The sequence below is a fragment of the Vigna angularis genome, chromosome 4, assembly GCF_016808095.1.
Source record: "Vigna angularis cultivar LongXiaoDou No.4 chromosome 4, ASM1680809v1, whole genome shotgun sequence".
NCBI classification, from domain to species: domain Eukaryota; kingdom Viridiplantae; phylum Streptophyta; class Magnoliopsida; order Fabales; family Fabaceae; genus Vigna; species Vigna angularis.
In genome coordinates, this window is record NC_068973.1 from 34729311 (window position 1) to 34873489 (window position 144179).

A 144179-nucleotide genomic window follows, 5' to 3' on the forward strand; every position below is an offset into this window, starting at 1 on the left:
TTAGTACAAGTGATAATAACTATGAAGTTATGGATAATAAATAATTACCTTTTATTTTTTTTATTTTAAATTAAATTTTAAAATTATATTAGATTTACACTATGTTTTTTAATAGAGATTTTTTTTTTAATTTAATACTTGGTACACCTTGTTAAACTTTACGTAAGTTAACAAACTTTTATATATATATATATATATATATATATATATATATATATATATATATATATATATATATATATATATATATATTCAGATATTATAATTGGAATTGAACAGAGCTTTTCAATAGTAGTGTCTGCATGGTTTTGGTTTCACGAATCAATTTCAAGATTTTCCTTTAATTTTTACTCCAATGCAAAAGTTTAAAAAAATCTACACTTCATATACATAAAAAGAAAAATGGTAATAAGTATTTTGAATTTTGTATCATATAAAATAATCTAATATGAAGACCTCTTATTATTCAAGTCTTGTGGAAATGATTCTGGAATTCAGCAACATTTATAAAGCACTAAAAACTAATTAAGATATTTTAATTTTTTTAAAACTTAATCATGCTTTCAAGTGACAGGAATTTTTACGTTCTGTACTGCTCATTTGAACGTTTTTTTATTTACCCCAATACCTTCTAAAAGTATGTCCTATGTAACAGGTACATGATTTATTCTGCACTTTAGTACAGAAGTGCTAATATGGCTTCATAAAAAGTTAAATAAAAATCTGGATCGTTAAAATAAAACAACATTTTCATTTTTGTAAATAATATATTTGCAATTTAATAAAAATATTGTAAAAAAAATACTAAAAATTATTTAAAATATTAATATAATAAGACTGCATAAAATGAAATGAAATAAAATCTTTAAAAAGTTAAAACAGACACTCCTCTTAAAAGCTAATCCATTTATAATGGAAAATATTTGAGAGTATATTTAATTTAATATATTTCATAAACCATTTTTTTCAAAATTCAAAAGTGAAGCCCACACGTTCTTCATGCTGAAAAAAACATTCCTCCACCTTGGTGATGTGGTCTGAGGTTGATCTTCAGAAAGGGTACAACTATATTAGCTGAAATTTTCTGATGCAAAGTCTATACTTGTTTGTTTGAACTGGTAGATGAGATAATGTCACAGGTTATGCATGGAATTTAGTCTACTAAAGTATGCAGATTCAACAACTTCCACAGTAAATGTGTGATTGTGTTGACATGGCTACCAGGGGTTTCATTTGGAGGAGGCAACAACAAAAAAGAGTGCATCTAGTGCAACAAAAAGGTTATTTTCCAGGACGTAGGATTACAGGTCAAACGCGTAGGGCAATGGTTATTGGGAACCTGTGGTTACAACGTCATGCTAAAGAATAGTAAATACGTGGATTTGGAAAGGGCAAATATCGGGAATGTATTCCACTATGTTCCTACGAATTCATCACAAGCTTAAAATTAATTGAGAACGCGAATTCGTTTAATACAACTATAACTAGATCTTCTAGTCCAGTATTTTTCTCTAAAAAAAGGCACATAATCTGTTGCCAATTGCCGGACAATGAACACTGAGACTATAACAAATTAAACAATGTACATATATTATTATATTCATGTAAAAGAAAATGAAAAAATTAAGAAAAAGAGAAAAGATTTATAGCAAACAAGTGAAAAATGCAAACCCGATTACAGTTTTACACGCCACCAGTTCGGTCAGCAGTTGGTTTTGGTTTCACTTTTGCCAAGTTAACAAGGTCCCCAAATAAATTATCCTCTGGTTTGGAAGGCTTCATAGGTGGCACATAGGATGCAGAAGAAACCTGGTAAGAATTTCTCAGAGCACCATCATCTCTCATCGATAAACCATACATTTGCTGCTCAACATACTGAACCGCTGGTTGCTGACCATAGCCATATCCTACGAATTGGTTGCCATACATTTGTTGAGGATACATGGAATGCATTGGATGTGAAGCCATACCCATATAGGGACTGGCAACACCCTGAATATGCTGCGGGTACAAGCCTGATTGATTACTTTGAACATTGTTGTTGATTGTTGAGATATGACTAGCATTTGGTTGCATATACATTCCAACAGCCTGGTCATGCCCCGCCGCTTGAGGTCCCTGAGGATGTGCAGCACTTTGTATATGCGTCATTACCACTTGAGTGACTTGCAATGGTTGTGGGTATTGACTGCCCGATACTGGACTATCATTGTCTGTAGGTTGTGCTTCCCATGGAGGCGGCGGAAATGATCCACCACTTGTTGTACCTGTAAACCGGAAAAAGGATGAATGATGCAAAATATCTCAAATATGAGAACCACAAATCGTATACATTGACATTCACCCCAATCCAATCCAATCGGTCAACAACCCAGAAAAATACAGCAAGCCAATTGAGAAAGAAAATATTGAAGGGATATGAATTTGCCATTAACCAACTTAAAAGCAGCAATCAGGGGTCAGAAATCAAAATTCATCACAGCAACTGCTAAAAAGAAGAGTAAGCATTTGTGAAAGGATTTGAGCCAAACAGGAATTAAAATAGAGAAGCATTAAGTGCACCGTAAACTGGTGAAGGAGGCTGTTGCTGCTGCGCAACCTGGCCATTCCAAGAAGGACCTGTGCTCTGCATATACGGTGATTGATCATACCGAGGTGATCCAACATTTGGCCCACCTCCATTGGGGTAAAACAGCCCTTGAGATATGAAAGTCTGCTGCTGTTGACATTGAGGAGAAAATGGACTGGTTTGACCGGCAACATTAATTGGCTGGATATTAACAGAAGTAGGTGGATTGCTTCCATTAGAAAACATATCAAAAAGAACAAGGGCATTCTGTTGAGACATAGGGCTGGCTGGCTGCTGTTCGCCTAAAGGAACGAGAGCAAGTGAAGTCTCTGCTTTTGGTGAGTTATAGTCGTCACCACTGAGCAGGTCCACTTTAGGATCAACCTTCGGAGGGGGAGCTGATTCATTTGATATTGGGGGCGCTGGAAGCAGTAACTGGTTCAAAGATTGAGACCCAGTTTCAGCATTAGCAGACGACCTGCAAAACTAAATTAAAATGAAAAGCCGTAGAACCAGAAGTTGCCATACGGATTAAGTCAACCTGTAATTTCATACACTAATCTACTTCTGAACGTTTATACATGAAGCAATAATATTACAACTCTGCAGCCAAATCTAGGCTTTTTAACAAGTTAAAAAAAAAATGAGATTCAGCAACAATTACGAACATATGAAACAAAACAGAAAGATGGAGACTTCTGACAACAGATAGCAGATAACTCCCCCAGCTACCAAGATCAAATATGAAGAATGACAAAAACTAAAGTATCCAAAATAAAATAATAGCACAAAAAGGTTCCAAAGCCTTAAGCTGCAAAGACCTTATTCCACGGACAAAAATACAAACAAATATCTAGCAATCCATGGTACTTAGTTTGGAATTTATTTTAAATATAAAACTTACTGGGTAAAAAACAAATAACAAATGGAAATGAATTACGGATTCCAATAGGGTATAAAAATTATTTGATTCTCATCGGGTGAGACTGATAGAATTATATGTAATGAATGCAGAGCAATAATAAAGTGCAACAAGAAACACTGGAAGACCTTCCATCCGTCTGTTTACTGGTATCTCCAAAATCAACCAAAGGACCATCAAAATCTACAAGTGTTCCAGTAGGTGCAATCTTCAGATTCTCAGTATGATTTTGAGCAGGAGTTCCTGAAGAAGTTCCTGAAGCAGAAGTTCCCGAAGCAATGGATTCATGCTTGGCCAAGACACGCTGAAGATCATCATTCAGAGATAAGCCTTGGCATAGCAATGATTCGTCCCTGTAAAAGTAGATAAAAACGAACCATTATTAACAGGTTTTTTCCTTTAGATTTAAAGAAAACTAAAAGTGGAGTTAACATGTAAAAAATATATAATATGGCAGCAATTGCTTTGCAACATCTTGAAAACGGGAAGAGGCCTTACGAAGTTGAATTAACAAGGTGTACCACTCTCTGCTTGTATGTTCGACATTGCTCCACTAAATCAACAATAACTTCCTGCTGAAGACCCTGAAAATAGAATACAAAAAATGTCACATTCAATAGAATCAGTAGTTTTGTTGATAATAGTCAACAACAACAACATCCCTCTACTTGAGGTCGACTGCATAGATCATGCAATGCTTCAACGTGGTAAAGGCCCTGAGCTTCAAAAATATTATTTACTCAAGTACATCAAAAGTTGAGAGTTTGGATTAAAGAACTTACTTCTTTGTTACCAGGGTCCAATGCATTGAGCATTTCTGCAAGAACATCCATAATACCACGTGCATTTTGAATTTCTGACAAACTGGCAATAGAAAGTTCAATCAAAACAAATCAAGGCTTCATTATTGACGGCACTTTGTACCATGTAGCATAATTTTGTCATCAAAATAATTAAAGAAATGATAATAACAATCTATTATTGGATACAGTGCCCCATGAAGAATATGTTTGGTGAGATTCACATGAAATTCACACGATAATAAAGAATTAGGTATGCTACCAAGTGCCCAAGCACACTAGTTAAAGAGAATTTAGTACACCCTATAAAATGCTTTAAAAAGAAAGAATCAAATGATTTTCTTTGTCTTTTATGTCTATAGAAAATTTGAGAAATTTATCTGATAATATCTTTATCTTTTATCAGTTTAGTGAATCGTAGATGATGATTAAGAATTTATATTTATTTTCTATTTTATGATTAGTTTCCTGACTTGATTAGAATTTGGATAATTATAGGTTTATTATATCGCATAAATAGGAATATTATCTCTACAATGACATCTCGTATATCTATTTGTATTTTCTGTATCAAATCTATATAGACTAGCCTTTTTATTATACTCTTGGGTAAAGCTAGAAACAAAAAGGGAACTTGAAAATTCAATTACCTATCACTTTTGATACTTCATCTAGAAATAATAAAGAAAAAAAAACATGGATAAAAATGAATAGCGAATTATTAAAGATTGAATCCTCCTTTAAGAAAAATCTTGCATATTTTCTTTCATTTGTCACCGACTCCCACAAACCACCTCATTTTGCTAGGATTGGTTAAAAGAAAAACGATGCAACAAGCATCTTAATTGATAACAGTTTTCACAATGCTATTCCAATTATAAATAAAAAGAAAGTGTATGCCTTCAAAATGTGACAACTTAGCTACAAAGAAAAATATAAACCGGTAATAGATAGTGATGATAATGAACTACATAATACATTCCATCAAAGAAAAGTCTGAAGATAGCATGAGAATAAGAAGCCCATAGATGAATGTCAAGCAATATGAAGTTATCAACATATAAGCCAACTTCCACAAACATGATGACAAGACAAGAGATAGAAATGCACCTTAGGGCTGGAAACTCAGAATCTGCAGAGGACTCAGCTGTGTCTTGTTGAGTAAAAGTATCTCGTATATTTTGAGGGTATGATGACAATGGTTGTGTTTGTACCGGTGTGAATACAGGTGCAGATCGCTCAGACCTCTGAGGGAATATTGCCCCAGCACGCTGAAACAAACAAATCCTTTATAGAACAAAAGGAATAGATAAACAAATATTAAACTTAAAAAGATTTATGAAAATATCCTGATTGTAACAATGAATACTCAAAATAAAAACCCGTATAACCAATCAGATAATGAGAATTATGTCCAAAAGAAAAGTAGCAAGGGCCTCCTTTAAGAACTGTATCCAATCATCCTGTTTGTAATCGAAAGCAGAGTTGAAATATTTTGTAAGAAAATTTCAATGCAAATAAGTTGATGAACATACCAAAAGCTCCTGGTATGCTGCATAATACTGTGGATATCTTGATCTTGGCCCTCCAAAAGCCTCTTGCCAACTATCTATAAGAGCCAATATCTTCTCTCGGACCTGATAATTGATCTACAGTTTTCATAATAAATATGATAAACATGTTTTTCATGATGAAGTTTTGTATAAAACAGGAAGGCTCTGGAAACTTCTAAGAAATATCAGTACCTTCTTCTTTGCTATTTTAACCATCTCATGAAGAACATCTCTCTCGGCAACATGCATGTGTATAATGTCTCCACAATTCTTAATTATTGTCTCCAAAAGCTAAAATATAGCAGTCGAATTGATAAACAAATGAGTTTTTCCAATATTAAAGACGAACACGTATTTTCATTATAAGCAGGCTATACAGTATCTTCCTTATCTATGCAAACCTAATTTATACAGCTCTAAGGTATTCTCGGAGGGAAAGGAACTCAAACATACAGACAATCTGAACAAAGAACAGAACTTCCTTATGTAAGATTATATTTCCATATACATCATAATGTTGACCTCTACTCAAAACCAATTCAGAGAAGATGATGATTCATTTCATTTCATTGCTGAACCTCAATTTTCTTCACACTAACTTTGGAGTGTACTTGGTGGAACAAAATTTTTAGATTATGAATCAAGTATTTTATCGACCCAATTTTAACATCATTATCAGCTCAGCTTATGAAGGATGATGATAAGTTTAAAATAATGATAAAATGGGAATTAAAAAGTTATAATTCTTTCCACTCCATTTTCCAAAAATGGTATGAAATCTTGGTTCTGTTTCATTACAAAATTTTCAAAATAAAGGAATGAAATATTATTTCATTCTATTCCAGTCCATCTCATTCCGTTATATTTCATTCTATTCCAATCCATCTCATTCCGTTATATTTCATTCTGTACCACTAACCCAAACCTAACATTAGTAAAATACCATCTCAACGCAGACATATCTAAAATAAATTTTACAATTTCTTTCCAAGATGAAAACAACATACAATATAAAACAATGTTGTTTGAACATTCTAGAGGAAGAGTCCTTTTCAAAAGTTCAGCAAGCATACCATAATAATTGAATAAACATAAAAAAGAGACTTATGCTAAAAATTCCATTACATAGTCTCCAAATAATAGTCAATAGACAAAAGCTTCCAGCCAGTTATTTATCTATCAACAGTCAAAAATTAATCCAAGGAATCATACAAGTTGAAAGTTTTCTTCTCTTCCAACAATTTTTTTATTTTGATTGAAGAATATATGTTGGGGAATGTGTGATGACATTGTTAGGCCCATAGAAGAAAATGTCTTAGATGTGGCTAAGATTCGTAAGACATGGCAGGTTTATGTTAGAAAAAAGAAGAATTAGTTACATCCGGTTGTTAGTAGTCACGTGTGTGAGTATAAGGCCGTGTTGTATACATACATACCTAAGCCAGTTGTTTGTAAGAGTCAACTTTGGATTTTTAATTGTACCTGCAAGAAAGCCACTTCCTCTGTTCGGAATGTTGACTATGGGAAACTCTGAAAGTTCCATCTCTCGGTTTCAAGAAACTTCTTGTTCTTTCCCAAATCTCTCTCTAACATCTTTCTTTTTCTCTTCCTAATACTTTCAGTCCCTAAAGACATCTATTATTACTTGAATCTATAATCAGACAAGGCTTTTACTATAGGCTCTTAGCTTATTGTTGGTTTAAGGAAATGTCTATTTCAGACTATTAGAGAGAAACATTAAATCATACTATACTGTTGAGTAATCTAAAAAAGTGAATAAATAAAACAAACATTGACCCTAAAGCAGATTGAATAATGTATAAAAAACATGAGCTTACAGTTAATGCACTTATTTGAACTCTAGGAATTGTTGGTTTAAGGAAATGTCTATTTCGGACTATTAGAGAGAAACATTAAATCATACTATAATGTTGAGTAATCTAAAAAAGTGAATAAATAAAAGAAACATTGACCCTAAAGCAGATTGAATAATGTATAAAATACATGAGCTTACAGTTAATGCACTTATTTGAACTCTAGGAACTTTACTTCCAAGCCGCTTCTTTATACCTTTAATAACATCCTTTGTTTGCCTGATAAATCGTATAACCAAACTGAGTTAGCATACTCTCAAAGCCCAAACGAAGAAACAAAATCAAAGTTTTGAATAAAATATTGCAGTTAAACATTTATATCTGTTCCAGCTCATCCCAGGTAAGCATCAATGGGTCCCATGAATATTTGCCCTACGGTCGAACTACTACATACCAACACCCGTTAAAAAAAGAAAATTCCAGTTCCAAACTGTGGAAACTCAGAAATGCATAGAAACATAAATAACTAATAAAAAGAGATCTGTCACCCCTTCTTCCCATTGCAAAAAAGACAAAAGCAATTCACAGTCAACTTGGAAACAATAAATAGGATTTTTCAGATATAATTCCAAATTACGAAACGTAATCTGATGAGCACAAACACAAAACTATTAACTCCTAGAAGGCTTAAAATGTCCCATACAAAGGAACTGACTACTTATAGCAACCAGAAGCAAATTCCACATAACACAGCATCAGCCGAACAAGTGGATCGCAGAATCCATAATAGCTATCTACTATCCCTATACCTAACTGATTAATGAACAACGGAACTCAATCCTCAATCAACAAAGTGAAATTTCCTATTTCAAATTCCTGTGTTTGATTACTGTTACATGTAATAAAACAATGCGAAGTTGAAATCTCGACCATCATTGTGGTTTAATAAATGATAAAACAGAGGAAACATATGACAGAAGGAAGGGGAAAAGCCAACTGCTAATCTTCATTCATCAACAAATTCATAATTCAACCTACAACTTATTTTATCACGTCAGAATTCATTCATAACAGAAAACCAAAAAAACTAGAAATCTGCTCGCGCCTTTTTTGTTCATAATAATTCCGCAGTAAATCTCAAAAGCAAAATAGAACAGTTCTATCAAAACAAAAACGAAGAGAAAGAAGAAGAACGCGCAAAAAAAAAAAGCGCGCAAAAAAAAACGCGCGCACTCTCTCCATAACGTCAAAAATGAAGAAAAAGCGAAAATCCGAAGGTATACATACCCAGGGTCGCGATTGAGTATGTCACAGATCTCCATGTTCAAAGCCCAATCAGGGCCCACAAGCATGCTGCTTGTGGCACGCTCAACTAAGGCATTTACCATCGTTTCTAGCCGGCCACGACAGGATCAATGTTTTCCGGTGGGATGAGAGAGCGATTCCCGTGATAACACAGAGATATAAGTAACGGCCACCCTCCCTCGGTCTCCAAAATCAATAACAAAGTTTGCTACTACGTCGCTGAATGAAGAATTCCGTTGAGGTAAAGTAGGGGTAGAATTGGAAGTGAAAAAATCACATACCAATTATAAGAGTCCACGTGGCAGTGTGAAGGCGAGCTGGCTATGCCACACCTGGGATACAGTTCAGAAACAGGATTTGCATCTGCTTAGTCAATAAGTTTTAATATAAATGCGGACGTTGTTTTCGCAAAACCGTAAGAGGAGAATAATTATAATTAATTAGAAAAAAAATTAAAAATATCAACCGAGTCTTTCGTTTTTTAGGTATTAACTTTTTTTTCATTAGAAAAAGTTTCATTAATCTCAAATAGATAACCCTTTTTTTATTTCGATATATGAAATAACTAAAATAGTACTTATACATAATAATTTCCTTTATTCTTTCTCCAAAATTTAGTCAGACCTTCATACACATATTTTATATGATTAATATACAATAATATAATATAATAATTAATACAAAATCAAGTGAAAATAGTTTATAATAATTATTGCATTTCTATTTGTTGCTAGTAATTTTTTATATGTTCTGTTTACAATGGTATGGTTTGTAGTAATTTTTTATTATTTCTTATGTCAATTTAATATACTTGTATACAATCTCAAATAATTATAATAAAAAATAAAAAAAAGGTTAAATACGAATTATAAAAATGACTTACCATTAATCTAAAATCAAATTTTTAATAAATTATACTAGATTAATTTCAACAGAATAAGTTAATTTTAAATTATATATACGAAATTCATTTTATTTTGGTTTGGTTGAGTCATAATTTAACAAAGCTCTCTCTCAGATCTTTCATATGAAAATAAATCTTCATAAGTTAAGGTGTTTAAGTGAGTTTAGTTATAGTGATATAACAAATATTATTATTACAACAGGAATTATAAACTAAATCACTCAATTCCGATAATTTTTTAATACACAACAATCTGTTGATATAACCAATGGATGGTGATACCAGAATTATCCCAAATGAAATATATTATAATAGAAATAAATAATAGTTTATGAGGTTATTATCCTGTTTTATGGATTTTATTTATTGTATGTTTACATTTTATATTGTATGATGTGTATAGGAATTTTCTCTTTACAAAATATGATGGTCATAAATAATATGAATATGCCTCATTTATTGTATGTTTGTATTTTATACTGATGTAAGAATCTCATTCATAAATAATATGAATATGCCTCATTCATATCTAGATATTTGCTATACTAACATTTTATTCTTAGTATTGTGGTCATCAAATGAGTTATAATCACACCTCATCATAATAAATATACTTTATAATTCATGCTTTAAATTAAAAATTCATATCTCTTACAAGGTGAACATCCAAGGGCTGAAATGAAAAGTATATGTTAATTTAAAATCATTTCTCACAATAATGTAATTTTTTTCAATAATGTAACATTCATGCTACATCCCTTGATATTGTTGATATTAGTCAATAAACGTCTAAACATAAAACATTATTACTGTGCCTATAATAATAAAAATGTTAGTTATCTTGAAGAAACTGTATCTAAAATCAATAGAATTAAAAACTCAATGACTGGGCACCTTTCATGGTTAATTAAAAATAAGAAGAGACAAACTACAAAATTTTGCTAGAAGAAACAAACTACAAAATTTTGCTTAGAATAAACAAATAATAGATCACATTTTTCAAGGCAAAACAGCTTAAACAATAGTCATCCCAAACGGATATTCTCTATGGCATAAAAAACCATTGCATAGGATGAATTGTATTTATCTTATATATAAATTTATATTCTTGTATATAATAAACTCTACATATATTGTCATAATATATTTTAAAAAATATTGAAGATGAACCTTTTGGGGCATGTAATTGAGAATATTTTATATTTTTATTCATTAACAACTTACTTTTGTGCATAATTGTATTTCTCTTTTTAATAGTGTTCTATGAGATTATTTGGATGATGAATTTGAAAAGTTTTTTAAAAAATAAAATGTATAATATTTAGATTAATTATAATTATTTTTTTTAATTTGAAATAGTTTATTTAAATTAAATAATTTAAATATTTTAAATTTAAATTTTATTATTAGATAAAAAATAATAATTTTTTTTCAAAACAAAAATATGTTTAAAAAATATTTGGATTTACTTAGGTTCTATCATTTGATACGAGTTGATCTAACTTGACATGATTAGTTTTCAACCTTCAATCTAATCGATTAATCTCAATTTTTAGGATAATTTGTCTAGACTTTTAATCTAAATTTATTTTTTACCTTTAATCCAGTGAATTAATCTCCTTTTTTAATTTTGGGTTGACATGTCTTGACTTTCGGCTTTGATCTTTAATTTACTCTGATTTGTCTTTACCTATTAAACAACTCAATTCGATTTTCAATCTCAAATTAATAGATTTGATTTTTTGTCAAAACCAAATCAGCTCAGTCATAAATCAAGTTGACTCAACTCAAACTGATTCGAATAAACATTTGTTCCAAACATACTCGACTCGACTTTTTATCAAAAACTCATTTAACATACTTTATCCAAATAAATTATTTTAATATAAAAGTTTTACCTTTTTTCAAATAAATAAATTATCTTATGGTATTTTATTTTTAATCACACATGTAACTTTTTGTACCAATTTCAAAACTTATACTTATAATCTTTATTATGAGATTCTGTTAAAAAGTTGATTTTGACGTATTTGTAAACGAAATACGAGTATAAATTTTAGAAATATATTAGTAATGCTTCTTATAAAACATTGGATGGTTCTATAGAGCATTGGACACTTTATTTTTTTAATATTTAATTGGTCTAATTAATATTTTGATTTTTATATTTGTAAAATTTATCTAATATTCTTTTTATTCTTAATTTAAATTGTCTTTCATTTAAAAGATGTGATGTCTTTTCGTAAAACGATGTTTTAGATTGCATTCAAAAAAAAAAATCATACATATTTTTATTTTTCAAAACTTTTATAATTTTTTTTTCACTAGACAATACTTGAACTCCATTGTCAAGAGTAAAACTGTCAAGTAAGCCACTTTAATAAGATTTTGGCCCTATCCCATGTGAGAGTGTTCTCTACATTTGAACTTGAGATTTTAGAGATTGAAGTAGATTTGTGCTTGTAAGAGAATGATCGAAGAAAAAAGTTTGTGAGAGATGTGAAGGAAATGATGCCAGAAGAAGGAGTTGTGAGAGTGCGAGAAAACTGTTGTTTGGGGTCAAGGGGCTGACCCGGCCCTAACCCAATATCAATCTCTTTCATAGGGCTTTTGGGGCCAGGGGCTTTGAAAAAGCTTCCTGAAACGTGGGCCAAGAAAATGGGGCTTATTTTAAAGAAGGGTCAGGGTTGGCCTTGGGGTTTCAAATTAAAATGACAGCTCTAGTCAAGAGTACAAAGTGTTTTCAAATTTAGTCAATCTCAGTGTAAAAAAAATTAGGTTTATACCCTTAAATATGTATTTACTTTCCACACTTAAATGCATAGATTTTTATTTTCAATTTATCCTATTTTTCTGCACACAATATCTTCTTATACATCACGTATAATTGTTAGAATGAATTAAAACTCATCAGTTAATCTGATTCACTACAAGTTTGAATCGGGTAAGATTTAATTTTTTTTTGCAAAACTCAACATAGGCTAAAATCGAACTCAATATAACTAAGAAACTGACTCACTTGAATTGAATCCATGATAAGTCGGATTAGCTTACCAACTCACCCATAAATTTTAAATTATATTAAAAAAACAAAAATCCTAAACTTAAATGCTCTATTTGAAGCGATGCAACTAACCTATTTGATGCAGTGCAAATTAACTGATTTGATGCAGGGCAAACTTTGCTCCTTCACAAGTAAGCAAACTGAGCTCCGTCGCAAGCAGATTGTGCTCCTTCGCACGCAAATTGTGCTCTAAAAGCATATTGTGCTCCTTTGCAAGCAGTTTATACTCTTTTTGATTGCTGCTTCTAAGATGATGGTGTTGCTCGGATTGTGCTCCTTCGCAGATTCGTAAGTAATCCAATTTGTGTTAACTCACCAACCTGTGATGAATCAGACTAAGTTCAAATTTGTTAGACTCGAAAATAAGTGAATCAGGTTGGATGACCCGATTTCAAACAATATTAAAAAAAAGTACATAAGTTTTTATCATATTAATAATGAGGTAGGTTGGGGAGTTCAAGTTTTATGGGGTGCAGAAAGAAAGAAAAGGGAGATGCAAACATAACCACCTGAAGACTAAGCTATGTTTACATTTAAACCTTCATATTATTTTAATATTGGTTTAATGTTTAAATATCATGTTTTGTCCATCTAAACGTCATATTTGGCTTTTAGTCTCTGTATTTTCCTACAAACACATATACTTTCTTCACTGGAAACTTTTATACTCATTACTCTTACAAATCCTACTTAAAACAATGATATTATTGTGTTTCAATGTCTATATTCCGTGATATAATTTTTGTTCATAAATAAAAATATATATGCATTACTTGTTTATTGTATATTTTTATTATATAAAAAATAATTAAATATATTGTTTATCATGCATTGTAATTAATTATATGTAAAATATGAATCATTATTTTTTTAATTTATGTGATAACCACTTTTTCATTTTTTTTCTGCTTTTTTCTCTAATATGTGTTTTCTTATTTTTTTATATTCGTTTCCTACCTATAAAATCAATATAGAAACTTAAATATAATTAGAAATTAAATAAGAAAATAATTTATGCACATTAAACCAAAAATCTCCATAATATATAACTATAAGTATACTGTTACAAATCATTTTTTTTTAATTTTAACTTTTGTAAACATATAAATTTTTTAAAATGTCAAATCACGTCTCATTATATTTTGAATAATAGCATATAATGGTGATACTTATATTCCTACACTATTATCATTGTTAATACAACCATAAAAATCAATTTGTGGGTAGATTAAAACAATCCTGTTGATATGTTGAGTTGAAAAACATATAAATCACACTAACTTTTTAGCGAGCCCATTTAACTACCAATCTTAATGAGTTTAGTATATTTTTACTAATATATATATATATATATATATATATATATATATATATATATATATAATTTTTTGAAAGAGTGACTAACTTAACTTTGTAGATCAAAGATAATTTATCATGAAATTGATATGTTATCAATTAATTCTTAGATAATAATATTTTAACAACATTTTTTTATAATATTTTAATATTATTTATGTGTTATTATATAAAAAATATGTTAGAATTGTTGACAACCTTAGTAATACGCTTTTTATACAAAATGTTTGGAATAACTAATTAAGAGAGGCTTTTTTATGATATGTAAAAAGGTATGTTATTGATTAATAGGAGTGATTTAACATGATTTTTGGAATATCGTTATAAATTCAAACTTAATAATTGGGACAAGATGACAGTGTAACTAAAAGAACAATAAATTAAAGTATAATAAAAAACCAAGAAATTAAATGACGTGACAAAGTATAACAGGAAAAATAATAATGATTCGTCAAAAAAAAAAAAAGAAAAAAAAAGTTTAGCCTTGCCTTCAGCGCAGCGAATTCTGAAAGCAACTTCGCCATCGTCACCTAAAAAATAAAAAGTATTTCAAGAAATTAAAGAATTTCCATGAGCACCGAATCGAAAAATCTTTATCATCTTTTTCACGTCTAGTTTCAACTTCTAATCTGTTAATTCACGATTCAAAACGTAAGCTCGCAGTTACTACAAGTGTCTATCAGTGTCACTATTTTGAGCTTCTCTTTACCATCTTCCAAATCCCATTTCTTTGAAGCCATATATTATTTACTAAAGCATAATTGATTGATTAATCGGAGCAGCGTGTTAGGGTTTCGAGAAGTCGATCTCGGAACACCGTCCAAACCCTAATTCTGCATATCCATGTCATTTTGATTTTTGCTACTTCCGACAATGGCGATCATCGGCGACGCACTTCGCCAGGCGTTCATGCCGAAGCGCGAGTACGAGAGCCTTAGGGAAGAAGAGAAAGCGTGGGGCAAGCTTCAGAGACCTGTGACTGTGGCTTCCGTAGTTGCCATCGGGCTTGCTATATTCGTGTCCACGGTTATCAGTTTGAAAATCGTGTTTCCGAGTAGCGATGGGAAGAGAGCGTTATGCGTCGATCGAAGGCTTCAATCTATACAGATAGGGATGAAAGGTGAATCCGATTCGGATCGATTTCCCGGCGGTTTCTATCTCACGGACCAAGAGATTGCTGATTATTACTGGATGGTTGTGTTCATTCCTTCAACGATCGTTTTCGCGCTCTCGGTCGTGTATCTCGTTGCCGGTAAGAAATTGGATTTCTATGTTGCCTTTGACGAGGGTTTTTTTGTCTGATTGTTGTCAAGTGATTGATGCACGATTTTTGAAGATTGTTATTGGTGTTTGTTTTGTTTCTTATATGATACTAAGTTTGATGTTAAAAACATTTATGGCTATAATATAATGATTGAGAGAACATTTTTAGCGTTAAAGTGTTTCAAGAACGGGACAGCTGGAAATCTTTTTTAGAGAATCGCTGTGGGAGTTCAACTGTAGATTTTGCCTTTTATGCGGGAAGTGCAATTCACGATTGCCGTAAAACATGAAATCTCTAGGGTTGATCAAGAAATGAACTTCTTCTAACATCTCATGGCTAGGAGGAAATAGCCTTGAAATTTAACTATAATCATAAGAAATGGAACCAAGATGGTTGGTGTCCGTTGGAAAATAATCTTGATTGCAGTCACTTTAACCCTTGCACTAATTGCAGCCTCTTTTGGGTTTTCTTTAATTTCAACTTTGATTACTAGATATGACTTGAATACATCTTAAAAAGATCAAGGAAACCTTACTGAACTAGCTGATTTTATGGAATTGAGTTAGCTTTTAAACATAAATTCTTAGAGTGTCAATAAAAGATTAAGGGATAGAGAGACAGAAGTCTTAGGTCACGTGGGTTGTGGTTCCTCTTGATTTGAGAAGTAAATACTTCAGTGCTGTTGGATTGTTCTCCCTATTGTGATATGGAAGGAAATGATTTTGTTGTTACAATTGACTTATTTGATTTATTCTCGCTAAAATTTGAGGAGTATCTATGGGCATTGATGTAACACGTGGGTTATTTTCAGTAAGTTTAATATGATCAATAGGACCATTGTACTTTTTTCGTTGATAATTGGAATGTATGCATTTCTGCATTCTAGAGGGGAGTACTGGTGAAGTAGATCACTTGTTTTAAAATTTCTTCTGGCATCTTCTTAGAGTAATTCTACATTATAAAATCTTCGACCCACAACGCAATTTTACAGTTTGACTCATGTAAGTCAATGCTTTCTGTTATAAACTTAAGAAAACTTTACAAAATTGGGAATCCAGTAGTTGTGCAAACGTTATCAATTACTCTGGTACAGTATTTCTATTTTCCATTCAACCCTGAACCGTTTCACTGAAATTTTAGATAATGCCACAGATCTCACCATGTGGTTCTTTTTACAGATTTGCTAAATGATGTGGATGAATGTCAGTCACAGATAGTGACGTTTTGAAATATGTTTCATTTCTTTAGCCTAGGTTTTTTGCAGGGCTTATGATCTCTTTTGCCTCTCTTTTGGAATTCATGATGTTCAATTTATATAGGTCAATGATTTGTGGTGTTAAAAGAGTGCTCTCTAATCCCTACACTGTATATCCCCCCTCTTAATGCAAAACATGTTTTAACTGAATTGTACAGATTTTTATTTATAATTCATCTATTCTTTGATTGTGGTATAATATTTTGTCCAAATAGATAAGGATTAGGGATATGAGTTACTTTTAAAAATTTAGTACACATTTGATAAAATTTGAAGGATTTTGAAAGATAAGAGAGTAGATCTTGAAGAGAGATAATTTTGAGTATTTTTTTGTGAAACCTGATGTTTTGGTTGGTGAGTTTTGAGCAAAAGACAATTTAGCCAATTCATTTTATTAACATTTTGAGTCGAACAGGATCATTTGAGGGTTTTGGTTATAAAAGAAGTTGAATAGAGAAACAAATTTGCTTACTTTTAAAAAAGGGTCAATTATTTAGTATGTCCTGAGCTATATTTGCGAATTTCAAACAGACCCCTGAACTATTTCTTAATTGGGTCCCTAATCTAAAAGTGGGTCACTGGTTGTTTTTTGGCCGGATAAAACTTACACAAAAATGACAGTGCTGGTTTTAGAAACCCTAAGAATTCAATTAAAAAAAAGTTACATGGGAGGACCTAATAAAAAATAGTTTAGGAAGCTATTTGAAAATTCACGACAGAGATATTTAATTGGCTCCAACAAAATTAGGAGGACCAACATCAGACATAGTTCAAACTGAAGGGATAAAAAGTGAAATCAAGTGTTATGTGTTGGATAAATACCCATTTCATTGTTCTTGATGCATTATTTTGTTTCACATAAATTACTGTCTTGTTAGTTCTGAAAGCTTTGTGTTATGCCTTGTTTTAATTATGACAATTGTTTTTGCAGGCATGGCTGTTGCATATTCTGCTCCAACTAGGCATGGATGCTTGAAGGTGGTTGAAAATAATTTTTGTGCTTCAAGAAGGGGTATGATGTCTTCTGTATCAATGGTCTTTCCTTTGCGACGCTCTCAAATTTTGGTGGATCTTATTCTAATGCTTGAGCATTTTATCGGCCCAAAATTGACTTTGTTTTCTTTGGATAACCAACAGGTGGGGTACGATGTCTGTCCATCTTAAACCTTATATTTGCTATCATCTTCGGTCTTCTTGCCTTGTTTCTTGGTTCAAGCCTCTTGACAATGATGAGCAACTGTTCTAAACCTCTGTTTTGGTGCTACGAAATTTCATCATGGGGACTGGTTGTACTATATGGGGGCACTGCCTTCTTCTTGAGGAGAAAGGCGGCCACAATTCTCGACGAGGGAAATTTAAGTGGTCGAAATCTGGGGCTGGAAATGTTGGAAACGAACCCCCTGGAAGTTACCCCAGAGGTGGAAAGACGTGTAAATGAAGGGTTTAAAGCATGGATGGGTCCATCCCTTCTTTCTTCTGACGAAGAAGACGAAGCTGACAGCTATGACGAGGCACCTCGTGCCAGTGCCATACGTTCTAACTCAAACAGGCAAAGAGTCTGAACTCGATATATTCAGGGTCAAGAGCTTCATATAATCTTTTCCAGCCTTCATGCCTTAAAGAATGCTGTATGGTGTGGAAAGCAGTTTTGGACAAAAAATGTTTACATGTATCATATGACAAAAAAAAATGTTGATTAAAGGAGTGTGAATTTGATGTTCGACTTTGAACTACCATTTCGTCTGGTCGAGTTGGTAGTCTGTAGTTTAGTCTGTGAATAATTACTAAATCGGGAATGACCAAGCTTTGACTTTACTTAGGTGGACTACAAAATGTTTGCTGAACAGCTCGCTGATCTTTTCTATGGAGGCTTATTTTTTAGTTTCATTACAATTTTGTTTGTGAATTTTGTCTCAATTGCTTTTCGAGAAAGGAATCCGTGTAAAACCAATCAGAAGCATGAACATTATAAAAAAAATCTGTTCACATTGTCCGCAGTTGGATTTGCAGTTGTGTTGGACAAATCTTTTAGTTAAAGGGGATATTTTGTGGTTAGTCTTTCCTGGTAGATATATGATAGGGGAACTTTCCTCATTGAGTTGGGGAAATATTGAATCTTAGTACAAGCAGCAGGAGTTGCAGAGTGTCCTCCAGATGCATCCTCAACAAACTTGCTAGGGAAAATAACTAGATACTTTCAACCCTTTTTTTTTCAGATCCAAGACCAACTTTCCCTGCTAGTATTCCGGCTGGCGTGCTCAGCTGTTAACCAATTGTTGGCTGACTTCTCATGAAAGGTGACAATTTTTAAAATAAGAGATCATAGTGATATATCAGCATTTCTCATATTTACTTTACTATATATAAATTAATTAACAAAAATGTAAAACTTGCTCTATCCGACTTTATATTAACAGTTATGTTTTTTTTATAACGGTAACTGAAAATAAATTTATTTAACAATTGAATTTTGAAATTAAAGCAATAAACTATAACATCTACACTTCTATACTATTATATAAAGAGACTCTTGATGTACACATTTGGTTTCCAATTTTATCCTTTAGGTATTTTTTTAAGTCAAAATATTTATTTTACTAATTTTACCTTTTAAGTGATTTTTTTTCATTAACAATTTTTTTTCTAAAACTTAATTATTTTTTAAACTAAAATAACTATTACAATAAAAAATTTATCTACAAAAAATAAACATTACCTACAATAAAATTGTAAAAGTTATTTAAATTTCTTTTATCATTACAATAATAATTATTTTTTATAAAAAAAAAGTTAATATCCATATGCGTATATGTTATACATAAAAGGGATTGTGAGATTTTATTAAATTAATATAGAAAAGTTAACATCATATAACAGCTAATATGTTATGGTTTTTCATCTTAATTTTCTCCTTTCAAAAGCAACACACTAATTTTATGTTGAGAAGTGATACACATACTATAATCCGTGCAACAGAATTTTGGGGTTTATTTTCTCTATCATTATGGCATATAATAAACTATAATGTAAGAATACACATACTGTATGATACATATTTTCACTCTTAATTTTCCTTACCTTAGTTCTCATATAAATGTAAGAATTAATATATACTTTTTTTTATTAATATATACTTTTTAACACATATTTTTTATCCAACTAATGAAATGGAATGACTCGATCGATGGTGGGTATTATTATTGAGATAAGGTAAGCCCAATATCTTTTGGCGGGCCTTAATAACACTAATATATGTCGAGAAACTCATTCATTTTTAATATTACTTTTTTTTCGTAAAAAAAGAGTCCTTAACATAATATTCAGCTTCCCCTTCACTGCCAGTGCCCAAACCCTAACCTAGCTCTGTCGCGGTAGCTGTCTTCCTTCCCAAACCCTGTTCCAAGCATGGCGAACCAGGACTACGAAGAGCGCCAACAAACGCAGGAGCTCGGGTACGACCCGAACTTCGTCCCGGACTCTGTGAAATCGTTCGTGGTTCACATGTACCGTCACATCCGCGAGAAGAACGTGTACGAGATCCACCAGATGTATGAGAGTTCGTTCCAGACCCTGTCGGAGCGGCTCTTCAAGGACACGCCGTGGCCCTCCGTGGACGCCGTGGCGCATTACGTGGATAACGACCACGTTTTTTGCCTACTCTACCGCGAGATGTGGTTCCGCCATCTCTACGCGCGCCTCACGCCCACGCTCCGCCAGCGCATCGACTCCTGGGACAACTACTGCAGCCTTTTCCAGGTGGTCCTCCATGGCGTCGTAAACATGCAACTCCCCAACCAGTGGCTGTGGGACATGGTCGACGAGTTCGTCTACCAGTTCCAGAGCTTCTGCCAATACCGTGCCAAGATGAAGAACAAGACCGAACAGGAGATCGCGCTCTTGCGCCAGTTCGACCAGGCCTGGAATGTGTATGGGGTTTTGAACTTCCTTCAGGCGCTGGTGGAGAAGAGTACCATTATTCAGATTCTGGAGCAGGAGAAGGAGGGGCTCGAACAGTTTACTGCCACGGATGGGTATGATTACAATGGGGGGAGTAATGTGTTGAAGGTGCTGGGGTATTTTAGTATGGTGGGGTTGCTTAGGGTTCATTGCTTGCTGGGGGATTATCATACTGGGATCAAGTGTTTGCTTCCTATTGATATTAGTCAGCAAGGGGTTTATACCAGTGTTATTGGGAGTCACATCACCACCATTTATCACTATGGTTTTGCCAATCTCATGCTCCGCAGGTAATACTTTTGCTTTGTGACTCTATTGATATCACTATGTTCTTTAACCACACGGAGTTCATGAACTGAGAGTTTGACTATGTTCTTTAGATTTATTTTGGTGCTTGAACAATGCTTGCTGATTTTGCCATATGTGATCAAACACAGTGAATGTCTCTTGTCTTTACTTGTGAAAGACAGTGAATGGACTTTACCATCTATAGATTCTAATCCATTTGAGGCACTTTGCCCTGTATGCATTACCTATTGTTTGAATTACCTTCTTTTGCTATTGTAGGTTGATAGTGTTGGTGTGTGTTTGACTTCATTAATCTCTCTGTTATTTTGAATTATTTTATTCATTTTTTTAATTTTCTAATTATTTGTGGATCATGCAATTTAAATTCATTAAATTAAAACTTTCTTTTACTATCACTTAATGGAAGTGGATTGGTTTTTTATTCATATAAAAATTGTCTAGGATCTTTTTGCGAACCCAATGTGAATCATTCAATTCACGATTTTTACAACATGTGTGGTTTGGAGTTTGTCTTTTTGTCTTGGTTTTTAGTTCTGAAGTACAATTGAGTGTCTGAAAGTTTATTAAAAAATGGAAAATACTCATCCATTCTGGAGTGCCTTGAACATGCAAGATTTTATCTGATCATAGTAACTAATATTCCAATACACCGCCAATAACTTATTTTGATGAAGTTTGTCACAAGTTGAAAATAGTACACATGCTATTCGCTTAGAATAATGATTGATTTAAAAAAACATTTTTGAAGATTTCACGTGTCTGTTGAGGTATTCTATCCCACAAAATTGTGTTTGATGTTATCATTGTCCCTTATTTATTTCATTACAGGACCTAACCAATTACCTTTTTTACAGATATGTGGAAGCAATTCGAGAATTTAACAAAATTCTCTTGTACATCTTCAAGACAAAACAGTATCACCAGAAATCACCCCAGTATGAGCAGATACTGAAGAAAAATGAACAAATGTATGCCTTGCTGGCAATTTGTCTTTCACTCTGTCCCCAAACTAGGCTTGTTGATGAAACTGTGAACTCTCAGTTACGGGAGAAGTATGGTGAGAAGATGTCTAGAATGCAGCGATATGACGATGAGGCATTTGCTATCTATGATGAGCTCTTCTCATATGCATGCCCTAAGTTCATTACCCCTTCAGCTCCTAGTTTTGAGGAGCCTCTTATAAATTATAATCAGGATGCCTATAGACTTCAATTAAAACTGTTCCTTTATGAAGCAAAGCAGCAACAGTTGTTATCAGGTGTTCGGACCTTCTTGAAAGTGTATTCAACAATCTCCCTTGCAAAACTTGCGAGTTATATGGAAGTGGATGAACCCACCTTAAGGTTTATACAAAATATTATTTTTGCATCCTCCCCCTTGAATATCAAGATTTTTTTATTTATAACATATATGCTTTGTGCAAAAGCTTATTCGTGTATTTCCATTCTAATGGATGGCAGGACTATCTTGATGACATACAAGCACAAGACACATGCTGTTGATAGTGATGGGAAAATTACATCCAATGCCGATGTAGATTTCTATATTGATGAGGTAAGCTTGCTTGCAATTTTTTTTGAATGATCCTTTTCTCACTGAAGTTAATTGCTGTTTGGGAAAGTAAATAAATTTTCCAGGAGATATTGTCACGCTTGTCCTTTTTAGTCGAACTTGTTTCTTTGATAATAATATCATTTACTTGTTCTCAAAGTCTTTGTTAAATTAAGGTTCAAGTCTGAGCTTTGACTACCATATGCATTACGGAGTCACTGGCATGGTACTGATACACCATTGATGGTCTTTTTTGGTTTGAATCTGATAGATATTATTCTGTGTTTTAATTAACTTTTATGTTTTTACTTCTATGTATATTAAGAATAAGACTAGTGCAAAGGGACTATAGTGGTGAACTTGCTCCCTGACTTTGTGCCAATGCTATAATAAACATTGGACAGTTCATATGATTTTCCGACTCAAGCTAAATTAGGCTTTTGGAGTTTAACTCTGGCAGTTCTCCTGTTTCTATCTTAAATAGTGCTTGCAAATGTTGAACATCGTTTCAATTTGCTGCAGGACACAATTCATGTTGTGGAGTCCAAGCCTGGGAAACGTTATGGTGATTACTTTTTGCGTCAGATTGTCAAGGTATGCTTACATTGCATTGTGGTTCATAATTTTCCTGTTTGCTACACTTCCCTTGTATATATTAACATGAACAATTTGTTCTGTTTTATTTGCAGCTTGAAGGGGTGATCAATGAGATGGACGGTATAAAGCTGGATTGAGTTGCTGTCTTTAAGATTCTTGAAGAATTTCGTAGTATCCGTGGTCGAGGTTTTCCCTGAGGAGTCTGTGTGTTGTTTTGAGGCGGAGGGTGTAGTTAGCTTTCTACATGTAATTCTAAAATTTTCTTTCATCAACTTTATTTTATTTAACTAAGTAACTTAACCATTTATTGTTTCAAAGGAGGGCTTAAAGAAGTTAATAGTTCTTCAGATGGCTACTCGTTTTAAGTCATGATTATTAGTTCAATTTTTCCGCCCCCAGCGATAAAGTTATACTGTATAGATTATGAAATACTTGAGCAGCGAAATAAGTTTGACCGACGAGCGAAATCATAAATCTCTTTGTCATTCTCATTCTGTGGTCTTTTGCAAATCTTTATTCTTGAGGTTTATCGCTACACCAGAAAGGAGGTGCGTTTCAGTTGTAATTCATGTATTTGGATACGTAAGAGGCCGAGCATGGAGGGATGCCCGCAGCATAAATACAATGACGCGACTCAATAGAATGAGTATGTCTGAGACAAGTGATACATTTGATGAGTGTGGTTACGTGTAGTATATTAAACTATTTATTATGGAACATAATATTTCAACCAAATTTAGAAATGTTTAAGAGTGAGATTCTAACAGTCCTGGTTTAGCATGGTATAAAATCCTCCTTCATCTTTCAGTAGGCTAATTCACCATAACCTAGCTGGCTAGAAATGTGCTCTACTGTTTTAAATCTCATTGTAGAAACTTTTTTCAATTTTCATCACCTAAATTCCATTTTTTATGAATATGTGAGTTCAGTAGAATTATCACTTCACTTTCTTAACTTAATACTGAAAAATACGACCAATTTGATATAGCGCAATTTATCAATTTGATACGCTATATTCAGATTTAAATTTTTACCAAGACGAATTCATTCACAAAATTAAAAAGTAAAATTTACTTTTTATTTTGATAAAAAAAAATCATTGAATTAGTATTTGTTTAAGAAGTAACACTTATCAATATATTCCACATTTGTGTTGCATAATAAAAACTGAATGCCACACTAAAAGTAACACTTATCAATATATTATTAGATTGTGAGTAAAGTTTTACAATAAATATGTAAATACAAATAATTATGTAATTTAATATGTCTTTATATAATAGTTTTCTTCTTGCCAAAATTGAAAGACCTTAATGCCAAAAACATTATTCGAAAAGGATCTTGATTATTCTAATTTTCTAGGTTAATATTGCTTCACTCACAAGATTTTGTTGTTGTTCTAGCCAAAAGAAATAATAATTCCAATAAACTAAAGTATTCTACTTTTTTTCTTATTTTTCATATTTTTTTATACTCTTTGAGTCACTCATTGAAAATCAATATTCACATATTTGCTAACTAGACCATATCACATATCTCAAATGTTGATTATATTTATGGATCATGTCAACTTGTGAAACGACACACATTTAATCTTATGATCCTGAGCTTTAAATTGATGAAATTTACATTAGACAACCAAATATATATTTTAATCGAAAAATAATAATTAGAAAGAATAAAGTTATACAATAAATATATAAAGAAGATTTAAAATTTTGGTATCACTTTTCACAATAATATATATTTCAAAAGGATAAAAAGAAAAAAAATATATACTTCAATTATTAAAACAAAATATCATCATTTAAAATAAAAATAATTTTATCAACGTATATTTAAAAAAAAATAATTATATGTAGACCAAAAGTAAAACATTGAACCTGTTGAAGGAATAAATATATTTAAAACTTGTTTTTTATTTGAATTTTATTCAATTTCAAATGTATTGTTTGGTTATATTTATTAGAAAAAAAATAATTTTTAGTTTGAAAAGAACAACTTTATTTCTACCTCATAAACACTACCTCAACATTGATAGAGAAAAAAGAGTTAGATAGATCAGAAAAGAAAAAACGTATACATATTTTTAATATTTTTTACAAAGCAATCACAAAGTATTTTATATTTTTTAAAATTAAATAATTTCTCTCAAAGAAGAAAGGAAAAAAAAAAACTATAGCAGAAGCTAACTTTACTGTTCCCCTAAAAAAAAGTGAATTCATGAAAGACAATTAAAGAAAACAAAACAATAGTGAGTTCCAAACACTCCTAACAACAATCTCATGTCTTTAATGGAGAAAAGTCGCCACAAGTGAAAAAAAGTGGTAGAAACTCCAACAAGTCCAACCTATGCAGCTCCAGAGTTCGGAAGAAGATGGGCTAGAGAGCATGAAGGAAAAATGGTAAAAGAATTGGTGGAGGGAGAAGAGAAGAAGGAAAGGTAGTAGCAGAATGAGCGGCAGTGACGGGGGAATTAACATACCAAGAATATCACCTACAACAAAGGTTTTGCCATCCCTTTGTTCACTTAAATGGATTTGGTGAAAAGTGATTGAATGGATTTGAGAGGATTTGAAAGTAAATTTTTTTTTGTTTGTTTGAGTGAATTTGGAGGTAAGTGAAAGTAGATTTAAAAGTAAATTTTTTTAATCTGTCACATCAATCAAATCCTACACTAATTCTCACAAACTTTACTTCTAAATATATTATCACTTATCTTCAAATCCACATAAATAAACAACAAAAAATTTACCTTTAAATCATCTCAAATTCATTTAATCACTCTTCCCAATCCATTCAAGTGAATAAAACCTTAAATAGATCGTCCAGCCAATAGAATCACCCATCATGTGTATGGTTTGTGCAACACAACCATGAAGTAGGGTTGCTACTGCAAATAGCATGAGAAACAAGCTTCTCGTCATGAATTTGTCTTCTTTAAGATAAATAGTCTAATTTTCTTTTTAGGATTAGATATCTATATATGTTGCTCTTTTGTCTTTCTTTTTCTTGATTTGCTTCTAGTGATTGAATTTGCAATATCAAATGCCTATACTAAATATTGGTATTTATAATGTATAAGAAATTATTTAAGATATAAGTAAATTATTTAAGACAGTATATAATTTGTTAAAAAACGCTTTTAGATAATAGTTTACTAATAAGATCATACAAGATTGTAAATAATCAATTAAATTTTTTATTTAAGATATGTTTAGATCATTTAAGATTATATATAATTTTTAAAAAACACCATCTCATATAATAGTTTAAGATCATGTGTGAGGCCTTTACTAGTGTGCTAGTTGATAGTAGGTCTAAGCCTATTATTAGCATGTTAGAAGGCATTAGGGTTTACATAATGAAGAGATGGGCTGCCAACAGGACAAAGATGACATCATATCAAGGTTCAATCTGCCCCAAGGTTTTTAACAGATTTCAGAAGGAGTCCTGGTTAACTAGATATTGGTTACCAAGGTAACTTTTATCATGTCTGTTTCCATTCATGTTAAGTTTGTTTCCATTCATTTTAGGCATTTATATTGATCCAGCTAATTGTGTTGTGAATTATGTATTAAATACAGGTGGTCAAGAGAAAAATTATTTGAAGTGAAACATGTTTCACAATTTGGGCAGCAATTTGTTGTGAATGTTGACAACATGGACTGCACATGTAGAAAATGGGCAATTACTGGCATTCCTTGTAGTCATGCCATAACTGCAATGAAATTTTTGAATATAAATGCAGAAGAATACATTGGGCACTGGTTTAAGAAGTCTACCTATGAAGAGACTTACAACACAATTATTAACCCTATCAATGGTCAACATGTCTGGGATGTTACATCCTATTAAGATATATTACCACCAAAGAAGAGGACAATGCCAGGAAGGCCCAAGAAGAAACGAAGATTGGAGGATTGAGAGTTGAAGAAGAATGACAGTGAATTAAGAAAGGGTGGGCACAGGAAAAAATGTGCCATCTGCAAAGAACTTGGACACAACAAAAAAGGTTGTCCACAAAGACCTCCAACAATAGAGGTTCCTACTGCCAATCTGCTGAACAAACAGAAGTCACCCAACCTCCACCAACAGATGTTCCAATAACTCAAGAGTCTACTATGCTTGGTACTGACCAATGTCCTGAACAACCACAACCCAACCAACCTTCAGCAACACAAGTTCTTATTACTCACGAAACAACTATGCCTGTATCTGATGAATGATGTGATGAATGATCTAATGTACTGAACTTATTTATATTTTGTAGTAAATGTTTGCTCTATCATTTTGAACACACTCTGTTATGATGTAATCTTCATGTATTTTGGATATGAAAGTTGATGTATTTTGGATATGTAAGACAATGTTCTTATCATTTTGAACACGTTCTGTTATGATGTAAGACAATGTTTGTGGTTATGACAAAGTGATTATTGCCCAATTTCGTTATCAGTCATGATCTTTATTGGTCATTGCTTTATGATGTTTGTGATTATTCCACTTAATCAGTCATGATTTTGCTTTATGATTATCCCACTTATATTACCAATATAATTAAAAGAAATTAAATCACACACATTATTACTGTAATCACTCACCTTCATTAACAAAAGACACATTACATAAAAGCCAAGTTTCAACAATGAAATCAAATGAGACAATATCAACCAAGTTTCAGCAACATTGCTAATACAATTACATTCAAAACAAATATGACAAAGATCATCCCCATTAAGAATTTCAACCACTTTTCCAACTTAACTAAACTTTTCTCTATAAAACCCATTCTGATCTTTTCACCATATCTTTTTTCCATCTGCAGCACATTGTCTTCCATGCTCATCACACCCACTTCTTCATTTCTTACACTACCAGTCCTTTCTGATACATTCAGCCCGTTTCCTTCATTTCCTTCTTCAATGCACCACTCAAAGAAGTTGCAGCCAACCAATTCTTCACTCATACCCTGTTCAACAAGAACACACACTCCTTCGTGAAAACCCAAATAAATAGACAGAGATTTATGCTTATGTAAAACTGACCTTGAAGTTAGGGTAACCCCAGAATTTATTCCCTTTGTTTTTAGGGGTTCTCGCAATACGGAACACTGCATTCTGACCGCAGAAGCATGTTGGTTTTGCCCCCAACCTCCTAACACTTCGACTACTGTGTTGCATGGCCGAACCCAAACATTTGCAAGAGGAAGATGAATGAGACATCCTTACCAGCACCTCAACACCACAGTGCTTGCCGAAGACGAAAGACAGTAGGTGTGCTTGGCGAGGACGAAAGACGAAAGACGAACCTCTTCTTCCCCAAGACGAAAATATACTTTGGATGAGAGGGGGTGTCCTTAAATGTTAGGGCTTGGTAGTCCACCTGGATAAAATTCAAGAGCCATTCAATTTTAGTGCACAATGACATGTCGATAAAAGAAAAAATACACCTCAGATCAATTTAACGTCGTATGAGACCAGTTAACGGTTAGGGTAAAATGTGTTCATTTTTACATAAAATATTACCCAATTAAAACAGATGAAAAAATGAGGACCGAACTGAGATTTTCGTACAAAAATGAGGACCAAGGGTTTAAACCTATAATAAATTAACCATCTAAATTTCTAAAATTCAGATTTACAATCTTAGTGGCCAATATATTTCGTACCTGCAACACAAGAGTACTCTTCCCAACACTGGGATCACCACCAACTAAAGTCGAGGAGTGATAATGGTTGATTTTACGTGTTTTTGTGTATATATTTTGGTGAATAAATCAACTCCTTCATAACTTTTACCTTGTTTTATCCTCAAATTTAGTGTGTTTTCTAGTTTTCATGTGTTTTAGTTAGTTTATGCTTGTTTTTACCTCTAATCTCTTTATTTGAATGTGTGAAATAAATGAATAGGAAACAATTCTAATGGAGTAAAACAAGCAATAACTCAAGGAAACATGTTTTGGGACAATAAAAGATCAATTTGAACAAATACCCATGTTGGACACCTTTGGAATTGCACAAGAACTTGAATTTTAGAATGTTGTCAAAACTGGATGTAGCTGAGCGGTAGTTGAGCGACAATTGAGCTATCTGTCTCTAGAATGTTGTAGCTGAGGTGCAACTGGCGTGCAGTTGAGTGTCAGCTCTCTGGAATGCTGTCGCGGGGCGGGGCTGCAGCTGAGCGCCAGCCCTTTGGAATGCCACGACTTAGCTACAACTGAGGTGCAGCTGAACGGTGACGACGTTGACTTGTCAAAATGGGTTATTTAAGCATGATTCTCGCAATTTTTTGGCTTCTTCTCCTCCTACACTTCATTCTTCACCTATACATATTGGGAGAGGCCCTTGGAGGCTGTTTGGGGTGTTGGGAAGCTCTTTCACTCCTCCTTGGGTCTTCAAGCTTCATCAATGGTGATTTTGCCCCTTTTGGGTTGAGGAAGAAGATGGGTCACGAATTGGAGATGGAATTGCGAAGGGGAGACACACATGGAGCATGGAGCAGCTACCAAGAACCTGGGGAAAGACTGTGCATCTTCTCTTTGGTTCCAATTTCTTCCCTATCTCTTCAATTTTGTAGAACCCTAAGTTCTCCACCATGGATGACTTTTCCTATTTGTTGAGATTAGTTGTAAAACATGAAATTCTTATGTATTTTGTGATGTTAATGATATATGCTTTTCAAATTCATGTTATTGTTCAATTTCTATGCTTAATGCTTGCTTTGGATTGATCACCCATGCATGAATTGTGGTTTGAGAAATATTAATTGAACCTAGAACTGAAATTGAACACCTATTGGATGGAATTGAGATGTTTGTGAATGCATGAGAATGAAATGGATGATTTCTAGTCTTAACAAATTGTAAATACTTTATGTTAAATTCCTTGCACACCAACTGTTTGATAAAACTACCAAAAAGAGTTTCTTGTGTTTTTTGTGCACTTTGATGTCTAATTGAGTTATGGAATGAAGAGTTGTCATGTGTTGCACAAGTTCCTTGGGAGAGAACGATATTTATCACTTGCTACACTGTGACCAATGCACTTGCTGTTGGTGTTGCAGCCAACAAGGAGCCTTCAAAAATCACATTGTTTCAGATCGTGGGGGTAGAGGTTATAAATCTTCTAAGTTGTGTATCCAAATTCTTCTTTGTCTCCTTTCGTCTTTCATTCTGTTTGGTCTAGCTAAGAGGTTATCGGCAAAAGGTACTTCAATGTCAAAGTTAGTGTTCACCTATCACAATAAGTAATGTACAATAAATGTAAAACTCCCTACCTCCTTATTTCAAACTTGTATTTATAGTTTTCGAAGTGGGCTTTTGAATTAATAATGACCTAATCACAACCCAAATACTGGTAATTGTGTTTTGTTTTAAGCTAATTCATATTGGTGTTAACCTCACGGGTATTGACCGTTCGGTTGGTCAAGTGAATGTCATTCCATCTAACACATTGATATACGACCATACGACCATATAATACACACATTTATAGACAATGTTAGTAATTCAATGCAATTTTTAACGAGGCTTTAAGTGTAGTTGGATTAAGAGAAACATGATAACTTATTATATAGCTACAAGCATTAAAATGAGAATTCAAATATTAGGATCATGGGAAGACCAAGAGAAAAACTCTAGATCAAGAATCCATAAATAACATAACAATATCCACCATCCATTCACCTAGAAAAGTCACTAGAAGTTGCACCTTCTTAAACAAGTCTACACCCTTAAAAAAAGGAGAATTCAAGAAAAAAAGCGATAATAATATCAAATTCTAAACACTCATAACTACAATATCATGTCTCTAATAGAAGCAATTTGCGACAAGTGAAAGAAAAGTGGCAAAAACTCCAATAAATCTTATAAAAGCAACTTCAAAGTTGTATGGAAGATGGGCAAGAGAGCTAAAGGGAAAAGGGATAAAAGGATTAATGGTGGGAGAAGACGGGGAAGGAAAGGTGGCATTAGAAGGAGAGGTAGTGACGGGGAAGATGAAATGGTGTCATTGCTTGTGACTTTAATAAAACTAAAACAAAAAGTAAAAATTAACAAATTAATTGACTTATAATATATTACTATTATATTTATATTGTCATTATACATGTTTATGAATATATATTATAAGCATATTGTCATTATGCTTTAAAATTCAAAACTTTGATGGGATTTTTGTGCTTAAATGGTTGATTTAAAGTGAATTTGAAACAATTGAATTTATCGGGTTTATGAATTAAAGACGCTTAAAATATGATTTTTAGTTGCATAAATTATGTTGGATATTCTAATGTTTATTTTTGCAACTAAAGTTAGAATTTTATTCATTTAAAGTGCAATTAGAAGAAATTTCATGGGCTTTTCTATAATTTTAGAAAATTAAGAAGGACATAAATGTAATTTCAGAGACAATTCAGTTGATATTTAAAGATAATTAATTTAATTTGAAAATATCAATAGGAAATATCTATCAAATATTCTTAAAAACTGATTAAATCTGTTGAATATTTGAAATATATAAGATATAAGATAAAAGATTTTATCAAAAAAATATTCAGAGTCCAACCCAATCAAGCCTATATAAAGTAGAGTTGTCAAAATGGGTCACAACCCGCGGGCCAACCCGGCCCACCGTGGGTTCTAGCTGGGTTGGGTTTGAAAAAATTGTATTTTTTTAAGCGGGTCAGATTTCAACCCAACTCATTTAAACTCCGCTCATGCGGGTTGAACCCATAGTGGGCCGGGTTGTCCCACCAACCCACCTACCTAATTTTATTTTATTAAAATTTAATTTTAATTTTATAAAAAAATATTTATTTATTTTTTGCTTGAAAAAATTATTTAAGTTCCTTATTTTCAAAATTAATTAAACACCAATGTTGAGAGTCAAATTTGGGAGTGAAATTTGTTTAGATTTGAATTATGGAAAGTTTGTAATTTTCTTTTATTTAAAAAAATTGTAATTAAGTGAGTCAACCTGTTTACCCACCAACCTGTGATGGGTCGAACTGGGTTCGAATTTTTCTGGCTCGCTAATAAATGAGTCAGGTTGGGTTGGCTCACTAAGTGATCAACCTGTGGTGGGCCGGGCCGGTTGACCCGTTTTGACAGTTCTAAAATAAAGAGACCTAGGAGAAGTAGAAATCATCACTCATTCATTCTCTCAACCATATTTTTGGGCGCTAAAAATTTTGCAAACCTTTCATAACCCTCTTCACCAGTATGTACTTCATTACTGTCTTCGGAACTAACCAAATCTTTTGATTGCCACTCATTATCCGACAACCCTCTGTCATTCCCCAGACAAACATCATCATCCAAATCACTGTCATTCTCTACTTTCACATTTGATGTCAAAGTAGTAGATGGACCACTAAATTTGTGTGAAACAATTTTCACCTCAACTTTCACATTACCATATTATTCTTCATCTCCTAATTCCTCATCTATATCATAATCAATATTGATATCAACTAGCTTGTCAAAGGACTCATCATCCATATCAATGTTACCATCAGGTCCAAACTCACTCCAACTATCAACATGACCATTCTCCTCTAACTTAGTGTTAGCCTCAAATTGAACCACTTCCTCATGTATCTTAGCCTCACATTCACCTTGACATTCACACTCACCCACCTCATTTAACACTATTGCACTTTCACACTGACCCCATCCTCATGTATTTCAGCCTTACCTTCACCTTCATAATTACCCCCTCATCTAACACGATTTCACTTTAACATTGACCCCTATCCTCCTTTATTTCAGTCTCACATTCACCTTCACACTTACCTCCCTCATCTAACACAACTTCACCATTACATTGACCCTCATCCTCATGTATCTCAACCTAACCTTCACCTTCACAATCACCCCCTCATTTAACACAATTTCACCTTTACCTTTACCGTCACAATCACCCTTACAACCATCCTTACCCTTCTCATGGACACTAACTTCAACTACATCATCAGGAAAATATTCCAACATTCGTATAACCTATGGTTCAGACACTGTGTGTACCACAAATAGATGAACCTGGCCATTTACCCTCGTTATGTTAACCATATGCATCACACCATTATCATCAGCCAAAAGCTCTAACCTGTCTTCCAACATTGAAGCTCCTTCTACAGAGTACCATAACTCTTTCAATCCAACATACCTTATCCCTTTTAATACACTGAAAACCAAAAAGTAGCTACATATATATGCATCAAACGATAAGATAGAAGTTTTCGCTTCATACATCAACTTCCCATCACTCCATGGTGGAAAACCACCTTAAAATCCTCATCCATCATGCACACAAGTATATAAATAGATACACCTATAAAATATTAATATTTCGACAAAATAAAGGACACATTAAACTTATACTTCACTGAAACGGACACTCCTACACGACTTTAAAGATGGGGGACCACAACACGAACACATTTCAACATAGTGGGACAACACACCCATATTTAAAATGTTATTTTCCAACATTTAAACACATCATACCTCAACCCCAATAATATGGTTTCCCAAAACACAAACGCTACAACACATCATGACAAAAATCACTGAATAATCAATTGTAAACTGTAATAGAAGAACATTTACTGACATTTAATTCTCTTATGTTTCAACAAATCTGCGATTTTAACAAACCAGCTCCCAACAATGATGAAAAATTTCCTTGAATGACTCCTAATTTTGTTAATTTCTCTTTCAATCCCTAAAGTTGGTGAATGAACCCATGAATCCCTAATTTGGTCACAAAATTTGTCTTATCAAATATTCCTCTTTTCTATTTTAAAAAAAAAATTTCACATCACATAATTGTTTTTAAGCTACATAATTTGAAAAGTGCACATCAACGTACATAATCACTATTTATTTAATGCTGACTGAAGTAGTTAACAATTAGGGCTTGGCACTCATTTTTTCAAATTATTGACTAATTTGAAAACAATAAAATAAGAAGACCTATTTAAGATTTTTTTACAAAAATAAAGATGAATATAACGATTTAACATTATATTTTAATAAACATATTGTCTTTCTAAACCTAATAAAAACACAAATCACAAATCAACATCATTTCGTAGGTAAATACAAGTTTAAAACTAGTTTTTGTTTAGAGATAATGGGTTCAATTTATTGACGAGATATATTTTCATTTTTAATAAAATATAAGAATAATTTTTTTAACGAAAACGTTTAATTAAAACAAAATGATTGTGGTGGTTAAGTGAGTAGGGTTAATAAATTGATTTGGTTTAGAGTCATGTACAATTATTAAAACAAAATATCAAGATTTCAAATAAAGATAATTTTATCAACATCAATTTTAAAAAAATATTATATGAAGACCAAAATAAAATATATTTAAAATTTTTTCTTTTGTTTGAATTTTATTTTATTTTCAAATGTTTTGTCTAGTTATATTTATTAAATAAATAATAATGTATAATTCTTAGTTTGAAAACAACGACATTATTTTTAATTCATAAACACTCCCTTAATATTGATAGAAAAGAAAAGATTAATAGATAAAAAAGATAGATTTGGTTAGATTTAATTGATAGATTTAAAAAACTAATTTATTCCTTAGAATTATGGTCAAACACAACAATAAGTATTAAAATAAAATTATTTAATATTGTAGGCAGAAAGCAAAAACTTAATATATTACTAGGATTAAAATACAAGAGAGATTTTACAAATAGTATCTAAAAAAAAGTTCAGATAAAAAAACCAACTTACTACTGTGACTAAAAAAAGAGTTAAAAGTTAATTATTTGTTCGAATGACTATATTTAAAACTATATTTAATGGTAGGTTAAATTAAGTGGAGCCAAATGTTTGACTTGATGAAATGCTTATCAGGTAACTCAGTCCAAAGAGGAGATTAAAAGGATCAATCAAGACCAACACTTATGTACAAGTCACTGATGTTGACCTAATTTAAGTATGACAACATATTTTTAATTATACTTTTAACAATCAACGTTGAATTGTCAATTTTCTATATTTCAATTATTTTTTTGTAGAACTTAAATTCATACGTGTATGCATTTCACAACAATACATTCACATTGACATGATGTGGAAAGGTAATCTTAAAATATGTTTCCTTATTTTTGTTTAGTTTTTTTAATATTCTTTCCTCTTTTAAGAAATATGTCAGGTCTCTTAAAATCCTCTGTTAGTGGAAGACATGTGTAGGTACAAGGGATTCTGGAATTCAGAATGTGGAAGACAGGCATGCACCGCTGAGTGGTCGATCTGTTTAGTGACGGTAGTATTTAAAGCAAAATTTCAAATTTCGTGCCACTTTTTCTGCATGCACCCTTCATCTTCAACCTTCTGAGTTTTCATTTTCTCCTCCTTCTCTCTACATTTTTCTTCTTCTCTCTACAAAATCTTATCCTTTTCTTCTTCCGATCATCATTCAGGCAGCGCCTGAGTTCTCCTGGTGGCAAGGGCTTCACTTTTCACCGATCAAGTAAATAGTTTGAACTGGTAAGTTCATTCTCTCTTTTAGAACGGCTATTTCTGGCACATGCAAGCCAAGTTTCTGGTCGCATGAGTTTATCATTTTCCTCTACGAAATTCTGATAGCAATTATGGTCTTTTACTTGGTTCAGTTTCGTAATCGGTGAACTCTAAGTGTATAAGATTGGTAGTGGTGAGGCATATCCTGCAACTGTGAGCGTTTGACAAAGTTTAAGAGGTAAGGGAAGCTTATTTAATTTAATTATGATTCTTTGTTTTGAATGTTGGCTTGGGTGTTTGGTGTTGTGTATATATATTTGGTTGAGATGAATTATAAATGTGGTTGTATGCTTGGTTGTATGGTGAATGATTGATAAGGGGTGTGAACTGGGTTGATATAGGGTTTGATCTTCAATCTGCAGCATTCTGCATAATTTCTGTGATTGAAGCCGAGAGTCATTATTGACCGTTCGGTTTTTCATCTGGGTATTCGGTCTGAACTGGATTCTTCTTCTGTAGAGAATTTTAGTTAATGACCGATAGGTTTTCTCCTAGTATACTGTTGAATAAGCGTTCGGTCTAAGTATAGCTTCCTCTTTTTAATTAGCTTAGTTAAGGTATTCTATAATACTTAAAGTCGTAGAAATTATATTTATTCTTTATTGAAAATAAGTGTTAAGTAATTGTATTATATATATATATATATATATATATATATTCATTCATTTTGGTATAAGCTCAGTAGTGCTCGGTCTTAAACCAGACGCTCGGTCTCAGTAGTGCTCGGTTTTAAACCAAGCGCTCGGTCTCATCATAATACTCAATTATACCATTTCTAGAATAAAAGTGTTCGGCCCTAGTTTGTAGTGTTCGGTTTAAACTATTAGGTCTCGGATAAAAGCTTTCATCATTTTCGGTTAGGTTTAATTATATGTATTATATAGTATTCCATACATTCTTTGAGTTATGTCTAGTAAAGACCTTTCGGTCATACTTGTTGAGTAGCTAGTAAACGTTCCGTATTATCATAAGTGTTAGGCTTCTGATGAGTCTTATCCTATATGGACCGTTCGGTCCTGTTCTGTGAATAAGTGAAAGACCGCTCGGTCTTACACTAAGTGTTCCGTTAGATTATTCTAAAAAGTATTCTCTCGTTCGGTCTCTCTTCTAAGATGGAAGTTATTTCTTCCATTGCTGTTCTAAGATGGGATCTTGGTTTTCAGTGTTTAGTCTGATTGTATTGATGATGAAATATGATGATATTTAAAATGTGATATGAATGGAATAGTATGGATATGAAAGAGTATTCCAGGGAGGAATATCTCAGGATTTGTTATGGAATGGTAAAGTATGAATGTGGTCATGCTAAGGTGGCGTTTATCCTGATATTCTATGATTACTCATTCTCAAGTAGAGAGGAGTAAATCATGTGTGAGAATGGCAGGAGGTCCTAGTCCATAAGGTCAAGATGGGCGAAGTATAATGGACTAACCTCGGGTGGCAGCTGTTGAGGGCATCTCAGCTACTACATCACCCAGGTGCAAAAACGTCGTAGCTACACAGAATTCATACAGTCCGGACAGTCAGAGTAAAGTGGTCGGTCATTGCATGCATTGATGTATGGTTATGGTTGGAAATGCATGATTGGTTGTTGCATGCTTGACTATTGAATTATATCAGAATTATGTGAGATATATGTTTTACTGAATTAATTAAATTACATAAGCTTACCCTATTTTTCTGTCTTGTCTTGTTGTCCGTCCGGTTTTTCTTTCTGTCGCAATGATCATCCTGTGGATGTGAGCAGAAGGGGACGAGTGTTTGCTGGAAGAAGCTTTGGAAGAAGTGGAAATGAAAGCTGAAACATAGGACCGTTCGGTCGTTAGAATTGGTTCTATTTTGTATCACCGATCGGTGTCTTAGAACCGTTCGGTGTAAACTTTTGTTTTGTAAGGTTTAAATTCTTAAGTATTGTTGTAACGCCGTTTGACTATAAACGTACCTCTACTCTTTCAGAACTGAACTGTAATATTATTAATTGTGAATATTTTATGGTATGGTTTTATACTGTATTTTACATTAAATATTTTTTAGTTTCTTACTGTATTTTTCTTCTGTAATGCGGCAGTATATTTTTGAATTAATATAACTCATTTCAAAACAGTATAATTGATCTTTTAATTTAATTTTCATTCTAATATTTTATGCTCTAGTTATAGATAATAATATCTAAATGAATGTGCATAATTTTAATTTATCCATCTAAAGTACTAACTAAGTCAAGATCCAACTAGAGTTATAAGTCTAAAAGGCAGATTAAATAAATATATAAATAAATGGGTCGTGAGTCTGTAAAGTGTCACCAACATTGTCATTCTTTTTTCAATGACGAAGGTACAGAAAATCATACTAAAGAGTTATTCCTATCTTACCATAAATTCAAGACACCTTGTCGCATTGTACGGTGATATTTTTCAATAATTAGTTTATTATAATGCTTATTTTAGAAGGTGGTATGTAATGTCACGCTATTATTGCATCGGGAAAATTGAATAATAGAAGGCGATAGAGTGACCCCCCGTGACCCACCGACAAAACGACACATATGGCAACGTTTTAATCATCGGTCAGTTGCATAATAGTAATAGCGTAGACAAAACAAATTCATTCTTCCATCGTCAGATCAGAGTGAGAGAAAAATGTGAATGAAATGAAATGAAATAAACTCTGCTTCCATTTCCAACTTTGTAATTTGTGGAGGGAATACTTTTCTTTTATTCATTACGCGCACGCACGCACTTTATTACAGGGACCAACAAAACCCGAGAAAATAGGGAGTTTACATTCAGCATGCGCCCACCGGTTATTCTCAAAACTACCTCTCTCTCTGATTCTTATACCTCTCCCTGTGATCGCAGACTCAACACTCTCGCCAGACATTTCATTACCGTTCTTCAACCAATGGCTTCTAACGATGGCATCTCCGCTTCGCCAACCGCTGCTTCTGATTCCGTCTTCAACCACCTCGTTCGTGCGCCTGAAGATCCTATCCTCGGGGTAATATTTTCTTCTCGCGTCGCTATATATTCAAAATCATCGCAATTACGATTATGTAACGTATTAGCTGAGATCGCGTATTAGATGAGATCGCGTTCTTTACTTTCTTCGTTTCGTTCTTCTCATTCGTGAGATCGCGCTCTTGACATGTATACAACACAGCATCGTTTGAGTGATTAATTCGAACTTGTTTTTATTTAATGAATCTAGGTTTAGATTATTGCGGAACTTTACCGTTTCGTTGCGTGATCTTGAGCTGTGTAGTTGTGTTTGATTGCGTGTGAATTTCGAGGCCGCACGGCACGTTTCGCCGATGCCGTGTTGCGTTGCCTTTGAAGATAGTGCACGTGATTTGATACTGAGGCGTCTAATCACATGAATTTTTTTCTAGTTTTGTTATTATTTGGTTAGTTTGGCTTACTCTGATTGCGTGTTTGAAAATAGGTGACGGTTGCGTATAACAAAGATCCGAGTCCAGTTAAGCTCAACTTGGGCGTTGGTGCTTACCGAACTGAGGTGAGGATGATATTTTGTTACACTTGTGTTTGTTTCTTACTGGTACTGTTAGAAGTTTGTCTTAGAAGTCCCACGTCTAAAGTGGGCAAAGACTTCCCTCCCTCATTTGCATATAAATAGAGGTGTAAGGGAAGGTGTAAGATGCACCAAAATTACTTGTATCCTCCTTGCTCTAAAGAGAGGGTGTTGTAATCTCTTCTATCTAGTAAATATTTTTCTTGACCTTGCCCTTGGTCTTGTGTTAGTTATAAATTTTCTCATCTTTAATTTTAGTTGTGTGTGCTTGTGTTGTATGACTGATACCCAACAGTGGTATCAGAGCTTTCGGTTTGTATTCCGCTGCTATTGTCATTAGAATAGTATTGGTAAAATTCTGAGTATGCTCTGTGGTTGCGGTTTAATCCGATCTTCCGCATCAGAAAAGAGTTATTACTGGAAACGTTTGGTAGTGTGAAAGTGCGGTCTGAGAAAGTTCTGGCTAGGAAAGACTTGGTACTTAAGAGTGTCCATTTGTGACCCACCTCTCTTTCCTGGGAACTTCTTGGTGCTTTACTTCACAGTCTACCTGTACTGTACCAGTAGACAATACTATTCATAGTGAGAAGTGCATAAGCCGGTTCAAGAGTGAAACCATGACAGCAAAATTTGAGATAGAAAAGTTCAACGGAAATAATTTTTCCTTGTGGAAACTGAAGATAAGGGCAATTTTGAGAAAAGACAACTGTCTGGATGCAATTGAAGACAGACGTGCAGAAATTTCTGATGAAAAATGGAAAGAGATGGATGACAACGCGGTTGCCAATTTGCACCTAGCAATGGCAGATTCAGTTCTGTCTAGTATAGCAGAGAAGAAGACTGCAAAGGAGATTTGGGATACTCTCATTAAACTGTACGAGGTCAAGTCACTTCACACTAGAATTTTCTTAAAAAGAAAACTCTATACTCTTCGAATGAGTGAGTTCACGCCAGTGACGGAACACATCAACAATCTGAATACATTATTTGCTCAGCTCACCGCGTCAGATTTCAACATAGTAGAAAATGAACGTGCAGAGCTACTACTTCAGAGTTTACCAGATTCATATGATCAACTCATCATCAACATTACAAATAACAACATTGTTGGTCGTTTATCCTTTGAAGATGTTGCTGGAGCTATTCTTGAAGAAGAATCCAGGCGAAAGAATAAGGAAGACAGGACAGAAAGTTCGAAGCAAGTAGAAGCTTTAACGATGATGAGAGGAAGATCAACGGAACGTGGCTCCAGTGGGAGTCAAAATCATGGTAGATCAAAGTCTCGAGGAAGAAAGAATTTTAAATGCTACAATTGTGGCATGAGGGGGCATTTGAAAAAAGATTGTTGGCACAAGAAGAGTGGAGGAAAGAACTTCGAAGCATCAAGCTCTCAAGGCTGTGTTGCAAAAACTTCTGAAGATGGAGAAATCCTGTATAGTGAAGCAGAAGGTAGTTCTAAAGGCAGAAGACAACTTTCTGATGCCTGGATAGTAGACTCAGGCGCGACATGGCATATGACTTCACACCGAGATTGGTTTCACACTTATGAACCTGTCTCAGGAGGATCTGTGTTCATGGGGAATGATCATGCCTTAGAAATTGGAGGGATTGGTACCGTCAAAATCAAAATGTATGATGGTACAATACGCACTCTTCAAGGAGTTCGACATGTGAAGGGATTGAAGAAGAACCTCTTGTCTGTTGGACAATTGGATGACCTTGGGTGCAAAATTCACATTGAAGGCGGAATCCTAAAAATGGTGAAAGGTAACCTCATTGTGATGAAAGCAGAGAAGATCGCAGTAAATCTATACATGTTGTTGGGAGATACGTTGCAAGAAGCAGATGCATCAGTTGCAACAACAAAAGAAGAAGAAGCAACGATGATGTGGCATTACAGACTTGGTCACATGTCAGAACGAGGCTTGAAAATTCTTGCTGATCATAATCTCCTGCCGGGGCTCAAAACAGTTAACTTACCGTTTTGTGAGCACTGTGTGACTAGTAAGCAACATAGATTGAAGTTTGCTAAAATGACTGCTAGAAGCAAGCACATACTTGACTTAATCCATTCTGATGTCTGGGAATCACCAGAAATATCCATGGGAGGAGCAAAGTATTTTGTATCATTCATTGATGATTATTCCCGAAGATTATGGGTGTACCCAATCAAGAAGAAGTCAGATGTGTTTCCAGTATTCAAGGAATTCAAAGCACAGGTAGAACTTGAAACTGGAAAAATGATCAAATGCTTGAGGACAGATAATGGAGGAGAATATACTGATGGTGATTTTCTGGCATTCTGCAAGCAAGAAGGTATTAAGAGGCAATTTACAGTTGCTCATACACCTCAACAGAATGGTGTAGCAGAGCGGATGAATAGAACTCTTCTAGAAAGGACAAGGGCCATGTTGAAAACTGCAGGATTAGCCAAGTCCTTCTGGGCAGAAGCAGTCAAAACTGCTTGCTATTTGATAAATCGCTCGCCATCAACAGCAATTGGTGTAAAGACACCAATAGAAATGTGGAAAGGAAAACCAGCTGATTACTCTTCTCTGCATGTATTTGGTTGTCCTGTGTACGTGATGTACAACTCCCAAGAAAGAACAAAGTTGGACCCAAAATCCAGGAAATGTATATTCTTGGGTTATGCTGACAATGTTAAGGGGTATCGCTTGTGGGATCCCACTGCCCACAAGATTATTGTTAGCAGGGATGTAGTTTTTGCAGAAAAATTGCAAAGTGAGCAGAAAAATGTCAGCACACCAATAGACATTACTTCAATACAGATAGAGGAAAAGTCAAAAGATAATGATTCCTCTGAAACAGAACCAGAGCACGATGAACAAGAACCAAATGAGGTCAATGATGAAGATGCTCGACGAACAACACGTTTGATGAAGAAACCATCTTGGCACTCAGACTATGTTATGGCAAACCATGATGCGTACTGTCTCTTAACTGAAGAAGGAGAACCTTCAACCTTTCAAGAAGCGTTGAGGAGTTCAGATGTTTCTCAATGGATGACAGCAATGCATGAAGAAATAGAAGCCTTACATAGGAACGAGACATGGGAACTTGTTGAACTTCCAAAAGGTCGAAAAGCAATTGGAAACAAATGGGTATACAAAATCAAACGAGATGGCAATGAACAAGTGGAGCGATATCGTGCAAGACTGGTGGTCAAAGGATATGCTCAGAAAGAAGGTCTTGATTTTAACGAGATATTCTCACCAGTTGTTAGACTTACCACTATCAGAATAGTGCTGGCAATGTGTGCTGTAGATGATTTACATCTGGAACAGTTAGATGTAAAGACTGCTTTTCTTCATGGAGAACTTGAAGAAGAAATATATATGCTCCAACCAGAAGGTTTTGAAGAACAAGGCAAAGAAAACTTGGTTTGTAGGTTGACCAAATCTCTGTACGGTTTAAAGCAGGCGCCAAGGTGTTGGTATAAGAGATTTGATTCTTTCATTATTAGCCTCAGATACAACAGATTAAGTTCAGACCATTGTACGTACTACAAGAGGTTTGAGGATAATGATTTCATCATTTTGCTGTTGTACGTGGATGATATGTTGGTGGTAGGCTCCAACAAAGTTCGAGTCCAAGAATTGAAGGCACAATTGGCTAGGGAATTTGATATGAAGGACTTGGGACCTGCAAACAAGATTTTAGGGATGCAAATTCACCGAGACAGAAAAAACAGGAAGATTTGGCTTTCACAAAAGAATTATTTTCGAAAGGTCTTGCGGCGCTTCAACATGCAAGATTGCAAGCCAACTTCTACCCCACTTCCTGTTAATTATAAATTATCCTCAAGTATGTGTCCTAGCAATGAAGCAGAGAGGATGGAAATGTCTCGAGTTCCGTATGCATCAGCAGTGGGAAGCCTAATGTATGCCATGATTTGTACAAGACCAGACATTGCACATGCAGTGGGAGCAGTTAGTAGATTTATGGCAAATCCTGGTGAAGAGCATTGGAATGCTGTTAAGAGGGTCCTTAGATACATCAAAGGAACCTCAGATGTTGCGTTATGTTTTGGAGGATCAAAATTTATTGTCAGAGGTTATGTCGACTCAGATTATGCAGGTGATCTTGATAAAAGAAAATCTACTACAGGCTATGTGTTTAAACTTGCAGGAGGGGTGGTAAGCTGGTTATCTAAACTACAAACTGTTGTAGCTCTATCCACCACAGAAGCTGAATACATGGCAGCTACTCAAGCATGCAAAGAAGCAATCTGGATTCAAAGGTTATTGGAAGAACTCGGGCACAAGCAAAACAAAATTACTGTATATTGTGACAGTCAGAGTGCTTTGCACATTGCAAGAAATCCAGCCTTTCATTCCAGGACAAAGCATATAGGGGTTCAATATCATTTTGTCCGAGAAGTAGTAGAGAAAGGAGATGTAGATTTGGAAAAGATTTGTACCAAAGATAACCTAGCAGATGTTATGACAAAGCCGGTCAATACTGACAAGTTTGTATGGAGTAGATCCTCTTATGGTCTATCAGCAACGTAGCATGAAACTGACAAGGAAGACAAAGTATTGTGAAGACATGATTGATTCAATCAAATCTTCAAGTGGGAGAATTGTTAGAAGTTTGTCTTAGAAGTCCCACATCTAAAGTGGGCAAAGACTTCCCTCCCTCATTTGCATATAAATAGAGGTGTAAGGGAAGGTGTAAGATGCACCAAAATTACTTGTATCCTCCTTGCTCTAAAGAGAGGGTGTTGTAATCTCTTCTATCTAGTAAATATTTTTCTTGACCTTGCCCTTGGTCTTGTGTTAGTTATAAATTTTCTCATCTTTAATTTTAGTTGTGTGTGCTTGTGTTGTATGACTGATACCCAACAGGTACTACATTATTTAGAATGAGATAAACTAGATTACGTTAATTCGTAAATACAATTATATAGTCATTGTGCATATTATTTGGCTGGCTACTGGAAAGTTGTGAGTTCTTGCTAATACTTTAAATTGTTCCAGGAAGGAAAACCTCTTGTTTTGAATGTAGTGAGGAAGGTTGAGCAGCTACTCATAAATGACTTGTTAGTACCTGACTATACTGTCTCCCTTCTCGTTTCCGATGATATTATGCGGAACTTTTTAGAATGTTCTGTTCTGCATTATTTTCAGGTCACGCAATAAGGAATATCTTCCAATTGTTGGGCTTGCTGATTTTAATAAATTGAGTGCTAAGCTTATTTTTGGGGCTGACAGGTTAATAATAGAAAAAAAAAATCAGTGATTTCTTCTTTGTAGAGATTTTTCCTGATCAGTCAGTACCTAATTGTTTATGCTTACCTTTTTTTGTTATAGCCCTGCTATTCAAGAGAACAGGGTTACCACTGTACAATGCTTATCTGGGACCGGTTCATTAAGAGTTGGGGGTGAATTTTTGGCTAAACACTACCACCAAGTAAAGTGTTTTGCTCTTGACTTTTCTCTCTTTTTTAACTGAAGTTTATTTAACGTCACTTTAACATTTTTACTGCACCTGTCTGTTCAGCGGACTATATACTTGCCAGCACCAACCTGGGGCAATCACCACAAGGTTTTCAACTTAGCGGGGTTATCTGTCAATACATATCGCTACTATGCTCCAGCAACACGGGGGCTTGACTTTGAAGGTTGGAAATTAGTGTATCAAGCTGTGAAGTGTTTTTTACGTATTGTGTCATGATCAATTTCATATTCATCAAGTTTATTTAATATTATTTTACCCTCCGGTCCTTATAGGACTTCTAGAAGATCTTGGTTCTGCTCCATCTGGATCTATTGTTTTGCTACATGCATGCGCACATAACCCAACTGGTGTTGATCCAACCCTCGAGCAATGGGAGCAGATTAGGCAGCTAATAAGATTAAAAGCTTTGTTACCTTTCTTTGACAGTGCTTATCAGGCAAGCCTCTTTTGTGTGCTACTAATGTCTTGCTTCTGGCTTCTTACATTTAGAATTTTGCGTTTACATTAAAATTTCAAATATGTCCAGTAGAAACAAATGGGATCCTGATGTTTTGCGTGGGTTGAAAAAGAATCAAACTCTTAGTGCTAGCTTCCTTTTTCTTGACAATGTCATTGATGAATCATACAGGCACAGGAATTTATATTTACGATGTTTCAGATGCCTTGTTCAAAAAATATTTTTAAACTATCATTTTTTTCTCTAAAGGGTTTTGCTAGCGGCAGTCTAGATGCAGATGCCCAACCTGTTCGTTTGTTTGTTGCTGATGGGGGTGAATTGCTGGTAGCACAAAGTTATGCAAAGAATCTGGGTCTTTATGGAGAACGTGTTGGAGCCTTAAGCATTGTAAGAACTTCGAAGCATTAAATGGAGACTATAAGATTTTTGTCATTGGTGACAAGTGAATGTTCTTTGTCTCCTTGAATCTTATTAGTTTCTTGATTACTTTGTGAATCTTTGTATCCTTAGTACTGATTTTTTAATCTACAGTTATACTTTTATTTTATTTTTTATGACTGGCAGCTTCTAGTGTTTTGACAAGTTTCCCCTTTTTAAAATAATCAAAACCATTTAGGTATGCAAGTCAGCTGATGTTGCAAGCAGGGTTGAGAGCCAGCTGAAACTCGTGATTAGGCCCATGTACTCGAATCCTCCCATTCACGGTGCATCCATTGTAGCTGCCATTCTCAAGGACGGGTAATGAGCCAAGTTCTTCTGCTTTCCTAAGAGAACCTAGGCAGAAAAAAAAATTAATGTTGACTATCTTATTCTATCCTGCATTTTTTTTTGCCAATAAGTCCAATGATAGTCTTGAAATGGAACAGTCAAATGGTAATGAATTTTGTAGTTGTGTAACCACTTTGGTATTTACGTAGTTCATTCTTCAAGTATGTGTTTTACAAGTAGAATTTGGTAAACATTGTCTTTATCTAAGATGATGATTTTATTGATTGTGATGGGGTCATCACATATTTTGCTTGTCTATATATTTAATAATTCCAAGGAGGAGATCCTACTGCACATTCTTTTGCTAGGTAATTTTTTCCCGTGCTAAAAGTTCCCACTGGTTTTTTATTCTCTTTCAGAGATTTGTTCAATGAGTGGACTATCGAGTTGAAAGGAATGGCTGATCGAATTATCAGTATGCGCCAACAACTTTTTGATGCTTTACGTTCCAGAGGTAAGCCTATACAGAGTTCCTTCTACAATTCCTTTATTTTTTTGTCTTTATGGAATGTACCTGGAGCACTCTTAACTCTTCACATTCCCGAGGTCAGCTCTATTGAGTTCCTTTTGCAATTCCTTTAGTTTTGTCATTTTGGGTTGATCTGTATCATTATTGTTGCTCCAGTATGCCAGAGGCTATTCCTTGTTTGCTCATTCTTTATTCTCTTCCCCTACTCTGTATTGTCTTTTGTATCTGTGAAACATATGTCGCAGTTATACTTATTTTTCCTTTAACCGGGCAGGAACACCTGGTGATTGGAGTCACATTATCAAACAAATTGGCATGTTTACTTTCACAGGATTGAATGCTGAACAAGTTTCCTTCATGACTAATGAGTATCATATATACATGACATCTGATGGGTAAGATACTATATTTATTATGACTCTGGTGAATGAGTTCAAATGAATATGATAAGCATTCTCTTTTGATGTGTTTTATGGTCCAGTGAATTGTAAATATGGAAGCACGCACCTCTGTATTTTTTTTTGTGGGTGTGTAAAATACACATGAAGTTGAATATGCCCCCATGTTGGGGGGTTGCATTTTGAAACCCTTTTTGACACAAGATAATATAAAGAAGGGAAAAAATGTTACACACGAATAACTACATTGCTGTATACCTGAATCTGAATGCTTCAGAAGCTAGTATACGTCTATAGACTATTATATATGGCAGGGTCATCACTTTTAAAACTTTTGAATTTTAACTTTCAAATAACTGGTAAGCAAAAAACGAAGAGAAAATTCAAACATATCCCCAGTATTCTAAGTAATACTATTCCGATTGCTTTTTTCAGAATCAAGTCGTGCATATGTTCTTTTGTCTTTTCCGTGGTATTTTTAGTACAGTCGTATGCTCATCCAGAATTTATTTTTTATTATCAAGTACAGTTTTTAAATTCCGTGATCCTTGTAATGCAAGAGACGCTAGTTCCATAGATATTCAGTTGTATTGTTTGCTAAACTTTTGGTTCATTATTCATTTGCTACGAGAGCAAAACATTCGAAGATTTGTTGCAAGATTAGTTCCTTTCGATGTGAATGACTTTTCCTTTCTTGCATCCACATTATAATATATTGAGTGCAGTTTGTAATAAGCTAATAATTTGGCTATTGGGGTTAATCTTGCCTACAATATAAGCTAATACTTCAGAAACCCTTATATACAATTATGCATTTATGGCGGAATTCCATATGACTTAACATACGCTGTTTATTTTGCAGGAGGATTAGTATGGCCGGTCTAAGTTCCAAAACGGTCCCACATCTGGCTGATGCGATCCATGCAGCTGTAACCGGCGGCGTCTAAAACATGTTGCTAACTGCAGTTTTCAACTTTCTCCGTAGTCCCACAGGAAGACTTCCATCTTTTTGTTTAATAATTGTCAACATCAACTATGATACCTTCTTTCATGAGACTTATAGGCAATATTTATGCATTTGAGATGCTAGCATATGGAACTAAGTTTCGATTAGTGAAAATAATAATAAACTAAGTTTTGATTAGTGAAAATAATAATAAACGTAATGTTGCATGAGTAAATATCTCATAGGGTTAGGTTAAGAATCAATTTTCATTGGTATTTATTGTGGAAAAGTGGTAGTTCTATCATTCTAGGTTTTGATGTAAAAAAGAGAGGAAATTTTTATAATTAGAACTATTAATAATGGCAAACTTTTATAAGAAGTTCATGAATCCGATTTATACTAATATTATGATATTATTTTATCATTACAATTGATCATGGACTCTATCCCAAGTCTAATATTCTTCCATTTGATTACATTAGTTGGACTTACCAACACAGTTCAGCACACTCCTTCAAGATGAACAATTACTTTGGTAATCTCCATAATAAGCTAATAAGCTAATACCTTTTGTTTTTTCGTTGGAGAAGAATAAGTTGAATGTCTCACTGGAAAGTTTATTCTTTTTCAAGAATTCATAATAATTGGTTTTTAATTAAGATACCAACATTGATCAACCAGCATAGAACTCTTGATTCTTATGACATTTTTGTATGTCCCTCAATATAATGTAAAATCAATATCAATTTTCTTATGATCAATAATGTACTATAGTATTATGGAACCCAAAATTATTACACAAGGATTAGATCCTCATACAATCTAATTGACTAATTAATTTATGATTATTCCTCAATATACAATTAAAGTTTTCATCAAAAATACCTTGCTTCATGGTCAAATTTTTTCTACTTCCAAATTCAGATTGACATGCCACTAATTTCAATTCAATTATCCATAGGAACTTTCTTATGTTTTAGCAGGTGTCATTACTCCTTACTTTAGGACACTAAGTATACTATTGTGCATTTGTTGATTCTAGTGTTGAAAACCTTTGGATTTGCTGGCTTCTTGAATAATTTATAGTGACATCCAAAACATTTTCATGTCATAACAAATATGCTTCACGCATAAATCATATACTCTTGACCAGCCAACAAACCTCTTTAACAAGGCAAATACACAACTATAGGATCAATAAAAAAATATTCTTTGTTAGCTCTTTTCTAAAGGAAGAATGAGCTTTCCTTGCTCCTTCTCCGCCGTAGCTGTTTGAAAATGTAGGGTGCAGCGGAAATTTGGCAAAGAGGATATAAACTAAGAAGAATGTTATGAAATGTGACAATTCTGTAGCTACTTTTGCAGTAGAGAAGTCTAAATCCATGAATGTGTATTTGACTACTATATAGATGTGACAAACTAAGAATCATGATCCGTCACAAATTGAAATAGAATTTTTTTTTTCTTACAATTACGCATTCAAGTCTTGTCACTATAAACAGGATAAAAAAAATTAATATTTCAAAAATAGTAAACTATATGTAAATTATACTTGAAGATGAAGGTACAATAACAGGAGGCTTTGGCATTTGAGTTCACGACCAACTTATCTACAGCCCTTCAACAAATACGAAGTTGGGCTTGAGAAGCTCATAGCTGAGGATTTGCTGCTATCACCTTTGACCGGAGTTCCACATTCACTAAAGTCAAGCACACGTCGTTCCATCTGCAAACAAATAAATTCCTTTTAAGCTATAAATTGACTAAACTACTGGATTTGTTGCACAAGAAAGGGATCCTGAAATCTTCTTAAGCAAAGAATTGAAGTGTGAAAAATAAAATTAACAGCAAAGATTTTTTCACTTTAGCGACTGGAAAAGTATCCACCCTCCTCCAAAAGCTTGGAGAGACTTGGGCTGTAGCTTTAATTAAATCATCTTCGACGCAATTTCGTGAAAACGGTCCAGGAAAACGCATCCCTCATAATAAATTTCTGATAGTTTTAACTAAGATTGTTATGTTTCCCTTTATTAGGAGATCTATAATCTAACTATATGTTGTCTCTGGTTCTCTTGCATATGGCGTAACATATATCAAAATATGTTTCAGCTTTCAAGAATAAATTAAAGGGTTATGTCTCACGGGAAAGGATAGGAATAAATTAAGCTTTACCAAGGCACTTGAAGCTGACTGAGAACAGTCCCCACGCTGATTATTAGGATCGATATCTTCCTGGTCTTCATCCCCATCGTTTCTGGACTTACCTTTAGGTAACGCCTTAGGAGTTTCATTTCCTAAGATCTCATGAGCACTGGCATACTGAGCAGCAGTCTGTTCATTGATCTGTTTCATCAACCCGATTGCATCGTAGCTTCTGTCACCAGGGCTCATAAAGTACCCAAAATCCTATTAAAATGCTCTTTTTTGTTATTGTGGTCAAAATTAAAATCTACTTCAAGATAAATAATATCCAACAGAACCAGCAGTACCTCAATTGTAATTTCAGTATCAATCCTGGGGCTGGACAACAAAGTGTTGATGAACCAAGGAGATTTCCATGCTGAAGGCGACTCAATGCTTTTCCTAAATGGTGTTCCACCAAATCTGAAATCATAGAAGCAGTCAGACAGAAACGCTGAAAATTGGCATTGAATAATTTTAAAATGAAAGCATAATATCAATGGTACCAATTAGAGTTCAAAACGTTGCAAATAACAACTAAATAAATGAATTTTTCAAGTGCTGTGCAATGAGATAACTACTTAGAAAATCAACAGTATCATCATATAAGGTTAAACGGATTAAATTGATATGGTACTTAAGCCTAGAGGTTCTACCACTACTGCACTAATATTTTGGGTTGGACACTCCTTTTGTACTCAATCCTAACAAGTCGTGTTTTCAATGAGGGTTGAGTTACCAAAAAAGTTACTTACAGTCTGGATTAAAATGCAAACTTGAATATCATAATCAAAATAAGTGAAGTCGTCTAAAGAAGAAAAGGACAACCACCGGGTCTATAAGGAATCCAATGTTGAATACAATAAACTTAGATGTGGTACTCATGTTTAGAGATTCTTCTGCCTAATGGACTGGTCTTTTGGGTTAAATTCTCCTCTTGTACTTAAATCCTAACACAAAACCTCACACTCCTTATCAAAGTTTGATCGAAAACTCACACACACACACACTAATAAAATAAATAATGAACAGTTGGCAGTAACACAAAATTATAATACAATTAGTTTGAAGAAAATTACATGCTACATGTTTCCAGACCACCATCATTTCCAGTGTGATCACCCGAATTCTCCCCCGGGCCTGATGAACTGACAGAATGTATACAAGTAACGGCAACTGAAAGTCTTTCATGCTCCTTTAACCAAACAGATGGTGAATTAATCCTTGAGCATGGATTTTTTTTAGTTCTCGCACTTAAACTAAGAACTCTTTCTGATTTCAAATTTACTTGATCTGGTGAATACATTAATAGGTCATTCACATCATGCTCAACCAAAACTCCAGACGGTTGTTGGACCTGACAAACAAAATAATGGCATAAGCTTTTGCAAGTTTTTTATAACAGCTTATTAGAACAGAGCAATACTTACAATCTCCTCGGCAGCGCTACCATCATTATCGATCGCAGAATCAACAGAAACAGGTTCCTGCTTAATTTTTTCCTGAGAACTACCATCACCTGAATCTTTTTCAGATTTTTTGTCGTCCAAAATAGCATGCTTATTTTTCTCCCCTACTGATTCCACTTTAACAGCTTGTCCACAATTCTCTTTATCATCTTCAACAGAGGTACCAGAGTCCCTTTTCGGCATTGAAGATGGAGGAATCAAATCTGCTCCCTGAGCCTCATTGTCATCAAACATGACATCCAATCGGGAAAAGTTTTTTATCAAGGTTGATGTCATTTCAATCTCAAGTTTCTTGTCAATTCTTTTATCCGACAATGGAGATAAGAGATCTCGGTTTCGTTTCTTTAATATAGATGGTGTACTTGTAAACGTTTTAGCAGCACTTTTTAACAAAGCATCTGGGCTATCATCCCGAGAAGGAGAGTCCCATAATCTAAAAGGAGTTAGACAGTTCATAGAAGACATCATAAATTGGCGGATACCAAGGGGACTGAATTCTTGCTGCATATCGCCCCCTGACTGTATAAGATCACAGCTTAAGAAAGGAATGTCCAAGCTTGGGAAGCGGGGAGGTTCATAACATAGAGCACCTGTGTCCTGTTCTGTATGCACATATGAAGTTGACTTTGCATCTGATCCACAGCCAAAACTATTTACAGGGACCAATTTTGAATCATCTTTGACAACGTCCGATGGCTCTTGCATTTCAGTGTTGTCTATCCTACGGATACAAGGAGGACTGGACAATTCACTGGCATAAATTATGTTATCCTGCGTTCTGGAGACAAACTGCTGATCCTCAGAGCCAACCAACTGATTGGCTTCGGCCGTATACATCAACCTATCTCCAGTAGAAGAAACAACTGAGGGGACAGATGGTAATGATGACTGATAAAGAAATGAGGGGCCTTCTAATAAATCAACCATATTTACACATTTATTATAATCTTCAGAAGAAAAACATCCATCGCTTATTGCTTCTGAAAATAGGATTCTGCAACATTCATCGTCTGACATCAACATGTGTTCGGGTTTAACAGAGTCTATAGATGTCGGTTGCATGGTTGTTGCGACACCTAACCCCACCGAAGTCTGAAACGGAACATTCATCATGCAATCATTTTGGAACTGTGATGATTCCTGCCCAAAGTCCAGTGAGGAAATATTGGTCAAGTCAATTAAATCAAGTTGGCCTTCCCCGTTATTGGAATTTCCAGGGTTGTGTGAATATTTCTGTTCAACGCAAATCTCTTGGTCAGCCATGTCTGGAAGGGATACAGTTACTTCATCCAGAGACACGTAATATGGCTCTGAACAGGATGCTTGACTAGGCTCTTCATTTGGCCTGTATTCCTCTCCAGTACGTAAAGCAACACTGTTCATATCTCTGGCTGATGAAAAGTAACCGGCATTAGCCGACTCCTGGCTACACTGTGAAACTTCCTCTCCTTCAGTACCCCTTGGACCATTATCTTCTCCACTCTGCTGCAACCTCGAAGAGACGGAAGCAATAGGTTGATTCGGATTTCCAGCAAGTGGTACATTTTGTAACTGAGTAAGCAAGCCTGATGCCAAGTAAGAATCCAATTTCTTTTTTACGGAACTGTTCCAATGGTTTTTTATAGCATTGTCTGTCCTGTTTCCACAAAGCATAATCACATTACAAATATTTAGAGCTAAACAGAAGAATGAACTTCAACCGCACATGGAAAACCAAGAACGTTCCGGTCAGAAGAAACCCAACGAAATCAGTCCCATAACTTACATACGAAACCACAACTCCAAAAATGGAGTGAAGGCCGCTAAAATGTATGCCTAAATAAATAGTCCAAACTTGAAGAACATATCTCTTTATTTTTTTCAAAATTATTATTCTGCTGAAAATGTGACTTATTTTTCTCATCCACTTGTTCCACTACAACTTTATACGTGTTTATTCCTGCATCCCATTAATAAAATTCACCCCATTAAATCGAATTTTGTTTTCTGGAATACAATAGATTAATTCCGGAAATTTTTTTCCGGAAGACACTTATCCCACTCCTATTCTGGATCAAAGTTTCCGGAAAGTCTATGATGGGATGCAGAGAAAAATTTGATGGGGTGCATGAAGAAACACCCCTTTATGCTATAAGGCCCAATAAGGAAAGTTTGTGTACAAGGCCCATTTTTCCTGAAGAAAGAAACGAGGAATTCTCGCAAGGCAAACCCCCCACCCCAAAAATATAAAAATCTAATCCTCTTTCAAAGAAAAGGAAAAAACTCGATATACCTTCCAGGTAATATCTTCGCTAATTCTGCCCATTTGTTCCCATAAATCTGATGCGCACGTATGAGAGCCAACTCCTCTTCCTGAGTCCATGCTTCCTTATTTATGGTAGGATTAAGATGATTATGCCACCTGTACATTATGCAAATCATATAAATAAAAATGAACTACATCCTTGAAATTCTCTGAAGATAGTTTGAATAAAAACAGAAGGATTTATGTTCCTCTATCAATTTTTTAAATTTTCATCTTTTTTACTGACTTATCCTGAATAACCATCTGATACATGTTATGACATGACTCAAATGTACTTTTCATCCCCTTGATTGTAATACCAGAAAAACCAATAATACAAATAAGTAACACCATCGTTTATTATGTAACACGAACACATTATCATGTGGCACAGAGACAAATATAGGTCAACTGAAAGTAGAGGGTTGAGTAATCCTTAAACATCATTCAAGAGACTATCTAAAAACTTATATGAAGTTGGATTCATCTTATCAAAACAAATCGTTATGTTGAGTTAATAAATTAATTTAAAAAAATATAATAATGTAATATATAATTTTTAATATAAAAAATATAATTATTCAAGAATGGACCAATAAGCCTATGGATTGGGATAACTTAAACACATTTAATCTGGAATAGTCCAGTCCAATTTAGATCATAACATTTTTTTTTTCAGATCTATTAAGCCAACCTATTTTGACATGACTAAAATATCTTAACTGAAATTGTTGAAATTTCAAGTTATAATCACAAAAATACTATATTTGAAATATTAAATTTTCAATCAGGATATTTTATTACTGTATCCTTAAAGAAATAGAAATCATATAGGCATACCTTTCTCGACATTGCTTACCAATGCGTCCAGGTAACTTCTGTGCGATAGTAGACCACTTCTTGGGCCCATATCGATTCACCAAATCAATAATGATTTCATCCTCCTGTTTGCGTTTAGTTTAGATAAGCAACTTCCGATTAGACATATAAACAGAAAATTGGTACAATCTAATATCATGTCAGAATATATAGCAGCATGTACAGATAAAATCAACTGGGGCAATGGGATGGAAAATACAGATTACCTCCTTAGACCATGGACCTTTGACAAGTTCAGGATTTAAGACTTTCTGCCACCTATGCAAGCATTGCACATCAGTTCTATCCTTGAAACACTCCGCTGCAAATAAATATGGCAATCAGAACAAGGTCAACAAAATATTACATATAATTAAGTTGCATAAATTAAAGTGTGTAAAACCATCAGGTGTAAAAATTATGAAAATAAATTATGTACGACAAAAATATTAGAAATATAAAACGAGTCGAGGGGGACCAACATATAGATCCCACGAAACGTATTCCTTCGCCCCCTTGATATCCTTTTGGATTATTCATATTACTTATTTAGAATTGGAAGTATGCACCACATAAGTGGATCCTGCTTCTAAAATATTACCTATTTTTTTCCAGTTCTTTCCTTTAAAACGCTGGACAGCCTTCCGCAAAGTCTCGTCCTGTAAAAACAAAAACACATGAATATCCCCTAATAATATAATACAGGACACAGTTATCAATCAAACTTTATATATAAGAAATTAAGGAAAAGCTGTCAGAAGTCCTAAAATTTTAAATGCTCATGTGTATAAAAAAAAAGCCGGGGTATTATTACATTTTCTGCGAATAAAATTATAAGAAAATAACTATGATTGCAAGTAAACAAACATTTTGTATGCAAAATTTATTTGAAAGGCGTTAACCTGCTTCACTTCACCAGTTACATGATTTTATAGTGCCAAAAAAATACGTTAGTGGACAATAAAAAGATAAGTTGAGTACATGAAATTTTGTGTCACAAACTAAACGTTACCGAAATTCCAAAAGAGTATGTCTCAAGTGTCTAAGAAACCCACCTCTTCAGGTGTCCATTGTCCTTTTGTAGAGCGCCTGGTTGGGCCAGTAGTCCTCCTACAAATGTATTTTATTGTGAGAAAAAACTCACTTCATCTCTTCATAGAAACAATTGCCTAGCCCTAATAATCTTTTCTTTTGTTATAAGTGAAATTTTATTGGAGAGAAACGATAGGACAAACAGCAAGAACTACATTGGACATACAAAAGTTAGGAAAGTGAAGATACTAATCCTCGGTCCTGTTAAAAAATAATTCTAAAAAATCAAGCAAGTGTGCGAGGCCTAAACATGTCAATTGTTAAGTGCTAAAGGTGAGAAATATTTACAAGAAATGCCTTGCGGCTAGCTAAAGAGTAACAGGCTAAACACATTCATATATCAAGCTAATGCTAAGGGTCTGTCTTAGATGAAAAGAACAGATGCTCTTGTTAGTCTAAGAGTGTAGTGAAATAAAGTTGATTTTGAGAATTACCCGTGCAGAGCTCTAATTTTCTGAACGCCATCTGTCACCCCATCTACAGCAGGGATTGTCCTCTCACCTTCCATAGTTTGTTGCTAAGATAACTAAAATAGCTTACCCCGATTCCCACTGCACTGCAATTATCTCTCCAATTGCTTCTCCAAATCATTATAGTCTCTCCCTCTATTAATAAATCACATGAACACAGTTCTGCAAACAAACAAAAGCATGAGAAGTTAAAAGCGGAAACGAAAAATAAAAATAAAAGCTATAAACCAAACAATTTAGGGAAACAATGTTCAAATCTTCAAAAAAAAAAATTCCTCTGTATATCACCGTGTCCGTAGATTTACCACTGGGATCACAAGCGTCAACATCTACCCTATCAATTTCTCAGTTCTGTACTAAACAAAGGTCCAGGAAAACTATTGACACGTAATTAAATAAACAGAGAGCAATTCAAATTCAAAATAAAGTTTTTCAAAAACTAAAATTCCAAAAATAGACTTATAAAACTCATCCTTAAAAATTTGAGTTATAAAAACATTTCAAGGTCAGATCATTTTTCCTCAACCAAAAAGGATATTCAAAATCAACATCCACCTCACCGTCTGATGGTTCAATTATATAATTCAGTACCAACATCGCAGTGGAAGAAGACTAATCTACACCTCCAAAATCACGCATAGGATTTCAAAATTAAAACACTCACACTCAGAGCAATTCAAATTAAAGTTGCTAAAAACCTCATATTCCAAAACAGAACCCTGAAATTCATTGCCAAACAAGATCAAAGTTAAGAAATCACGATTCGATGTTGGGAAATGGAACACGCTAACAAAATGGAATGTGACCGTTGAATGTTTTACTCACCACGATGAGGTTCAGAATCCAACAAGGATAGAGAACGGAGGAAGTGGTCGAAACTGTGCGCATTTGCAGATCCAAGCGCGAGCGAAAGCGAAGTAAGATCTGCAAATGCACGTCAACCACCAAAATTGAAGAATGGAAGATGGAAAAGAGAAAAGAGAGAGTTAAACGGTCTTTCTTCTCTCTATTCAAACATAAAGGGGCGGACTCTTCAGTTTCAAACCCTATGCTTAAATCTCGAACATCGTTCAAATCTGGACGGTGCAGATGTTGACACTTAGATAAAGGTTTCCATAGCTGCACAGTAACACACATTTTTAAAAAAATAAGACACGGATAAATTTATTTTTAAAAAATATACTATTCTGTCACCACTCTTTTTTTTTCTTCAAAATTTCACTGCCACTCATTATTTTAGTATTATTTATTTAGAGTGGTCCTGTTTTTATTTAACCATAAAGTAGCTATTAGTGTTATGACTTTTTTAATTTACATTTAATAATTATAAAAAATCTAAGCGTTTAATAATTAGTCAAACTCACCTTTCATGAAAGTTAATGTACTTATGGCACTAGTCATGTATTAGTTGAAATAATTCATTCATTTAATTTACAAGCTAATATAGACAGTAGTAGAATAAAATTTAAATTTTAATATAAATCTTAAAATTATAAAGAACAATTAATATTTTCAGTTACTTTTAAACATACTTTAACATGGTCTGACTTTTACTATGTGAAAATATAATTAATATTTAAAAGTAATAATATTAATTTCTTTTTATTTCTTTTATTTGTAACTTATAATTAAGGATTAAATAGAACATAAACATTAATTAATGTTTTATTTTATCATTAAATTTTATTAAATTCACATTTAAATTAATTAATGTTTTATTTAGTCTGTGATGTTTTCAAGGAAAAAACTTTTAATTCTAATAAATGTATCTAATTTTTATGTCATGGTAATATGTTTTTTAATTTTTATTTATTTAATTGAGTCTCAATTTTGTTTAAAAATCAATAATATTATATTTTTTTTAAATTGGTTTATTTGATGGTTTTACATTATCTTTATTTTTATTTTTTTCTTAGTTTATTTGTTATTTTTTTTTTCTTCCTTTACATCACCGTTAAGATATTATATTGTTCCAATGGCTTTTTTTTTAAGTAACTTTTTTCTTTTTCTTTATTATACGTTGTTTATATTATTTAATACGTTTTAATTTAAACGATGGTTTCAAACAATATTTAATATATAAAAAAAATTACATTGTTAAATTAAAATAATAATATCCATTTGTATTTTAAGTTTAAATATCATAATACAACAATGTCTTGGAAGGAAACTAATTTTAACTTTTCGTTTAAGTTTAACAAAAATATATTTAACTCTTATAATAAATTTAATTTAATACTACACTATGTAAATTAATATTAAATTTATACAAGTTTAAATTATATAAACAACAATGTTAAATTTATACAAGTTTAAATGATGTTACAAACACTTTAATAAATTTAATTCAATCTTACTTTATAAAAATAACAATGTTAAATTTATACAGGTTTAAATATATCTCCCAAACAACTTTTTACAAATAAAGATATCAATAATTTAAATTTTATGTAGTTTGATTTTTAAAAACCTATATTTTATTATTATTATTATTATTTAAGATTGTGTAAATTTTGTCCTTTTCACTTGTGAACATGTTTCATATATGCATGTGAAAGCATTGGTAATAAGTACTAAGAATAGGAAAAACTTGTTGAACTCAATAACTTATTAATTTCATTAGGAAGAGAGGGAGGGGAGAGATACATATTTATGACTTTATTGTTATAAATATTAATTAAATATTTTATTTTCAAAAAATAAAAATAATAACAAATAAAACATAATATATTATGAAGTATTATTCAATGCTTAAATCATACATATTTTATTTTCTCTAATATCAAATATTAAGAAAAATAATAATTATATAAATATTAAAATAACAATTTGTTAAAATGAACTAATTACATTTGTCAGACTTCATTAAAAACGCACCCAAAACCCTCTGAACGGACGCTAGGTGTCAAGCGAAAAGGATCCGAAAATCAGATAGTGGAAGGTAGGTGTCGGCAGATAGTGGGAGGCAAAACTTGATTTTCAGAAAATTCACGTCACACTCTCTGCATGCACCCTTCTTCCCCAAATTCTGAAAATCTCATTTCTCCTCATTCTCTCTAAAAACTCTCCCTTCTCTCTACGAAATCTCACCCTTTCTCTTTTTCGATCACCACTCAGGCACCGCTGAAGCACTCCCGGCGTCAAGAGCTTCCGTTTAAACCGATTGGTTTATGATTCTGAATCGATGAGTCTCTTTTTCTCTAGTACGTTCGGTTATGTCTTGCATGCAACTCTTTGGTTCTGGTCATCTGAGTGAGTGGTAGTAGTCTGAGTGTTTCTAGCTTTCTCTATAGTTCAGTATTCATGTCAACGTGATCGTCGAACGTTAGCTTTATGGTAGAGGGAAGTTTTATTTTGATTCGTTGGAACGTTCGTCTACACTAGAGGTAAGGGAAGCTTATCTAATTTAATTTGTATGTTGTTGTGCTGCATGAACGTTCGTTGATTTGATGATTGGAAATGAAATATGATTGTGCTATGTTCTTATGTATGAAATATGAAATTTCTATGATATGGATGTATGAACTTATGTAGATATATGTTGAGAAATGAGTTGAAGATAAATAATTCTAGTATGAAATTTCCCCTATGAAAGTGTACGTTCGTCACTGAACGGTCCTTGACCGTTCGATTTTTCTAGTAAACTTGGTTGGAATTGGATTCTTTCATTTGGAAAGAATCCTAGTTGAGGACGAGCGTCTTCATTTTGAAATACTATGCTTGAGCGTTTGGCCAAGCATAGTGGTTTCCTAGTATTCGGTTATAAGTTTAAGTATATATATATATATATATATATATATATATATATATATATATATATATATATATATATATATATATATATATATATATATATATATGTATATGTTCGTTGGTTCTTAAACACCTCTTTAAATGGTATCTTATTATATTTATAAATCCTTTTACTTTAAGTTTAGTAGTGCTCGGTGTTACACCAAGCGCTCATTCTCTTTTCGTTTATAATCTCTCTTGATGCAAATAGTGTTCGTCCAACTTCAATAGTTTTCTCTCTACAGTGCTCGGTCATTGACTGACATTCGGTTTTCTTGATGCTAAACTCAAATAAGCTAAGTATTTGTAAACGTTCGGTTCCTTCATGTGAATTCTTCTAAGTATTATTCTTTTAATGTCTTGAAGTGTTTGTATCCATTGGTTCCGGTCTAGATTCTTAGTACTGGGCATGGTCTTTTCAGTGTTCGGTTGGAGCTCTCATGACTCAGTTCATCTAACTGGCTCACGTTGTAAGTAACGTTCGTTCTAGTCGTCCTTGTGATATATGAGTGTACTCGGTTTCTTTCTCAACCCGATAGTAACCCTCTCGGTCTTAGTCTTTTCTGGAACAGGAGACCCTCGGTCTCACTCCAAGTGTTCGGTCTCGTTAAAGGTTAAAGTTTAACGTTCGGTTTTGCTACCCTTAATGATCCTTGTACAAATGGTTTAATTGAGATGAGTAATCATGAAAGATAAAGAGAATATGATATGGATGAAATGTGTTGGATTATGGACGAGCGTTCCGGGGAGGAATGACTCATGAATGAATATTGAAATTGGTAAAGTATGAATGTGGGCATGCTAAGCTGGCGGTTCATCCTAATGTTCCGTGAGTACTCGTCCTCACGTAGAGGAGGGTAGGTCATGTGTGGGAACGACAGGAGATCCTAGTCCTTATGGTTAATTTGGACAGATAGGACTAACCTCGGGTGGCAGCTGTTGAGGGTATCCTAGTTACTACATCACCCTGGTGCACGAACGTCGTAGCTACACAGATTTCATACAGTCCGGACAGTCAGTATAGTCTTAGGCTTTTGCATGAACGAATGATGATTTATCTTGTTTGGTTGATTGTGTGAAATATATGTTTATACATGAATTAAATTACATAAGCTTACCCTGTGTTTCCTGTCTTGTCTTGTCGAGGTAGAAGTTAAGACCGAACAGTAGAACGTTCGGTCAGTAGTTTAGTTTGATAGTAAGGTGATCGTTCGATCACCTTCTCCTTTTGTTTTGTATGACCATTCAGTTTTGGCTTTTGTAAACCGTTCGGTCAGACTTGCTTATCTTGTACAGTTTAAATTTGTGGTTCTTTCTGTAAGACCGTTCGACCATAATTGTACTTTTTCTTTTAGTGTAAAACTGATCTGTATTATTATTCAATGTAATTATTCTATTATATAGTTTTAGACTGTATTTTTAGGATGTTACAACATTTAAGAATAAAAAGATACCTAAAAGTAATTTATGAAATTAATATAAAAAAGTTAATCAAAGTTTTTTAAATCACCTAAAATATTAATGATTTTTTATAAATATATAGAGGTTATTTATGAAATATAATCTCTTACTTTCATTTTTCAATTTTAAAACATACCCATTTTATTCAAAATTTTCACTATTTTGTAGAAAGAACCTCGCATCATATATTCATTTCTGGTTATTTCTCCTATAGTTTTTCTTTCACTCCCTCAACTTTTTCACTGGATTCAAGAAAAAAAAAAGGTTAATGCAAATGATAACCAACCTTGTGTTATTGGTCCATCAGACTGCAACATGGGAATAACAAATATGGCACATGTGATTAGTTTATTCCATTGCTATACCAGCAAGTTTCAAATAAAATCAAGAATATTTTCAAATACACCATATAATTCGATTCATTGACTGTGTTTCTAGGTATTTAAATAGTTACTACAATTAATATAATAAAAATGTAATATCCGTATACAAGTGTGCTATTTTCTTTTAGTTTAAATTTGATTGAAAATATGATATGATATAGTATAATATTAATAATAAATATACAATACTAGAAAATAACAATTAGAAATAAAAAATATAACCATTAACCTATAAATGAAATATTATAAGAGTTAAAAATTACAGTTTTAAATCCTTTCAAAAATAATTTTATCAATTAAATTAAAACAGTTAAAAATATTGTATAAATATGTCTAGTTTTATCAAGTTATTTGTGTTAATTTACAGATAATTACAGTTTTAAATCCATTCGAAAATAATTTTATCAATTAAATTAAAACAGTTAAAAATATTGTCTAAATATGTCTAGTTTTATCAAGTTATATTTGTGTGTTATTTTACAGATAATTATACGAAATACTTATAATCTAACAGCCTAGTTTAACATTTTCAACTATCAGTTAATGTTCGTAAAATCTATTTTTATATAATCTTTTGTTTTGAAATATATATTAACATGAAATTATCAAAATTGCATAATCAATATAATTAATTTAGATAAATTTTTCAAAAATATAATTAGATTGATTAAATTTAACTATATCTCATAAATCGCTATTCTAAATTCTAGAAGTAACCGTAGCAAAATTACACCTCATTTTATATTATTTTTTCTTAATTTAATAGTTCTAGTATATAACCGTTATATGAAAGATAAAATTCAAGAGTTATAGAGGGAAATTACATTTTTTGTAATTAATTTAGAGTGTAAACATACTTTAACTTTTTCAAGTATAAATAATTTGAAATCAGTCCCTCCAAGTTTTATAGTTTCTAATTCTTAAATAATTTTTTTTTGTGTAGTCTGCATTGGAATATTAAATGTTTTTAATGAATAGTAAGTGTTTTAGAAATTCATGAAAATCTTTAAAAAATTAATGAAATAAAGTGATTTAAAAGTAAATCATAATATTATGATTTTGGCAGTTTTTAGTTTTAGAATTTTTTTGAAAAGAAATAACTTTTTGCTTTAAAACATAAAGAAATTATGTTTCCCAGATATATAAATTGTCTTAATCTTAATATTATGAATCTTTAATGGATAAAATTTTAAATATATATCTAAAAGTTTGGATTAGTTCAAATAGTTTAGTTATTGCACTTAATTATAATATTCTGCAATGCATGAAGTTTATCATGGTTTGGTTGCAAAGATTTGGAAAAGAATACAAATCAAAATCATTCGAAAATAAAACAAGGATAAAATAAAAAAATATATAAAACTTAGAGATATATAACAACTTCAACCTAAAATTCCTCAAAAGACATACATGGAGTTTCGGAAGAACAAAATATTTTGAATCACATCCATTCGGCAAATCTATATCCCAATGGAAAAATGATAATCCAACATATAAAATGTGATGATTTCTAATATACACTCCTTGGGCAAATAAGATTTCAATTTTCCAATTTTAATTAAATTTCTCGCAACACAATCAACTGTCGTTCGTTATGAAATATTTCTAACATACAATTACAAAAATATTATATAAAAACCATCTTTATTGAAACCAAACATGTTTTCTGAATACACACACATACGAAAGGATTTAACTTTTCTTACGATTCCTGACAATTTGTAAGAATTCTCTTCCTAAACATTTCTCCAAAGTGTATTTGGAAAAATTAAGAGAATTCCCCAACCGCCAAGAACTTTCGTATGTTTCACCAGATCAACGGACTAAAATAAGCTTCATCATCAACTGATTACTCTGGAAAAAGCGCAAGTGTGAGAAGCAATATATTTATTTACTCTAAAAATTGTTTTATCCTATCATCGAACACATTATTCTATTCTATGTCATTATGTAAAATATGAACCTCGCAAAAGAAAAATAAAAATATATATATATAAAAGGAACGTGATAATATAGAAATATGGCAAGTAATGATAATGTTACCATGTAATAACGAAGAACCATAAAAACAAAACTTAGTATATGAGCGGAGAATTCAAGAAGCAGTAAGCTGGTTCGGAACCTTGCTGGTTGATATGGAAATTATGCAGCACCAATTTTCTGAGCCTTATTTGCACGACCAAATCTAGAACCGTTATCTCTAGAGCGTGCATGTTTGCTCCCTCTACCATGCCATCCTCCCCTGCAATGAGAATATAACTAATTTGTGTTCCACCCTTACAAGAGCAACCAATAGAAAAACGGGAAAAAAAGTCCAAAAAAAAAACAACGGTAAGTAAATTTCAGAGCATAGTTGATTCCAACCACGTACCTTCCCTGCTTATTCTTAAATTCTCGGTGTTTGCCTTGATTACCACGAAGACGGCTCCAGTATTCTTTTTCGGCCTCACCTGAAATCATTATAAAAAAAAAAAAAGACTATCAGCTTATCCAAACCATTCTCACTTTGGTACTAATCTCACCAACTTCTGTACTGATGATGAAAAATAATATTTTAGGCCGTAAACGAAATACAAACAAAAACTAGATAACTGCATTAGTAACAAAAGAAAATGAAGTAGAACTAACCAGTCACTGGATCTAAAATAGCAATGAAATTCTTTACCACCAAACCGCCCTTTTCTGAAATAACTGCAGCAGCACGAGCTTTCTGAGAAGCTTCCGTTTCTTCAAATCGAATATATCCTGACACTTCTCCAATCTTGAAATCGATGTACTAAACAGAAAACCAAGCACATTTGATCAATTCAGAAAGCTTGTTTATGGCCAATTTTTCAGTAGCAGGACTCTAGCCAGCCATCAGGTTGAGCAAAAAAAACTACAAACAAAGAAGTATCCTCCTTCCAGAAACAGGAAAGTAAACTCCAAAGGGGGTGGGTGCCGAGTTATATCAGACAGCTGCAAAATCTTAAACAAACAAGGCAAAAAGCTCTATTAGCTGAAGGATGGGGGAAACCCTACTACCTTAACTGTACCAAAGTTTTCGAAGACACTCCTTAAATCCTCACGTGAGACTACATCCATGTTGTCCTTGTAATCAGCAGCAGAAAATTTTTCACCGGCTTGTGGCTTCTTTTCTGCTCTTTCTGTTTCATTTGTTTCTGTTGTTTCATTCTTTTCTTTGCTTTCAGTTTCCTTTTCTTCTTTCATCTCATTGTTGTCTTGACTTCCAGTTTCCTTGGATTCACTCATCTCATTGTTGATTTGACTTCCAGTTCCATTTGCTTCTTTCATCAGATTGTTGTCTTGACTTCCAGTTTCCTTTGCCTCTTTTGTCTCATTGTTTTCTTCATCCACCTTTCGGTCATTTTCTCCAGCAGCAATTTCAGACTTTTCACCTGTTTTGGGGACAGCACTATTATGTTGATCAGAAACGCTTTGGTCTGACGGAATTTCTTCTGAAATACTCTTTAGTTTGAAGGCAATAATTAAGCCTTTAGGGTAGCTGTTATGAAAATGAATAAAAACTGTAAGTCAGTGTGTATACTTTCCTTTGGGGCAATAAAAAGATTGACAGCTTTTACCTTTCTTCTTCATTTGAGTTATTCTGGTGATTTGAACCCAAAGGTGGACGAGATTTTTCAAAATCTTCTAATTCTTTTTCCCTCTCTGCATCAAAGTCCTTCCTGAATTGAGTAAATATAAACATTAGATATATCCATATATTATCTGACACAGTATTAATCCATTTCGTTTAACTATTTCAAATACCAAAATTCTCAAATTCAGTAATACGACTATAAGTTATAAGCAACAATTCAGTGAATTTGAATTATTGATAAAATGACACCAGGACAATGTGGTACAAAAGAAACATCAGACACATGTTTTAGAATTTAATTAATCTCAGGTAAAGGTACTCTCGAAGGTTCTTACTTGAGTTTTACTTCTAACTCAGCCCCAGCATACACAAATTTCTCTTTCATAACTTTTTCTACTTCTTCATCTGATGAGAATTCAACAAGGGCAGTGCCACAGAAGAACCTTTTGTCTCGCACATGATGGGGAAGCCGAACACTATTAACCTGAAACCACAAAAATAAATCCATAAACTATAAAAAGGAGATCATACAAAGTACTTCGTACTTAAAAACTACCAGCTAAGAAACAGTGTTTCTATACTCATTAAAAGTAACACATAAATCTAAAGCACTCAACATTAAACAAAAAAACACAATGTCATGGTTCATCTCTTAGTGGAGAATAATGTCATATGACAAGCATTTTGGCAATGATCTCAATTCCCTTTCAAGAGCACCAAAACTTCTTTTATGCAGATTTGACTCCTGTTGACTTGCACCACACATTGACAAGGCACGAAGAGTAAAACATGGTCCATTTTAGGGAAATGTTTGCATGTCAATCATGATACCGATCACAGACTCCCTGGTGTTATTATTACCTTAGCATATTGACCAAAGAATTTCTCCACATCTTCAAGTTTCAGATCATATTCAAATGGTGATACAGCAAGTGTTCTTATCTCCACCTGCTCAACAACTTCTGGTTTCGGAAGTTCTGTTGTTCTGCCAACTCTTTTCCCTAAAACATAAGAAAAACGAAAAAGAGAGAGAGAGGATATAACTGGTCATTCTTCATCCAACGTAGGAACATTTTCATCCACATGAAAAATACAATGCTCCACTGAAATCATTCAATTGTTCAGCTCACGAAACAGGAAGTTCTAAAGTAAGTTTATTTATATGAATGTGCTTTGTAAATTATTCATCCCAATGACCAAAATAAAAACTTAGTAGAAAAAAAAACACAATAGCACATTATTTTGCAGATGTTGATGAACACTTCAAGTAATCAAAACCACAGAAACCCACAAAAAAGGAGGGAAAAGAAACTAACCATCTTCAGAGATCTTGAGTGAAGCCGAATTTCTCAAAGTTTGCGCAACAGCATTCACGATATCTTGGGGCACTCCATCGGGATTCACATCACCCAAACTAAGGTGCTTACGCATCCGATTAAAAGAGCAAATCAGAGCCAAACTAATCACTGTGCGATCACGGTCAAGGCTATTGATTAAGACAGTCACACAAAAAAAGAAAATAGCTGATACGAAAATGAAGAAAAAGGATACAGCCATCTTCGCTTTCAGTGATACTCTTCCTCATAAAACCATCGGTGAGAAGGTTGCTGTCGCTGAAATAAAACTCCACCTGATGAAAAAAAAAAGGAAAAAGGTAACTAAAAATTGAATGAACAATGATAGTAGCAAAATTAATGTTGAAATACAAAGCGAGATTGAATACGAGTCGTACTTGTCGTATCACTTTCTTAGTTGTTTCTTCGTCTAGCGATTGCGTTGCCATGATGAGTGCAGAGAGTCACAGAGTGGGAGAGAGGGTTTAGGGTTTTGTTGGTAACTGCCAAGTACCTTCAACTTTGGGCTTGAGTTATGTTATGGTCTAGTTTTGGTAGTTTTAAACAACCACTTTCTGAATTCTGAAATTAAAACGAAATATTAAGCGGGATTATTAAACCATTAGCATCTCCTTTTGTTTTATTTTTATTTGAAATTTTGTAAGCTGAACCATAATGTTTTCGTGATAAATTTTGAAAGAAAATCAAAATTCAGGATTTTGTAAAAATAATTTAATTAACTAAATTAGATGATTCTAAATTTTACTCAAAAAAATAATAATATAAAATTTGTTATATTTTTTTAATTTCTAGAAAAAAAAAAATTCTCACAGTTTATTAACTTGAATCTCAGTTTATTTTTCTTCCAAATTTGAAATATTTTCTATAATAATTGCAAAAAAATAATCGGACATATATAAGTGCCATTTTCTAAGTGGAGTTAGTGAGAATTTGTTTTATTAAACCTAAAAAAAAGTAGTTATAAGGATAATTATTTTATTAATCGTATAGAAATCTCCATAAATATATTTTATACTTTCAAACCGAGAGATGCAAGTATTAAATTCTCTTAAAATGTCCACTCTTCTCCTTTATCAGATGTAGATACATCAAATTTTTTGACGATAAAAGAAAATACATCACAATTTATATTAAAAATAATAGAAATTTTATTTTGGAGTTCGTTGATTTATTAAAATGCATAATATAAAATGTTTTCTGCCTGATAAAATTATTTAAAACACAAAACTAGTGTTTCTCCGTTTATTCTCTCACCCACTATCTTGATCAGTTAGTATTTGTCATAAATCCTACTTCGTGCTTGATCACACACACTTTACTTTACGGTTATTAATTAATATATGTATAGTGCTCCTGAAAGGATTAAAGCGAGAGTAAATGTATGAATTTAAGATAATTTTAGAATAAAATGTGTATTTTTTAAGAGATTTAAAAGTGATTGTAAATAAATTTAAAAATAAAGTTTGTAAAAAATTTATGAGAAATTTAACTAATGTAATAGATGAAAAAAATAAAAATTATTAAATTACACTTAATTTTAATAGTAATAAAAAAGTATATTATGAATAACATATTTTTTTATGAAAATTATTTGAAATAGTAAAATTAAAAAGAAAATAATAAATAATTAAAATAAAAAAGAAACATGTAAGTTATAGTAAAATAGAGAAATATAAATTTGATAAATTATTTAGATAAAAAATTTCATAAATATTTAAAAAAAAATTAAGCTGAAAAGAATTTTTTTTGAGACATTTTGACGATGCTATCTTATATTAACAAAAGACAATTTTTATTTATGAAAATTTATTTAAATAAAACTAATGTCCAATTCTCAAACATCACAAAATTGTGAGCTACTAAAAGATACGGGGAAAAGAGATGTCTAGCTATTCTAACTCTAAGAGATGTCTCTGTATCCAATTTGACATTTTGTAGATCCTGTTGAACTTGCTTCTGTGCAAGAGTACTGTTTTGGGGTTTCCTCTAAAGATTGTTGTACTTGTAACCACTAAGATAAGGGGAGGTAATTATTTTTGTATGAATTTATTTTATAAAAAATATATGCATATGAATGTTGAACTGGTGTGCTCTTGTGAAACTGTTTTATGACTTTTATTGTATTGGGTGTTGTAACTGAAACTGTGAAATTGTGCATGTTGTGATATGATGAATTTAATCTGTTTTGAATGAGTTTGTTGTACAGGTACTGTTTGAGGTTGCTGTGAGAGGAAGTGAAAATATTAAAATTAGACATTTCAGATTTAGAGCATAAGAGAACAAGTAGATAATTTAAATAAATTAATTGTTAATTGTTGAGAGCCTTTCTTTGTTGGTAGGATAGAGGAACTTTAAAAACCTAAGTTGGCACATCCCTGATCATAGAGCATCTCTGGTCTGGTCCAGTCAGTTGTGACTAGTCATATGTGCTAGCGTCGAAGGTGAGTTTGATGCGTTCAGACATCTCGGTCCTCTCCGGTGACCAATTAAGATAAAGAAAGATCTACTAGGATGAAAATAAAATAAAACAAGTTGATTGTAGATGCATAAAGTTATCATATGTTAATTTCTAGTCAATTATAATTTTAGAAAATCAATGACTGTGTTTTGGAATTTAAAGTAAGGATCCATATATAAATATATATATATATATTACTTAACGTTATAAATATATATTTTTATATTATATTAAACTAATATATATATATATATGATACGTAACGTTATAAATATATATTTTTATATTATTTTAAACTAATATATATATATATATATATATAATATTATATATATATATATATATATATATATTAGTTTAATATTATATATATATATATATTAGTTTAAAATAATATAAAAATATATATTTATAACGTTACGTATCATATATATATATATATATATATATATATATATATATATATATAGATTTAATCATTCCGGAGGTCTTTATTTTCGGGCAGAATCTTAATTTAGTCATTTTCTTTTTCGGCGTCTCAATTGAGTCCTATTTTTGTTAAAATTGCAACAATTCGGCCCTTGCTGTTAAATTGAGCCTAACGGCGCCAATATCTGATAAACGTGGCACGCTGTACTGATTTGTACTGCTTTTTTCTGCTTGACGTGGATAAATGATGTGTATTAAGATAGTTTTAAAATTAAAAACTTTGTAAAATTAGGAGAAAAGTTAAAGGACAGAGTGGAAAGTGGACAATTGAGGAAGTATGGTTTGACCGATGTAGTGCGCTAATTGGGCGAATATCATGAGGGAGACTTCTTGGAGCCTGGGCTCGGGAGAAGTGACCCACTGGAAGAGGAGGGGGAGGAGGTCGGACCAGGTGGAGGGGTCGTCGGGGAGAATTGTAGCGGTGAGTTCAGAGATGGTGTCGTAGAGCTTCTTGGGGATGGATTTGATGGGCTCTTGTTGGAGCGAGGAGAGGAGGACGAAGTGGAGGGAGGAGCGAGCGGCCGGGGAGAGGAGTGGCCAGAGGAAAGAGTCGTGGTGGTGCGTGAAGTGGCGGCGGAGGAGGATAGCGGACATGGTTCGGGTCTCCGGTTTGGGGGCGGTGTGGAGGATGTGGGCCAGGCCAAGGAGGAGGGATTCTGGGCGGGTCTGCTTGCAGAGGTTAAAGAGAGACTCAAGCTGAGAACGCTGGTCGTTGGAGAAGGACATCAAGTGTGAAATTAGAGATTCGAGATGAGTAGAATCCGGGCCGAGAATTAGCGTCACTTGGGCTTCGTTCTGCCTGGGATCGTTGGCCATCGATGTCTGTGTTTTACCGATTAAGAATTGAAGAACAGGGGAATTGAGAAACTGTGTTGTGGTGCGTAGAGAAGAAGAGTGAAAAAAGCGAGGGAAGACGAAAAAAAAAGGTGGAACGACAAGGGTTTGTGTTTTCTGATATGTTTGAGGGAGGGATTTTAAATGGCGGGTTGGGTTTCGATGTCCGCATCGCTGTCCTCCGCTGCCTCCACTCTTCCCACAACTCCGACGAAGACGACAACTGCATGCTCTCTGTCAACGTCAACTTCAATTAAAACCTAAATCCCCAAATTCATACCCCAATTTGTGAAATTGATTAAACCTTGCACGAACCCTACAAGAACCCCACAATGTCAAGACAAACTTCTCCCAATCCCAATCCTTAATTAACATGTTGAACAGATCTCTCGGATGCCATTAAAGCTGCCATGGAAAAAGGTAAGAGCTCTGCCTCCACTAGACTCCGTCGACTACCACCGCCGGGGTCAGTGGGTTTCTCCCCAACCGCCACCTCCGCGGCTGTTAATCTCTTTGGCAAGTGCACCAAATCGTTCAAGTAATAAACCATGGTAAGACCAGGTATCGTTTTCCCAAGAGACTCGTAATACTAGAAAATTGTGCGATTAACAACTCATCTAGACTCAAGAACAACTCATCATTTAAGAATATGTGCAAAAAGATAAATTCACAAGTAATTACAAGGTTGGACTTTGGTATTGAAGGCACTTGGAAATGGAAAAGACTAGAAATGGTATGAAATGACATTGTTAAGGTTAGTTTTCACCAATGCACTCTTGTGTATAACCAATTTCATCTCCTCTCTATCAATTTACTAAAGTCAATCCACTAAAACACTCTAGCCCTAATCCCTTAGGTGAAAGAGCCTAGGTTTTCCTTATCAAACTCCAATCCCTTGGACAATCTAACAAGCAAACCCGCATTAAGAACTAGGATCTAAGACAACATGTGAATCATATCCCATCCCTGGCTCAATGACCCACAAGGACTCTTGTTTCAGTTCAAGATTTCATATCCCATCCCTGGCTCAATGAAACCCTAAAATCAAGTCATGAACGTCCCCATTACATGCAAGCTTTAAGATCGGAAACAAGAATACTAGTAATAGATAGAAAATGCATTTATAAATACGAAACAATCATTCATTACACAAGAGTTCATAGGCTACATCTAACCCTAACAAGATGAATCTGGTTCTCCATTTCCATGGAGAACCCTAAAGCTTACAAACATGGAAGATGGAAGAAGAAGGAGACCCAAAGGAAGAGGAGGAGATGTTCCCACAAGCTCCTCGCGCCCTCCATGAGCTCTAGACGTGAAATCGCGCCTCCAAAGAACCAAAGACCATTTTTCTTTCTGCCTCGTGAGTATATATACTGCCCGAATTCTCGCTTAAGCTAAATTATTCTCGCTTAAGCGAGAATTCTTCTTGGAGAAGATAGTCATTCTCGCTTAAGCTAAATTATTCTCGCTTAAGCGAAAATGACTGTTAAATCAATGACTTCCTAGATCATCGAGGCTCTTCAATGTAATGGAGGATCTTCCTAACATCAAAATAGATCAAAGAAAACAAGGGATTAGAGTATTATTTACGTAATGTAGCCCAAAATATAGATAAATACTAAAACTAAATAAAAGAGAGGATTTAAGCAAGTAATAAGCTAAAGAAGAGTTGATTTTGCTACTAAAATGATGCTTAGATAATGGTAAGAATTAACATTATCAGCGGCTACCATTCCCGTCTTTAGCACCATCATCAGAAACACCAAAACCCTACTTTCCATTTGTTTGTTTTTAAAAAAATATAAATATACACGTCAGACAGAGTAGCCCCTACACGTCAATTAAAAACTCATTCCGGCGTGCCACGTCAACAAGACACTGACGCCGTTGGGTTCAATTTAACGGCAAGGGCCGAATTGTTGCAATTTTTACAAAAATAGGACCCAATTGAGACGCCGAGAAAGAAAAGGACCAAATTGAGATTCTGCCCGAAAATAGGGACCTCCGGAATGATTAAACCTATATATATAAAATAAAGTAAGGATAGTTGTTTCTTATATTGAAACGTGAGTGTTAATCAATAATTATATTACTTGTAGGTATGTATAAATTGATGCATTTTATGAGCTGTTATGGGTTAGTTGGAGCTGTTTGGTTCTTGGTATTGATTAACTTAGATTCAATTGTGGAGATGTTATTTTTATAATTTGTGAGTGGTGAGTAATGTATATTGTTGAGATTGTGTATATGATGATTGTGGTAGAAAGTATATGATTACAAAGTGACAGTACGGTTCATGAACGTAATTTCATGATCCTCAAGGAGGGGATACATGGTGGTGTCCTGGTAGTGTGTAGAATGATTGCATGGTAGCTCAGTCTTGGGGGTTTTCCTGACGCTCCAATGGTCTTTCATTCTCAAGTAGAGAGGATTGATCCATGTGGTGAGGAATAGCAGGAGGTCCTAGTCTTGGAGGCTTCCAGTATGCTCCAGGGCGCGGAACAAACTAACCTCGTGAGAGTGGTAGGGTGGAACCCGTTGGCAACGGCTTTGCAAAGCAGTAGAGGCCACCACGAGTGCATAACCCGCCATAGCTTGGTAATCATTATGGTCCGGACAAGTCGGTTTATAAAGCAACGAGTCAAGTCTAGTTTATGACATGTTCCTTTGTATGGTTTAACTTGCTTGGCTTAAAGTATTTATTTGATGAATTGTTTACTTTAATATAGTATGCTTGCTTATGAAACTAGTTCACCCTTGCTTGTGTGTTCGTGCTTTGTTTGGGTATGTTTCCTGTTGCAATGATCATCCTAAATTGGATGTGAGCAGATGAAGAGGAGGTGTCTGTGGAGCAAGCGCTGGAAGAAGGTGATGTTGCGACTTAGTATGTCTAGGATCTTGATTAGTAGTATTATTCTTATGATAACTCACAGTGGTCCTTTATGTTTAAGAGACCAACTCTGATTTTATTTTGGATGACTGTAACCAATATAGTCTGTTATATGTCTCTAACTGCTTTCCAATATTATAACCGAATGACGTCTTTATTATATATGCATGTCGTATATTGTCACATTTTCCATGTCAAAATGTTACCCAATGAGATTAAACCTTACATTTTAAAATTGAACAATAATACTTAACTAAAATAGTGAACTTTGATGTGTAAATGAAAGTTGTGACATATCTTAATATTGTTAGTGTAAATATCACATCACATTATCTCACCAAATAACAAATTAAAATAATAAGCAAATAACTTATCCTATCTTCTCTATCTTTATATAGCCCTTATCTTATGAAAGTGTAAATACAGCTATAATATAGCTATAGTCGACTATGATTACCTTATCATCAAGTTAGAAACGAATGTGCAGACGAACAAATTATGATGTTCTGTTACAAGATTTCATGGGCAACATACAAACATTCATATACCAGTGCTAGTACCCCTTGTAAACAAACCTTACTGGGTAGGGTCTCAAGCTAAACTGGTGTTCTATTAGTTTTGATATCAACAACAATAAAAGGCTTTTCTGTCCGTACCATCAACACCGGAGATCATTTTGCAACAATTTCTCAAGCGGGGAAAATAAAATTAAAAAGGGAAAACTAAATTCTAAACCAGCCAAGCATAAACTGCCACTAAATATAGCAAGAAATATTTCAGTTTTTGACTAGACTGTGAGAACAATAATATTAAAACCATTGTCTCAAGCAAGGTTATAGATAAGTAAGGTATATTGCCTTTGCGAAGAACATAGTCCAATCATTCCCTTTCCCCCACCCCCGTCTTTTTCTCTATCTGATCACAGTTGGGTAAACACATTACTTGGTTTCCTCAAGAAAGATAACATAATGCAGCTTCATATTCCAGAAGTAATCAATATATAGATCTGCCAGATTGCAAGTTGATCGCCACTCATCTTCCTAAAACCCCATAATCAAATGCTTACATGAAATCCTCCTCCAGTTCCTGCAATGATTTGCTTCCAGATGCAATTTGTTTGTTTGATGTCATATTTTCAGCAACCATCAAACCCTTGTAGCTTCGAAGCTCTGCTTGTCTCTCCTTGTCGAGTCTTTCCAATTCCTCACGGCGTTTCTGAATGGAAACACATGTGGATAAATGGAAAAAAAAAAATTCAATAAAATGTTTTCATAGTGTCTTAGAAGAAAGATTGAACCATAAACTAGAAAGAAGGCACCAAGACAACTTATCAATTGAAGTATAGTAATTAACTTTCACCCATGTTACAGCTCAAAGCAGACGTCTTATTTTCATCATATATTTTTTGCAGAGTCAGACTTCCAAGAAACATTGAGCAGGATCCTCTAGTCCTTAACAAAGTTAACAGACAAAACCCTAAGGGAAGAAAGCTAAAAAGTGACACACAACTCTATTAGTGCACGTGGACAAACAACGATGATAATTTTAAAAACTATGAATCAGAAAGGTAAGCAACATGGGGTTGAGCTTAACTTTGATGCTCCAACAGTATACAAAGATTTCAATTACATCGATTGATATGATAACAAATTATCAGATGAGCTTAATAAGTTAAGAATTACACGAGAAGTTAAGCTAACTAAATGAGGAGGTAGGCTGAAAGCGTACAACATATTCTCACTGCCAATCCATCAAAATTAAACTCTACTTTCAAATCCAAGTCTATATAATCCACTATGCTTAAATACTGAGGTTAGTGACAGAGATGATTTGGTTGTGTGCATGAATTAAGAAAAGAAAAAGAGCAATACTCACCTTTTCTCTTAATTGTTGTTTTCTCTCAGCTCGTTCAGCTGCATTAACCGCTTCTCTCTCAGCTGATGCACATGTACCATCCATATACCAAATCAGATTTGTACAAATATTATACATGATACACCATAAAGGGTAAATGCCTATAGCTAAGATAACCTATAAAAAATAAAGGAGGTGTCCACCATTTGCCTCCTTGTCCAGAAAAAAATAGCATTTTTAACTATCCAAACTTAAATGTTCTAAAGAAAATATTACTCAAAAGAAATGAAGCAAACTTATTAAGTACCTTTCAAATCAGGTTTCCTTTCCACTTTTGTCTTGTTTAGCCTGTTAACAATCTCATTTATCCTCTTCTCAACTCTCACTGTTCGAACCTAAAATGCATGAAAACCAGAAAATGATACTCTCTTAAAATGAACCATTCAACTACCCACCCGCCCACACTGAAAAAACAAAAAGAAAAAAGACAGAACTAAAAAGATGAGAAAAAAGATTCAACTGTGAAAAGCATTCACCATTTTTGAATTGTGAAAACCAACTTGACCAACATCCATTGAAGCAGTTTTCTTTAAATTAGACCATGGAGTGTAAACAACATCAACATTGTTCACTTTATTCCCTGACATGAATAAAGAAAAATGATAAGAACTGCGCACATAGTACCAGTAACTGGAAAGATACATATGAAAGTCATATAATAACTGCATATATGTTTTTGAAATAGTAGGAGATAGCCTTACCGAATTCTATTGGTAAACATAGATCCTGTTTGGATAAATCTCTCTGTAAACACTTATAGGAGCAGAAGAGAAAAAAGGTACAATACATTGAACTTCTCCTATAAACTATAATCAACTTATGCACCTAAAATTCTGAAGAAATAAAATGAACGAGTTTCTATAAAAGCTAAATGCATAAGCTGATTTTAACTTATAGGAGAGACCTTAATTCATTTTACCTTCTCATTTTCTTTTGCAGTAACACATAAAATTGGCAGCTAAATCAATTAAACTAATAAACCAGAGGAATAAACTGTCAGGCTTTCACCTTGAATTGAATTTGCTTTGACAAGCTGAGCACAGTCTTCCAGTAAACCTTCACTCATGCCATCAATAGTCTGGCCTTTGTGCAGTCTTACATAGACATGGGCTGAAGACATTTTATCAACATGAAACCTACAATAAACAGATTTTATCAATAAAGAACCTCAGTGAATGAAAACAAAAACAACACAAATATCTAAGCAAGCATTAAATCAAAACAAAAAGAAAGTAGTCGCCATTCAAGGAAACAAATTTAAGAAAAAATGCGTGAAGAAATTACTATCTTCCAGAAACAGAACAGAACAAATAGCCAAAAGCAACATCACATCCCCAAAATGGGTTGCCCTATACACGAAAAAAACTCAATTTTCGTCCCCCGGACAAAATAAATACAGTGTTATTAAAACAAAAGAATTGGTTGAATCACAATTCTAAACAAACCCGACTATTACATGATAATAATATTGAGTATTAACCACAAAATCGACAATCCTTCACTTTCAACTAGTGATGCAAAACATCGAGACCAAACAGCACAGAAACCTCTGCTACAAAAACGACACAACTGCTAATCAAATCAAATCGCGTTCAAGACCAAGGCCAAGTGTGCAATTTCTACCGGATGCAGAGAATTTGAGGAAACGAAAAAGAAATTAAGATATTGAAAGAATGAACATTGGGGTTACCAAATATCTTCGGGAAAACCGTATTTGATGAGCTCCTCGTTTTCGAACTTGTCGAGACCCATGAAGATAGTGTAGTCGCCGGCTTCAGGACGCGCCTTGAAGTAGAACACCATCGTGCGTGTGTGGCGTTGTTTCGACGCAGACGTTGAAGAAAGCGTATGCGGTTAGATTAGGGTTCTGAATGGGAACTGTTCTTTTCCTCAAAACAAATCAAAATTGGGGAATTGCTTTCGTTACACGAATCGCCGCGTCAATCATAAACACACCGAACCTTTCTTCTTTTACTAGAGCCAAATGCGCCGTTGTGTTGTGGTGGGTACAACAAAATACAATTCTGCCACGAAATTTCCAGATTCTAATAAACTTCAACTGTGGTAACAAATTTCACCCAAATAACAGAGACAAAAATTATATACAAGAGGAAAAGATAGAAGTCAAAAGATAGACGCTCACCAAATTTACGAATATATACTATAAAAAAAAATTATTCTTCTAAAATTCTAAAATATAATAACCTTCTAAAATTCTAAAATATAAAAGAGGTAAATTGTCATTTTCCGACGTGAGTGTTCTTACTTTTTTTTAGTTAACATTTCCTTATACTTTTTTTACTGTAACTTGTATATTTTTTATAGTTAACTTGGATTTCATTTTTTAAAATTATAGTAATTAAAAATACGATTACGTCACCCTATAAATTATTTACCACAAATATAAAATAAATTTATAAACTAAAAAATATAGTCGTTTTGGCTTAATATAGTTGTTTTTAGTGGTTAAATTTTCTACTGCTTTGTTGTATTTTCAAATATAGATCTACGTTTTTTATTAAATCAAAATGAAAAAAATTGAATAACATAACTGATAAATAAACGGTTGTTTTTAAATTTTGAATTTTAATGAAGTTAACTTAGAGTTCATAAATGATTTTTTTTATATATTTTTTAAAATACCTATTAGTAATATTAGAGTTAAAAATTTATCTTATTTTAAAAACATTTCAAGAAAAGTGAAAAACATACTAACTTTCCTTATTTTATTTCTATCTTTGTCTTCCTCCTGGGTTACTCTTTTTTGCTCTTCAAGAAAATTGAAAACTTATATTTACACTTTATAGTGTTTGGAACTTTACCTGGAGTTTTACAATTTTGGTAGAGTTACGAACTTTGCAGCGTCTAGAAACCTGAAGTGTTTGATGCTACAACGTCTGAAACTCTACAGCGTGTAGGGGAACTAAAGTGTCTAGAACTTTACAGCATTTAGGGACTCAAAATATCTAATCATTCAAGTGTTTATCAACTCAAAGTGGATCGAGAAGCATTTATCAAATCAAACAACAAATTGTATATTATACTTAACTATTTTAGTAAATGTTAAGAATTGAAAAAGTGTTTTTACAATAATCTTATTTCCTTAGATAACTACATTTGGAATAATTGATTACCAACTTATAATAAATGATTATTTGTGACAATTACGAATAGACCTTTTATATTTTGATCTATTTTTTAAAAGTTGGGTCTATAAATACCTTGTCGCTTAACATTTAGAAATACTTTTATTAAGAAGTTTAAAAGTCTTTCTTAAGAAACTTTCTAGACAAAAAGTGTACAAACTTGTAAAATGTTTGAGTTAGTATAAGAAAGTGTCTCCATTAGTGTTTCTAAGTAAGTGTGTATATAGGTTGTTGCAATGTTAAGTTTATTGATCATTTTGTGTCAAAAAAAAGTGTTTATAGTCTCTTATTTGCCAAGAGAGATAAATCCTAAACTTATACTCTACGATGTAAGTAGTTGTTTATTTTTAGTGTTTAATTAATCTCTTTTTTAAAGAGATTAATAATTGAACGTAAGATTTTTTGATCTGAATCCGTATAAAATATTTGTACAATCTTTTTCTTCTTTACTCTCATTTATTTATTTGCTTTTATTCAAATTTTTTTTTCAAATTTATTAAAAAATAAATAAAAGAAAAAAATTATTAAAAAAACTATTTTTAATACGAACCAATTCACTTACTTTTGATTTTGTCCATGCTCTAAATATTTTGCTGCAATGTATTATTTAAACTTGTAATGCTTTGTCAAACAAAAAAAAACATGGTATGAGTTCGGGAACCTTACCACGTTTGAAATGAAATGCGTTGCAAAGATATTGGTATGGTAGTGGTATACCACTTAAAAGTAACATGAAAAAAATAGAATGCACCTCCACATTAATAATTTATTCATAATTACGAGTATAAGTTTGAAATTTAAATTATGGATTAAAACCGATTGACGAATTATAATGGATTAGGTTGCAAATCGATAATATTTTTAAATATTATTTATTATTATGTAATTTTATTGTTTCTTAGTATTATAATATCATAATTTTCATGTAAAACATAAATATGGATCATTTTATGTTTAAGATGTAAATGCTTTTCTTTTACATTTCACATTTTTATCAGTCAAATTATTTTTATATTTTTCATTATTGAACTTCGTTGACATTAGCATTGTGTTTTTCTTTGGTTGTGATAAGAGCACGTATCTATTTTCAACTGTTTGGTATTATAATAATGTCTGTCGGAATTAAATAATAGAAGAAACTAACTATTTAAATAGTTGTCATTAAATAAAATTTAAAAGTGGCTGTAATTAAAAAAATCTGAATCAACAAAATGAATATTCGGAATCTTTCCCGCACTACATCACTTCACAACAACTATCCATAATGACAAATCACCAACATAGTTGAAGCCATGCCAATAATTGAAAGTCAATTTTGGCTACTGGAGATTTGATCTCACCAATAATGCTGCAAATAGGACAGAATAATATTCCAAAATTTGCTATTATCCATACTTGCAGAGATTCTCAAATCCCATGTACTCATGATTTTCTATCTTCTGTATCATATTTGCAATACCAACTCCACCTAAAATGCGAGCCAAATTAAACGTTTAAAATCCATAAGCAAATGCACATTATAATAAGTTTTCACCAAAACCAAAAGAATTGCATGCGATGCTCACCTAATGAAACTGCACTGATAAATATTGTAGAGGCTAGAATAAAGATAATAAGAGATGCTCTTCCAAAAATGATGATCAATTTTCTCACAATGTGCTGTCCAACCACAGCAGCAATGACAGCCACAAGGGAAAAGTACCCAGCTGTGCAACATTCAACAAAACGAAGCTTAAATAGAGGCTATACTGTAATTAATTGAATATTGCATCGTATCACTTTAACATTGCATTTTTCAGAGTTATAATTTTCAAGTTCTGAGGCACTAACCATAAGGAACTGGAAAACGTTTCAATAGGTAGTATTCTATGACTGACATGGACGAGGAAAAGGTCATGGCAAAGGTAGCTGTGGCACTTGACACCTGCACATAACACGTTGAATCCTTTCAGTAACACAAATAAACTTCTTCATCTGCTTCTACTCTCACCAAATATCATCTCATATTTGCATCCATAGATAGCCTAAATTTACATATCTCACATTATACAAACATTGCTTCAAAAATTTACAAAACTATAAGACTTCACAAAACATAGAAAGTTTAATTTGAAAGTAACCTGAGGTGGGACTCCCAGCTCCAGAAAAAGTGGGCCCATAACGAATCCTCCTCCTAGTCCCAACATGCCACCAACTACGCCAGCTAGTATGCCAAAGACACAATAGATAATTAGCTGTAAAACAGTGAAATTTTTCCCTTCTTCTCCCGTGGAAGCTATTACTCTGCGTCCACTGAACAAGGCAGCTGCCTCATATGCAGTTACCCCAACCGAGACAGGAATCTGCATAACACGGAAACCATGTTTCGAAAGGTTTAAAGATGTTGTTAACAGACATTTTTCTTGTCTAAGGGTAATTAATGCTATGGAGGAATGTCCTGAAAAGAATTACCTGTAACAAGTTCAGTACCCAATACCATGTTGAACAAGTTGTCGTATAGTTTTCCTGTCAATAGTACATTATCATTGGTCTCTAGTTAGAAAGTTGCACGGTGTAAAAGTATAAAGTAATCTTTGTCAGTAGATATATATGAAAGAGCAACCTTTGCAATCTGTAGTGCAAGGAACGAAATCCAAACAAACATAAGAAGTCCAAACTCCTTCCAGCATACATTTTCAATAATAGTCACCTGATGCAGAATACACATTTATTAAATATAAAAGGAAAATCAGGAAGTTCGTAACAACACACTGGAGAAGAGAATAGTGACCTCATGTTCAACGGTGACACTCTTGATGTCCTTCACAGGGACACCATTTGGTCCACTTGGAAGAGGCTTGTATTCCACTTCACCTCCAGAACCTACACCAAAATCAAAGTTGCAACTTGCATGGATCTGACATAAGAAATAAATTGTTCCGGTAAAACTTTAATATGATTTGGTGTACGTTGATGAATAGTATCTGAACTCACCGTTGGATTGTCGCCTAGCAGCCTCCTAGATTGATACAAAATGTCAAACAGTTAGCCATCAATTTCAGGTTATATACACCAAAACAGTGCTTTCTTCTTGTTAATCATAGTGAAAGACACAAAACAATACTTTCTGGTCGTTGAATTATTTATACTATGTTGTTAGTTAAGGTAAAATGTCAGGTAATATATAAATGAAGTTAAGCAAGACCTTTTTCATTATGGTTTCCTTTTTCCAGGTTTCAACCCCCTTACAGAAAGCTTTTGTTGAGGTGCCTACAAGACAATAAAATCAGTTAACAAATATTAGAGTGCCAAAGTGAAATAGCAGCTAGAATGATTGTTACCTAAGAAGAGAACAATGAGCAATATTGTCACTATCCAATCAGGAAATACAACATTGAAGGCCACTCCAATGCTGATGCCTAGCATGAGCATTGGTTGAATGAGAAGGGCCAAATCATAGTCTATGATTGGCTTATTCAAGGTAGGATGCCTCAGTTTAAGGTTGTAGTAAACTGTTGACAAAGCTGCACCCATGATCATACCTGTATCATTGAAAGTTGCAGGTCTTTTATTTCTCTTTTTATACATATGAGTTTGAATATAACTAAAGAAAATAAAGAAATGATACGAACAACCAGACAACTTTTTTGCTTGGCCGATGAAAAATAATGGGAAATAAAAGAGAACAAAATCACTGATTTTCATTTTCTTTTTCATTTTTTCTATAATTTTATATGTAATTTTAATCCTTGAAATATAGTCTTAGTTTATTAGAGTTCTATTTTTTTTAATCTTGGTAAAATTTCCGCTTCTTAGGTTCAATTCTTCTATTTTATTTTAATTTTTTTAGTCAAATTACTATTTTATTTAGTCTCATAACATTTTATTTACTAGCCTGTTTGAAAAAAGGGAATTACGTATTAAATTATTTGGAAAAAAATATATTTGGCGGGAATTAAAATAAAACAATAAGAGATATAAGACAAAAATGTAAAGTTACCAAAAAAATTAACAAATATTTTGTAGAAACCAAAGATAAAATGTGACGATAGTCAGGGGACAAAAACATATATAAATGTTTTTTTACTTCAATATTTTTTTCTTCCTCGTTTTATATTTATCTACCAGTAGTAGGTTTATGTCGGCCGGAGGATATTAATTATGGCAGTTTTTTATGATTTTAGAGTACTTAAGGGTTGACTTTGAATAGTTAAAAATGAAAAAGTAGCATGAAAACACAACATATTTATTTATAAAAGGTATAAGAGTGTAATTAAATAGTTAAACTAAAAAATTAAAGAACGCATAATGGTGTTTAATCTTACATTTAGAAATAGCTGTGGCTGATTTAGGATCAAACCCAATGATTAGGCTGAGCATAGGCACGAATATGCCACCTCCGCCAACACCACCCACACTTCCAAAAGCCGCACCACAAAACCCAACGAAAGTGCCCACAACAATTTGCCATCCAAATTCCAAATCCTGCCATCGAAAATGTTTCATACCACTAATTACATCAGTTTATAACTCATTTATAGAGATATTTTAATCATTACAATAAATAATTTTTATATTTTAAAAAAATTAAAAATTAAAATAATGAATATAAAATGTAAATTTGTTAAATGTAAAAATAAATATGGCGTAAAAGCAACATACACCATAACTTATTTATCTACTTTTCCATGCTTAGTTTATAGGAAAAAAATAAGAAGAAAAGAAAACATAGCTACAATTTTTTTTTAATTAACTAAGAAATGAACAGAAAAAAATAGAACAAAAAAAAAATCCTTCTATTTTCACTTTCGTTTACATTTTTTATTTCTCTCAAATAACCCACATATTATGTCCTGATATAATTATTTATTTCTTAGACTGTTCATATAAAGTAAGAAAAAAGTATTTAAATAATCCTAAAAATATAAGAAATCGTTTTAAACAGTATCTGGATATTATTGAAATGCATTACTTTTAAATTAAAATGATAAATATTTCAATAGTTTAAAAATTATTTAAGAAAAAACAAACAAATGATGAAATTAATGGGTCATTAAAAAAAACTTACTCTTACTTAACAACATACATCTGGAATAACTTAAAAGTTATTTTCATACATTTTGTCGAAAAGGAACTGAAAATTCATCAAGTGTGTTTCAGAAAATTTCTTAATTTTTTTTTAAATAAAATAAACTTTGATGTACCTACATTTTTTCTTCAACTATATTTATCTCTTCTGCAATTTCGATTTTCTGCTACATACGTGTACTCTACGGTGTAAAAACTGTTTTTTTATTTAAAAATAGCTAATTATCCTTACAATGAATTCCTCGATAAGTTAATTTAAACAATAACGAATTTATATTAAGATTGATTATTATATGAATGTTAGGTTATTAAAATAACATAATTTTTAGATCCAATCAGAACATTTGTGAAGTGCACAAGGAACAAAATTACCAGCAAAAGCAAATCAGACACGTCAAATGAAGTTATCCTTTCCCATCCAAAACAAAACCAATTCCCATGATTTGTCTGTCTTTGCCTTAACAAATACGAAACCAAGAATTCAAAAGAGAAGAAGACCTTACCGGCCACACATGACGATACCCTGAATCCTCAGATTGCCAAAAGAAATTAACAGCTCTCATGAGAAAATTCTGTGCAGGATCTTCGGTAACATTAAATCGCTCCGTTCTTGTAATGCTTCTTTCTGCAGAAGCCATCGCAAGAACCCACGCAAAACAGAACAACAACACAATCCATGTAGATCCCATACGCTTCTTTCTTTGAGAGAATTAAACCTTCCGGTGTGATTGAATTCCTTCTTTAATCAACAGAGTCTCTGTTTGACCGGAAGAAAGACTCGATCGGACGAAGAAAAGAAAAGAAGATGCGAAGAAAAACTTGATGTTGAAATTTGGCTAATCGGATACAGCTATTTTCTAGGAACTAATTTTGAGAAACACCGATTTTATAAATTTTTGTTCCTCGGAAAACGAATGAGCAACCTCCGAAGAACTTTCACTTTTGCGTGATAAAAAATATCATAAAAAAAAAGATAGAAAACAACAAAAAAAAAACGAACGAAGAACGATCCCAGCAATTTTCTTGCAGTGAGTGGATTTATCTGCAGCGAAGTGCGCGCTGTCTCTCTTTCTCTTTCTCTTTCTCTACAATTTCATATTTTGTACCATGCTACCTTAGCTTCAATTTATAAAGATCCAAAATAATTGAGGCTATGCTATTTACATGTTTATAATGTTTATTTGTAATTTCAGCCAAACTATTTACATGTTTACACCTTCCATATTCACACACTGCATGAACAACCTATTTTATGAAAGAAAAATAAAATTCACCACGTGTAAGATTTATTCGACCACCATTAAAAACACATGAATAAAGTAACATGCATAGGACAAGACAGATCATTATGATAAAATAATTGTTTTAAACTGATTATTGATATATAAGAGTGTAGTAAATTTTACATTATGAATATATATTTTTTTGTTAATAATTAAGTGAGTTTTATGATATATAAATATTTAATCGGGTAATTAATAAGATCCAAAATATTTAATAAAGAACATGTTTTATACCCCAATAAAAGGAAATAAAAATGTATGATGATTGTTATTGGTGAGTGTTTATGCTCCCAAAATGTTTGGGGTATTCATTTCGATTTCCATTTTGGGAACAAACGGAAAATTTTCCTTCTTATCATCAAAACGCAATGTTTTCTCATCTTATTTCTTGAAAGGAGGCGACAATCATTATTGCTAATATCATTATAAATAGCAATTATATTTAATATTATCACTTAAATTTAAATTTATTGTGATTTTGAAATGTAAAATGATATATGTTCACACAGAATTATTTACAACTTACTAAAGTAGTTAATATGTTATAAAATATACGTTTTGGCCTTTTTCTTTATCATGGTCTGTAATTTACTGCTAATTAAGATTACAATTAGATGTGTTTCTATTTGTTTTAAATTTTATTTTGTCTGAAATATTTTTTTAATTAATTTACTATTCATTGTTTGAATTATTTAACAAAGCAACTCATCTTGTCCGTAAGTTATGCCTGGACAAACGTGTAGGCATGGGTCATTACACAAGTTTATGATAAGAACAAATTGTTATTTTCACAATTTATAAGCAATTATTTGGATCGTTTAAAGTATAAAATAAAACGAATTAAAATTATTTAGTGAAAATATTAGTTTAAATATTGTTTAAATCAAATAATTACTTTCATTTTTATCATGTAATTAAGTTGAATAATTTGTAGAACTTAATATAACTCACGTTTTGATAGAAGAATTCAGAGTCCCTACTCAAGACATAGATCGATGAAATCTACAAATGAACGTTTGTATGATTAAAAAACAGAGTCACATGAAAAAATGAAAATTGGTCAACTTTACTATTAGCCTTATTCCCGACCAGATTGAGTGTTTGCATTGTATAAGAAAAATAATAATAAGATAAATCCAACGCTTAATATTTTAATTTTTTTTCTTTGATCTAAAGAGAAAAGGTTAAGATTCTTTCCACAGTAGATAGAATTCGAATGTGAGGAATATTCGATTATATTCAGTAAAGAATTTTCAAAGACAAAAGCACCTGCCAAATCTATTTATATATATAAAAGGAAAAATTGATATTTTTTTATTAATGTTTGACATTTACAATATACTTTTTCTTCTCTTTCCTCACGAGGTGTTCTTACGTGGCACAGATACAGTCTTGTTGTGTGTCTGTATTAAATCTATGCGACGCGCATAAGTTAATCTTATTGTCAGCGTTTATTTATTTATTTTGAAATCTATATAATTTGCTGTATAATTTATTGAAATACTATATTGATGTCGTTGGTCTGAGATTAAATATTTAAATAAAAAGTTCAGTTTCCTGTGTTGGACGCTGTTACAATTTAAATATATGCGACCCGCATAAGTTAATTTTATTGTCCGCGTTTATTTATTTATTTATTTTGAAATTTATATAATTTGATATATAATTTATTGAAATACTACACTGATGTAGTTGGTCTTAGTTTAAAATGTTTGGGTTATGCAAATAAGTTTATTATGTCACGTGTGGTTTGAAGGTTTGAAAGTGCGAATGATTGTTCTTATCTTTTACAAATAGACATTCTTATATTAAAGTTAATACAAATTTGATAAATGTTATCAATTTTCGAATAGATAAAAATAATTTAATTATGACCTACTTAATAATAATTATATTTTATCAATAGTTAATCAATCTTAAATTTAATTCTCTCAAAGGTTGATTGTTTTATCTATAAATTAGTCCAACTCAAAGTGGTAATTAAAGTTATTGTTGTAGTATGTCTGACCATTTAAATTGTTCAATATATAATATTAACCAAAACGATCATACTATAGATAAAGCATAATAGATTAAAAATAAATACAGTTCATTAAGAGTAATTTAATAAATCTTCTTATAAAATTAATTAAGAAAATATATAATATAATATAGCCCTCTCAAATTAATTCCTCATTACCTTAATTAATCAATGATAGTTGGAAGTGCCTATATAAAACTGTATAAGTGCATGATACATGTTCTCACTGTAACATCTGACCGTGACAGCCCAACATTACCTTTAATAATGTTCACTTAATCATTGATGTTTTATAAATAAAAAAATGTATATCTATGTCTTATTACGTTTGCAATAATATTATATAAGTTATCAATAATACAAGTCCCCAAAGGCGAGAATTGTGTGCCTATAAAATATTTCCATGATGATAAAGTTATTATTATAAGAGAATTAATCTATAGACTCGTGATATGTTTATTTCCAACAATGAAAAGTATAAATATGGAAAAAAGAGAATAAAAATAATGAAACACGTATTTATTAAAACAAAAGGGAACAATCATACGGAATATAAATGAGAAATTTCTGAATAAAGAAAAAGAAACTTACTAGAAAAATATATATACATAATTTAATTCATATATAAAGACATACTTATAATATTTTATCTATAACTATATATAAAAGATTTATTTTTTTTAGTATTAATTATATTTATTTTTTCAATTTCACTCTTTAAATAATTTTTTAAATTAAAATAATTATTTTATCAATTTAACTTTTTAGGTTGTTGTTTTCAAAATTTAATTACATTTTTTATTTGATATTTTTTTAGCCTTAATTATTTTATTATTTCTTATTATAAAAAAGTAAATATACATGTGCATATCAAAACTAATGTGGAACACCTTCATTTAATAAATTTTTGTCAAAACTACAAAATGCTTGAAAATTTTAAATGATGATAAAAATAAAAATTAATTTTATTAACAGCAAGCAACAACGATAAAAATCATCATTTTGGTATATTTTATCAAGTAAATTATCAAAATGATAAATTGTCTAGAAATTATAAAAATGTGTAAGTTTCGTCGTGGAAGAAATTATATTACAATGAGATTTTAGTTTCTATTTTTAATAATACTGTGTTTGAGTTTATTTGATTTTTTTAATTCTTTTATTAAAGTCGAGTTCATTAAATTTATCATTATTAAAAACATTTTTAATTTTTATTAGTAAAAAGAACTATGTAAGAAAATTTATGTACACCAAATACTACTTTTATGTTATGAAAGATGAAATAAATCATTTTTATGGTATTTCGTGGTGTTTACTAAGATTTGTAACTTTTTATACCATTTATTTATTCTAATCATTTTTTCAAAAAATTATATTAAAATGGTAAAATTTTCACTACATATTTGTCTAAAAAAAACTATATTATATATTGGTGTTTTATTAGGTCAAAATCATCAATAACAGAATATTAATTATGAACCCAAAAATCAATTGTTCGCAACACAGAGCAGAGTGAGACGTGTAAATTTATATCATCTTTGAAAACTCATATACGTAATCTTCATGCTTATGAAAATTTAGCAAAAAAACTCATCTTATTTTATTCAAAGGAATCGGATCATCGAGTAATTTCATTCTATAAGTGATTCTAAGAGATAGCTAACAAATTATTCTTGGTAGTTAGCAACAAGAATCACTACTTTTAGCATTTGATGATTAAAATATAATTATTTTCATTTAAGAAAATTTCCGATGATGACTTATCAGTCAATGAATAGTAAACAACGAAATATAATTCATTAAAATATGACAATATAATAAAAATGTAGATAAAATAGATGTAAAAAATCTCTATGTTTTCTTAGTAAAAATATTTACATATCAATATATTATATCTGTAATTTTAAGTTTAGAGATTGAATTTTATAGGCAGGAGTTAATTAAAAAAAAACTGTCAAATTTATCACAACGTGCTTGTAGAATTATTTTTAAATTAAATATATTTTTAATTCTTTAAGTTTTAGTAAAAATTGGTATTAATTTTTTATTTAGTTCCTAATTTATTAAATATGTTGATTTAAATTGTTTAATCAAATTTTATTAAATTTATTTAACGTTTTAAATATATTTATCAGTTAATATAAAAAAACTGTGTCAAATAATATAAAAAAATGTTATTATGAAATAAAATATATTAATTAAATTTAGTTAAAGTAATATATTTTTAAAATTAAAAGATTAAATTAAATTAAAGTTTTGAAGAAAAAAACTAATTCTCATTTTGACTAAAAATTAAGAAACTAATCAATATTTAGGCTATTATTTTTTTGTTAAAACTCGAAGATGAAATTGGTTGTCCTCTGAACAATTCAAAAGATATGTCTGTACGATAAAGCTTAAAGTCATTTTTGGTATTTTATTTGTGGAAAGTCATTTTTCAGGTGTTGTCTCAATCAGGATGGTTTTCATGCCATTTTTAGAATGTGGGGTAATTTATCAACGTCACCTTACCATTTTTCAGTGTTGTTGCGTTAAGGATTAGGTTTAAATGTTTTTTTAACACCACTTGCATTAATTAACAACTTATTTTTATAAGCATTTTGATTATTAAATAATTAATTTTTATATGAGAAAAAAATAAATATAGATGTGAAGTATATGTAAATATTTGTTGATAACACTAAATATCGGCTATAAGTAGCATTGAATAATTGACCAGATAATGTATTATTCAAACGTGTCTTCGTTTTAGTCGGATAACAATCATAGCACACGAAATCTTGTTGCACCAACATCAGTTACACTTAAAAAAATAAAACTAATCTACAGTTTAATAGTTAGAAAAAAAAGTTATAATAAGAAAACAAAATTAAAAGAAACACTACTTTCTATCTCAGAAATGTTAGATTTGTGGATATTGTTTTAAGAATGATAATAAAATTATTTTTATATTAGCTCATTATCTTTATCTAATAACGAAAATATCATTTCATAAGTTTAAGATGAGTAACTCAAATATATTTATATCCTGCAATTTTTCTTATAATAATTGTTCTTGTTTAAAAAAAATTATTATATAAAATAATGTTATTATTTTCATAACTTATATACATATTCTTTAAAAATAGATAACCTACATACATTGATTAAAAAATATACATTGATTAACAATTTCGCACTGCGAATAACTAATGTAGTCGAATTTGTAATATTTAATGCTATAACTTGCAAGTTTTCATTGACATAAATAGAAATAATAATTATAATAATTTTGAAAAAACGTGTATTCTACATTGGAATTAACTTTAAATATGAAGAGAAGTAACAGTTAATAAATTAATTTAATTTAAATTTACAAAATTTGTTTTTCAAAAATAAGGTTTGTATTTATTTATATATTCTTAGTTTGTTTTAGGTTTAGTTGATGAATTTTTAACATATTTTCTCACATAGTATATGTATCTTGAGCATGATATTAGACATTAATAAATGGTCCAATAGCAGAGATAGACCTAACAAACAATAAATATCGTCAAGATAAACTTAAACTCATGGGTTTTTGATACTATGTTGTTAAGAAGTAAGATTTTAATTCTAATTCAACTTTATAAAATCAGCTTTGAAGGTAAGATTTGTATCTATTTATATGTTTTTAATTTTTTTGGTCTCTAATTGATGTTGAATCGTGATAAAATAAGAGAAATCTTTTATATCATTGTTTATAGTTAATTAATGTCATGACCCTTAAAATCCGTGTTAGTGGAAGCCAGATGTAGGTGCAAGGGTTCCTGAAATTCAGAAAGTGGAAGACAGGTGTGGGCTACAGAGTGGACGATCGGTTTTGACGGTGGTATATAAATCAAGTTTTAGATTTTCGTGCCACTTTCCTGCATGCACCTTCTTCTCCAAAACCTTCTGAGTTCTTCTTTTTCTCCTCCTTTTCTCTACAATACTTTTCCTTCTCTCTAGAAATTCTTCACCTCCTTTCATCTTTTCCTCAAACAGCCACCGTCTAAGCAATTTAGGAGTCAAGATTTTCAATCTCCACCGATCAAGTTACTGTTTTGGAATTGATTTGTAGACGGTGATTGTGCGTGTGGGATAGCCATTTCAATGAGAGGTTTTCCTTTGGTTCGGTCAAAGAGGTAAAGGAAGCTAGCTAATTTAATTACTTGATTTTTATGTATGAAAATGTTGTTTGATGATGTTGCATGTATGTGAAATTGAACGATTTTGTGCTCGGCATTGATAATGAGTGTTGTATTCACACTACAAGAAATGCAGTAATTACCGAAGGATTATTACCGAAGGCCTTTTGGCCGTCGATAATATCGATTTACCGAGGGCTTTACCGAGGGGCATGTGAGGCGGTAATTACCGAAGGATTATGACCGTCGATAATGGCTGAGTGATTTTACCGAAGGCTTGCGACCGTCGGTATAAGAATCGACTTAATGAAATGCGAATTTGGGATTTCCCTCTCCCATTGTCCCAAATTGTTTTTGCACAAGTCTTCCTTTCTCCATGTACCCAAACTTTCTTTGTTGTATCACTACTCCCTTTCTTCATTCCCCAATCCATTTGAGTCCGCCGAAATTGTTTGTCCTTTGCTCCCAATGAACATTGGCTTCCTTCTTCGGTTGGTCGTTGTAAGGTGAGGCTTGGAGCTGGTTTGGTGCTGTCTCTACAAGAGGCTGGGTGGTGCGTTTCTGTCAACTTCGTTAAGGGTTTACGTTGACGGCTATTCTACTGAAGAGGCTTACTTGCTAAATTTTGTGCCGCTGTCGAGGAGGCTTTGTTGGAGGGAGGGTGTGGACAATCCCTGCGGTGGAGGTTTTGTGTTGCATTACTTCCCTTACTGTGAAGGTAAGTAGGTTTTGTCGCTGTTCTTTGTAAGAGTGTGTTTGATTAATAGTTGTTGGTGTTACGTTTTGCTAATGTAATTTGTCCATTATTGTACAAGGTTTGAGGGTTTTCATAAGGGGCTGAGTCATAGAAGGTGTGGAAGGTTCCAACACAGTGGGTTAAAGCTGGTTGCAAAAGGGTTGCACTCAAGTGTCCAACAGTTATCATTTACAGGTAGGTAAAGTTCATCCTGTTGTGTATGCCATGGTCATTGTGTTGTGTTAATTGCCTTATGAACTGAGAGCCAATTATAATTGAATTTGGATTGTAAAGTTTGCAATTTGAGCATGTATGAATTGTCTATTTTGATGATAGCCTTGGTGGGAAATAAATTGTGCAATATGAGCATAGAAACTTATGTTGATGTTGTTTTACTTTGCTGTTGATTGATGTATCTAAAAGACTATAGCCTTGATGGGAATAAGACTTTTTCCCTGAATCTAAACTTAAAATAACTCAGAAAACTGAATAAGACATCCCAGACTAGTTTCCCTGTTAGTATCTCTAATCTTACAGACATAGTTACTAATGTAACAGACTCAACTACCTTGTCTAACAAATTTTTACACAAGAATGAATGATCTAAAAATTTGAGAAGGTACAAAGGAGGCAGGCCAGGGAGTTGAATAGAAGGAACTTATTATCATTTATTCATATATTATTATGTACGTCATATAAAAAGAAGTATACACAATATAGTTGTCACAATCCAGTAATGATGGTCCCTGAAAATTTTACAAGTGTACTTCACCCTAGAGCACAATAGCTATAGAGAACAGGAGTAAATAGTAAATTGAAAATGTATTAGAGTATGGAGGTAGTTCTAACCTGCTAATTAGATACGTAGTCATATTTCATCCACAAACCAGACAATTTTGCATGTCCAGGTCCTCTACCTCAGCCTTGATCCTGTTTCAAAATCCCTCCTTATTGTTTGACAGAACTTAAACCTCAAGAAATAAGGATAGAGATCAAATTCAAAACTTGAAGGTGAAGAAATATTTAAAGAACATGAACAACAAGTCACATAGTACCAAATATTGAATGAAAGTCAGCCTCGATTGATAATTTACACAATATAAGTTCCGTCTTGTCATGCATAAATTTTGAGTAAAATGGAAGAAAATGTAATGGACCTGTGTAGTCAAAGGCACTTATTGAGGTTGAGGTGATGCCCTTTAGTGAGGCATACATCTCAGCTGCATTAGACAAGATGCTAGCTTAACATACAGCTCCAAAAGCCCATCTATATGACTTGTTAATTAAAACACTAACTGGTCAACTGATGTTCTATCCCTGCTGGCTAATGGACAATAACATCTGCCCAGGATGCATGGATCGAATAATGTCATTGGTATGAACAAAAAATCCTATTTTTGGCAAAAGTATCATCTAGTTTGCTGTAACAAGGGCAAAAAGAAAAAAACGCTAGAGAGAAATGGAACAAAACTTAATGTGGTTTAACCTACATTGAGCTATGACTTACTACATCCATCCAGTGGCAAAGTGAAGCAAGTTCACTATTATTAATGATCATTTTAAGGAATAGGTACTTAGTACTCAACTTTAATCCCAATAGACCCAATTCCCCACTGTTGTTGAGGCTTGACATTATTAGTAAGTAAGAGAATTTAGTATACTACACAACCCTCAGCTTCCACTTCAAATGTCTGTGAAAATTGCTTGCCAGATTACATGACAAGGTATTTGGGTGGTGTCACATGACAGGGTAGGTCCATGATTTTTAAACTCCCAACCAAGGACAAATACTCCCTTCGGTGCCCTTTATTTGTAACCATTTCAAACATTGTGTAAAGACTTTATTTGGATTGGAAAAGGAGGAAGTTGCCTAGTAGTAATTTTTACCTTTGAATCAAATTCCTCAACTTCCTCAAACAACTTAAAACATGACTCCCAACAGATAAGAAGAAAATCAACAAACTCCCTTTCTGAAAAGTTTGCATCTTCAATATGCAAGCATAGTGATGGACATGCTGCCAGCTAAAAACATATATACACATGGTTAGTTTGACACAAGATTAAAGATAAATGTATATGTTGGAGTAACAGAGAAACACAAGGGCAGTAAGAATACATGTATCAAATGTACCTAGACTGACAAATTTGTACCCTGTAACAATCTGATTAAAGCACATTATAGAGGCCTTTTTGTATCATCTTTGATCTGTGAAGGATATAAAAGACAAAGAAAGTGAATACAAATGAATTTTATTCTGGTTTCAAATTGTTAAATCTGTTTCAGTTATTGTCCTCTGATTCTGAAGCTTTGTACAACATTTTATAGTGTTGTTGAAGGTTGCTTAAGGTGTAGCCAACCATAATAAGCAATGGAATGCAATCTGCATACCTTGGTTGCTCAAAATCCTTTCTATTTGACTGTTTCAGAATTTAATTGTAGCTTTTCACCTTGCTGAACTTGTTTGAATTGTTTATTCTGCACTAAACTAGCCTAAGAAACTTCACACAAACTGTCCTAACAAGTTTAAGATGGCAAAACAATGCTAATTAGAAAGTCACAGTACAAAAATAACTTAGAACTCAAAATATGACACCCTAGAACCTATAACTAGTTAGTAAAATACACTAAAAGTGGTCATAATGCAAACTGTATTAAAGTAGTAACCAAAACAGTAAAAGAACTGTGTACACAAGTTTTAAAACATAAAAGAAAGATAAAAATGAGTGGACAATTCGAAAATACAAAGAAATAGAAGATTTGACTATTTAGTGACCTAAAATTACACTACACCATGGTAAAAGTGGTAAGAATGATGATGTGCAATCTGTTAAACAGGCCTAAAAGTCTCTACACAAGTTGTTACCTCCTAGAAATGACTAAGAATGGACTGAAGAACTGATTCCTATTACAGTATCTTGAAATCACCAGTAAAACCTCAAAAGGGCTACTAGAAATGCATTAGAATGGTCAAATTTTGATGACTGCACTAAACTAGCCTAAGAAACTTGAAACAAACTGTCCTAACAAGTTTAGGATGGTAAATCAATGCTAATGAGAAAGTCACACTACAAAAACAACTTAGAACTACAAATATGACACCCTAGAACCTAAAACTAGTTAGTAGAATACACTAAAAGTGGTCATAATGCAAACTGTATTAAAGTAGTAACCCAGTAAAAGAACTATGTACACAAGTCAGCTCCTACACCGGATGATGCCAGTAATGCAGATGATGACATCCGTAGGACGCAGTGCTGGATCGACATCGTTGGTGGAAAGAAAAAAGGACGAGTGTATGGTGCGGGACAACTTGCTGCAAACTATACAGCATCCAGAGGAGGTACTCTGAAGCACCAGCCTTCTTCTTCCACCAGTACTCCTGACGAGGTCGTTCTTCGCCTCACGCAGGAACTCCGACAACGTGACCAGGAGATCACTGATCTCAGAGCAGAGTTTACAAACTTTAAGGCCCTGGTCATGAGAGTCTTGCCTGAAACCTCACAGGACGTACAAAATATCCCTCCGACCCAGCCACGACCCTCCTCATCACCTGCTGCCACTCAGCAGCCCACATCAGTCCAACCCTCATCAGTCCAACCCACACCAGTCCAGCCATCAGTACAGGAGCAACATGATGAAGATCATTCTGATGATAGTTATGTACATTATTAGTTTCATTTTTTTATTACTTGTTACACAAACATTTTGATATTAGAACATTTTTGACTTGATATGATTTCAATGTTAGTTAGATCTACTTCCAGACTTTGGATGTTAGAACATCCTTTTGTTACATTATTTTATATTTGCACTATAATTACATTATCTATACATTAATGGATGTTCGTTGGATTAATTGATGTTCAATGGATATTGATAATTGATTGCATCTTTGAGATGCACATTATGCATGTTTGTATGTGCTTGAAAAGTGATATGCAGGTCTGTTTGTAATTGAAATTTGATATACAGGTCTGGGTTGCACAAGAAATACCATTTCTCTGAAGCCTTCTCTGCAATTTACCGAAGGCTTTTGCCCTTCGGTAAATACCCTCGTATGGTCATTACCGAAGGCTTTCGCCCTTCGGAAATTACCGAGGGCTTCTGCCCTTCGGTAATTACCGAAGGCTTTCGGCCCTCGGTAATTACCGAAGGCTTTTGGCCCTCGGTAATTACCGAAGGCTTTTGGCCCTCGGTAATTACCGAAGGGCAAAAGCCCTCGGTAATTGTTAGCGACAAGTGATTTATCGAAGGATTTTTGGCCGTCGATAAGCCTTCGGTAAACACCTTTTATCGACGGCTTATGGCAGTTTCCGAGGGCTTCTGGCCTTCGGTAATGCCCAACTTTTTTGTAGTGTCATGTTGAATGCATTTATGCATAATTCTGCTTCATGACTGAGAGAATTGTGAGGAAGTGAAATGGTAAAATAGGGAAATTGTGGTCGATTGGGTTTTGGTCGGTAAGGAAAATATGGACAAGTTGTTTAGAACTGGTTAAAGCCTTTGAATTACTCAAAATTGTACCAAAACTAGTGAATCTGGTTCTCGGTCATTGAGTTCATGATTCTGCATACTTGATCCTCAAATCTGTGAATGAAACTCTTGTAATGATGTTAGAAAGATTTAGGTACTCTTAATTAATGTATAAGAAGATATGATATAAGCTTGAAGGATTAGAAGTTGGGTGAGCATAATAAAATTGGTAAGATTGGTGTTGCTCATAATTCTGCAGTAATTCTGCAGAATTATGTAGTTTGCTGAAGGTCCTTCATGGACCGTACGGTCTTTCCACTATGTTCGGTCTTAACAGAATTTTATTTCTGTGGAGTTTTCAGTTAATGACCGAACGGTTATACACTAGAACTTAGTCTAGTGCTGGTGTTCAGCCTTAACTGTGTTTGGTCTCTATGAGACCTTACCTGTTAATGACTGTTCGGTTTTCTTGGGTGCTCGGTCTTAACTGAGTTATGCTATTATTGAATTTCACTTAATGATCGATCAGTCTTGTACTACTATTAAATTCAATATAGCGTTCGGTTTATTCTAGGTCTTATCTATTTATGACCGCTCGGTCATGTATTGTCTTAGAAGTGCTCGATCATGCTCGATCTCTTCATATTACTTAGCCTAGTACTTGTATTGAATCTAAGGGTGTTCTGCCTAAGATAATAGTGTCCGGTATGGTCTACTAGTGGTCGGCATTGACCAATAAGTGTTCGACCTAATTCAATAGTATTCGGATCAAGTTAATAGTGTTCGGCTCATGCGTAAGTCTAAATCTCTAGATGACCACTCGGTCATATTCATATATAGGGAATGTTCTCCCGTTCGGTCTTGTCCATAGTTTATGTTGATCTCTTCCGTTCAGTTGTGTTTAAAGGTGAGATTATTGTTCTACTATTGTGTGTGATATTTATTTAAAGATGTGATGGATGAGGAATGATTATAATTCTAATGTAATGTAAAAGTATGATGGTATTAAGTTATGGTGTGATATTTGTGATGGGATGAGTGATAACAGTTGAAAAACTGTTATTTTCATGCTTAAAATTGATATTAAAAGCAACCTTTAGACTTAGAAACTAGCTTGAAATCAATGCTTTTATCTATATTTTCAGAAATAAGAGAGCTGGACAGGTTTATGCTTGATTTGAGTGTTTTTGTGCAGGTTTTGAGGTGAATTTAGTGAAAGAAGTAAAGAAGGAGAGAAGTGGAATCATAAAAGGAAGCAAAGAGTGCAAAAAGAGAAGTCGAAGGCACCGCTCAGCGGCATTTTACCGCTGAGCGGCACTCAGGAGGTCACGGGAGGTCCGCTGAGGGGCAAACTGGCCGCTGAGGGGAAGAAAAGTGAAGCGAGGTCACCGCTGAGCGGTATTTACCGCTGAGCGGCACTTTTTGGGCTTGGGCTTTTGTAATCTTTTGTAACTCTAGAATAGTATATAAGGACTTGCACGTCCTAGGGTTAGACATCTTTGGCAGAAACGAGGCAAACACTCTCTCTTCCACCCCTTTGAAGGAGGATCTTGGATGCTCAGGCTACCTCTTCACCTTTTTAGGGTTTATTCTTTCATACTTTCATTGTAATTCATCTAGGTTCACCATGAATATGGTGAACTAAACCTTGTATGTTTGTTGGGGAATCAATGTAATCTCTTGAAGCTCTCATATATGGAATTTATGCTTGCATCTTAATCTAAGACTTATGCTTTCTTTCATCATTAGTTAGGGTTTTTCCTCTTTGCTCAATGCTTGCATTGTTTAACTCATTCTATTGCATGATTATTGGTTTTGTCGATGCGGACACGTACGGGGAAGTCTAGATCCGGGGAATTTCTCCCAATGTTATATTGGTTGTCGTTAAGCTCCTGCACTTATGAACTAATCATTAGGAATGCTAGGAATTGTATGAACTATTTGATTAGGGAGAAGCCATCTAGAATGGTACTTTAGAGAGTGGCATTAACAATGATGATTTGAATGTTGAATTCCTAAAATGTATGAGAGTGGATGAGATGAAATTGACCCCCAACAACATATTCATTCATATATTTCATTGAAAGTGTTTATCTTTTGTCTTTGCCATTGATCAAATCTCATGCATACATATTTAATTTTCGTCTTTTGCATATAAACTCCAAATATTTCGTTTGTAAGTCCTAGCTAATCAACAAATCACATAACTAAACTAGGCCGTGAGTCCTTTGGGAAGAACGATACTTGGTCTTACCAAGTTTATTACTTGAACGATTCGGTCATACTTGCCGATTGTGAAACAAGTTTGTGACATCATATTTTGGTGCTTACAAATTTGTCCATCAATGAGAAAGTATGATGTGACAATTATATTATGGATCTGAAAGAGAATTTCAAGGAGGAATGTCTTAGTGGTTGATTGTATTTTGGTAAAAGTATGAATAGTGAAAGCTTAGTATTGGCGTTCATCTTGACATTCTAATGGTCACCAAGTCTCAAGTAGAGAATGATGATGCATGTGGTGAGAATAGTAGGAGGCCCTAGCCTGGGCGGTATGTATTACCTTGACCTAAGGTGAGGAATAGCGGGCTAACCTCGTGTGACAACTCAAGGGATTTCCATGCTACGGTAATCATAAGGTTTTTAGATTACCACCCACGAGTGCACGAACGTACATAACTCATATTCATACTAGTCCGGACAGTCAGTGTAAAGTGGTCGGTTATAACATGCTTTTATGATTTCTGTATATGTATGATTGTATTATGTGTGTATCTGAATTGTATGTTAACATAGTTAATTAAATTAATTTAGCTTACCTTTATTTTCCTGTCTTGTCATGTTCTCTGTTCGGTCATTTTGTCCTTACAATGATCACCTTATGAGTGTGAGCAGAGTGTGCAGAAGGTATTCTGGAGCAGGCGCTGGCAGGAGAGGATGGTTTCTATTAAAGTAAGATCGTTCGGTCTTGTACCTATTTTTGTAATAATTTAAGACCGTTCGGTCTAATATATATGATGCTTGTATGACCGTTCGTTTTGTACTGGTAATAGTAGCAATATATGTTTCTTTAAAGTTTTAAATTTATGGTTATTTTAGGATAAGTGTAAGTTAAATTTTATTCTTGTAACTGTTCTATTTTATTGTAAATGTAAGGACCCTTAAGTATAGTTTAAAGCTATATTTTTGGGATGTTACAATTAATGTGTTTACTCATGTAAAAAGTTAGTTAAGTATGAAGATATCAAAATAATTATATTTTGAAACTAAATTTGCTATCATAAATAAATAAAAATTATTGTTTAGTAATAATAATAATATTAATATTATTGTTATTATTAACTTGACTTTTACATAGTTTTCTAAATTGAACCTTTATTTAACATTTGGATGTCATAATCTATAACACATTCCTACAAGAATTCATAGTATGTTTTTACTATTTACAACAACTCATTTTGTAAAGTTCCGTGTTTAAAACAAGAGCAGTAATTCTAAATAAAATATTACCTTATAATTTGACATTAACAATAATTTTAGTTCGTACTATAGTACATTGTTTTTAAGATTAAAAGATATTTTATAAATATTCACAATGTTAAATAAGTTCTTAAATTTAAATATTTTATTGTTATTTTATCCTTAAATATTATTATTATTTTCATAAACAGAGGTTAGTGATATTATTTTAGATTTTCTTTTCAATACTTAGATTAATGTAATTATTGATTTATGTACGTACATGGTTATATTCTTAAAAGTATTGCGATCCAAAGTCTAATGTGAGGGCTCCTTCCGGTTCTAAAATAAAAGTATAACATATTTGCATTCAACCTTACTTGTATTAAGAATACATGTTATTAATTAATGTTTGATGTATTCAAATTCAATAAGTTTAACGATACAAAATTCTTATTAATTTCTTGAGATGGCGAGTGGAATTATATTACTCAATGGCTACTAGCTAAATCTTCTCAATTATATATTTAAAAAATTAAAGTCTATATTATAATAATAATAAGAGAAATAATGTTTTATCATTTCCTTTTCCTATACAATAAATTAACAAATTTTCATAATGATAATAATAGTTAAACTATTTACTATAATATTTTGATAAGTAAGTAAATAAATAACTATTACTTAGTTGTATAATTAATATTAAATATGGGATGGGACCGACGTTGATTTAGGTCAAAATTAATATCTCGTATTGTAGTGTATCTTGGTCGACATGTTTAATATTTTTTCTGATTCGGATCTGTTATTGAATATTCATGAAGAGACCAATTTCAAAGTAGTGCACAGTTGTCTAATGAAAGATGCATAACATGATAAGATCATAAGATACCTTAGTCACGCCTCAATTCACATGATAAGATCACAACACATTACTCATACTTCTTCCAATTCGTTATTCATTTCCACGTGCAGGTAAGACAAACCCTGATTAATTAATCATTTTTCATTAATTCAAAGTTTTATATAATTAAATATAAGTAATGTTAAGGACATATTTAATTACAATAGAATCAACCAAACAAGGTTTTCTTCGCATAATGATACAATTATTTGTGGATTTTATGGATTTAAGTAGACAAATTGTACTGTACGATTTTAAAATAAAGATGTTTTATTTGTAGATACGATTTTTAAAAAATCTTTATTTTTATGTTTTTTTTATGGAAATTGTGATATTTTCTAATGTATAAGAAAACACGTTTTTTATTTTTTTTTGTATATCTTTCTTTTTTCTAAAATCATGGTTCTTTCTATTTTTAATTATCTAATCATTCACTTGATCACGAAAATGATATATACTGATACAACTCATTTTATCTATTTGTTTATAACCAACTAGACATAGAATTTGCACATAGAATTTGCTATTTCTTTTATTGTTTATTATGTATCACTAATACTAGTAAGAATAAGTCTGAATTAAGTACGATTTGATCGTACTTAGTCTAAGAAAAAAATTACCATCTGAGATTTATATTATTAATACTTTACTAAATAATTGTTGAATCATGCAATATATAAATATTTTTTCTAAAAACCATTTTATTATAACAAATTGGTTAATAAACTTAAATTTTCAATAGATTTTAGATTTTAATTTATCAATGAACACTTGGTATAGAACTTATATATATAATATATTAGAAAAATTATTGCTAAACTATAATTATTATTACTCGTAACTTATCATACAATGATGAAAAAATTTGTTTGTCTATCGATAAATTATAATTTTAATTATTAACATATATTTTTGTCGGTACCTTATTATTAAATTTACTAAAAATATATGGTAAATTTGTCAAAAGTTTGGACATAAATTTTTCATTTGATCTGACGAAGTTTCTTATATATTAAGGGGAAATAAGTGAGAAGAAAAAGAGAAAAAGAAAGAGAGGAACGAGATAACGCGACAATGGTGATAGTGATGGCTCGATGGTGACACGACGATGGCTTTGTGGTGAAGTGAAAGCTTGTCGATGGCGTCAATGATCGTCGGTGACGTGCAGGTGAAGAATGTTAGTGATGGTGGTGGTCGGAGTTAGAATAGGAAGTGAAGTAGGAGAAAGTGAGAAAGAGAAAAGAAGAAGACAAATAGGAGAAGGATGATGACGACGAAGAAGATGACCTGGAGGTGGTAGTGGAGACGCGACACCCTGGCAACGATAAGGAGGAGATGAGAAAGACTATAACGAAATAAAGGAAAAAAAAAGGGAAAGAAGGAGGATGAAGAAACACTAAATGCACATTTTATCAATAAATGTTACCAATGTCCAGAGTCTATTGGTAAATATTTACGGATAGGTTTGTGATCATTAGTTGTTACCGATGAATTTCAACATTCATTCATAAAATTTACAAATTGATTTTTTTTTCATCAATAATCCATCGATAAACACAATTTACAACAAATTTTTACTATTAACAATAAATAATGTCTATGGGTAATAAATAATGTCTATGGGTAATATGTGATTTTTTTTATAGTGATTTGAGAAAGAAAAAAAAAACTAGAAACATAAAAGACAATTTTTTTTATGAAACACAACTTTATTAAAAGACAAACAAATTTGTAATATAACTCTAAAATAATGTTTTCATTTTTTTCTAAAGTGATGCTTCCAAATTTGTGTCTTTTCGTAATTTTTAATAAATATGTATATTTACATAATTCTACAAATAATTACACCATTTTTGTAAAAAAAAATATTAAACTACTGTTTATTTAAATATGTAACATTTTATTTCGAGTGAGAAAAACATAAACATGCGACAAAGACATTTTTTTTATCTGACTCACCAAGGTAATGAAGTGTCTAGAGCTATCTGGAATAACGAGTTTTTAATCTCGCTTAGTGGTGGTTTAGGTTGCCAAGTGAGTTTGCATAAAACAAAAATCTAGATGAATGAATAAGATCATCAATTTGGTTCATCTAACCACTCTTACTTATTTCTTAATTCTCAAAAACCTACATATAAGTGTAAAATACATTATGTAGACCGAATTGATCAAACAACGCATCCTAGGTAATTCATCAATCAAAAACCATAACACACCTCATGATTTCACTACTTCATTCAATAACACAATCATTCCATCATATAATTTCATCAATCTTGTACATATCATATTATTTGGCTACAAAATATAATTACACCCAATCATGAACAAAATTAGCATACATCTCATAACTTTAGGTATTTCAACTAAGCTTAAAGTCAATTAGTCATACCAACACGTCATTACTCTACAAATCAATTTATTCCATCAAAGCATGAAGATATGTAAAAATATCGCTAGCTTCCTTTACTTGGTGTAGAAAACCTCTATAACTACCTACATAGACATTAGATTACAAATTTAAACATATCATTGCGATTGTAATTAAATAAAGATTCATTGAAACTATTTTGAGTCACATGCCACATGTGTCTCAAAATGTGACTCAAAATGCTAAACTAACTAAAAAATAGAATTAAAAAGTGATTTTACTTTGTTTTAGATTCTATTCGATCAAAAATGCAAATCTTTCTTTCATGATTCTATTAGTAATTTCTACTTGTCAAAATGATAAAAGACAAGTTTAGAAAGTTAAGGAAAAAACACGTGAAACTCTAGAAAAAAAACTAGAAATATGATGATCTTTATAAAATAATATAAAATCTTTTTATAAATCAAATAAAATAATTGAATATCAAGTTTAAAATCAATATTACTCTGATACCAATTTAAATAAATAAATATATATATATATATATATATATATATATATATATACACATGTGTGGAAAACACATATCATAGTATATGTAAAAATATTTTTAATTATTATAATTATATAATAATAACACTTTTTGCATGAATTGTTTAATGAAAAATATAGAATATAAATAAAAATATTAAAAATTATATGAAAAAATAATTAATTAATTTAGTTCCATTATTAATTGTTATATAAACTATACATAAAAGAACTTTTAACTTTGTATTACTATGGTTGATTATTGTAGTTTCTTATATTATAGAACCTAAAATTCTAGTCAATGAAGATAAAATAGAAAAGATAAATACTAATCTAACATATTTCTTATTTTTATTAAAATAGTTTCTTCAGTTTTACATTTATTATATGGTAATTTACACTAAACTTTCTGCATATATTGTTTATTGTAAAAGCTTGATTTAAAACTGCCCCTTGTTTTGAACGGGATCCTATATTAGGGTCAAACACGTTAGCAAGCCAATTTTATAAACCTTTTCTTTTTTCAAACAAGGCCTCACGTGCTCTAAATAAAAAATTGTTTCAATGTTAAAAGTTGTTAAAACTGAGCATTTAATTCAATTTCATTCGTCTAATTATTAACATTCTTATTAGCGCTTAAATCATTTTTAATAACTTTTAAGCATAATTTTTACTTATTTAAGGTTAGACAGAACCACTATTTATATCAATTTCTAATAATAAATGGTAATTTTTAAAGCATATTTCTTATATATATAGTGATGTCAGAATGGGTTGTAACCCACGAGTCAATCCAACTAATTAGGGATTTGAACTGGATTGGATTTGAAAAAAATGTAATTTTTTTATGCGGATTAGTTTTCAACCCGCCTCATTTAGAACCCGGCTCATCGGGTTGAACCCGTGGTGAGCCGGTTTGGCTCAGTAACACACCTAACTTAATTTAATTATTTATTATTTTGTGTTTCAATATTATTAGTTAGCATTTTTTTATTACATTGTAGATAGTGATAAAAAAGATATTTCAAGAGAGAAAAATATTATAGATTTATCTGTTTAAGACTCTAATATTATAAATGGACAAGTGAGACAAAAATTAACAATATTAAAAACTTATTTGTTCTCCCCTTTGTACATGTTTTTGGATTACACTTGAATTGTATGATACTTTTTTTTGTTTTTGAATTGTATTTGGAGTTTAACATCGTTTTAGGGTGACATTTATTTAGATTTGAATTAAAAAAATTAATTTTTTGTTTCTAAAAAAACTTATAATTAAATGAGCCACTGAGCCAACCCGTTTAACCCGCCAACCCATGGTGGGTCAAACCAGGTTCGAAATTTTTTCAGCTCGCTAATAAGTGAGCCGGGTTGGGTTGTCTCACTAAGTGACCAACCCGTTATGGACCGGGCCGGGTCAAGTGTATGATACTTTTTTTTTTTGTTTTTGAATTGTCTTTGGAGTTTAACATCATTTTAGGGTGACATTTATTTAGATTTGAATTAAAAAAAATTAATTTTTTGTTTTTAAAAAAAATTATAATTAAATGAGCCAATGAGCCAACCCGTTTAACCCGCCAACCCATAATGGGTCGAATCAGGTTCAAAATTTTTTCAACTCACTAATAAGTGAGTCGAGTTGGGTTGATTTACTAAGTGACCAACTCGTTATGGACCGGACCGGGTTGAGCCGAGTTACCCGTTTTGAAAGCTATATATATATATATCATGGAACCAAAAAATAAAATAGCTAAATATCTGTGCAATAAATTTGAGGAAAATCTAACCCAAGAACAATGCATGATGGCATTAGTTTAATATTTTTGAAGAGAAAAAATATAATAAATTTTATTGGTTTTAATAAAATAGTTGTAGATTTTCCTATTTGACTTATTTCTCTCATTTGCTAGCATTGTAAGTACGCTTCTGCTCTTTTAAGCGTTGTTTAATTTTATTTTTCATAAAATATTTACGAAAAAGTTTTTATTTATGATTTCTATATATGCATAATAGTATGACAATTAGATAAAATACTTTAAAAAATAAGAGGTACATGAATAAATTTTCTAAAAAATATTATAAAAGATAATATTGGGAGAGAATATGTTATTGAAATTCTTAAAAAATAATATATATTTTTATTTGAGACAAATAAAAAGGACCCACTTAGTAAGAAAATATATACTGTTTTGAATGAGATGGTAACACTTATATAAGTATTGACAACAGAGTACTTTTGTTGCGTCTTCCTTATGATTCACATTATAATAATGGGCTGACGCATCTACTAAATTATTGCTATTCATAATTGCGCTCAAATTTGGACTGTTTGAACAATGAAAAAGTAATAGCATCATTAACATGTGTTACTAATTCCACTGATATTTATAATTATAATGGTAAATAGGATCTTTGATGGTAACTAACAAATTAATCAAGTATTAAAATTCATGTTAGAGGTATATTAAAATTACACAAAAGGTACCTTTACTAGACTTTTTTTTTCCTCAGTTGACATTTATCTTATTATAGCTAATATCTTCCCTTTTAAATACCGTGTCTAATCATTGATATTTTTTAGAAAATGAGTTCATGTCATGTTAATAAAAAGATAATTATATATATATATATATATATATATATATTAAAATACTATATACATATAATATTTATATATTGTTATTCTGAAACATTACATTCTCAAAATATGTATAAAATTTCAAATAAGTATAAATAAATTACTATTGTACTTATTTTGTCTGGTATTGATATTTTTACCAATAAAATCATTTACCCTCGTAAATATGATTATTGTAATATTGTAACAGTTAATACAAAGAAAAAAAATTTAAAACATTTATATCTTTTATAATAAAATATTATTAATATGTATCAATTACATCATCATATTTCAATTGTCATTAATCACATATATTCTTATTCTAGTGAATCATCTCAATAAATTTAATCATATTCAAAATTCAAAATTATAAGGATTTTTATTGTATAACTTATGATATCATGATTTGTCACACTCAATATATCTAAAGAGACTTGTATTAGATATATTTTACCAAAAATTATCATCTAATCTATAAATATGAAACATTAGTAATTCAACTTAAGTTCACTCAATAGGATGGTTCCTTATACTTTACAAAATTTAATGCAAAAACCTCAAGAATAAAAGTATTATAACTCACTTCTTTGATGCAATATTATTTTAGACATTTATTTAGTATACATCTCATATATCCATTATGCTTCATCACATATATCAATTTTGTATGCATTTATATATACATAGACATGTCTAAATATGTATATATAAATCACAGATCTTAACTTCAATATTCCATAATAATAAGGGATATGTCCCTTGAGTGAAACTATTTAACCTAAAAGACATTTATTCACTAAATAGAGAAAAACTCTCTCTACTTTAAGTGACAACTCATACCACTTAAATGAATTCATATTACTTAAGTGATACTAACTTTAAAGGAAAAAAGAATTGATGTAACATTTATCTTGTTTGCAATGCCTAAACGACAAAAATTCTTAAGTGAGAGATTCAACTTTGACTCATTGTATCACATTATCATTTGAGCAATGTGATTTGGTGCATAAATCTTTGTGTTCCAAAATACTCCTGAAAACTCTTAGTCTTCATTGTTTACTTAGGTTAAAAGATAGTATAGATATTTGACTGAAAATAAGTTGAGAAAGGAAACAAACTCATTTATTGTACTTGTTTGCCCAATAAAAAAAATAACAATTTTAAACATATTTTTGTAATGTAATTAACAACTCTTAAAAGAACACTTTACAAAAAATCTTATATTTTTTTAAGAAAAATGATTAGCCTTTTGCAAACTTGGTCCTAAAATGGAAATTCATCTTTCGCTTAAATTTACAATTCTTAATTCAATCATGAAATTAATTGTTGAGAAAGAAAATTGAATAAAATAAAAAATGTTAGCAAAAGTAATTAAAAAGGTAGTAGTATGCAAATAATTCTTTGACAGGAAAAAAAAAGGTTTTCAACGCAGTATGAAAAAAATTGATTTTTTTTACCATATTAGTGTAATTTTTTCACAAAAATTACTGTAATAGATATATTTTAAAAAATTTAAACATACGGATAAATCATGCTTACATAAGGAATTCATTATTAAAAAGTTATGCATTGCACAAACTCTGATACGACTTCAATGTATATATATATAATTAAAACTTAACCAAAGTCATAGTTTGACATATACATAACTTATTCTAACAAAAAAAAAGTGTAAAATCAATACAACTTCACTTTTGTCTGTGTAATACATGCATAACTTCTTCCTAATAAATTGGCTATGCAAAAAATCTTTATCAATGTGCATGGGTGCAATTATTTACAGAACACCACTGAAATGTCATTTTCAAACTTAGGCTGATTATGACTGTGATGGGTGCAATTTCAATATAGATAAACATCAAAATTAGTTAGGTAGAGATAAACACCAAAAAAAAAGCATGTGTGTGCCGATAACAGAAAGTTTGCCATGGAAACCCAAAGTAAACAGGCAGTAAAAGCAAAATGCCAATTTGAAAGATAAAACTAATACATTTTTTTTAAAATCACAATCAGTTACAGAGGTGCTGCTGAATAAGTTAGCTTTAAATGTAACGGTGTTTTCAGAAGAAAAAAAAAACAGTATTTCTTCTCTGACTAGGAAGTATTGGTATTGGGCATGCATCAACTTATTCAACCTTTTTGCTGGACTTGTCATCCTCTTGAGGTGAATTGGCAGTCTTTGACTCATCGAACTCCAACAACTGCATTCATAGAGTATGAAAAACTGTTAGAATACATGGTACGCATAAATCCTAACCATCTTCAAGTTTTAACTACTAAATAAAATAACATTCATATATCCAATACTTTCAAAACAGTCATAATACACTGTAACAAAAACATATTGCACGAACCTTTTAAAACTGTTCATAACAAAGCAAAGTTTCGTTTAGAAGGTAGAAAACAAAGTTCATCTTCTGCGTGGGTTTTCTTAAATTGCTGGTATTCATAAACTAAACATGGACACCTTTAAATGTGAAAACGATTTTCAACAATCTAGTTAAAGGTATATATAGATAGTAGAAAACAGGTGCAAAAGATCTTGTCAAGTAATAGTCAATAGGACTTAAGATTAGTCTTTTGTCACAATGACTAAATTCCCAACAATATTAGTGACTCTTTCACGACTCCTAATAAAAAATTGTTAAAAGTTTTAAAGCAATATTAATGATGGTCATCCTATGGTTTCATTGATAGGGTTCAAAACGTGATAAATCAAATTTGCATATTTTCATTATACATAGTATTTAATACAAATTAAGTAAGTTATACTCCAGCGAAACTAATATTGAAAGAACACTAGAAACATAAAAAAGGATGGACTAACATTGATATGAGAATGAAGAAACAAAAAATATAAGCAAAGAAACAAACCTGTTTGACATCACCATTCCATATGCAATGAGCAGCCAAGAATCCAATTACAGAAGGTACAATATACAAAAGAGCAGGCTGGCAAAAGGAATACAATCAAGGGCAAAAATTAGTTTAGAAGTTTGATCACCAAAAGTCCATGATTATACCACAAGTTCAGCCAGCCATAATGTATTAGAAATTTAGAATATTATTTGGCGTTAATGATTAGTGACTACAACCCCACACACATTCCCCAAAGCTACAAAAAAAATACATGAAACAGATCAGTTACCTGTGCAGCCTGAAACCAGTTCATCACAACAATTGTAAGGACCAAGCCAACAGTGTATCCTAAAAATGCACTTTTGAAATATTGGGGCTGTTTTCCTCTGGATACATCAAACCGCAAAGCCAATGCTACAAAAATACCTGAAGCAAAAAAATACGTAGTCAAAATAAATTGAAGTAACAAACAACAAAATTACTAGAGAGAAACTTTTCCTTCATTATTGTCAAAGATATACAGGTAGGGATAAAACTTATTTATCACTCTAACTCAAAGTTGTAATGTAAACTAATAACAAGAAAAAACATGAAGTTCCATCTACTATATGTGACTTACCATTTAAATATAGTATTTGGATTTATGAATGCAACAAATATGTAAAAAATCACTCGTTAAAATACAGTCACCAAGTTTAATCAGTTAAGTAAACTCAACAAAGTTAAGAGTTTAGACCAACAAAGCAATTATGCATAATAATGGGAAAAATAAGGGTCAGAACAATGTCACTAAACTAGAACGCCGAAAAGACCATTGATATGACAGGGGAGTGGGACCACAAGAGTTTTTTATTTTGAAATTTAGCTTCAAGTCTCCTCATAAGGGACCTTAAAAATTTGTGTAGGGGATGACAAAATCTGAAAGAGCTACCCCTCAAACTCTCACTCTTGCTCCTCCAAAAATAGAGAAGTATATTAAAATAATTCACTTGGATTACTACATGACAGCAAAGTGAAATGCAGATTACTTTCCATTTACTCCCTCATCTTTTTCATACCATTTTCGCAAAATCTTCTAAGCATAGGTTAACAAAATCTGGTACAAGATACAAATTAAAAGCTGAACTGTATTATTACAGAGCAACGTCACAAAATAAATATATCAATACATAAATGAAGAGTCATCCTACCAGGGATAACAATATCACCAAGACCAAGCATTGAAAATGGCCTTACAGCATCTGCTGTGGGGAACAAAAGCTGCAAAATCGTTTGAATTACAATATTAGGAAGAAATTTATTACGATTTCCATCTAATATCCAAGTAAATACACAATATTAAAAAAAGGTTCAAAAGAGAAATTTCCATTTCATTTAGCTAAAGTTTTAACCTTTATTGGAGCATCAAATGATTTTGCAACGCTGACCATTACTGGAGTGAAGAAAACCCAGAATATGTCATATACAAATAGACCAGCCTGTAAAATACAAGAATGTAAGAAAGTCAACGACCATATATAAAACAAAAAATTGTACAACAAAAAAGTCTTCTATCTTTTGGAAAATAAGACTAAATTATCATATCTGTAGGGAATAAATATAATTTTCTCATGCATTTTATGAGCTTGTATTCGATTAAAAGGGTAAAAAAGAATATGAATGAATCAGATGATAGAGTAAGTCAAAATCCACAGGCCTTTTAATTGTATTTTATTACAATAGAAAAGAGTAAATGTTTGAACGACACAGACATATGATCTGGTTTATCCACAGAAAAATTATTGTTGGTATACATGTCTTCTTAGATAAACGCTTTGAGCACCATCAATTACAAAAGAAAGAAAACACCTACCAAGAGAATAGCACCAGTCTTGAAAGACCCAAGAGAAAGCATTTCAATTCCCTGCAAGTGATAAAATGTACATTGGTGTAAATTCTAGTAATAAAAAACTGATTCATAATTCTACACATTGATAGCATAAATGATAGAATGATTTAATTTATTTATCAAAATTCACAAAAATTATTAGTTCAAACCACAAAAAGTGGGTACCACAAATTTTATATAAATATATAATAAATTGATGATGAAACTTTATCATAAAAAGTAGTTGATAGGACAATTTATATATAGAAAATTGACAGACCTGAATACAGAAAGCAAGACCCAAGATATTATTTGCCAGCCAATGCTTCCGCAAAGCATACCAAGCACAAAAGAATGTCCCAGGGATGCCAGCAACGACCTGTGACCTTGTAAACTCAATCTCCACAGCTGTATAAGAGAAGTGTAAGCAGAAAAATATATATTATGCGTGATAGAGGAGGATTAATCTCAACTTGATCAAGTAACAATAACTAACAACACATACAATGCAAATCATGAGGATAATCGTCTAATGATAATAAATAAAGAATTAAAAAGCCAACAACATAGACAGTAAAGCATAATAAATGGCCAAAGACATTGGTGATTATAGTTGATCAACAGAACTTAAAAATTAAGTCAACAGTTCACAATAGCCCGAAAATGACTCCCCTTTTGATAATTGTGACAAGCCATATGGGTCCATGGGGTATGCATGCATTTACCTTTATTTTGTCTAAAGGGTTGAATTTCTAATGCCTTCTCTAGAAAATAGTTCAAAATCATGTTAAAACTAAATTTATTTAAAAAGAAAAAATAAATGAATTGTCAATAAATAAAGGCCTCGAGCATTTTCCATATTTCATTGGGCACATCACAACGAGTACAAGTGCCCAGAGGCCGCATTAATTCGAATTTGGAACTAGATGCACCGCAGTTCAGAGAAAAACATACTATCACCAACAATAAGAAAAATACAGTAGCCAGGGAGTCACATACATCGGAAATATGGAAATCGCCAGACTATGACGTCCTCATTCCAATGCTTTGGCAGAAAACGTTTAATAAACGGTAATAATGTTGCCCTGTAGACAGTGGAAAACAAAGTGTTTAATAAAATACAAAAAATTATAACAATAAGATTTTATCGATACTATGACAAGGACATCCCCCGTGAGGAAAAGAACTTACGAAAGCGCAACAATCCCAAGTACAAAGAAGTAGCCTGTCAATACAGTGTTCACAAGGTCCTTTGATAGAAACTTGAAGAGTAAGAACAGTGACAATAACATCGCACTCCCAACAAAGGGGAAACGCATGGCATGTTCATTCGACATTGTCTCCTGTAAAATTATTTGCAACAGAAATCAGATTAACCACCAAAGAACACAATATAAAGAAGGGAATAAGCAGATTAACTACTCACAGTTGGTGGTGTTGGTTTGACAGAGCGGTAACATCCCACGAACACGGTGAGACAAGCAGTCAAAATAACATTTAAATTCGGATCTACTTTCACAACAAGCGGTGCTAAGGATAAACCTGTGATTACAAATAAAATGGCAATAATATTGAGAAATTGAGGAACAAAAAGAGACTCACTCTCCTTCTATCACTCACGCATTGACATTATTAAGATTATTAATAAACAAACAAGTATTATTAAACCAAACAAAGCCCAGCTGCCAAAGTTCGATACCCTAAAATTTTAGAATACAGAATCAAAATTCAATTCAATTCATTTGAGAATGAATGTACAGCAACTACATTATGCCAGAATGCCAAAAAAGCTCGTCATGAATCACACAGCAACTCGAAGGTTGCTCAATAAGAGTATCAACTGAAGCATGAAACAGGAGAATCAAACCTGTCAAAGCCAAATTCGCAATTCGTTCGGTTTTCTTCATCCTCCTTAACCTCTTTTCTGAACAATTTTGGATCTAATGAACTCTGGTTGCGAGAATGGCCTCCACTGCGATTAAAAAACAGCACAAATCACAAAAATTGAAAAACAAGAAACAAAATCGTAGATCAATCTTAAAAAAAGAAAGGAAAGAGGGCAACCTCCAATCGCAAACGGGAATTGCAGGAGCGGTTGGCCCCAACAGCAAAGCAGATCGAAGAGAGATAGAGAGAGAAATTGATTTGGGAGAGAGAAATTGATTTTGGAAAATGGAAATAAAAAAGAATTGCAGAAGGATTAGGGTTTTAAGATTTACCGTGATAATGAGAGAGAGAAGTTACTGAGGTTAGGACCAAAAATGAAGATAACTTGGCAAACCGTCAATTGACGGTGATGGTTAATGCTTTGTGTTTGTGAGGAATCAATTGGGTTTCGCCGTTACGGTGACGACGATATGAAACGTGACTCTGCTAAACGATCCACGTAATTTGAACTCTCTCACCCAATCAAATACTCTTGAGTTGCCACGTAGGATTTCAGATTTTATGTTTGTCAAATCCGTGTTAAAAAGGAAAAAATAGGATATAATTTAGATAAAACTTTTATTTTTATAAAATTTTTATTTTCTTATCACATTAGTATAGGAAACTTTTTGCACAAAAAATTATTTTAGCTTTTTTCAAAATATGAAATTGAAAATCTTTGTTTCTTATATTTTAAGTATTTTTTTTCTCCAAATTGTTGATGTTTTGGTGAATTTTTTTTCAAACTATTATGATTCTAATAAAATTTTCTAATATAACATATTATTCACTATATTTATCTAAATTATTAATTATTTATATTGGACAAAAACTAAATTCCGAACTTTATTTTAGCGTAATTAAAAAAACATGTTAAAATTTTTCTGACCACTTTTTTTATTTTTTTCTTAAATTTTAAAATAATAAACCAATTACTTTTAAATTTATTTTAATAAATTTAACATAAATTTGTAAATAATTAATATTAACTAAATAATTAGTGTGTATTTATTATTACTAAAATAAAATATTTGTCTATCTGTAGATATTTTAATTAAAAAATTTATAGCTTTAATTTATGAATTTTTTATCATTTTAGTGAATGATATTTTTAATGTTTATCTTAAATTTCAATTTAAACTATTTGTAAATAAAACTTCTGGTACATTTAAATAAATGCTGGTACATTTAAATAAATGCATAGTTACAATATCAACTCAAATAATTAATTTAAATTTTCAATTATTCTTATCAAATAATTGTGTCATTATTGAAAAATCTAAAATTCAATGCAGAAAGTGTAATATTTTTAAAAATGCTATCGTGTTTATAAATAGTAATCAAAACATATTATTTTATCAATAAACACATGACAATTTAATTTAATATATTACCTAATTAAATCAAAAAAATTATTAAAAATATTACATTATTTAATAAGATTGTAAAATTTTAATAATTTTAATTGATATATTAATTATTCTCATTTCAAAACTGTTTTTTTTTATTTCAAAATTTCTTTTATTTTTTTTCTTTCATAAAATAAACTTTGCATGTGTCATTAATTTCAAATAAAATATATTTATTTAATTCTAAAATATTTATTACACTTAAAACAAATATATGTAGAATAAAAAAAATTATTACAGTAAGATACATTTGATAATTTTATTATTAAAAAACTTAAGTTATAAATACAAATTTGTTAAGTCTTATTTTATAAGAATCATTATCATTCTACAATTTTTTTTTCTCGTGGCATTAATTCTAAGATTTTAATTTTTTATCTATCTATTTCTTAAAATCAAAGTATGACCGTTGCATGTGGAGTGTTGAAGGTTTGCATGTGTAATATAAATGTTCAAGATGATTTTTTTTTTATTATGATTGTTAAGACGTGATCATATCTTTGATTTGAGTTTTTTACGCATAAATGTTATTTTCTATGTGAGTAAGACTTCATAAAAGTAGCTTATATTATAATTCAGGTAAAGGATGTTAGCTATTAAAAATTTACCACTTTTTCTGGTTGTGAATTTGTTTAGCGTTATATGGTAGTAACGTTTTTGAAAAAAATCTATAATTAATGTTGCTTATTTTGCTAAATTTTTTGTAGAATATTGAATTAATGTATGAGTTGATATATTAATGAATGAATTTTGTTTATTACGTGTCAATTTGGTTAATGATACTATGTATATAATTTGAGTTAATGTTTTGATGTAAGTAAATAAGTTTATAATGATTCAATAGGTCAATCTGAATTACAAAAGTAGCATTTTGAAAAAGTAATTTAATATCCGCTCATTAACAATTCGGATACGGTGTTATTCGTATTCATGATATCAGCTATTAATTTGAAAAATAAAATTACACTTTTATTCCATTAGATTTTCTTATTTTAAGGGGTTACTATTCAATTTTCTTTTTTAGCTTTTATGTATTCGCTGTCGGCAAGTTTTCTCAAAATTTACGAGTTATAATATTATGTTAGTCTCTTATCATCTATGGTACATTTGTTAATGGTGGATATAATTTATGTAATTAAAAATTATTTTTAAGATATTTTTATTTTATAAATTCAATATATTCAATTATCGTAAATTTTATTTAAATCAATTTATTAAACACAGAAATTCAATAAAATTTTAAAATAAAAATAAAAATGAAAACAAAAATAGAACCTTTTTTGTTTATATACATTTGAATAATTATGTTGTGTATATTTTATTTTGAATCTTTTTGCTTTACTGGATGAATGTGAACTAATTTTATATAAGAATTTATATTGTTTGCTTAGGTGCCGATAAATTGCATGATTGTGAATAATGCAATGTTAGTTTGAAACCTTACATGATTAAATTTTGTAATAACCTTTTTTAGTAATAATATTGAATATATAAGATATCACCCGATAATCTATTACACATTTTACACAATTTACATTTTTATCTTACTCTTTTAGTTATATTTTAAAATTCTCAGTAACAATATTATAATGCATATCCCTCTTATATAAATTTTATATCTTTATTTTACATTTGGTGTTTTTAGTTTCTAAAAAAATAAAAATTTATCTCCATCACAAACTTTAATAAAATTTATCTCCATCTCAAACTTTAATAAAATTTAATCCTCAAAATTAAACTTTAAAAAATAATAGATAATCTTCCTAATTCAAATACTTTATTGAAATAGCCCTGCATATTATTATCAATAATATAATCACTTCTAAATATTAAAATTTAATTAATTAAGATAATCAAAGATACCAAACATTTATGCTAGTCTATATTCTATACTATTATATAAAAGAAATTACTCTTGTGATATATATTTAGTTTTCAATTTTACCCTTAGTAAGTAATTTTTTAAACTAAAGTAACTATCTATAACAAAGAAATTACTCTTGTGATATATATTTAGTTTACTAATTTTATCTTTTAGATGATTATTTTTTTAAATTTAATCGTTTCTTAATTTGACATTTTAAAAACTAAAGTAACTATCTATAACAAAAAAATTCTTATAAAATAAATAAAAATTATATTTTATTGTAAAAATTATTTATATTTATCTTTATAATTATTATTTTTTATTTTTTATTAATAAGATTAAGCACATATACACCAAATATAGTAGTACTTATTCATTCACTGACACATATTTTCCTCCGCATATATTTTATTCAATAATTTTTCTTAACTTAAAAATAAGATATTAAATGTATCATCATAAATATTATATTTATTAATTAATTTGACAAACATATTAGCTTTCAATAAACATCGCATTTAATATTTATAGGTAGATTGACGATATGAAATCACTTAATCTGCAGTCAAGATTAAATTTAATACAAATGTTGAATTATTAAATGTAATAAATAGGGATTTTAATATGTATCTTTTATTACAAATAACCATAGTTACTAAAAAGTCACATAACATCCTCAAATTTAACACTAAATGACATAAAAATTTAATTTGATAAGTCTTGTTAACTTCCATACTTTGTTTATCCAAGTGTAATTTTTCTTATTATTTGTCACAAAGAAATTGTTTTTCATTCTTATTTTTTATAATTTAATAATATATATTTTTAATCTTTATTGTTTGATTTTGTTTTATTTTAAGTCTCTCCAAACATGGTTACTCATATTTTTTAGATCATGTTTATTTTGGAGAAGTTTTATAATTATTGAAACGTATGAATAGTAAAAAGAAGAAAAAATATTTAAATCGTTCAAAGTATCGATAATTATAACTATTAAATTATGTAGGATTATTGACGTGATAGAAATATCTATAATAATTTTTAAATTATCTATACATACATTTATTATATTAGATGAAGAAAAATATTATATAACTATTATTCATTTGTAAGAGCTTGAAGAAGTTTAAGACCACTGGATCCTATGTGGGGCAGTCAAGCCCATCAGACTAAGACCAATCTAATCTTAGGAAGGGCTCCTCAAAATTTTTCATTTTCTAAGCTCTTCTCTCTCTAAGACTCTTTGTCCTAAAACTCTTCTCTGCCTTCTCTCTAAATTTTCATCTCTCTGAACCGTTCAATCTTGGGTTGGAAGGCGCTCAGACGTTCACCACACCGAAGGCTTCCTTTTGAACCGATCGTATTTTCGTTTGGACCGGTAAGCCGTTTTTCCCTTCTCTTTCACTATCTTCGAACCTAGAGCATGCAACATTACTGGTTGTATGTTACTAGGGGGTTTCGTTTTCCTGTTTCTGCCAAATCAAGCTCTAAGAGTTGTTGCTGTCACCACTTTGGTGGTTTGTAGGGTTTGGATTGAGTTCGTGTGTGTGAGATACCAAAAAGGGGCGTCCTTGTGAGCTTGGTAATACAACTCTGAGGTAAGGGGAGCTAGTTACATTTTAGATGCTGTATGATATGCCTGTTTGAATTATTTTGATTGTTTTACTGTATGCTACTTTTGGTGATGAGCATGTTTAAATTGTGTTTGTTGAAAATGAGGAATTGGTGTGACCATGGTATGCTTATTTTCACTTGACTTGGATGAGTTTTTTGGTTGTAATTGATTTTGTGGGAGAGGTGGGAGTAAGAATTATGTAATATTGGTCATATGGACAATAATTAGGTACACAGGTACTGTTCTAGGTTACTGTGAAGGGAAGTGAGATAAGGAAATGGGGAAATCGGAGTCTAAAACACCATAGGACAGTTTGGATGACTTAGATAAATCAATTGTGACTTGTTGATAGTACTGTGTTGGTAGGATAGAGGAATCTTAAAAACCTAAGTTGGCACATCCTTGATCATAGAGCAGCCCTGGTCTGATCCAGTCAGTTGTAACTAGTCATATGTGCTAGCGCCGAAGGTGAGACTGATGCGTTCAGACATTTGATTCTTCTCCGATGACCAATTGGGTTAGTAAGGAGTGGTTGAGGTGGAAATCATGTGTTAGTCGCGTTAGAAGGGTAAATAGTTAAGGAAGTACTGTTTTGGGCCTTTTGAAAGAAACTGAGGTAGAGAATTTGAGCATAGGTAGTCCTGAGTGCAATTGGGCAGTTTGGCTAGCTGGGATGAGTCAATTACAACTGGTTAGGGTCATAAAATTGAGTAAAGTCATGTTCAACATGGTAGAATTGAAATTGGGTTCTTGGGTTAATATAATCGGAGTTTAAGTTAAAACTTGGGTACTGATCACTTTAAAATCATGTTAATAACGCTTGATAATCATCTAGACAAGTTTAATTAGGTACAAAATATGAATTAGAAGTCTTAAAAGTTGGAAGAAAGGCCTAGAAGTGGTAAGGAGTGGGTGAGTGGGTAATTCTGCAAAATTTGCGTTCTGCAAAATTTGTGTTCTGCAGATTATGCAGACTCGCTAAGCGAATGTTTTCGCATAGCGAGTCCTCACAGAGAGGTGCTCTCTGTTTGAGCATTCGCACAGCGAGTTGGTGTGTTGTGCGAAAGACTAGAGAGGGTTGCTATATGTTTGGTAAGTCGTGTAGCGAATGTAGTCGCTTTGCGACTGTTGCTAGCTTGGGAAATTAGCCAAATTAATTCGAATAGCGAATTTGGGGCGCTATGCGAATTTTAGTTGTCCCCCTGTCAGGAAAATTCGCTCAGCGCATCAAGGGTGGTGCGCTATGCGAATTTTAGCTGAAAAACACTCCCCTCGTCACATCTTGGTGCGTTGTGAGACCTAGTTCAGTGAGTTTCATATTTTTCCACATCTGTTTGAGCTGTTTGATGTTGTTTGACTGCCAGGATGTATGTATGGTGTTGTTGAGTGGTTGTAAAGCATATTGTCAACACTCAATTTCGTCCAGGTTGATTAATAAAATTTATTTGCAAAAAATATAATAAAAAAAATAATAAAAAAGGGGGAAAGAGGAAAGAGCGTTCGGTCATACTGTTTATTGAGGACGTTCGTCCTCGGTTTGGAGCGCTCGTCTTATCACTGTTGCGACGCTCGTCCAAATAGTAAAGCGTTCGTTCCATCTTCTTCTGGACGTTCGTTCTTGGTTCGCGACGCTCGTCCAAATAGTAAAACGTTCGTTCATATAATTTGAGCGTTCGTTCTCGTTTTGAGCGAGCGTTCGGCATTTGGAGTATCGCGACGCTCGTCCAAATAGTAAACGTTCGTCCTCGGTTTGGAGCGCTCGTACTATCACTGTTGTACCGCTCGTCCAAATAGTAAACGTTCGTCCTCGGTTTGGAGCGCTCGTCCTATCACTGTTGTACCGCTCGTCCAAATAGTTTTGAACGGTCGTTCGTTTTCTCCAATGAGAACGGGCGCTCGTTTTCACTATTTGCCGAGCGTCCGGATAGTGGTGGGTTCTGTGTTTGTTCGAGCGTTCGTTATTGTGGGATAGGTGATTTTGGGCGTCCGTCCTTAATTTGGTTCTGAATTAACACGTTGTGAGCGTTCGGTTTTCTCAGCCTTGCCTTGCAAACGTTCGGTCTGTATGGAATTCTCCGCGAGCGCTCGGTTTTGGACGTTCGGTTTTGGACGTTCGGTTTTGGACGTTCGGTTTTGGAATTTTGGTAACTCTTAAGCGTTCGGCCTGGATCAGCGGTTTTACCTTGTGAACGTTCGTTTTTGTTGTGGGTTGGAGAGTGTTAGAGCGTTCGTTCGTTTCGTGTTCGGACGAGCGTCCAGAGGTACTCCCGGGTTGACGAACGTCCACTTACACTACGGATTTTTTGGGCTGAGCATTGGATTTCTGGGAATCATCTCTCTGGCACATTCATTCTTGGAGTTGTCTGCCACGGGTGTTCACCTGAAGCTGCTGCCATTGGAACCCTGCAAAGTGGTCTTCTACACCATCCAAGAGAGGGAACATTCTTGGGAACATGGGAAACCCATTATCTTGGGCCTTTCTTCATTGGGAGGGGAAGCTTGGACCACACTAACATGCTGAGGAGGAGGGCAGTAGGGAAGAGAAAGGGAAGACTTAGCAAAACGGGAGGGGGACTCCGGTTTTTCATTTTTTTCTGAGATTTGCTCTCGAAGGCCACTACCAACACAAAAGAGTCCACCACCTATCCGCACCCAGATCACCTTCATCCATATACACCGGCCACCATAGTTATGCACCCTTTCCACCTATTGTCCGACTATCGCCCATCACCATACCCAACATCTTAACCTCACAGCCAACGTCCATATCTCCATTCGCACCAGAGAGAGGAAGCCAAAGATTCAGAAGGGACACGGCAGCAAAGAGGGAGGGAACAACTCGTTGAAAAAGGAAATTAATCAAAGAGAGGAAGGAAAAGTCGGACGCGCGAGGCAGGCAAAGAGTGAACCAAGCTTCAAGAGGTAAGTAATGCCTTCCCCCATGTTTCACTGAGTTTGGTTAATTGACCTTGAACATGCCCCTGTTGTGTTGTTGCTACGTTCGCGTGTGATTGTCGTCTGTTGTGTTGTTGCTACGTTTGCGTGTGATTGTCGTTGCATATATGCTTTGCTCTGTGGATGTTTGTATGGTTTGATTATTACCAGACACCACCGTCACCCTCCCCACATTCGCTGAATCATCATCCATCATAACCTCATGACCACGGTCCATCATCTTCATCCCTTTCCTCTTCATTTTCATCTCCAACGCCTTATACCACGGCCTAACCTCAAACCCCTTGACTCCTCTCACCCGTAACCATCCCAGCCACTATTCCTTTTTCACTCCAAGTTCCTCACCTCAAACACCCATCCTCCATATTCCTCACGGCCTTTCAAACATCCATCTCATCTCCGAGACCCGGCACTATCATCTTCATCCTCATCCTCCTCTTCGAACCCCATCTATCATCATTTTTTTCACCTCTCTGTAATCACCATATTGTAGCCAAGGCACAACACCCATCTTCAACCTACCATTCCCAGCAGCCCAAACCCAAAAACGGAAAATAGATAAAGGAGAATAAGAGAGCCCATCAGTGGCGGTCATTTAGGCAGTGACGCGGCGGCCATTATCATCACAGTGGCTAGTCTGGTTCGCGGTGGTTGATTCGGAGAAGTCTGGCGCGGCAACCAGTGGGGTACGTGGCGGCGGCTCCCAGGGCTGACGGCGTCACGATCAGGAACTGATCCGGTGACATTCAGAGTTCGCCGCCGACGCCAAGGTCGCGGGGGTGAACGGCGGCCAGTTTGGCAAACGCGACGCAGAGCAGATCGAGGGTGGCTGGGTTTCGATGGTGGCTGGGTCGCGGTGGCTGGTGTAGCGGCACGACGGCTCGACGGCGATGCACAGTGGCACGGGTGAACTGGCCACGGACTGACGGTGGCACGCGGTGACTGGTCCGGCGGAGGCAGCGGTATGTGCAGAAATGAAGACTCTCGGTTGGAAGAAGAAGGATATGTATCTGAATTGGGGAAATGAGAAATGGGAGGAGATGTTGAAAACCCTAGGAGATTCTGAACTGGGTATGCGGATACTGCTAAAGCCCACGCAAAAAAAAAAAAGAGAGTTCTAACCTCTTTTCTTCACACCCACTTTTGTTCTGCACCCCCGTTTCGCATTTTGGGCACCCCCATGTGTTTTGTTTTTATCATTTCTATTGTTATTATTTGTTTTATTGTTTTTATTTTATTTTATTTTATTTTTTTATTCTAGGTATCTATTTGTTTTAAAAATAAAAATCACAAAAAATATGTTTTAAAGGTTAAGCACACGTGTGATCGTTCGCATCGTCCTTGTGCTGAAACCTTTTTTCTCTTTCTTATATAAAATTACCAAAATACGTTTTAAAGGTTAAGCATACGTGTGATCGCTCGCATCGTCCTTGTGCTGAAACCTTTTTCTCTTTCTTAAATAAAATTACAAAAAATACGTTTTGAAGGTTAAGCACACGTGTGATCGCTCGCATCGTCCTTGTGCTGAAACTTTTTTCTCTTTCTTATATAAAATTACCAAAATACGTTTTAAAGGTTAAGCACACGTGTGATCGCTCGCATCGTCCTTGTGCCGAAACCTTTTCCTCTTTCTTAAATAAAACTACAAAAAAAATACGTTTTAAAGGTTAAGCACACGTGTGATCGCTCGCATCGTCCTTGTGCTAAAAACCTTTTTTCTCTCTCTTAAATATAAAAATTACAAAAATACGTTTTAAAGGTTAAGCACACGTGTGATCGCTCGCATCGTTCTTGTGCTAAGAACCTTTTATCTTTCTTAAATAAAAATACCAAAACATGTAAAATCTTCAAAAACCAAAAACATCAACAATTTCGAACACCAAACAATGTTGCCTTGCCAGAACTACGTGATCCTTGATTCTCCATCAAGAGTGGAGATACGTAGGAGCAAGGCTAGTCCTTGTCAGGTTCACTTCCCAAAAATCCAAAATCATTTCAAAACAAATTTTCAAACAATTTCCAAACAAATTTCTCAAACAGTTTCAAAAAGAACTACGTAACCCTGATTTCTCATTTTGAATGAGAATACGTAGGAGCAAGGTCAATCCTTGTTGGGCCCGAAAAACTAAAAAATATATTTTTTTTGATTTAGAATTTTATTTTAGGGACTAGTTAAACATTTTGAAAACCACATCATATTCGTGCATTTAGTTAAAGGTACTGCCTTCGGGCAGGCGTTGTAGGGTGCTAATACCTTCCCTACACGTAACCGACTCCCGAACCCAAAATCTGGTTTTCGTGGACCGTGTCTTATTATCTTATGGTTTTTCCGTAGTTTTCCAGAATAAACTATGGTGGCGACTCCAAATCTCTTTTCCAAACCCGTTTCTTTTTGGATCGTCGTCCCGTCGCGATTCCGGTTGCGACAGATGGCGACTCCACTGGGGATATGCCAGAGAGTCAGGCCATTTAATTAGATGTGCGAATTTAATGTGGTTTTTCTTTGTGTTTTTCTTCCCTTTCTTTTTCTTTATCTTTGTTTGATATTTGTCATAATTGTATATGTGTTTGTTTTGATTACATTGAACCCTAGGATAGAAAACATGTTATATCTGCCTGGGAATTTTCTGGTTGTTTTGCAGGTGAGGGTTTGGGGTGTACATTGCATTCTCCCTTCACACACACACACAGTATGCCCTTCACACACACACAGTATGCATATCATGAGTGAGGCCCTATACCCGGGTCTGAGCGCAACATAGAAGTAGAGGGGTTATGTAGCGGTGTCACTCTGGGATGTACTTCCTGTTTGGCTATCGTGAGAACCCCAGCCAGAGTCTGTTCTCTTCATTTGGGTCTCCACATCTAGTTGATTACTCTGACTGTTGTGGAGAAACAGTGAAAAGAGCCATAGCTCTGGTGGCCTGATTTAAGCATTAGGAAGCTATCCTTGTGAGTGCATATATTCGGCCTTAGAACTTTTGTCATTCAACCTATGATAAGGCACAAAAGGGAGAAATGTGTTTTCTTATAACCCTCATGTTCGCTTAATAAAAATCATGCACCGCGTACATATCATCATATCTCTTTATCTTTTTTCTTTCTTTCTTTTGCCTTTTCCTTTTTCTTCGCTCATTGTTTTTCTTCATAGTCTTGTCACATTTTGTGAATTCTAGTCAAAAATTATAAAGTTTTGATTAAGGCCCTTAAGCTAAAGATGGGAATTAACATGGAATTTTGAGTCAAGAGGTATTCGAGTTCATACATTTTGACGAAAAGATGCACGTCGAGTAAAGGAGGATAATATTGGTGGGGTATAAGAATTTGTTGAGTCTGTTAGAGGTGGAGGTCCAAACATCAGCAATTACTACTTTAGCCCAGTACTATGATCCACCACTAAAGTGCTTCACTTTCCAAGATTTCCAACTAGTACCACCAGTGGAAGAATTCGAGCAAGTCTTAAATATGGAAAAGACTCCATACAACTACCTTGAGCAGTATATCCTTGTCTTGCAGTTAGCGAGGATCAGGAAAGTACACCTAATGAAGTTGGAAAGCGAGTTCACAATCAAGGGCAAGGTGAGGGGCCTTCCTCAAAGATACTTATAGGAATACCTACATCGTTTGGCTTAAGAGGAAAATTGGGAAATGTTTACAGATGTATTAGCCTTTCTCCTCTATGGTGTCATGCTCTCTCCTAAAATGTTAAGAACCTCGTCAATTATGCCGCTATGAATGCATTTGTGGGAGACAAAGAGCGCTGTGAGAATCTAGTCAGTACCATCCTGGCTGAAGTTTATGGGACCCTTAATCGTTGTTACGAACTTAAGGGGGGAAAGATGTTATGTTGTCTACCAGTGTTTTATTTGTGGTTCATTTCTCGTGAGACTGGAGACGCCTTAAATTCCCTATACCCCATGGACGAGTTATTGCAGTATATAATCGATTACAAGGACATTGTAAACGATTACCCGAGAGAAAGTTGGATTTTGTACAAAAAGTCCATCACAGGTACTCAGTCAGGTGAACATGGGTCACCATTGGAAAAAGAAGTGATTTTTAGGAACTTTTGCACATGTCTTAGGCTGTTCCTTGTGAACCACATGTGAAAAGAGCAAATGAATGGGCGCAACTTTGTGCAAGTTTAAACGAAGAACAAGATAAATGGTGTGTCCCTTGGCAGCATAGATCGGATTACATATCATTGCAGGAGGTATCCTAATGTACCCCTCATGGGTATTAGGTGTTGTATTAATTGCAATCCTGTGTTAGCGCAAAAAATAATTTGAGTATCCTGAGAGGATCGCTAACACCTGCATCTCTCGCCACATTGCAGATCATATGAGGAATGAATCTTCGCTGAAATGTTCCAACAAGTTAAAGACAATTGGGGGCAATGTTGTTCGCTTCGAAGAAAAGCCCAAGATCATGGACTGTTAGTGGAAGTTCCCCTTAGCCAATGAATCACGGAAAGGTTTAAGACAATCAAGCTGTAATTGGTTTCCCTTACCCAAATTGCAAAAAGAAATTTCAAAATGAGGAGCAGTGGATAGAAGCAGCATTGACAAAACTAGAAGGAATGTTGGCGTTAGCTAAGAGGGAACATAAAAGATTGGTGAGTCAGATGAAGAAAGAATATGTCGTTGAATAAGGACAAGTTAAAAGAATCGGAAGAGAAGTCTCTCACAACTAGCTTCCCTTGCCAATGAAGCCATTAAAGACGTCCCTAAGTTCTTAGCTGCTGCTGGGTCTGTAATGTCAATCATCAACCCGCCTAAGGGGATTGAAACATTCCTCAGTTACTGCGAGAAACTGATTAGACAAATGAAGAATGTGATGACTAAAGCCTGCGATGGTTGACCAAGAATTCCTATGTCTAGCATTTTGGGGATTTCTGAATGATGAACCACCTTATTGACTCTGTTTCGTGTTAATTTCCAAATTATACCAAGGCAAAATTTTCACAACTTTATAATTTCTGACTACAGAATTTGAACTACGTTGTCTTTTCTTTTTCTTTTCTTTTTTTATTTTCTTAAATTTGTTTCACAAAAAAAAAGGGAAAAAAAACTAAAATACAATTAAACATCCGAGGTGCCCTAAAGGACTCGAACCAGTTAACAAATCTTGGAGAACCAAGGGAAAGTCCAAGAAGGGATGAAAATTGATATCAACCAATTGAATGAGCAAATGAGTTGAATTCTAGAGCTTCTGAATGCCTTGCAAAGCCGTGTAGATTCGCGCACATGAGCGCAACAAAGAGTTCCAGGAGCACAAACTTTCCCTCCTTATGGTCTTCCCTAGAATTACACTACATCCTTGGAAGTGGACTCGAGACAATTTCACACTCAAAAGGCATAAAATAACGCAGTTGAAGAAAGGAAACAAGCTTAGGGCAACCACTTTCATGGTCCCTACAGAAATGATTCAACCCAATGCAGTGAGCAAGACAATGATAAAGCAACCAAAGTTGAAACCTTCTCCTCATGTTGTTACGCCAATGGATTTTGAGGCTGACGGACGTAAATTGGGAATGCTGGAAAAGGATAAGAGTCATGGAAGGGGGAGGAAGCTCTAAGTTTGCAAATTTTGCAGGGTTATGCTTAGTCTCAGATGATATGCTGATACCTCCCAAATTTTAAATTACCCAGAGGCACCACTTGTCCAAGAGCCATCTCATGATGTACAGAAAGAAAATGGTTGTGAGTTCCTATGATGAAAAGTGGTCAATTCGTTTCTTCTAAGGTAGATTAGATGGCATGACACCAAACTGGGGCACTCATCTTGAATCTTCGTGCATCCGATCTTGGGAAGATTTGGTGGATGCTCTCTTGAGGTAGTACAAATACCACATGGACGGGGCATCTCATTGATTACAACCACGAAGCATGGTGAAGAAGGAGTATGAATTATACAAAGGATACGCCCAAAGGTGGAAAGAGATTGTTGCTCAAAGAAAGTCTCTTATGAGTGATAACGCGATGGTTGACACATTCTTAAATACTCTGCAATCACCCTTCTAGGAGACCATGATGAGCAGTGTTTCCCTAAACTTCTCAAACTTGGTGATAATCCAAGAAAGAATTGAAATTGGTGTGAAGACTGAAAAGATCGCACAAGGTTCTACTATGATAACAAATGTGAACAAGTCTGGTCTAAGCCTGGGATAAAGAGAGAAGAAAGAGCCCAATCACATCCCACTACTCAAATACCGTTGGCCTACCCTTTGAAACCGCTCTGAGACAAAACTGGACTCGACCCAAACTCAACTTCCCACCAAACTGTCAGGTAGAAAAATGTTTGATCAAGAGAAAAGGCTTATGAGTTTCACTCCTAACCTTCTGACTTATGCAATGTTTCTTCCAAGTCTCCTGCATAAAAAGCTTAATCGTTACTTGTTACATGAAGCCTGTAAAGCCTCATTTCCGCAAAACTCGTGATGCATCATACACAAAAGGTGATTATCATGAATGGGTTATTGGTCATTCCACCAAAAGTGTTGGGGGTTCAAGCGCAAAGGCAAACTTTGATTCATTCAAGATGATTAAAGTATGAAGAAAGTCAACTAGACACCAAGGCAAGGCTTGTGAATGCCTCTACAAATGCCATGAAGAAATGAAGTGGGCTTTAAGATCGCATAAGAAAGCATAAGTCATTGTACAAGTGAATTCGATGTTGTGAAGTGTCTTGCTATGAAGAAGTATGCTCATTGGTATCACATCTTCGTCCATGACTTGCAATGCGAACATTCACTACAGGGTTTCTCCAAGTAGTGCTAGAAATCGAGTCCTGAAAGGGTATTAAAAAAAAGGGGGAAAACAAAATTGAAAAAAAAATGAAGGAAATCTTGAGTCACTTGTCTTTCTTGTGAATCGTCAAACTTTTGTTTTTCGAAAATAAAAAAAAAGGAAAAATGATGAATAATCAAAAGGGAAATTAGGATGTCAAGTTTTTCTGAGGTCAAATGTTTAAAAATAACAATTTGATGTTTCCTTTCGAGATGTTTGTGCACGTGTTGCTTGAAAGCCTTCACCCTTCACTTTCTCTAAAATAAAGAATTTTCCCCAACAAACACTGTCACTGCCCTCAGTAACAAAAACCTTACCTTTACACTGGGGCAGATTGGTCTGGCCAAAAGTTTTCTCGCTTGCGCTAGTAGGGTGATCCCTGAATCCATTGAGACAAACAGAAGAATTTTCAAAAAGAGAATAAGCCCATTAGATTGAAAACCCGAAAGGGCAGCCAAAAAAAAAAAAAAAAAAAAAAAAAAAAAGAACTCATGTTGAGGTCATCTAGTCGTAGAACTAATCTTTTGAAAATAAAGCAATCAGAATTTGAAATGATGTGTGGCCATCTTTTCTTTATCTAAAAAGCAAAAATATATATCCATTGCCTCCCTGTTTGAGCCAAAAATAAACTCTTTTTCAAAATCATTTCCAAGCAAGGGTTGTCATCAGGTAGGAGTCAACTCATGATGCAAATGAAGAGCACTCAATGATCAAACGAAGAAATTTCATCAAGAAGAGTGAACAAAAAAAAACAAAAAAAAAAAAAACAAAAAAAACAAAAAAAGGAACAAAAAATCACAAAGTGATGATGAAAAAAAATGAATGAAAAAAAATGGAGTTCAAGAAAAACAAAGTGCTCAAAAAGTCAAATAGTTGACACAGTGATAGATGACAATCCTTGTTTCAAAAAAATGTATCTGACAAACATTCATTTGGGCCTTTATATCTTTTCTTTCAGTACCTTTTAGCCCCTACCCACGTTACAAGCCTAATAAAGTCCACACAGATTGAATAATGTTTGCTCAAATTTTTATAAGCTTAATTTTGCGATAAGACGAAATGACTTGCAATGTGTCCAAAAAAAATAAAACAAAAAGAACAAAAATTTGAAAATGAATAAAAAAAGAATGAGAAAAAAGTAATGTCTCAGGAAGAGGGGATCTCTTTGCCAACGAGGCAAAAGCATGTAAAAGAAAATCAGACCAATTGGGGTCATCCTTTTAACCGATCCTTTTCATGCCCATTATCTCTTCCAAACTAAACCCTGGGCCAAAACAAACTCGGACAGCTTTGTAGATCTCACCACGCATCTTCGCCCTGAAATTTATCAACCCATAATTTCAAGACTGGGGCAGCTTTGCGAATCTCACTTGAACTATTCACCCGAATTTTCAAAGATCCATACCCTATGCTGGGGCAACTTTCGGGATATCCCGTTTCACTTTGACATTCACATACCACATCTTCGGCAAGGAGTGTATGAGGAATGATGTGCCCACGTGGTTGTCCTAGTCTTCTTCAAACCATCCTAAACATCTATCATTTTTCTCACTTGCCAGTAAATTCAAGCATGCGTGCATTGATGTCACGAAAGAAAAAGTCAAAATGTAATCATATCGAACATTAGACCTCGAATGTATGACATTTCTCACTTTCACAAAACATTGAAAATAAAGATCAGTTTGATGATGATTGCAAGTAAGATGAACGACTCGAAGAAAAAAGAAGAGAGCGAAACACAAAACAAAGCAAATGTTTTCCATATGTGTGCATTCATCCATCAAAAGAAAATCTTTTGGATCCAAACCCTTTTCATTGATATGAATGGTTGTTGAATCCTTCTTCAAAAATACAAAAAGAATAACATTATGGTTTTCTCTTTAAAGTTATGTTGTTTCATGGTGATCATGTTTTTTCTCTCATTTTGGGGTTTTGACATTCACATCCTTTGACCCTGTTCACCGCTTTTAAGTTAAGGTTTCAACATTCTACCACGGTCTTTACACCTTATCCACATATCAGGATCCCTTGCTTTGGGAGTAGTCACTGAAGCCTTTGCATAAATCAAATTTCTGTCAAAAAAAAAAACTATTTCACAAAACTACAAGTTTCAAGAATTTTCAAATCCAAAAGCCCAGTTTCCACAATGGCCCCAAAGTCTAGTTTTCACGCTGGCCCCCATAAGCCCAGTTTCGCTTGGCACCCTAAACTCAAGTTTTACTTTTTCAAACGACCCTCTGCATGGCAATGGTCTGTCCACATTTCTAATTTTCCAAATGACCCTCTGCATGGCAATGGTCAGTCCAAATTTTTACTTTTTCAAATGACCCTCTGCATGGCAATGGTCGATCCACATTTCAAATTTTCCAAATGACCCTCTGCTTGGCAATGGTCAGTCCAAATTTTTACTTTTTCAAACGACCCTCTACATGGCAATGGTCGGTCCACATTTCAAATTTTCCAAATGACCCTCTGCATGGCAATGGTCAAGTCCAAATTTTAATTTTCAAAACGACCTTCTGCATGGCAATGGTCAGTCCAATCTTTAAAAATGACCCTCTACATGGCAATGGTCAATCCAAAATTTCCAAATGACCCTCTGCGTGGCAATGGTCAGTCCAAATTTTAAATTTTTCAAAATGACCCTCTGCATGGCAATGGTCAATCCAAAATTTCCAAATGACCCTCTGCGTGGCAATGGTCAGTCCAAATTTTAAAATTTTCAAAATGACCCTCTGCATGGCAATGGTCATCAGTCCAAATTTTCAAAATGACCCTCTGCTTGGCAATGGTCAGTCCAAATTTTCAAACGACCCTCTGCATGGCAATGGTCAGGTCCAAATTTTACTTTTTCAAACGACCCTCTGCATGGCAATGGTCAAGTCCAGATTTTACTTTTTCAAACGACCCTCTGCATGGCAATGGTCAGGTCCAGATTTTACTTTTTCAAACGACCCTCTGCATGGCAATGGTCAAGTCCAGATTTTACTTTTTCAAACGACCCTCTGCATGGCAATGGTCAAGTCCAGATTTTAATTTTTCAAATGACCCTCTGCGTGGCAATGGTCAGGTCCAGATTTTAATTTTTCAAATGACCCTCTGCGTGGCAATGGTCAAGTCCAGATTTTAATTTTTCAAATGACCCTCTGCGTGGCAATGGTCAGGTCCAGATTTTAATTTTTCATAAATGACCCTCTGCATGGCAATGGTCAGTCCAATTTTTCAAAATGACCCTCTGCATGGCAATGGTCAATCCAAATCTTTCAAAATGACCCTCTGCATTGGTAATGGTAAGGTCCAAATTTTACTTTTTCAAACGACCCTCTGCGTGGCAATGGTCAAGTCCAGATTTTAATTTTTCAAATGACCCTCTGCATGGCAAGGGTCGGTCCGAATTTTAACTCTTCAAAACGACCCTCTGCAAAACAATGGTCGAATCCAGATTTTAGTTTTTTCCAACGGCCCTCTGCTTGGCAATGGTCGGACCCGATCAAATTCGGATTTTTCACTCACTACCCATGGGGTGGGCACACCATCCACGAGGTTGTCACACCTCAATGCTCTCAACTCTGTTCATTTGTTTTATTCCCTGCTTGTTTTTCTTTATCTTGAAACCCGAACGAAATTAGTGTTTTTATCTTTACTTATCTTTTACTTTGATAATATGAAAACTTTGTTTGTCATATGATCTAGTAAAATCTAAGTAAAGAGGGGCAGCTGTCAACACTCAATTTCGTCCAGGTTGATTAATAAAATTTATTTGCAAAAAATATAATAAAAAAAATAATAAAAAAGGGGGAAAGAGGAAAGAGCGTTCGGTCATACTGTTTATTGAGGACGTTCGTCCTCGGTTTGGAGCGCTCGTCTTATCACTGTTGCGACGCTCGTCCAAATAGTAAAGCGTTCGTTCCATCTTCTTCTGGACGTTCGTTCTTGGTTCGCGACGCTCGTCCAAATAGTAAAACGTTCGTTCATATAATTTGAGCGTTCGTTCTCGTTTTGAGCGAGCGTTCGGCATTTGGAGTATCGCGACGCTCGTCCAAATAGTAAACGTTCGTCCTCGGTTTGGAGCGCTCGTACTATCACTGTTGTACCGCTCGTCCAAATAGTAAACGTTCGTCCTCGGTTTGGAGCGCTCGTCCTATCACTGTTGTACCGCTCGTCCAAATAGTTTTGAACGGTCGTTCGTTTTCTCCAATGAGAACGGGCGCTCGTTTTCACTATTTGCCGAGCGTCCGGATAGTGGTGGGTTCTGTGTTTGTTCGAGCGTTCGTTATTGTGGGATAGGTGATTTTGGGCGTCCGTCCTTAATTTGGTTCTGAATTAACACGTTGTGAGCGTTCGGTTTTCTCAGCCTTGCCTTGCAAACGTTCGGTCTGTATGGAATTCTCCGCGAGCGCTCGGTTTTGGACGTTCGGTTTTGGACGTTCGGTTTTGGACGTTCGGTTTTGGAATTTTGGTAACTCTTAAGCGTTCGGCCTGGATCAGCGGTTTTACCTTGTGAACGTTCGTTTTTGTTGTGGGTTGGAGAGTGTTAGAGCGTTCGTTCGTTTCGTGTTCGGACGAGCGTCCAGAGGTACTCCCGGGTTGACGAACGTCCACTTACACTACGGATTTTTTGGGCTGAGCATTGGATTTCTGGGAATCATCTCTCTGGCACATTCATTCTTGGAGTTGTCTGCCACGGGTGTTCACCTGAAGCTGCTGCCATTGGAACCCTGCAAAGTGGTCTTCTACACCATCCAAGAGAGGGAACATTCTTGGGAACATGGGAAACCCATTATCTTGGGCCTTTCTTCATTGGGAGGGGAAGCTTGGACCACACTAACATGCTGAGGAGGAGGGCAGTAGGGAAGAGAAAGGGAAGACTTAGCAAAACGGGAGGGGGACTCCGGTTTTTCATTTTTTTCTGAGATTTGCTCTCGAAGGCCACTACCAACACAAAAGAGTCCACCACCTATCCGCACCCAGATCACCTTCATCCATATACACCGGCCACCATAGTTATGCACCATTTCCACCTATTGTCCGACTATCGCCCATCACCATACCCAACATCTTAACCTCACAGCCAACGTCCATATCTCCATTCGCACCAGAGAGAGGAAGCCAAAGATTCAGAAGGGACACGGCAGCAAAGAGGGAGGGAACAACTCGTTGAAAAAGGAAATTAATCAAAGAGAGGAAGGAAAAGTCGGACGCGCGAGGCAGGCAAAGAGTGAACCAAGCTTCAAGAGGTAAGTAATGCCTTCCCCCATGTTTCACTGAGTTTGGTTAATTGACCTTGAACATGCCCCTGTTGTGTTGTTGCTACGTTCGCGTGTGATTGTCGTCTGTTGTGTTGTTGCTACGTTTGCGTGTGATTGTCGTTGCATATATGCTTTGCTCTGTGGATGTTTGTATGGTTTGATTATTACCAGACACCACCGTCACCCTCCCCACATTCGCTGAATCATCATCCATCATAACCTCATGACCACGGTCCATCATCTTCATCCCTTTCCTCTTCATTTTCATCTCCAACGCCTTATACCACGGCCTAACCTCAAACCCCTTGACTCCTCTCACCCGTAACCATCCCAGCCACTATTCCTTTTTCACTCCAAGTTCCTCACCTCAAACACCCATCCTCCATATTCCTCACGGCCTTTCAAACATCCATCTCATCTCCGAGACCCGGCACTATCATCTTCATCCTCATCCTCCTCTTCGAACCCCATCTATCATCATTTTTTTCACCTCTCTGTAATCACCATATTGTAGCCAAGGCACAACACCCATCTTCAACCTACCATTCCCAGCAGCCCAAACCCAAAAACGGAAAATAGATAAAGGAGAATAAGAGAGCCCATCAGTGGCGGTCATTTAGGCAGTGACGCGGCGGCCATTATCATCACAGTGGCTAGTCTGGTTCGCGGTGGTTGATTCGGAGAAGTCTGGCGCGGCAACCAGTGGGGTACGTGGCGGCGGCTCCCAGGGCTGACGGCGTCACGATCAGGAACTGATCCGGTGACATTCAGAGTTCGCCGCCGACGCCAAGGTCGCGGGGGTGAACGGCGGCCAGTTTGGCAAACGCGACGCAGAGCAGATCGAGGGTGGCTGGGTTTCGATGGTGGCTGGGTCGCGGTGGCTGGTGTAGCGGCACGACGGCTCGACGGCGATGCACAGTGGCACGGGTGAACTGGCCACGGACTGACGGTGGCACGCGGTGACTGGTCCGGCGGAGGCAGCGGTATGTGCAGAAATGAAGACTCTCGGTTGGAAGAAGAAGGATATGTATCTGAATTGGGGAAATGAGAAATGGGAGGAGATGTTGAAAACCCTAGGAGATTCTGAACTGGGTATGCGGATACTGCTAAAGCCCACGCAAAAAAAAAAAAGAGAGTTCTAACCTCTTTTCTTCACACCCACTTTTGTTCTGCACCCCCGTTTCGCATTTTGGGCACCCCCATGTGTTTTGTTTTTATCATTTCTATTGTTATTATTTGTTTTATTGTTTTTATTTTATTTTATTTTATTTTTTTATTCTAGGTATCTATTTGTTTTAAAAATAAAAATCACAAAAAATATGTTTTAAAGGTTAAGCACACGTGTGATCGTTCGCATCGTCCTTGTGCTGAAACCTTTTTTCTCTTTCTTATATAAAATTACCAAAATACGTTTTAAAGGTTAAGCATACGTGTGATCGCTCGCATCGTCCTTGTGCTGAAACCTTTTTCTCTTTCTTAAATAAAATTACAAAAAATACGTTTTGAAGGTTAAGCACACGTGTGATCGCTCGCATCGTCCTTGTGCTGAAACTTTTTTCTCTTTCTTATATAAAATTACCAAAATACGTTTTAAAGGTTAAGCACACGTGTGATCGCTCGCATCGTCCTTGTGCCGAAACCTTTTCCTCTTTCTTAAATAAAACTACAAAAAAAATACGTTTTAAAGGTTAAGCACACGTGTGATCGCTCGCATCGTCCTTGTGCTAAAAACCTTTTTTCTCTCTCTTAAATATAAAAATTACAAAAATACGTTTTAAAGGTTAAGCACACGTGTGATCGCTCGCATCGTTCTTGTGCTAAGAACCTTTTATCTTTCTTAAATAAAAATACCAAAACATGTAAAATCTTCAAAAACCAAAAACATCAACAATTTCGAACACCAAACAATGTTGCCTTGCCAGAACTACGTGATCCTTGATTCTCCATCAAGAGTGGAGATACGTAGGAGCAAGGCTAGTCCTTGTCAGGTTCACTTCCCAAAAATCCAAAATCATTTCAAAACAAATTTTCAAACAATTTCCAAACAAATTTCTCAAACAGTTTCAAAAAGAACTACGTAACCCTGATTTCTCATTTTGAATGAGAATACGTAGGAGCAAGGTCAATCCTTGTCGGGCCCGAAAAACTAAAAAATATATATTTTTTGATTTAGAATTTTATTTTAGGGACTAGTTAAACATTTTGAAAACCACATCATATTCGTGCATTTAGTTAAAGGTACTGCCTTCGGGCAGGCGTTGTAGGGTGCTAATACCTTCCCTACACGTAACCGACTCCCGAACCCAAAATCTGGTTTTCGTGGACCGTGTCTTATTATCTTATGGTTTTTCCGTAGTTTTCCAGAATAAACTATGGTGGCGACTCCAAATCTCTTTTCCAAACCCGTTTCTTTTTGGATCGTCGTCCCGTCGCGATTCCGGTTGCGACACATATGAATGTGAACTACAATGATGTAATTGAGTATGAAGTGGACATCTCAGGGTGAGATGATTGAAAGTGATGTATGGGGTGTTGTTGTTGTTCTGTATAACTGTATGGAGCTTTGAACTGGTATGTCTATCCCTACACTCAAAGCACTCTTCATGCTCAAATAGAGAAGAATAGTGTGAGTGGTGAGAGTAGAGGGAGGTCCTCGTCTATAGTCTTAGAGTTTAGACATAGACAGATGGGGGATTTACCTTGCATAGTGTTGGGGAATGCCAGCTGAACTACGCAAGTGCAAAGACGACCAATAGTTTGACAGTTATACCAATCTGGATGAGTCGTGTGAGTGTTTGAGTCATGGTTTAAAGTGGTATGCCTTGATTGTTCTTTATATGTAGCTAAGCACGATGATATTTATTGATTGTATTATATGATTATTGCTTGTTTATCTAGTTCACCCTTGCTTCTTGTGGTGTGTTGCTTTTATATGTTTTCTTTTGCGATAATCATCCACTTGGATAGGAGCAGAAATTGTTGAGGAGATACCTTTGGAGCAAGAACTAGAGGACACTGATGCTGCAGTGCAGTCTACTTAGGAATTTCCAATTTGAACGCTTGAAGTGTTGAATACTCTAAACTGTTTAAGTTTAAAATTTTGTCTTCATATTTAGATGACTGTAATTTGGTACTTAATTGCAAGTCATACTCTAACTGTTCTTTTTATTTGGATGTTGACGCCTATATTATATGATTGTGGTTATTATATATTTGGAATGTCACATCATTTGTATACAAAATTATTCTATTTTTTAATTTCTATAAAATGAATTTAAAAGACATGTAAAAAGCAATTAAAAAAAGTAGTGATGAAGAAAAATAAATTGTAAAAACAGATATTATGACCAGACCAATTGATACCGTCAGAAATTTAAAGGTTGAATTTAAACGAGAAAACGATTATATCTTGTTTTTTTATTCTAAGAGGAGGGATGTTCGCAATATTGCAAATCTAAATATACGATTTTGGTAACAAAGTGATATATATATATATATATATATATATAATTTTTAAAAGTGCGACTAATTCATAAGCTTCATATAATTTTTTTAAAGTTTATTGAATGTTCAAAATATATGTTTTTGAAGAAATTTTGTTATTATTATTATTAAGTTGATTTTGAATCTAATTCAATTTCATAAAACTATTTATTTATTTACTATAAATTGTTTATTATAAATTGGTTTTATTTTTACTTTTAATTATTGTTATATAAAAATACTTTTTACCGTTTTCGATGGTGAGAGAGATAATTCTGAATAAAATCAATAAAGGTAATTTCCTTTCATTTATTATTGTGATTTTATTTCAACATCAAAATTTCACATTGATATTTGAAAATATTAAATTATTGAATTTAGTAACAAAAATAAATAAGTTTTTAATAAAAGCAACGCGTTTTTATTCAATAATCACAAAACTTGCATGAAGGTCTCCAAGAATAATTTTTACTAGTAACTTATTGTAGTTATTTCTAAAAATTTTAATTTTCGTGTTTCTAAAAATCGTAGTATTTGTGAAAAAAAATTATTTGTAATAAATGCTTAGTAGAGTGTTGAGCTTAAATTTGTAACAAATTGAAATTGAAATTTATACTATGTTTTTAACTTAGTTGATTGACATGTAGGAGGGTGGATTAGCAACGGAGTTGGGAATTTTCTTGAAGTGATTTAGGATAATTTCAATAGAATTATAATTGATTATTTTTGGGTGAAGTTGGTTAGAAACTGGAAAACTACATTGACTTATGATATCGAGAGAAAAAAAAAAGGAAAGAATTTCCTAACATATCTATATGATATAATTTATTATGATTGTGTATTTTTTAATAATAAATAAAATCATTTTACTCTCTACTATTTTCTTATCTAGCTACACATTTTTTTTAAATTTTTTATTTTATATCTTTCTTTTGTTATTCTTCCTCTTCATCAAATGAAAAATTAAGAATGAAGCTTTAACATAATATTTAATAAATTGAAAATAAAATTTGAAATGCCTTAGGATAAACAAAATATTTAATATTTCTTCTGGTTCAATAATTATTTAATATTTTTCTATCTATTGTAATCCTAATATTTAATATAAAAAGTCAACATAATCTTCAAGAAGAAAAATGTCAATATCATTCTGTCAGGTCATCTTCATAATCAGATGACTTAATATTAATTTAACAAAAAAAATTATATAGAATTCTATTGAAACCACTTTGAGTTAAAAATTAAAAAACATATTTAACAATTATTACAGCTAAAAGAGATATTAAGTCTAAGAAAATTAAATAAAAACAAGGTAATAAAATATAAAAGTTCTATATGTGATATGATTTACTGAGATGTTGCATTTTGAAAATTGGTTATATGAGAACGAGTTAGATTTGAACTCTATTTCATATTCTATAACAAAAACAGTGGTCACTTATGATATAATTTTGCATTGTGTAAATATTTTGTTTATTTTTCAAAAGTTTAAGTTTTTATTTTTTATATAGAGGATTTGTAAATATATTTTATATACTTATATGTTGATTTATATTTTTATTAAATACCTAATGCTTTAAATTAGTAAGAAAAAAAGAACTTAAATTTCTCGTTAAGTGCTTTTGTGTGCCTGTCAGTGTGTTTATGGACCACCCTTAGAAGTGCCAATCCGCAACATTCGACCTAGATTATCTCTAATTACGTTTTGAAATCTCTAACCAAGTAAGTTGAGGAAGCTTTCGAATAAAAAGTTGTTCAAATTTTTGAAAAGACTATTATATGTGAACAAATTTTTTTAACAATTTTTTAATAATACACTATGTGTCACTTTTTATTGATGTATATATTTAAAATAGACCAATCATCAGCTATTACATAGACCGTTGTAAAAAATTAGTCAAAAAAGTTGTTAAAAAAATATTTTCGTTGAAAACCAATGAAGAATTTGAACGTCTTACTCTAGTCTGGAATTGTGTAAGAGCTTTACATCTTGAGTAGAACATAATTACCATAGTTCTGAATTTTAAGTTCACAGTACAATTCTCCATGTTTAACCTATTTTACAATATCTCTCGGAATGATTGGTGAGCCTCACTACTTGAGCCTGATGAGTAAAGGCCACAAGCACTAGTGGTTTCAGTGTACCCACTGGAGTTGTATTTCTGAGCTGATAATGCCAAATTAAAACTTCTCAAGCCATACTGCTATTGGTTGTCGCCATAATCTAAATACTTTGACCAATTGTGTTCTGGGGTATTCTCCGGTGTAACATCTCCAACAAGATCAGTAAGAGAAACCACTCCTTCTAAGGCTCCAACTATCTGTTACAAATTGTGAACTTAGTGGTCAGAGTCTCATATGTACTTACACAACAAAAACAGACCATGTTTATCAGAGCTAGAGAGAATTTTAACAAAGGAAATCTAGATATTAAGAATTAATTGTCTAGTTGTATGTCCTAATTGAAAGTTGAAATATCAATACTGATTTAATTATGTAACTGAGAGTATCTATTGAGGAAGGTTGAAGCAATCCAAAGGATTGACCAAGATTTTAATGTATTGACAAAACTTGAGTACAGTTAAGTGTTTTTCAGTGTTGTTTTCCATCATAATTAGTTTTATTTTGACATTCTATGTTAACCAATTATACAAACTTTTATTAGTCATTACTAAGGTAAACCTTTAAATTCACCGAAAATCTTCACCTACGTACGTATTGTCCTAAGATTTTTTCTAATAAGAAATTTTCTTTTAAGTTTTTGCATATCTGTCTATAATCATCATTCTTTCAAATTACTGTCCTGGTCTAGTCACGGATTTACTGAAAAAGTTATAATTAGCTTAGTTCTTCCATCTTTCTGTCCTTATGTGATGCTGATGAAAATGATAAACAGATGATTACTTGGCTCATACGAGGTCGAAGTTTGGATGAATGGCGCACACAAGCAGCTGCACATGTAACCATTCTAACCATCTCATCAGCATCGCAGTTTTTCTGCAACCTTGGATCAACAAGGTTGTCGAAATTCTCTTCTTGTAGTGCTCGAGCAAGCAATGGCCTAGCCTGCAGTCCAACACACAGACAGGTCATTTTAATACGGAGGATCAGGATCAAAAGAAAATCGTCCCTCAAATTTACCATTACTTTGAGTTGGCAAAACATCTACTATCGCTAGACATATTATTGGAAAGAACTCAGTCAACTCACCCAGTCAACCAAGCTCTCAATCCTAGATCCTGCTGCAGTGATTGGTGGACGTCCGGTTATAAGTTCCAAAAGCATGACTCCGTAGGAATATACATCTGATTTATCTGTCAATTTACCACTTGATGCATACTCCGGAGCCACATATCTGCAACGAAACTTTTGGCTTTGAAGTTCTATAGTTGGCAAAAGCTGATTTTGACATATGCAATAGACAGCTTTGGCAACACATGATCGCTGTATAGAAACATTTTTTTTCAACCGTTTTTTTCTGTTACTTGTAAGGAGGGCGCTGCTTATTTACTGAAGAGCTAAAATGACCAATGTTCACTTTGTGATGCTGACTTAATAGTAGAGAAGAAAATTCAATGTTTACTTAAGTATTTTAAGGAATTCACAGCACTTTCTGTTTCAAGAAAACGATGAGGTTAATGTTAAGTAATGCACTATGATACGTGCAGTAAGATGGATAGAGTCCTTACCCAAAGGTTCCCATCACTCGGGTGGTGAGGTGACTAATATGGCTATCGTTTGGTAAGACTTTTGCCAGGCCAAAGTCAGAAACCTAATACAAACAGAAGCTCAGCATAAATGTTTCTAGAGTAATTGAGAAAGATAGGTCTTAGATAATCAGTTATTAACATAGGAACACTTCGTGTGCTGTATGATGCACAGGGAACAAAATTAGGAAGTCATTTGAAAAAAAAAACAGAGTAAATATAACAGACTTTTTTTTAAAAGAGGATTAAACAATGAGTACGAAGCATAGGTGATCAAAAGAGGGGACAATCTCCAATTAACTTAGCGTTCTGATTTTCTGAAGGACTCATTCGGAGTCAACTATATTAAAAAATGTTCCTTTTACTATCAATATTTCCTTTCAAGACTTGCATTTCATGGAAAGAAGACACAGAAGATTTTTGCGGAAGGAAAGAATAAAAAAGCGTATAAAATTAATAATAACATTATCATATAGTAATCAAGGGAACAAGATTAGACTTACCTTGGGTTCAAAATTAAAATCAAGAAGAATATTAGATGCCTTAATATCACGGTGAATAATTGCTGGATTACCTGTAACCATGATGATCACGATTAAAAACCAATTACCATTTCCTAAAGTCATAAGCACAGGATCCTTATATAAGATTTAAGTATGTAACATCAAGGAATGATACAAGTTAACAGCAAAATCCTGAATCAGATTCTAACTCAAAAGTGAAGAATTCTCACAACCTTCATGTAGATATGCCAGCCCTTTTGCAGATCCGAGGGCAATTTTAATTCTCGTTGTCCATCCTAAGAAGATACTCCCCTCCCCTGCAGTACAATTTTATGTCATCTTCAGGACCATGCAACCGTAGTACAGAACCATTGAAAAAACCTGTCCTCTATACAGGACAAAACAACTATACTTAAAACAGAACTTTTTCACGAGAAACCAGCAGTGCCATCAACAACAGAGCAGAAAAAGTTTCGGTGGATTACCATAAATACAGACTTACCGTGCAAGTGAAATTCCAATGTGTTATTTGGAACAAATTCATAAACAAGCATTCTCTCTGCCCCAGAAACGCAGTAGCCAGCCAATTCAACAAGATGCTTATGATGCACTCGACTAATTGTCTCAACCTCAGCTTGAAATTCTCTCTCTCCTTGTTGGCTACCTGATTTTAGTTGCTTAACTGCAATTTGCTTTCCACATGGGAGAACTCCTTTGTACACATAGCCAAAGCCACCTTCTCCAAGAAGGTTGGACTCAGAGAAACAATTAGTGGCCACTAATATTTCATCATACGTGAAACTACCATTCCCGGGACTGAAGGCTGCCCTTGGAGCATGATTTGGAATTGTTTTCACAGACACTGACTTAAAAGAACCTGATTTGAGATTCGGTGGCAGCGTTGGATTTGGTGGCACTTGAATAACATGAGATCCTGATGATGAGATCATGCAGTGTGCAAGCAGATTAATAATTATCCAAACCATGAAATGCATTGAATTGAACTCTATTATCCATCACCTTTTTATATAATAGAAGGGATCATGTAAACTACAAAACTACGCCTTTACATTTAGGGGGAAATTAACCATCCCTTTGTTATTATTGAAGTTTCATATCACTAAATATGCAATAAAAATTTGCATTACAAGTTAGTATGAGTTATTAAAATGAAATTTTGAATGGATTAAGTGGCAGAAAGTACATAACAAACTGGTGTTAACTTTTTTTCTGAGATTTAGCTAACAAACAAAAAGGGATAAGATTTTCTAACCCTTGGATTCAATGGAGGGTGGTGATTCCTTAGAGCGACCCGTGCACAGATTCTTCTGTTTGGTTTTCTTCCTATTCCTGCATAGAAGTAATCCAATACTAAAAACAAACACCAAAACGATTGCCCCAATTACAAGCCCAACAATAAGCCCACTTGACACGTGGTATGTTGAGGCCTTCTGAAAATCCACAGCCACCGGCAAATTCACTTCCGGCGCAGATAACGGCAAGGCGGGGCTCCACGGCGTTGCCAGGGTTGGTTCCGTCGTGAATGAAGGAGGTAAAGGCGGTGGAGGAACAGTCGACGTCGTCACCGCCGCCGCCTCCGGTGTCAGAGGCATATCTGGCAATGCAGGTGGAAAACTGGCGGTGGGAGACGGAGGCGATGGCGCAACTACAAGCGGCGGAGTGAGAGATTCCGGCGACGGAGACGGCAACGCCGGCACCGTCAGAGGAACAGGTGTAACTGAAGATGGCGGTAGAGGCAAACCTTGGAAGAATAAAGTTTCCGGCGACGGGGAGGACGGGGCTGGAGGCGTCAGAAACATCGATGGTGACGGCGAGGACTGGAATGCGGGTGCTGCTGGTTGCGGAAACGGCTGAGGAACGACGTCAACCGGCGTGGACGCCGGAGAATATGGTGTAACTGCAAACATGATTGTATAACAGTGGGTAGGAGTTGGAAGGTGAAGACGAAACTCATGCACGTGAAGAAGCGAAGCAGAGCATATATGAATATTATAGTGGGCGCCGAATTGCTATGAAAAAATTGAAAAGAAAATTATGACATAGCAACTCTATAAGCTGTAGCATGTAGCCACAAATGGCTAGTGCAATCCAACTATGTTTAACACCTTTTTCTATCAACCACTTGTGTTATTGTATTTCTGTTTCGATAAGATACAAAAAAAATGGTTTCAGCAACTGTTAGGATAAATTCATAATGAAACATTTGTAATTTTATGTTGTAGAGAGTGAGGTGCATGTGGTGGTTGACCTTTTCGAAAAGTTTCATTAATGGTCCCATAGAGTGACCTTTTTCAGCATGTGAGATAGGAAAAAAGAGGCACACAGAAGAGTGGTTGAAATTGAAAAAAAAAATAAATGAAGGAATCATGGTTTTCTCCAGTGATGGGAAGAAGATGTATGACACATAAAGCTGCCCTTTTTTGCATTTGGGATATCATAAAAGGATAATATACTTTATTAACATTTTTTATAATATTTTAATATTATTTACGTGTTATTTTATATTGGTCTATATTAATATTTATAATTATTATTATTAATTATAAAATAATTTTAAATCTAATATTAAAATATTATTAAAAAAATGTTTATAAATATCATTATCCATTATAAAAACATAGGCGGAACAAAAATGGAGAGAATTATACAGCAGAGTCTATGATTCCTTATTTTCAGTATCCCAAGATGTCACATGTGCCTCGTAAAGGGAAATTTGTCGATGTTATTAGCAGAGGTATTTAAATTTCTGACTTGGACATTTTTTTAAAAATAAAGAAAGTTTCTCTCAGTTTCACAATTTTTTTTTGAGAGCATATAACATTTTTAAGCAATCAATAAATCATGGTTATTTAACAAATGAGATTAATAAATTTATTTTGTATTTACGCAACTGAAATTCACATTTAAAAAATTGTTTTTAACTGAAATATTTATAGAGACGATAACTTCATTTAAAAGAAAACGCACTACTGAAGTCGTCTTATATAACACGATTTCAATTTTTTTTAAAGTAAAGTCGTAATATTTATAAATACTTAAATTAACCCTATCTAATAAATTAATCAATAAATGATTGCTAATAATTTCAATGTTTCCTCCGGACATGTATTACTCTTTTACACAGTTTTATATAAATAAAACCGTTGTAAGATTGATAAAATAAAATAAACTGTCTTACACTATAAACATAATATAAATATAAAAAAATAATAACCTAATAAAATATATCCTGAACCAGAAATAATTATACTAATAAAATATAACCAATTAATTAATTAGAGTTAAAAGAACTGAGTATTGAAATAGTCATACTTTGACAAGATGATAGTTAGGAAATGAAAAATTACCATCAAAATGACATAAAAAAAAATGATAATAACATGGAAGAGGAATTGTTTTGTAGTTTAAAATTTACATGTTATTATAATATACATTTCACTACTGTCATTTATTGTTTCAATTTTTCATATGATACAACAGTCAACTATTTTACAAAAGAGCAATATTACCTTACAAAACAAACTTGTCCATAAACCTTGGTTAATTAAAATTTGATGCACTAAGTTCTATTTAGATAATTTTCTATAAACTAATAACAATAATAAAATAAAAAACATTGTTTAAATTAAAATTAACTTATACATGAATAAATGTATTACTTTTTTATTAGTTTCTCTATTTTTCTAATGTATGTATAAATTAATTTAACTTGTAAAGAACTGTTATTTTATATTTTTAAGTAAATTTTTTTTGACATATAAAATGGTAACTAAACAAATTATTATAAAATACATTCAAAATTTACGAAGTGCACTGGAAG

The 144179-nt window shown here is 33.2% G+C and overlaps 11 protein-coding genes across 14 annotated transcripts; 3 read left to right on the top strand and 8 right to left on the bottom strand.

The window, feature by feature from the left end:
• Window positions 1-1546: 1546 nt before the first annotated feature.
• LOC108321848 (TOM1-like protein 9) lies at window positions 1547-9226 on the bottom strand. 3 transcript variants are annotated; one of them, XM_017553727.2, is made up of 10 exons: window positions 8946-9226; window positions 7859-7937; window positions 6037-6135; window positions 5827-5940; window positions 5402-5562; window positions 4274-4355; window positions 3990-4075; window positions 3620-3844; window positions 2563-3047; window positions 1547-2267 (listed from the first exon to the last, which is right to left on the bottom strand). In XM_017553727.2, exons 1-10 carry the CDS (start codon window positions 9044-9046, stop codon window positions 1684-1686), a joined length of 2016 nt encoding a protein of 671 aa, XP_017409216.2. In that variant the 5' UTR covers window positions 9047-9226; the 3' UTR covers window positions 1547-1683. The 3 variants fall into 3 exon arrangements, with proteins under 3 accessions (XP_017409216.2, XP_052732127.1, XP_052732126.1); XM_052876167.1 differs by having other exon boundaries at window positions 7683-7937; window positions 8946-9015; XM_052876166.1 differs by lacking the exon at window positions 6037-6135 and having other exon boundaries at window positions 8946-9225.
• A 5541-nt stretch (window positions 9227-14767) lies between these two features.
• Window positions 14768-18655, top strand: LOC108321785 (uncharacterized). Its single transcript, XM_017553639.2, has 3 exons — window positions 14768-15539; window positions 17738-17818; window positions 17944-18655. The coding sequence occupies exons 1-3, from the start codon at window positions 15161-15163 to the stop codon at window positions 18366-18368; spliced, it is 885 nt and encodes a 294-aa protein (XP_017409128.1). The 5' UTR covers window positions 14768-15160; the 3' UTR covers window positions 18369-18655.
• A 1422-nt stretch (window positions 18656-20077) lies between these two features.
• On the top strand, window positions 20078-23567 carry LOC108321850 (uncharacterized). Its single transcript, XM_017553729.2, has 5 exons — window positions 20078-21053; window positions 21927-22415; window positions 22533-22626; window positions 23146-23217; window positions 23313-23567. Exons 1-5 carry the CDS (start codon window positions 20212-20214, stop codon window positions 23355-23357), a joined length of 1542 nt encoding a protein of 513 aa, XP_017409218.2. The 5' UTR covers window positions 20078-20211; the 3' UTR covers window positions 23358-23567.
• A 14735-nt stretch (window positions 23568-38302) lies between these two features.
• On the top strand, window positions 38303-48032 carry LOC108321846 (aspartate aminotransferase 1). The gene is made up of 12 exons (XM_017553722.2): window positions 38303-38767; window positions 39212-39283; window positions 44299-44360; window positions 44449-44532; window positions 44632-44731; window positions 44822-44942; window positions 45052-45215; window positions 45486-45623; window positions 45853-45974; window positions 46364-46458; window positions 46748-46868; window positions 47734-48032. Exons 1-12 carry the CDS (start codon window positions 38561-38563, stop codon window positions 47816-47818), a joined length of 1371 nt encoding a protein of 456 aa, XP_017409211.1. The 5' UTR covers window positions 38303-38560; the 3' UTR covers window positions 47819-48032.
• A 1162-nt stretch (window positions 48033-49194) lies between these two features.
• Window positions 49195-57203, bottom strand: LOC108321847 (transcription factor MYB3R-1). Its single transcript, XM_017553724.2, has 12 exons — window positions 56997-57203; window positions 56136-56333; window positions 55665-55719; window positions 55211-55268; window positions 54837-54931; window positions 54592-54695; window positions 53740-53868; window positions 51429-53103; window positions 51078-51355; window positions 50307-50421; window positions 49990-50223; window positions 49195-49543 (listed from the first exon to the last, which is right to left on the bottom strand). Exons 2-12 carry the CDS (start codon window positions 56207-56209, stop codon window positions 49424-49426), a joined length of 2937 nt encoding a protein of 978 aa, XP_017409213.1. The 5' UTR covers window positions 56210-56333; window positions 56997-57203; the 3' UTR covers window positions 49195-49423.
• Window positions 57204-63776: 6573 nt separating this feature from the next.
• LOC108321780 (la protein 1) lies at window positions 63777-67299 on the bottom strand. The gene is made up of 10 exons (XM_017553633.2): window positions 67141-67299; window positions 66960-67038; window positions 66725-66874; window positions 66270-66409; window positions 65744-65892; window positions 65392-65493; window positions 64832-65312; window positions 64436-64583; window positions 64179-64257; window positions 63777-64049 (listed from the first exon to the last, which is right to left on the bottom strand). Exons 1-10 carry the CDS (start codon window positions 67189-67191, stop codon window positions 63950-63952), a joined length of 1479 nt encoding a protein of 492 aa, XP_017409122.1. The 5' UTR covers window positions 67192-67299; the 3' UTR covers window positions 63777-63949.
• Window positions 67300-69950: 2651 nt separating this feature from the next.
• Window positions 69951-70526, bottom strand: LOC108321792 (uncharacterized). The gene has a single exon (XM_017553651.2). It carries the CDS (start codon window positions 70524-70526, stop codon window positions 69951-69953), a length of 576 nt encoding a protein of 191 aa, XP_017409140.2.
• A 3673-nt stretch (window positions 70527-74199) lies between these two features.
• On the bottom strand, window positions 74200-77440 carry LOC108321772 (uncharacterized). The gene is made up of 6 exons (XM_017553623.2): window positions 77042-77440; window positions 76360-76487; window positions 75828-75931; window positions 75599-75686; window positions 75313-75374; window positions 74200-74652 (listed from the first exon to the last, which is right to left on the bottom strand). The coding sequence occupies exons 1-6, from the start codon at window positions 77152-77154 to the stop codon at window positions 74500-74502; spliced, it is 648 nt and encodes a 215-aa protein (XP_017409112.1). The 5' UTR covers window positions 77155-77440; the 3' UTR covers window positions 74200-74499.
• A 2197-nt stretch (window positions 77441-79637) lies between these two features.
• On the bottom strand, window positions 79638-84700 carry LOC108321805 (sulfite exporter TauE/SafE family protein 3). Its single transcript, XM_017553664.2, has 12 exons — window positions 84068-84700; window positions 82802-82961; window positions 81818-82018; window positions 81682-81746; window positions 81471-81495; window positions 81268-81359; window positions 81100-81186; window positions 80949-81002; window positions 80618-80839; window positions 80328-80421; window positions 80063-80203; window positions 79638-79965 (listed from the first exon to the last, which is right to left on the bottom strand). Exons 1-12 carry the CDS (start codon window positions 84251-84253, stop codon window positions 79883-79885), a joined length of 1410 nt encoding a protein of 469 aa, XP_017409153.1. The 5' UTR covers window positions 84254-84700; the 3' UTR covers window positions 79638-79882.
• A 23379-nt stretch (window positions 84701-108079) lies between these two features.
• Window positions 108080-113060, bottom strand: LOC108321775 (signal peptide peptidase). Its single transcript, XM_017553625.2, has 12 exons — window positions 112901-113060; window positions 112704-112808; window positions 112263-112378; window positions 112028-112179; window positions 111836-111921; window positions 111117-111244; window positions 110822-110872; window positions 110361-110447; window positions 110160-110229; window positions 109259-109395; window positions 108985-109062; window positions 108080-108311 (listed from the first exon to the last, which is right to left on the bottom strand). The coding sequence occupies exons 2-12, from the start codon at window positions 112741-112743 to the stop codon at window positions 108237-108239; spliced, it is 1020 nt and encodes a 339-aa protein (XP_017409114.1). The 5' UTR covers window positions 112744-112808; window positions 112901-113060; the 3' UTR covers window positions 108080-108236.
• Window positions 113061-138118: 25058 nt separating this feature from the next.
• On the bottom strand, window positions 138119-142471 carry LOC108321806 (proline-rich receptor-like protein kinase PERK1). 2 transcript variants are annotated; one of them, XM_017553666.1, is made up of 8 exons: window positions 141612-142471; window positions 140841-141272; window positions 140572-140655; window positions 140339-140409; window positions 139818-139900; window positions 139339-139483; window positions 139044-139194; window positions 138119-138449 (listed from the first exon to the last, which is right to left on the bottom strand). In XM_017553666.1, the coding sequence occupies exons 1-8, from the start codon at window positions 142264-142266 to the stop codon at window positions 138412-138414; spliced, it is 1659 nt and encodes a 552-aa protein (XP_017409155.1). In that variant the 5' UTR covers window positions 142267-142471; the 3' UTR covers window positions 138119-138411. The 2 variants fall into 2 exon arrangements, with proteins under 2 accessions (XP_017409155.1, XP_017409154.1); XM_017553665.2 differs by having other exon boundaries at window positions 139033-139194; window positions 141612-142467.
• Window positions 142472-144179: the final 1708 nt, after the last annotated feature.

Coding starts and splice junctions, on each gene's coding strand:
- LOC108321848 (XM_017553727.2), bottom strand. CDS start 9,046: ATGGTAAATGCCTTAGTTGAGCGTGCCACAAGCAGCATGCTTGTGGGC. Junction 6,136..7,858: donor TTCAAATAAGTGCATTAACT/GTAAGCTCATGT, acceptor GCTATATTTTAG/CTTTTGGAGACAATAATTAA. Junction 5,563..5,826: donor CAGCATACCAGGAGCTTTTG/GTATGTTCATCA, acceptor TGTTTGTTTCAG/CGTGCTGGGGCAATATTCCC.
- LOC108321785 (XM_017553639.2), top strand. CDS start 15,161: ATGGCGATCATCGGCGACGCACTTCGCCAGGCGTTCATGCCGAAGCGC. Junction 15,540..17,737: donor GGTCGTGTATCTCGTTGCCG/GTAAGAAATTGG, acceptor TTGTTTTTGCAG/GCATGGCTGTTGCATATTCT. Junction 17,819..17,943: donor TTTTTGTGCTTCAAGAAGGG/GTATGATGTCTT, acceptor GATAACCAACAG/GTGGGGTACGATGTCTGTCC.
- LOC108321850 (XM_017553729.2), top strand. CDS start 20,212: ATGGCGAACCAGGACTACGAAGAGCGCCAACAAACGCAGGAGCTCGGG. Junction 22,627..23,145: donor TAGATTTCTATATTGATGAG/GTAAGCTTGCTT, acceptor AATTTGCTGCAG/GACACAATTCATGTTGTGGA. Junction 23,218..23,312: donor TTTTGCGTCAGATTGTCAAG/GTATGCTTACAT, acceptor TTTTATTTGCAG/CTTGAAGGGGTGATCAATGA.
- LOC108321846 (XM_017553722.2), top strand. CDS start 38,561: ATGCGCCCACCGGTTATTCTCAAAACTACCTCTCTCTCTGATTCTTAT. Junction 38,768..39,211: donor CTGAAGATCCTATCCTCGGG/GTAATATTTTCT, acceptor GTTTGAAAATAG/GTGACGGTTGCGTATAACAA. Junction 44,732..44,821: donor TGGCTAAACACTACCACCAA/GTAAAGTGTTTT, acceptor CTGTCTGTTCAG/CGGACTATATACTTGCCAGC.
- LOC108321847 (XM_017553724.2), bottom strand. CDS start 56,209: ATGGAAGGTGAGAGGACAATCCCTGCTGTAGATGGGGTGACAGATGGC. Junction 50,422..51,077: donor GGTCTGGAAACATGTAGCAT/GTAATTTTCTTC, acceptor CTATGATTTCAG/ATTTGGTGGAACACCATTTA. Junction 49,544..49,989: donor AGTCAGCTTCAAGTGCCTTG/GTAAAGCTTAAT, acceptor ATTTGTTTGCAG/ATGGAACGACGTGTGCTTGA.
- LOC108321780 (XM_017553633.2), bottom strand. CDS start 67,191: ATGGCAACGCAATCGCTAGACGAAGAAACAACTAAGAAAGTGATACGA. Junction 64,584..64,831: donor AAAACTTTGGTACAGTTAAG/GTAGTAGGGTTT, acceptor TTTTCTGTTTAG/TACATCGATTTCAAGATTGG. Junction 64,258..64,435: donor TATTTTAGATCCAGTGACTG/GTTAGTTCTACT, acceptor TAATGATTTCAG/GTGAGGCCGAAAAAGAATAC.
- LOC108321792 (XM_017553651.2), bottom strand. CDS start 70,526: ATGGCCAACGATCCCAGGCAGAACGAAGCCCAAGTGACGCTAATTCTC.
- LOC108321772 (XM_017553623.2), bottom strand. CDS start 77,154: ATGGTGTTCTACTTCAAGGCGCGTCCTGAAGCCGGCGACTACACTATC. Junction 75,932..76,359: donor CAAAGCAAATTCAATTCAAG/GTGAAAGCCTGA, acceptor TATTCATGTCAG/GGAATAAAGTGAACAATGTT. Junction 75,375..75,598: donor AAGGAAACCTGATTTGAAAG/GTACTTAATAAG, acceptor CATGTGCATCAG/CTGAGAGAGAAGCGGTTAAT.
- LOC108321805 (XM_017553664.2), bottom strand. CDS start 84,253: ATGGGATCTACATGGATTGTGTTGTTGTTCTGTTTTGCGTGGGTTCTT. Junction 82,019..82,801: donor AGCCACAGCTATTTCTAAAT/GTAAGATTAAAC, acceptor TCAATGATACAG/GTATGATCATGGGTGCAGCT. Junction 81,496..81,681: donor AGGAAACCATAATGAAAAAG/GTCTTGCTTAAC, acceptor GTATCAATCTAG/GAGGCTGCTAGGCGACAATC.
- LOC108321775 (XM_017553625.2), bottom strand. CDS start 112,743: ATGAAGAAAACCGAACGAATTGCGAATTTGGCTTTGACAG. Junction 111,245..111,835: donor GCGATTTCCATATTTCCGAT/GTATGTGACTCC, acceptor TCTCTTATACAG/CTGTGGAGATTGAGTTTACA. Junction 109,063..109,258: donor ACTGGTTTCAGGCTGCACAG/GTAACTGATCTG, acceptor TCCTTTTGCCAG/CCTGCTCTTTTGTATATTGT.
- LOC108321806 (XM_017553665.2), bottom strand. CDS start 142,266: ATGTTTGCAGTTACACCATATTCTCCGGCGTCCACGCCGGTTGACGTC. Junction 140,410..140,571: donor GCTGGCATATCTACATGAAG/GTTGTGAGAATT, acceptor TCATGGTTACAG/GTAATCCAGCAATTATTCAC. Junction 138,450..139,032: donor TTCGACCTCGTATGAGCCAA/GTAATCATCTGT, acceptor AATTTGTAACAG/ATAGTTGGAGCCTTAGAAGG.